Source organism: Sphaeramia orbicularis, chromosome 10 (assembly GCF_902148855.1).
Source record: "Sphaeramia orbicularis chromosome 10, fSphaOr1.1, whole genome shotgun sequence".
Lineage (NCBI taxonomy): Eukaryota > Metazoa > Chordata > Actinopteri > Kurtiformes > Apogonidae > Sphaeramia > Sphaeramia orbicularis.
Genome location: NC_043966.1, coordinates 49,384,917 through 49,499,672, shown reverse-complemented (window position 1 = coordinate 49,499,672; position 114,756 = coordinate 49,384,917). Strand labels below are relative to the sequence as shown.

General features: G+C 40.1%; 1 protein-coding gene across 1 annotated transcript; it reads right to left on the bottom strand.

The window, feature by feature from the left end:
• Positions 1 to 3,810: 3,810 nt before the first annotated feature.
• Positions 3,811 to 114,554, bottom strand: LOC115427016 (N-alpha-acetyltransferase 15, NatA auxiliary subunit-like). The gene is given in 21 exon segments (XM_030145360.1): positions 3,811 to 4,020; positions 14,509 to 14,606; positions 16,068 to 16,211; positions 16,297 to 16,395; positions 39,227 to 39,335; positions 39,424 to 39,617; positions 41,042 to 41,255; positions 41,341 to 41,469; positions 68,431 to 68,583; positions 68,668 to 68,837; positions 69,691 to 69,763; positions 69,849 to 69,955; positions 92,866 to 92,961; positions 99,209 to 99,328; positions 100,584 to 100,737; positions 101,857 to 101,991; positions 103,010 to 103,167; positions 103,301 to 103,405; positions 113,538 to 113,564; positions 113,567 to 113,621; positions 114,501 to 114,554. Coding segments are annotated over 21 exon segments (2,604 nt in total).
• Positions 114,555 to 114,756: the final 202 nt, after the last annotated feature.

Genomic DNA, 114,756 nt, shown 5'->3' with positions numbered 1-114,756 from the left:
CCCTACCTCCATCTGGCGGCTGCTACATATGCAAAGTGATTTTTGCAGCAGCTGTCCGGATGGCTGGTCTCAGACGATCTTGGAGGTGAAGATGCTGGATATGGAGCTCCTGGGCTGTTGTGGTTACATGTGGCCTGCGGTTGTGAGGCTAGTTGAATGTACTGCCACATTCTCTAAAACGCCTTTGGAGACAGCTTATGGTGGGAAAATTGACATTCACTTCATGGGCAACAGCTTCCCTATTTCCCAATGGGATGAATAAAGTATCTATCGATCAATCGATCTATCTAGCCAGCTCACCTGTGCAAAAATCATGCTGCCTACCATGTCAGCATCTTGATATGCCACACATGTGAGGCAGATGGATTACCTTGGCAATGGAGAAGTGCTCACCAGCTCAGATTTAGACATATCTGTGAACAATATTTGAGAGAAATAGGCCTTTTGTGTACGTAGAAAAAAAGTCTTTGATCTTTGAGTTCAGCTTATGAAAAATGGGAGCAAAAACAAAAATGTTGCATATATATTTTTGTTAAGTGTATTTAAATACTGTTTCAACTAACAACACTCAACACAGATGAAGAAAGTAAGGGAAAAAAATTTAAAATAATGAAAAAAGGTAGGAGCGACTACAACAGGCCACATGCAGGTTGACGCAGGCGCACATTAACATCTTTTATCATACCAAGCAACTCTTAAATGCTCAGATGCATGTTTCAACCTCTCACCATCCGATGGCTTATTGAGCATCCTACTGATACTAAATATCTCTTTGACTAAATTTGTTTTTGCATTTGCCCTTCATGTTTCTTACTTTCTATGACATTTCAGTTTCTTCCTCCTTCCTCTATGATAAACCCACTACTATTCACCTGTTTCATGTTCCTAACAAATATGGATTGTAAAGAAATAGATCTCTTCCTTTGTTTTCAATGTTTCTTTACATTTCAATCAGCTTTGTAGAAATAACACTACCTCTGATATTTATCTGTAAATTAACTCCCATGTTCCATGTGTGCACGTCCTCTAACAGCATGTAAAATCCCATTTTCAGTACTACACATTCACATATGTAGTGAGGGTGAAAAGCAACTAGGCATTAAAAATTGGTACTAAAATCCATATTCCTCTTACAAATGTATTGAAACAAATGATACATGTTCTTTTATTACATGGGAAAATTAATGTAAAGCTTCATATTTCAACTTATGGTGGTGGTGGTGTCAACCAGTTTCCTCAAATGGCCAGGGATGGAATGAACAATCTCCCAAAGGACGTCATCAGGGATATCACTGAGAACCTCCTGAATCCGTAAGAAATAAGAAAATACAAAATCCCCATTTGTGTCGTCTTTAAAAAAAAAATGTTCTTGTCATAACTTCAGCGATACTAAAAATTCTCCAAGCAATTTCTAATGCCTGGTTACTTTTCACCCACCCTGTATAGATCTGCCCCCACTTGATCTGAAATCCTACAGAAAGCACATGTTATTGTAATCATGGTATTCTCTAATCACTTATTAACCCCGGCTTGATCTGAAATCCTACAGAAAGCACATGTTATTGTAATCATGTTATTCTCTAATCACTTATTAACCCCCGCTTGATCTGAAATCCTACAGAAAGCACATGTTATTGTAATCATGTTATTCTCTAATCACATCATCCATCTAACCATATCTACCATTCTCTGGATTCCTGGAATCATTTGTAAATATCAGGAAATGAAGAACATGTTCATCTGCATGAATTGAAGCCATTATTCCAATGTCATTCTTTCACTGCTGGACTGAGAAAATAACTCAGAGGACATACTGGACAGAGGTTAAATTATCTAAAGTCTGCTCAGAAGTTGAACCTACATTGCAGCCACCTGATTGGTCTCTGACTGTGACTGGTCATTACAGCTGTCAACCAAGTGCTTTCATAACACCAAATAATTTTGTGGAAACAGATAATAAAGAGATAAGGGTAGGATGCATGAGTTATACTGTACACAGCCACAAGGGGGAGTTACACTTCAAATATCAAACACCTCCAGTGTTTCCATCTCCATATAGTCTTTTTAGAGATACTTGAATGTGACACTTTCCCTTTGCCCTGCTGTCCTTTCATGACCATTACAAGAGCATCTTTGTTATTGTTCTAGAGTGTTCAGGTACTCTGCTTACACATGGGGGTAGAAGTGTTCCTAGAGATGGCGTTCATAGCACTCATTTGAGTCAAGATGAGCCCTTTGAGGTCCCTGTTTGGAGAACAAGCAGCAGACAGACTGCAGTCAAAATCCAGCCTCTACAGTCCACCATCAGCTGTCTGTGTGTAAAATGAACCAAACCTAACACATGAATTATGAAAACTATTACACCATTTTAGCGCCAAATAAAGCCAGAAACAAGACTGAAAACAATGAACATTAACTTCACTCCAGTGTTCAAATTAGTCTGTTGGCGTCAGCAGCAGAAGTCAATGCCTTCGGCTAATGTTTGCATTGTCTTACTGCATTTTATATAGAACTCACACTTCACTCATTTTGGTTATTGGGTTAATTTTGCAAAAAGCATATGAATAAACACTAAATTTTGCATTTGTCATGTCTCCTTTGTTCATGCTGTCTTAAATCATTTACCTCTTATTAGATCTTTACATTGTTTCATCTTATCATTTGTGTTTTACGTACTTTCATTTAGTGTTGTCTGGAATACTGGATGGGGTTGTGTTCTCTATGGTTTTGTTTAATACATTTAGCTTCAAATTGGTCTTGATGTCATGAAAATGCACAAGGACACAATATAAAACTGGATGACTCAGCTCAACTGCATAAACACGTAAATGCCAAGTCTGCTTTGGTAAGTATGAAACAGAAAACTAAAATATTTGTATTAAAATGTATGGAGTTAAAGGAAAAGTTCAACCAATACTGAAAGATGCTTGAAAATCTACGGAGACCCAGTATTTGCATTTTACTTCCCTTTACTTTGTCTACTGATCACATGCTCAATAAATGTTCGAGTATTATTTAAAGGAATCCTTTAAAAACCAAAGGCTTTTAGTCAACCCAGTTTCATTCACAACTTTTTGCTGGTTGATAAATAGAATCATCCAAAGGTTCTTTTTAGAAGAAAGCCCAGGTAGCAGATGCTGCCGTCAACCTCCAGAGTGAAGCATTGGTTTTGTGGGTTCCACCTGGACCTCGTCCCCTCTCTCCCCTTACTCCTCCCATCTCAGTCTGTGGTGGGTCAGGCAGGCAGCACCCTCATGTGTCACCACAGGGAACTGCAGGACTGTTGTGACAGCGTCTCTTGTCAAATCCATGTTCTGAACACATCACCACCACTATTACAATGGTACCATTTGGTTTTGCAAACATTGTTTTATTAATCCATTTGTCAGTTTGTAATATATAAATTACTTTTAAAAACGTGAGAAGCAGATGCACCTACAAGAAGGACATGGCAGGAAAACACAGGAGTTATAAAAAAAAAAACCTAGACTGTGTTTACAGAAGCCATCTTAGTCAGCCAATGTCCACTTTTCCCAGAATCCTCCTTTTCCTCCCCCTATTGTATTGATCATTTTTTCCCAGTTACAGAACAGCTGTGGACTGAGCCTGTTTATTGGTTCCAAAAGTGAAGTGGGCATCTTCCGGCTCCATGTGCCAGCTCCCTCGTCTCTGTCAGTGCAATGCAGGGGCGACTCGCTGCAGCCATAGCCCACGGGGGTCTGAGGGGCTGGGCTAAAGGAAGTGGGTGTGTTGGCAGACTAAGGCATCTGGCGGTGCCTTTTGCTGCTCCTCCTCCTCTCGTCTCAGTGCTCACATTTCGTTGGCCATGTCGTCGTGCTCCCCTGCAGACAGGTCTCCGTTGGCACTGATGTTGGTGCTGTGGTCTTGGTAACCAGGGGGCATGAAGGCCAGGCTGTAGGGGTAGATCTTGTGGCAGGTGGCTCGGTATGCTTCAGCAGCTTTCTGCTGACCGGCACCCAGCTGCCCGTTACGCAGAGCCTCCAGCACCTCTGTACAGATCTGTAGGACGTGCACAGAGAAGTGTCAGACCGAAGATGGACACACAAGCCCTTTTCAGGGCCACAGAGAACCGTGCCAGTGCTGGTTCCCGCACCTAATCTTGAATCAGGCAATGTGTTCACACCAAGGTTATAATAGTGTTAGATTTTTCATTATAGTTTAGTTTGATTTAGTTTTGACTTTTTTTCCCCAATTCAGTTAATTTTAATTAGTTTTTAGAGCAAGCTTGCTAGTTTTAATTAGTTTTCGTTATTTTTCTAAATGCTTATTTTTAGTTTAGTTTTAGTATTAGTTTTATCATATCTTTTGTCTCCCTTGCCGTCGTATTCAAAGAAATTAGTGATGCGTAGATCAGCGGGTTACCCACGGGACACTTTATTTGGGGGGCGATCACTGATTGAGCAGTGACACAGAAATATGTACAGTATGATGAATGAATTCCCTATAGCTGGTTAAAATATTTAGCGATATATAGCCTGTTACATTTTATATTATTTGATGGTTATGACACGGTCCAGACTGATTACTGCATCAGGTTTTTCTGTTTGTTTCCTTTTCTGTCTTTCTGTTAATAAATCTCTTCCTCCCTTCAGCAGCATGCATTTGAGTCCCATCATTCACGCTGCATGATAAATTAGTACTAGTAATGCACAGATCAGCGGGATGACCCACAGGTAACCTGCAGGTTGGTCAAAAAATGTCACTTTATTTGCTGGGTGGGTCAAATAATTCCGCAAAAGCGGGACCCGCAGGTTGAAGGAAAAAAAAAAAAAACAGACATGCACATCTCTAAAATAAATCCTATATAGGACTCTGCTGCTTTCTCCCTGCTTTAGTCTGGATGTTGCAGGTAGAGTGGTGACGAGAAGTAAACCACAAGTGACGAGACGCGACGGACTGTAAAGTGCTGTATGGCGCCGCCAGCTAAAATTGCTCGAGTGAAATAAATCAATTTGATAACAATATGACATTGACAAAGACTAAGTTAGTTTTGTAAGCACACAATACCATCATTTTTTTCTTTTAATTATAGTTCTTAATTATTTCAGTTAGGACGTTTTTCAATTCTAGTTTTTGTCATTTGTTCATTTTCGTTAATGATAACCTTCGTTCACACCAAAAATCAGAGCATTTGGGAACTGAAAACTTGGTTACCAGTGGGCACCAAGTAAAACTTGGTTTTTCTAAGTGAACCATGACCGCATGAGTGGACGTCACCAGGTTGATGAAGCAGAAAAATAAACCACGAAAATGTGAGTGAGGAAAATGGCTGAGAAACTGGGTTGTAGTGTTTTGTGTTGCATTCCATAAAAAACATCTTTTGGGGGGCGCTAGTGAGCGACACATGGAGTAAGACGTCTTTTCATGTGCTCCTGCAGAATCGCTAATATATCCATCTAAAAATACCTATTCTGCATGAAGAACTCATCTAAAGTACAATTAAGACTATCCAAAACACACCAAGAGCCGAACAAACTGCGGAAAGCAAAGCTGAATGGATAAAAAAACTGGAGAAGTTCAAATACACAGCTAGCGGCCAACGAGCTAAAAGGACCCTGAGGCAGAACCAACCTACGCTAGCTAACCTGGACCAACTGTCACCGACAGAAAGTACTGATAGTGCAATTATGTCCGCCAAAAATATCAAAGCCGACATCCTCAACACTGTGAGGGGAGAAATACCGAAAATCCTCAGAGAGGAACTCAAAAGTGCCCTGGCGGTGGACTTCGACACCCTCAAATCCGAGCTATGAGCTGTGCGGTCGGAAATTGCTAACACCTCAGCAGCTATCAGGTCAGAAATAAACCAAATGAAAACAGACATTCAAGATGTGACTGAAGGACTATCGACGTGGTTGGATGAGGTGGCCTCACTGCAAACCATGGTAACCAGCCTTCAAAGCCAGATTGTGACTTTGAAAGACAAGTGTGAGGACATGGAGGGCAGAATGAGACGGGGAGACATTACGATTGCTGGTGTGGACGAGCTCCCGAGTTCCAGTGCGCCAGAGTCGGTGTCTAAAATGCTTAAAGAAGTGCTGCAGCTGGATCGGGAGATAAAGATTGACCGCTCGCACCGTACGCTTGGCCCCAGAGGAACTCCAGGAGACCAGGTAAAGCCACGAGTGATGATCGTTAAACTTCACTATGACGGAGACGCGGCGGAAATTCTGAGGAGAGCACGAGACCGAGTCCCGCTGATGTACAACGGGAAATGGATTGCAATATTCCCCGACTACACTTCCAACGTCGCCAGAGCTAGGACTGCATTCACAGATGTATGTAAGGAGCTTCGAAATCGGAAAGGAATCCGGTACGGCCTGCTCTACCCGGCCAGACTCCGGATCACCTTTAATGACCAGGACAAGGAGTTTGTGGATCCAAAAAAAGCCATGGAATATGTCCAGAAACTATGCACAGAGCCTGAAGAAGGCTGAACGATGAACGATTGTTTTCCGGAGTAACATTTTCATATGTCATGTTGGGGTAGCCTTTTCATAATGTAAGGCTGTTTAACTTGATGCTTGTTCTGCAGGAGCACAAGTGAGTATTTTTTCGCACACTTGTAGACAGTCTATATCATCTGAGACTGTTTTCTTGCCATTTGTTTAGTGGCTAGGGACTAAGTCCACCACTACTTTGCTGCTTAACTAATGTCAGCTAATGTTAGTGTTATTTGTTTTCTTGTTTTGTTAGTTCTGGTCCCTCTTCCCCAGGGACCCTGCCTTAATCATTAGTACAAGAAGGTTATCTTTCTTTTCCCCTACTTGGTCTGATATTGACTATGCTGAGATAGAAATGCTATTCTGCAGCTGTATTAGTAACTTACATTTACTTCACTACCTTTGGTTTTATTATCTAAATCCACTCTTTAGAACTTAAACCTCCATACATATACTATATGCACAAATTATTCACCTCTGCTTCCCATCTCCATCCCATGGTTTTCAATACTGGGAAATCTATTCACAAATCCTATTGTTTAATTAATGGGAACACTCAAAATTATAAGCTATAATGTTAAAGGTCTCCATAGTCCTGTTAAGAGAAAGAAAATTATGCACCAACTGAAACAAGTCAACTGTCAGATAGCTTTCCTACAGGAAACCCACTTATCTGATGTGGAACACGAAAAGCTGAAAAAGTCATGGGCAGATAAAGTATATTATTCCTCACGTCACTCTGTGAGGAAAAAGGGGGTATCTATACTCATACATAGACATGTCAATTTTGTAAAAACTTCTGCACACAAGGACACTGAGGGCAGGTATATCTTGGTTAATGGACTGACTGATGGCACGAAAGTATCCTTCATTAATGTATACGCACAGAATGAAGATGATCCTGGCTTCATTAGAATGCTATTTAATAAAATATTACAATGTAGCACTGGACTAATTTTGATAGGAGGAGATTTTAATTGTGTAATGTCTAATACGTTAGACCGGAAACCCCCCTCTAAAGCTACCCTTTCCCAAATGAGTAAAATGCTCAAACATCAATGCGCAGAGGCTGGCCTTGTTGATGTATGGAGGAGCAAATTCCCTGGAAGTAGAGATTTCACATTCTACTCAAACAGACATGCATCATATTCAAGAATTGATTATTTCTTTACGTCTAAGAAAGACCAATATAGAATATCTGATTTTAAAATACTACCTATTACATTATCTGATCATGCACCTATAGAATTAAAGTGGGACATAGGCCACAGACCATCCTCTAAACAATGGAGACTAAATGCATCCCTCCTAAATGACAGAGTTTAACTCCTTCATCAAAACAGAGCTTAAGAATTACATGGACACTAATATCTCATCGGTAACATCCCCCCTTATCATATGGGACTGTGCCAAAGCATTCCTTAGAGGTCGCATTATTTCATTTACATGTGCTAGGAAAAGACAGAAGGAAGCCAAACAGCGAGAATTAAAAGATAAAATACAAGAATTAGAATATAATCATAAACAGTCTGCATCAAATAGTCTACTAAAACAATTAAATACAACACGTAGAGAACCTGATAGTTTACTATCAGATAAGATTGAAGGAAATTTAAGATTTACCAAACAAAAAATATTATGAGCATGGCAATAGGGCAAGCAGATTATTAGCTTTCCAATTAAGAAAACAAAAATCATCTAATATAGTGCAAAAAATAAAATTACAAAGTACTTTTGTTACAAAACCAGATGAAATAGCAGAATCCTTTGCACTTTTCTATAAATTCCTATATAAAAATACTGATACTTGCACCAATGATAAAAAAATTGCAGATTTCTTAAAAAACATAAAATTGCCAGAATTGACTGAAACGACAGCTAGGGACCTAGATAAACCAATTGAAGAATGGGAGATCAAGCAGGTGATCTCAACACAAAAAAATAATAAAACCCCAGGGCCAGATGGCTACATTAATGAATTTTATAAAACTTTTAGTGATATACTGTCCCCCCTATTGTTAAAAGCATATCACAATGCATTTTATTCTAAAACCATGGCACCTTCCTGGACAGATACAACCATCATAGTAATACATAAAGAGGGCAAAGATGCGACCGAATGCCAGTCCTATAGACCAATATCACTGCTAAATAGAGATGTGTGAATATTGACAGCAATACTGGCTAAACAAGTCAACCAAATGATAACTCAGATTATTCATCCTGACCAAACTGGATTCATTGCTGGAAGATATTATGGGGATAATTTACGACACCTGCTGAATACAATATCATATCAAAAAGATAAGAAATCAGAGTCAATGATTTTATCTTTGGATGCTCAGAAAAAGCATTTGACCGTGTGTCATGGCAATTTTTATTTCAAACTTTACAACACTTTGGATTTGGACCTAACTTTATAAACTGGATTCAAACACTCTACTCAGACCCCCAGGCTTCCGTTAAAGTCAGTGTCTATATATCACAGAGATTTAAACTGGAACGCGGCTGTAGGCAGGGCTGTTCTTTATCACCATTGCTTTTTGCCATCAGCATTGAACCATTTGCCCAACTCATCAGAGATAACATTAACATCAAAGGAATTATGATAAATACTGAGGAACATAAATTGTCACTATATGCAGACGATATATTGCTATATCTAACAGAATTGGCGTCTACAATACCACATCTTAAGACTTTAATTAATGAATTTGGATACTACTCAGGATATAAGGTAAATATTGATAAAACAGAGGCTATGGACATCAATGGCAAGATACCCCAAAACGTAAAACTTCAGACTGGTTTTAAATGGCCCAGTGATGGTATTAAATATCTTGGTATATTTATTCCCTTATCCCTACAGAACCTTTATGATGCTAATTATACCAAAATAATCCAGTGCATAAAAGGAGACCTGGATCGCTGGTCTGTGCTCCCTCTTTCTCTACTGGGACGTATTGAAAGCATCCGCATGAATGTTCTGCCACGACTTTATTTATTTCAAATGTTACCCATAGATATTCCTAAGCTTGTTCTCAACAATTTCGATAAAATGTTGTCAAAATTCATATGGCAAAATAAGCGTCCTAGAATTAGACTTAAAACTCTACAATTATCAAAGTCCAGTGGAGGCCTCAACCTACCAAATTTAAAATTTTACTTTTGGGCAGCACAAATGAAACCCTTGATAGGATGGATTCAAGATAACACAAACACACGATGGGTTAATATTGAAAAACAACAATGTCAAGATCCCTTACAAAGCATGCCCTTTCCAGATGCACCCACTGGAGAGATGTCGGACTGGACCAGGGTCACTTTTACAATATGGAGTGAAATAAAGTGTGCGTTTTAAGCTCCCAAAGTTAATTTCACCTTTGATAAATATTGGCTACATGAAGTCTTTTACACCCAATAATCTAGACAACAGCTTTAAAAAATATTCAGAAAAGGGATTGATTTACCTGCATCAGCTGTTTGATGGTGGGATATTTAAGACATTTGAGCAGTTGAAAGATGACTTTGATCTCCCCAGTACAAATTTTTTTTAGGTATTTGCAACTTTGAACTCTTCTGATGACTCACAAGGAATGGGATAAATTCACAAAACCTACACCCCTAGAAAAGTATCTGATAGAGTTACAAACTGGTGATGGAGAAAAGAAAATAATTTCTAAACTGTATAATATTTTCTTATTTATGAATCAAAATAACTCCTCGCAGATAAGAGGGAGATGGGAGGCAGAGGCGAACGTGGACATATCTGAGGATGACTGGCACGATGCATGTACGGAGGCACATCTGGTTACGAATTCTAATACATGGAGGGAATTCAAATAGAAAATAATCACTAGATATTTCAGAACATCAGAAATAGTGTCTAAGATGGATCCCCAACATCCCAGTTCATGCTGGAGGAACTGCGGAGCCCATAGAGCTAATCACACTCACATATTTTGGGTTTGTCCTAAGTTAAGTGTGTTTTGGAGGGAGGTGTTCAATGCCGTGAAGGAGGTTTTTAAAATGAACATCCCACAAAGCTTCACAGTGGCAGTTTTGGGAGTAATACCTGAAGGTCTGGATAGAAAAGCAGATAAATACCTTTTGAATATATTATTCACTGCTGCCTTAAAGTCTATAACCATCAGTTGGATGAAACCAGAACCTCCCTCATATAATACATGGATTCAAAAGGTTTGGGATATTTACCAGATGGAGCAGATCACAAACTTGCTCAGGCTTCAGAAAACCATATTTACTAAAAGATGGGAACCTATGTTACCTTTACTACTGCAACAATATTTACTGGTGATGCAAGAATACTCCATGTTATCAAGGTGCTGTCATTCTACCTCTGACAAAGATTTATATCTACAGCCTTTTTTAGTTTTATTTTTTTAGTTTTTGAAGTGAACATTGTTTGCTATAATTGTTATTGCTTTCTCAAATTTCATCATATATGCCCGTGGAGGTGTATGAGAACATATTTGCAGCTGTGTAGGGGGAAAAGAAATTAATTGAACTGTACTTGAATGTATAATTGTACTGTACTAAGAAAAAGAGAAAATTTAATAAAAATTAAGTTAAAAAAAAAAACCAAACATCTTTTGAGAGTTCTGTCATCTTTATTGCCACTCGTACATTCACTTGCAGACATGCAGTTTTTCTTCTACAACCTATCCCATATGCATCAGTCCAACTACATCTACTGCAAGTGTCAAGGGACAAAACAGTAACAATATATCTCCCTTTTTTTTGGTGGCGAAGCAACGCCTTTTGTTGATGATGTGTAATGGGCTTGCATAATGGTATAAATATGAGCCATTCACAGGCAAGCACTTTGATTCCCAGTGTAACTGGTGTGGGATCTGGCTCTGACACCATGCTGGTCGGTCTGAAAACAGAGACCGTTAGACTGAAGGTGGACCCAACATGGGGTGGACCTGACCAGAGGGAGGCTCTAGGATGGGACTGATTAAATGGTACTGGTACTACTCATACCCATACTGCTTATCCATCTGGTAATTTCAGTGTTCTTAGTAGATTATCTAGGTCAGGGTTACAGTTCAAACTGAGGAGAGAATTATTTGCTTCATTATCTCACTAGCTCCACCCCTATACCTTTCTCAACCACTCATCTATCCAGCATAGCCCCATACACATTCAATGCATTACAAACAGTCAGTAACTGCTGAACTTTCAAACCATAACATCAACAGAACAATTACTGCAGGGTTACTAAAATACATTTCATGGCTCCTGTACTCTTTTTAATGCTGCATAAATTTCATCATAAAATTTTAAGACAAAATGACATTACTCTTTAAACTGTCACGAGTCTTCACATAAACAGATGTAGTAATAGGCTCGCTACTAGCATGGGAGCTAATTATCCTACAAGGTTTATATAAATCTTCCAAAATGCATTTCCTCTGTAAATGGTCATGTGTAGCTGAAGTGGCCTCATGGTACACCAGGCTCAGTTTACAGATCTGACGTGCCAATTTTCTTGGTAGTGTCACACACAAAATGTTCCCAAACTTTGGACTGTTTATTTCTCGTAGTCTCGCTTCAGCCGGCTTTACCCCTGCCCCCTTCTGTTACCGGTCATTAGCGTGCATGTGCTGTCAGTGTACCAAAGATTTGGAAAAAGTGAGATGTCTCACCCTGAGCTACTTCAACTGGCTACTGTGAAACAGCCCTACAGTATTTTTAATCACTTCATTTAATTTTTTTTTTTTTTTTAATTTTTTTTTTCAATAATGTAATTTTAATTTCAGTAGTTTTCCTGCAGCCTCCAGATCTCTGAATCTCTGGCTCCAAATCTATGAGCAACAAATCAGATGATGTTCTGACCATTTCACATTAAATTCATGAATGGACCTGAAAGCTTTCTGATCTCGAGTGAATCGCAAATATGCATCACAGACAAATGTCTTAGTCAGCAACGGAGTTGGTGAGAAAAATTTGCCAGATAAATTTTATGTTGCTGTAAAACTTATAAGTCCTATTTTTCTTAGTCCAGTACCACTGGGAAAACAATATCAGAGATTATCAGTACTTTTTAACACTTTCAGTGCCATGGGCCGATTAAATCGGCTTTACGAAAACAACCTGTTAAGTGCCACGGGCCGATCAGATCGGCTTTGGAGAACACGCCATATTTGTGTACAAACAAACCATCCACCCCCATTTCTTTCTCACATTTCGATGACGTTCTTTCTGCGTCCCCCTTTTGAGACCAAGCAGACGGGAATTTGAGGTCACGTGACCGAATAATATTTTTATATCTTTTTAACGTTTCTTATTCTCCGGTGTTTCATCAAGGGGAGCCCTCCATGCCGGGGGGCGGCTGTGGACTCCGGGGGCTGTGGCGCCTTCTCTCACTGGGGTCCGCTCCTTTCTGGTGGGTGGGGGTCCCAGTTGGCCCTCTCCCACTAGTTGGGATGCTGGTGCCTGGTCACCGGGGTCGGCGGCTGCCTCCTGGTGCGGATGGCTCCCTGAGACAGCGCCTCCTAAATTGATGTTTTACTTTTACTTGTACATTTTTGTTCTGGTCTACCCGTGCTCAGTCAGTATTCTTAAGTATGTGTGAGCTTGTGGGTTTGCATGTATATGTGTGTGTGTGTGCGGGTGAGTGGGTGGGTGTGGGTGGGGGGCGGTACTGATGTTTTAAACTGATATGTAAAGCACTTTGTGCTACAGTTTTTAATGTATGAAAAGTGCTATATAAATAAAGATTATTATTATTATTATTATTATTATAAATTATGCAAATTACGATCAATAATGAATTGGCTGCGTCCGGTGCGTTTTGGATCAAATCAGCAATCGGTCGGATGTTACCGAGCGGTTTCCTGCAGGATTCTTCAAACATTATAAAAACGACGCGAAATACTGAAAAACGGCCAAATTCTGTGGCACTTTTAAGGCTTATTAGCCCCTTAACTGTCTGGCACTTAAAGAGTTAAACAGTTCTAGTTCAGATTTCTGTGCATCCATATGTCACCCCCTTCTTCCCTCCTCCCCCAATCTCTCTCTTTCTTTACCCTCTCTCTTTAACCCCAACTGGTCAAGGCAAATGACCATCCTCCAAGAGTCGGGATTTGCTCCAGGTTTCTGCCTATCAAAAGGAAGTTTTTCCTCGCCTCTGTCACCAAGTGTTTGCTCCTGGAAGATTCTATTGGGTTTCTGTAAATTGGCTTTAGAGTCTGGTTTTGACCAGCTCTATATGTAATGTGTCATGAGAAAACCTTTGTTATGATTTGGCGCAATATAAATAAAATTTGATTGACTGATTGAGAATATCGATCCTCTGGGATTTATTTGGCCCTGGGGCCCTTGTAGCACCAGGGTTTGGTACCCATCCCTTGCTCTAGGGATGGGTTTTGTTAATATTTCAATTCATGGACACCTTGGTTTTAACCCTCAAATATGCTTTTTTCCCTCCCTACCTCAACTATATTGATGAAACATCAATGTGGATAGCTTCAAAACTAACGAACTTTTCACAGGTCTAATAATTGAAGATGGATTTTAGTTCACACTCTTCAGCCCATTTTGTTTTTAGCCTTCTTCGATACTGGGGTTCTGTACTTTTAAAAAGCTTTTAAACAATTCTGTATCCACATACAGTGATAATAATAGTTTAAAAATATGTAAAATAGTTAGGGATGCATTAATACTGAGATTTTAAACATCAGGTTGGCCATTGTCCATGTTATTTTTAATTTTTGTGCGTTTAATTTTTCCCCTCTTTTATACCAGAAAAACAAACCTTTACAAGTCTTTATTACATTATTTTAGAATGAAAACAAATTTATTTAAGCACAGCAGATAAGTATCACAAACACCTGACAATTCCCATCAGTCACATAACATCCACACAGACATTAATGTAAGGAAGCAATATCGGTGCATTTTTAGAAATTATATTTACAAATATAAGCCATGGCTTCTGAGAAACACTGATAATAGAAAAGTGTTTGTGTGCATGATGATATAGTGATATGTGGTACTGTGGCAGCGCTCTACATACCTGGATGCTTCTTTCAGACAGTGACTCATCCAGAGCCGTAGCAATCTCACAGGCCATCTTATCTGAAGAAGGTTCCAGATAGACCATCATCTTAGCAGCTGCAAACATACGACACACAACCTGAAGCGACACAGCTGCATGTTCACAGTCTCAAACATAAGGCCAACATCCAACCAGGACAAGATACTCTAAACATTTTCCCGAAATGCATTCAAAAAGAAGCCGCTCAATGCATAGGAGTGTAGGAGTGTCAGTGGTGTGTTTACAAGTCAGCGAGTGTATGATGGAACAGTGTTTCATCTACCTGTGTCCTGCATCCTTTACACATAAATTTAGAAAAGGATGCAAAAAAATATGAACAAATGAGTCCCAGGAGATGCAAAATTAAAAAAAAAAAAAAAAAAAATTCACGACAGTTTGATAAGATTCTTTTCTGCTGAGGCAGTACAAGTGTCAGTGAACTTGTCTGTTTCAACGATCACAGATCTTGCGCTTGTGATAACCCCTCCCTGTCCCCCGCTGCTTCAGATCCTCACCCAGCAGAGAAACTGTCTGAATATTAAGGTGACCAAACGTCCTCTTTTGCCTGGACATGCCCCGTTTTCACGTCCTGTCCAGAGCGTCTGGTCACGACTGAAGTTATTGAGTCAAAGGTGTCGAAGTTGTTTTAGTTCAGGTTCCACATACACACCAATTGTTATCTCAAGTAAAATAATACCATAACCTATAAATAATGACTCCAAATTTTCTTCTTAGTTTAATGTGAAACAAATATCTATATATTATGCCTATGAATTATATTAATAATAAAATGTGAATAACCTGAACAAATATGAACTGACAAAAAGGACAAAAGTACATACACACAGCAGCTTTAATGACACTTCTACAGCCAGAATAATAAAATAATTCTACGCAGCCCGTTTCACTGAAATATTTTCTCTGGGTTTATGGGCACTTGGACAGAATACTACGGAATTCACATAACATGTGATCAAGTATCTTGAGGCGAAGCCAGGCGTCCTCTTTTTTGGAAATCAAAATATGGGCGTTCTACTCAATATAGATACTCAGGACAAATTCATGCGAGTTAATATGGGGCCCAAACAAGTGAGCTTCAACTTTACAAAGGCACTTGATATCTGGAAAGAACAAAAGGAGAGGAGGCTTTATGAACTGAAGAAAATTAAGAAGAAATCCAGTGACTGACCTACAGAGTAACTTGACCATATGCCACTGTTGTGATTTGTCTATGACTCACCAGGAGTGCCACCACTGCCCAGTCTGTATCATATCTGTGTGTACAACGATGTAAATGTGTGACATTGTGAATGATTTGATATTGAAAATGAAGATGATGAAACAACGTACTTTTTAAATTTTTTTTTACTTTTTAAAAGTTTTGTTTTGGCATTCAGTAGCATAGCAGTGGGACTCAACAAAAAATCAGAAGGACTCAGTCATACCAATTTGTAGATGAAACACTGGAGTAGGAATGTCAGTGGTGGGCTTCCCAGTCAGTCAGTATATGATGGAGTAGAAGTGTCTGTGGTGTTTACCAGCCAGTCGGTGTGGGATGGAGTAGGAGTGTTGGCTCAGGTAGTTCTTGTTGAAGCTCTGTGGGTCACTCTCCCCAAAAAGCCTGGAGATCTCATGTCTCAAGACTGTCCGGACCGCAACTGCCAAGTCAGCGCTCTCACCGACTGCAAACACATACACAGAGTAGAGTAGTTCATCTTCAGCCTTTACATGCAGCAGCCGTCAGTATCAGTGTTGTGTTGTTCTCACCTCCTTTGAAAAAGCGAACTAAACACTGGTGCAGCCAGGGGTTGGAAGGCTCTATGGCCACAGCCCTCTTTATCGACTGCAGCATTAACAGGTACTTCTCTGCACAAAGACACAGTCACACCGAGTTGTCACACCTCACTGCTGATTATTCTCATTTCCACACCTCATGCTTTTGTGGCTCCTTTAGGATCAAAACCACCACCACCAGGCTGGACCAGTTGTGCAAGAGTTCAAGACCTAAGTAGCCCAATGACTGAGAGAGTTATCGCTGAATGAGTCAATTCATATTTTTTACTAGAACATAAATTGTGTTATTACAAAATACCATTTTGACATAGATTATGAAAACTATCTATATTAATATGAACATTAAAACTGTGATAACATTTTTCATCACATTGTAGTGTGAACTCTACTCAGAGTAATTAAGATGAACCTTACATGTCAGTGGTGCAACCACACATCAACAAAGCTTTATTGGTAAACTACTACCTGTATAGAAATGTTGTTAAAAGTGGACTTTTCATTTCAACTTAAAGGTACTGTGAGGACCATCCCTTTTAAGTGGGATGCAGCGACACCTTTTAGTGGGAATCACTGGTGTCTTCTCAGGACAAAGACTCCGCTTCCCATGAGCACTAGCAACTACTGTCGTAAGGGCCAAGGCGAGCATTTGTTTTGAAGCTAATGAATGAAGAGCGGATCTTCTTTACAACTCTGCATTTCTTTGTTCAAGACAACAACTTGCGGGATGCAAAGTGACTAGGTAATGCATTTATTTGTGTTACGCAACGGTATTGTTTGAAACGAGACAACAAGCAAATTTCATAAAGTCACTTTGTAGCATAATTTAGTGTCCAGAAGGTGAACAGACTGTTTAGTGTAACTCAGACCGGTGCTCTAAGACGTGTCTGAATAATATAAATTTGCTCTCGCGTCCAATCAAGAAAAAGTGAACATCAAAATGACAAAGTACATTTGCACACATCATTTATCAAGTGGGCTCATTTTTTAGCTAAAGATCTCTATTTTATGGAACTGTTATCCTTTATAAAATACCACTTGTAGAAAAAGGCTTTTATCGATGGTACTTTTTACACCCTAGCCATGCCTCAGACTAGTGCTGCACGATATATCAAAATGATCGTAATATCGAGAATGTTGCGCCTTTCGATAGAGGATCAGACATTATCGTATATAACGATAATCACTTTTGCCACTGCTTCCCCTCTGTTCCTCCTCCTGAAGAATAGCCCGCCCCCTTTCCCACTCACTGCACTGCAGCAGCACCGACACATTAACAACAAGGGAGTCTGAGTCAAGAGAAGTTGTGGAAGATGAGCTGGTTTGTAAAAAAAAAGAAACGATCAGTTGTATGGAGATGGTTTGGATTTAAGGTTTCAGATGTAGAGCAGAAAAATGTATTCTGCAGGTTATGCCAAAAACCTGTTCCGACCAAATGTTCGAGCACTTGCAACAGCAACATAAAGTTGAATATGAAGAGTGCCTTAAACTGCGTACAACAAGTCAGTCGGAAAAGTCAGATCAGACCTCTAACCCGAAAACAACACAAGTCACGATGCAGAACGCACTTTCTCGTACCGCCACTTTAGAAGAAATTAGTAAGAGGTGGTGTGACATCATGAAAGCTGTAGCTTACCACATCGCCAAAGACATGGTTCTGATTACAGCAGTGGAACAGATAGGGTTTAGTCAGATGCTAAAAACTTTGGAACCCAGATACCAGTTGCCTGGACAAAATCATTTTGCAAGCGAAGTGCTACCAAAAATGTATAAGGAAGTTCGAGCCAGCATGGACGCCCGCCTTGCTAAAGTGGCGTATTTTGCTCTGACATCCGACATGTGGTCCAGCAGGACCTGTGAACCATACATGTCTGTGACGCTACATTTCATGGAAGAGTGGAATATAAAATCTTCCTGTCTCCAGACGAGCTACTTTCCCCAGGACCACACCGGGGAACAAATAGCAGAGGCTCTGCAGGATACCCTCTCAAGCTGGAAGGTCACACCCAGAAAGACTGGTTGCCATCACTACTGACAACGGGACAAATGTTGTCAAAGTGTTGCAACTCAATAAGTGGCTACGGATGCAGTGTTTTGGTCACAGACTTCATCTGGCTATTGGTAAGTGCTATACTGAATCAGTCATTTATAATAATAATGTTACAAAAAATTTGCAGGATTAATACTCAGTAGCCTACTTTGTTTTACAAAAGAATAAGGGATAAATGAACAGAACGCGGGCCATTTAGGAACAAAACGCAAGTCATTAATGACCCGTGTTGTAGGCTATCCATTATCTTGCTTTATTATTTGACTTCTTGTCAAAATAAATGTACACATTATCACCTGGTAGTTTTAGTAAGGAAAGTATAGTTAATGTATCTTGTCTTATGTTTACCGCGGAGAAATAAATAGTTCTCAATCTCAATTGTTTATACGTTGCTTAATGACAAAACCCAGTTGGAAAAGTGACCACCACAATTCTCACGGTATCAAATTTTTCTGCTATTTGACTTTTAGCATTAGTTATTATGCTACTTAAGTTGGAACATAAAGTCGGTCTAGTCTTACTGAAGGAGGCTGAAGGATTCTGACTGCCTCATAATCACTATGTTTACAATAGTTCGAGTTAAAGCGCAAATTACATGTGACATGATGATCCAATGCATTTAAGTTACACTCGGATCTTTACTACGAGTTATGTACCGTAAGCCAAGTGTACTCGTGCACTACATTTGACTTTCGAGTTACAGCTTTATAGCAATGTTTGTAGCCAATTGTCTGTTTACAAACTTCTAAACTTTTACAGGTAACATCCTAAGAATGATTTTTTTTCATGTTCACACAAAATCAAGAATAGGTTAGCCTGGATTTATAGACATCGTTTTCGTAGATAATTAAAGGATACATGACTGTCGACACGACTGCTTATCTATGCAAGGCTTCTACGGTTACAAGAAGTATAAACAAAATCCATGAAGTAGGCGACATCAAAATAAAGGTCAGAATACTTATTTTTCTCTATGTTTAGCTGTTAATAAATGCAGCCTACTGTAGGCCTATATGTTTTTAAAATCATGTTTCAATGTAATCTAAATTCATTCAAATCCCTTGTAAGTATAGTGGAAACTTTGATCAAAAAGGGGCAAAATCCAGGCTAAAACAGTGTAGATGTGTGTCTTAAGCCTGATCCAAATATTGTTCAAAATCTTGTCTAAATTTGACAACAAACAGGCCAACATTTGGCATGAATTTGTCTGAATACAGTCTACAACTAGTATAAATCTAGTTTAAAATTGATTTCAATTTAGTCTAAAAACTCTGTGTTTTAGTCCAGTCTTAAACTAGACTAAATTCAGCTTAATCTATGCTATTTGATTATGAGGGGGTCCTTGGAAAATAGTATCATCTGCAAGGAGTCCCAGGCCCCATAAAGTTTGAGAACCCCTTGCTTAGATAGCACAGATTCAATACTAAACAACTTGCTTTACTCATTTACTAGCAGTTATAATTAAGTAATTTGACACTAAATGGCTTTCGATCTTCATTTGAGTGGTCTGCTTCTTAAATTAATATATGAAGGTGATGTTAAAATGTGTTTTTCAATTTGTGTTGTATTGGACATGCCATGGATGATACCCGCATCACCCAAGCCATTGGTCTGTGTGAAAGGACTGGCAGCAGCTTTTCATATAGCTGGAAAAAAAGAAAAGAATTAGCTGAAGTACAGATGCAACTTGGTCTGCCAGGTCACCAGCTGATCACGGAGTCTGCCACTCACTGGGGATCGAGGCTACTAATGATTGAGAGAGTCCTTGAACAGGAAAGAGCACTAGCTAAAGTCCTCTCTGCTGACAAGAAAACTAGACCTCTTATCCTAACCTGGCAGGACATAGAGGTCTTGGAGGCCATTCAGAAAGCTCTGAGACCCCTTCAGGACTTTACAGATGCTCTTTCAGGAGAGGACTACGTGACCCTGTCTTACGTCAGACCTGTGCTTCAGCTGTTCAGCATGCGTCTCCTAGCACCTGAACAAGGGGATAGTGAGCTGTGTAAATCCATTAAGACCAAAATTGTGGATTACCTCAATAACAAATATGCAGACCCTGCTACCAGTGACTTGTTAGACATTGCCTCTCTTTTGGATCCAAGGTTCAGGGCCACATACATTGTGTGTGACAAAATGGATGCCCTGAAATGTCAAATCATCTTGGAGGCAGAGTCTTTGCTGAGTGATCAGGGCAAATGTGTACGTGAGCTGCCTGACTCTGCAGAACCAGGACAAGCAGCAGCAGCGGCAGCAGTGCCACCTGAAGCTAAAAAAAAGAAATCTCTGGCAAGCTTCTTCATGCAGAAACCTGCCACCAGCACCAAACTAACACAGAGAGAGAAAATAGAACACAAACTGTCAAGCTATCTGCAGTCAGTCTGTTTAGAGAGTGATGCTGACCCCCTCAAATGGTGGAAAGAGCATGAAGTTGCTTTTCCAACACTGAGCTGCCTGGCCAAGAAGTATCTTTGTGTGCCAGCCACCAGCGCCCCTTCAGAAAGGGTTTTTAGCTGCAGTGGAAACATAGTAATTCTTCACAGGGCATCCCTGAAGCCTGACAGTGTTAACAGGCTCATTTTTCTAGCACAAAATCTGTAGGATGTACAGTACATCTTACAGGTATCTAATTGTTTGAAAGTTAAATGATTAGCAAATCATTGCATCAAGAGCTTGTTTTACATTATTTGATTGTTTACATTAGGGATGTCCGATAATATCGGCCCACTGATATTATCGGCCCGATATTGGCATAAAAATGTAATATCGGTGAATATCGGTATCAGTTTTTTTGCCTATCATTAAAACCAATAAAATAATGCCTTGATTTCACCGGCATTTACCTATGCGTAAATGACGCATTGTTTGTAGCTGAAAGAAATGTGCAGTTTTCAAAACTGTAGAGTTGCCACACTGTAACAGACTCATGGAGGGAGGGAGAGAAAATAAATAAATATGGCATTTTTTCCACAACTTAACTCTTTCTCCGCCAATGACAAGATTTTCCGTCACTCCGTGTTTTCACTGTTATACTGTAGTTGAAGCCGTTGCGGATTGTGTGAATTATTTTCCTTAGTCCAAAAACAAACAATTAAGCAGCTTTTTCGGAAAAATGACGGACCAGGTTTAATGTTTTTGCACTGGAGTCTCCGTATCCCATGGCAACGCATCCAGCGGCAGTCACTGAATGAGGAAATGCAGACTCTGCAGGAACCACGTGCAGTTTCAAAAGCCTTAAAGATGATTATGGAGACAGAGTCTGACAATTCAATATATGATGGAGCTACAGAAGAACCATTTAGAGACAGGAACGGAGAAATAGAAGGTGAGGGAGACGGACACGGAACACGGGAAACACGGAGCGGCTCAGGTCCGACACAGAGACTGGGGGGCGGGGGGGCACAAAGCGACACGGAGACAATGACAGACAGGAGGAAGAGAAAAGAGACATTTATAGAGGACATTCAAGAAGAAGACAGACACACAGACAAGACAAAGGACAGCTAGTCTGCATCTGTTAGAGTGAGTTCAGATTTAGACTGAGGACATGGAACAGATTCAGCTGTATAATGTCAGCAGGGACACAGGTAAGACACTGTTTGATTTGGCTTTGTATGAAATAAATAAATAAATAAATTCATACATAGATAAATAACTAGATGTCCATATAATTATTTACAGATCAAACACAGCAGGTGGTCCAACAGGAGGACTTGGTACAGCCAAGGAAAGGCCAGAAATCTACAGTATTTAGTGCATTTGTTTCTTTTTTTCTTGAAAATGAGGAATATTGAAGTGTTCATATCAAAAAACTAAACTACTATGTGGAAGACTTATAACTGATGTATGTAAATGTGATAAGTTTAGAAGGAACCTGGTGCTTTAGAAGATGTTTGGTCGAAAATTTGGTGTCGATTCCTCTAATATTTTGTGGAATGATGGGATATCTTAGAGCTGTTTGTTATTATTGTTGTTGTTGTTATTATTATTTTATTTTGTGATTTGGAATTACAGTGTTACTGTTGGTAAATGAGAGAGTCAAAAGTGTAAATAGGAAATCAATTTTATCTTGAAAATTAATATCTTTAGAAAAAAATGCAGTTTTCTCAGTTTTTTGCTCAAAATTCAGTTTTTTCCTGAAAATGACCAATATTCAAATGTTCATATCTCACGAATGAATGAAGATGGAATAAAATCGTTTCTTGTGTTTAAAAGTTGAAGTTCTGTTCTTTCTTTTGATGTACTCAGTGTTCACATACTCCTAACACAACATTTTCAGTCAGCCTCCAAAGATTAGTGAAAATGACCAAAAAGGCTGGCGCTAGCTACCAACTCACTGGAAAATGCTCTGGCAGGGAAAGAGTTAAGTTGAAGTATGTATTCTTTGCACAGACAGTGTTTACATTTTAAAAGCCTTGTTGCCTTTGAGAATGCATCCAATGGGACATCACAAAAAAAATTAGGCATGATGTGTTAATTGCATGACAGGAGATATGTGATGTTACCTAAAATTAGTTTAATATCCCACATATATCGGCAGCAATATCGGTAGATATCGGAATCGGAAATTAAGCGTTGGACAATATCGGCATTTCGGTTTTTGGCAAAAAAGCCAATATCGGACATCCCTAGTTTACATGTTTGGATATTTGCACAAGTTACTAAATGCTTGAATTGGATTTACAGAGGAGGAAGCATAGTGTTTGGCAAAAAAAAAAAAAAAAATTTAAGTGGATTGAAGCTTTTGTAAATGACAAGCTGACTTTTTTTTGGCCAGTATCTTATCAGTTTACATTTTGCATAAATTGCATCTGTTTTGTTTCATAGTAAAGGAAAAAACACATTTATTTTTTTATTTTGCTACAAGAGAATCTTGTGAATTCATGCACAATTTGCACATGTTCATTTTGTGCTGCTGAACATTAATAAAAGTGCCTTTGTCACATTTGTCACGTGGTTTTGACCAAGAACTGGCTTACTGGTATTAATTTGCAGGAAGGAAAAAAAATTTAAAAAAAAATAAAAAAATCGAGATATATCGTATATTGCCATTCAGTTCAAAAATATTGAGATATGAGATTTTGTCCGTATTGTGTAGCCCTACCTCAGACATAAAAAATTGCTCGAATTTGACGCTAAAATTATATCTAAACTAGAAGCACTCGGAGAGCGCAGACCTCCGCCAAGGCTGATCAGTGCCCCCCCCCCCCCCCCCCCCCCCCCCCCGTGGGCCCCCCCACCCCCGATCACCACCAAAATTTAATCATTTCTTCCTTATCCCATTTCCAACAAACCCTGAAAATTTCATCAAAATCTGTCCGTAACTTTTTGAGTTATGTTGCACACTAACGGACAGACAAACAAACAAACAGACAAACAAACAAACCCTGGCAAAAACATAACCTCCTTGGTGGAGGTAAAAATGTGATAATTTATTCAACCTGTCACTTTTAAAAAGACTATCTGTGAACTGTTACCGAGAAATTACTCTTTATTTGTAATTTAACAATATCAGTATGGACCACCACAAGTTGTAAATAACACAGTGTTAGTATTAAATACATTAAATACAGCATTGTGATTATATCTGGCTTGTTGTTTAAAAAATAAGTCAACATTTTGGGTGATACATAAAACGGTAAAGAGTCGTCCACGTGTAACTATGGCACCCCGTCCACGTTACCACATTCTCTTGACAATAAAACAGACTTTTCAATATTTTACTCCAAAATTTATTTTCAGCGTAGTTTAACATAATACTTAAAAAGTTTTGACCTACTTGATATAAATTTCTGTCAAGAACCTGCTCCGTATCCTGACCCCACCTTTGTGCAGAAGGTGCCATTTGCGTAGGGCAATGGTTTTCAAATCCAGTCAAGGACCCCTATCCTGCATGTTTTAGATATGTCCCTCTTCCAGCACACCTGCAAGTCATTACATTGTAATGAGGCTTCTGCAGAGCTTGGTGATGAGCTGATCATTAACTGAACCAGGTGTGCTGGAAGAGGGAATATCTAAAACATGCAGGATAGGGGTCCTCAAGGACCGGATTTGAGAACCACTGGCGTAGGGGACGACGCAGCAGCCGGCTGGTAAAGCTAAAGGCCATCTTGGCATGTTCCCCACAGGCTGTAGGTCATGCTGCCCAGCTTGCTCCGTGGCGAGTGCTGGATCCAATCACCCCCTGCCTGGTTCCTCTCATCAGCTTGGAAGACGGATCCTTGTGTCGTTGCCTTCCATCCCCGTGCATTCTCCAGCGTGGAGTGGATCATAATCTCTGGCTACCTGTCCGGGTGCAGGTGGCTAGTGCCCCTGCTAACTCTTCAGCCTCAGATGTTATCAGGGTAGCAGTGGTGAATGCCCAATCGCTGGGGAATAAAACCTTTATTTTCAAGGACCTCTTTATGTCCCGTGGATTGGATTTCCTATGCGTGATCGAAACCTGGATAAATGTCGGTGAGTCCACTGTGCTTTCAGAACTTTTGCCGCCTACCTGCTCATTCTTCAATTCCCCGAGGTTATCAGGCCGTGGAGCAGGAATTGCGATTGTTTATAAGCAAATGTTTATTTGCAAGCAGTTAGCGTTGTCTTCCACCTATACCAGCTTTGAACTGTGCCTTTTTGAACTGTCTCGTCCTGTTCCCATCCTGTGTGCAGTCGTCTACAGACCTCCTAAATACAACAAGGATTTTATTTGTGACTTTTCTGACTTTCTTGCTGACGTGATGCTGAAATATGATAAGCTCTTAATTGTTGGAGATTTCAACATTCACGTGTGCTGCCCTGACAAGCCATTGGTGAAAGACTTCTTAATTCTTTTGGACTCTTTTGGTTTGGTGCAGTGTGTGTCCGGCCCCACGCAGGAGCGTGGGCACACGCTTGACCTTGTTTTAACTTTCGATTTGTCTGTCGAGAATCTTGTAGTACTTGCTGCAGTGTTTTCTGACCATATGCCTGTGATTTTTGACATTTCACTGCCGTGCGTAATGGCCAAACCACACCACTGTCGGGTACTTAACCCTTCCACTGCTGCTCAGTTTGCTGCCGCTTTTACTGTTAATTTTGACCAGTCTATATGCGCTGATACGGAGGAGCTATCCTCTAGTTTTCATTCGGTCTGCCAGACTGTGCTAGAGTCTGTGGCTCCGGTTAAAATAAGGTCGTCTAAACCTAAACCGGAACCTTGGTTAAATGAGAATACTCGTGCTGCCAGGTGAGAATGCAGACGAGCTGAGCGCAAATGGAAAAAAGGTAAACTGGAAGTGTCTTTTCAAATTCTAAGAGAAAGCTGGCGTCACTATCAAGCAACTCTAAAAATATCAAGAAGGAGGTATTTCTCTGAGATTGTTACAAATAATTGCCATAACCCTCATGTGCTTTTTAAGACTAATGACTTGTCTTTAAATGTCCCTCAGCCTGTGTGCTTAGAGCATTCTTCAGAAACATGAGAAGTTTCTTTCATTCTTTGTGAACAAAGTTGAAACTATAAGGACACTAATAACACCCCCTTCTTATGACCCCTCCATGCATGTCCCCTGTTGTGCTGTTTCTGATGACTTTGAGCCTGTAACTCTCCCAGAATTAAAAAACATTGTTGCTCAGATGAAGGCCGCAGGTTCTCCTGATGACCCACTACCTCCGCATCTCTTTAAGGAGGTTTTTGAAACTATACCGCCTGCTGTCCAATCGATTTTAAACAGTAGTTTGTCATCCAGTGTTGTCCCTGCTAATTTTAAACATGCAGTGGTGCATCCCTTGCTTAAAAAACCTGGCCTTGATTCTGCAGCACTATCAAATTTCAGGCCTATCTCTAAGCTCCCATTCATCTCAAAGATCCTGGAGAAAATTGTTTTTAATCAGTTGAAATCATTTTTAGATGAGCACAGTATTTTGGAAACTTTTCAGTCTGGTTTTAAAAATCTTCACAGCACAGAGTCTGCTCTCTTACGTGTTTTTCATGACATTTTATTTCAACTGATGCTGGCCATTTTGTTGTTCTGGTGCTGCTTGACCTGACAGTCGCTTTCGACACTGTTGACCATGGGATCCTCCTCTCCCAACTGGAACACTGGGTGGGGATCCAGGGTTCAGCTCTGGACTGGTTCAGATCTTATTTGACTGAGAGATCCTTCAGCGTTCACTTTGGTGAATTTATTTCCTCTTCTGCCCCCCTGTCATGTGGGGTACAACAAGGATCCATCCTTGGACCTTTGCTATTTTCTCTTTATATACTCCCTTTAGGGTCTGTCCTGAGGAAACACGGCATTGCATTCCATTTTTATGCAGATGACAGTCACATCTATTTACCTTTAAAGAAGGATGACCCACAAGCTATAAAACCCCTCTTGGACTGCATTGATGGCATTACATCTTGGATGTCGTTGAATTTTCTGAATCTAAACCAGGACAAATCAGAAGTTATGGTTTTTGGCCCCAGTGTTTCAAATCACACTGCTCCTGTTGACCTGGGTTCCTTATCACATTTGGTTTTGCCGGTCATGTCAAATTTGGGTGTTAAAATGGACCCCAATCTTAAACTCGACCGACAAATTAGTGGTGTGGTCAAGTCTAGTTTCTTTCACTTAAGACAGCTTGCAAAAGTAAAATCAATTCTGCCCAGGGATCTGTTTGAAACTGTGATCCATGCTTTTGTAACTGCTAGACTATTGTAATGCACTTTATGCTGGGTTGAGAGAAAATGCACTTTGCCGATTGCAGCTTGTCCAAAATGCTGCAGCTCGGTTTTTAACAGGGACACGGAAACATGAACATATCTCGCCAGTTTTAGCTTCACTCCACTGGTTGCCAGTGCGTTTTAGAGTTGATTTTAAAATTCTTCTATTTGCTTTTAAATGTTTGAATGGCCTTGTCCCCTCCTACCTCTCTGACCTGGTCCACCCCTACGCCCCCCCTCGTGCTCTCAGGTCAGCAGATCAGCTGCAGCTTGTGGTTCCAAAAACAAAAAAGAAGCTTCGTGGGGATCATGTCTTTTCTGTTGTTGCCCCAAAGCAGTGGAACCAGTTGCCCTTAGATGTTAGACAGGCTCAGTCTCTGGCTGTGTTTAAATCACGTCTAAAAACGCACTTTTCTCATTGGCTTTTAATCAGTGAGTGACATGTTCCTTTTTTATATATGTGTGTGTATGTATACAGGGTGGGGAAGCAAAATTTACAATATTTTGAGGCAGGGATTGAAAGACAGTGTATGACCAATTAGTTTATTGAAAGTCATGAGAAATCATTTGCCACGAGAAAATTTACATAATATAAAATGTTTTTATTCTATGTGTCCTCCTTCTTTCTCAATAACTGCCTTCACACGCTTCCTGAAACTTGCGCAAGTGTTCCTCAAATATTCGGGTGACAACTTCTCCCATTCTTCTTTAATAGTATCTTTAAGAAAGTCGACATTGCTGTGTGATGTTCTGTTGGTAGCATGTTCTAAAACGCCCCAAATAGCATAATCCAGAGGGTTTAGATCTGGGCTAGAAGGCAGCCATAAACATGATTCCCAAAAATTGCTAAAGTTGGATTTGTTGCTGTTGTCAACAAGTGTTTTGGTGTTCTTGTGCAAAATTTTAACTTAAAAGCATATTTTACTGTATTTCTAATGGTCTTGTTGTCTCCCTCATGTTCAACTGCCATTTTTCTCATGGATTTGGTTGGATCCTTTAGGATTTTGGATTTGAGAGGTTTAATAAAAGCTTTGGTACGTTTTTTTGTTGCTCCCTCCACTTCCAGACTTTCTCGTAGTAGCTTTGCTCATAGTCATTCACTTCTTTATATTATAAACAGTCTTTATGGACACTCCAACTATTTTTGAAATCTCCTTTGGTGTGACAAGTGCATTCAGCAAATCACACACTCTTTGACGTTTGCTTTCCTGATTACTCATATGGGCAAAAGTTTCTGAAAAGGTATGGATAATAGTGTTAGGTATGATTATGACATCAATATATGTTTGGTTTCAAATCAATTGACGTAGTGCCTGCTGAGAAAAAACAACTAAATGTGCATTGTAAATTTTGCTCCCCCACCCTGTATATATATATATATATATATATATATATACACATTTATTTATATATACCTCGGTGGTGCCTCGGGGCCAACGCTAGGTGCCGTGGTACCGCGGTGGTGCCTCAGCTCGAGGTGCCGGTGGTGCCGTGGCACTGGTGGCACCGCAGAGCCACAGCACCTGGCACTGAGCTGTAGTACTGCGGTGCCACGGCATCTAGCGTTGGCCCCGAGGTGCCGCAGCACCTTGGTCGTGCCACGGCACCTGGCACCGAGCCGTGGTACTGCGGTGCCACAGCTCGATGCCAGGTGCCATGGCACCGTGGGACCATGGCTCGGTACCACGGCTCGGTACCGTGGCATCTCCTCCCTACTACACGTCGTGCGTAATGTTAAATGAAAATGATATTACAACAGACGTAATTACTTGTTTTTAATCTTTATATTTTAAAAATAAATTAAAAGTCCTACTCTAATGAAAAACAAAAATTTGTTCACTTTCAAGTGTCTTTCAAGTCATTTTAAGTCCGTGAATCCACAGCCGGCACAAAAGCAAGTCAATCCCGTATCGGCACGAATCCAAAGGAAACTCCGATAAGTCCACCAACAAAAAAAAAGAAAAAGAAAATGTGCTTTTATTACTATCCTTTTATTGCCTCGTTTTTTGTCTTTTGTTTTTTAATCATCATATTAACAACGACTCAACCTATAGATATAACAGCAAGCTCACACATATCATACCCATTTACATACAGGGAATAATTTCATTTGAACTCAAAGAAAACCTTTATCCAATTACCGTCCAGTTTTGAGGCAATGAAAAAAAGGTTCCACTCGGTCCCATAGACTCCCATAGAAGCCAGGCTTCAACGGGGAAATGCACTGACCATAGATCTTATGAGGAAACAGCGCAACGGGAATGTATGAGAAGTGAACAACATCGAGTCTGATGATTTGTGATAAAGCTGATTCTGAACGAACTCGTCTGTGAGATGAACGTGTTTTAACATGTGTAGTCAATGAAATGTCAACACAACCGAACATATTTAACCATTTAATTTTCGTAATGATAGGGGAAGCTGGGCTTCTCTTGCAGTCTATGAGAAATCGCCACTGGTGACACCCGTGGCTTATAAACCGGCGCGGCTTATACGTGTACAAAATTAATTTTCTTTCTAAAATTAGGGTCTGCGGCTTATATTCAGGTGCGGTCTATAGTCCGGAATTTTCGGTATATACATATATATATATGTATATATATATATACATACATATATATATATATATACATACATATATATATATACATACATATATACATACATATATATATACATATATATGTATATACATATATATATATATATATATATATATATATATATATATATACACATATATACATTAGGGCCAAAAGTTTGGACACACCTTCTCATTCTTTGCATTTTCTTTATTTTCATGACTATTTACATTGTAGATTCTCACTGAAGGCATCAAAACTATGAATGAACACATGTGGACTTATGTACTTAACAAAAAAGTGTGAAATAACTGAAAACATATCTTATATTCTAGTTTCTTCAAAGTAGCCACCCTTAGCTCTGATGGCTGCCTTGCACACCCTTGGCATTCTCTTGATGAGGATCAAGAGGTAGTCACCTGAAATGGTTTTCACTTCATAGCTGTGCCTTGTCAGGGTTACTTAGTGGAATTTCTTGCCTTATTGATGGGGTTGGGACCATCAGTTGTGTTGTGCAGAAGTCAGGTTGATGCACAGCTGACAGCCCTATTGGACAACTGTTAGAATACATATTATGGCGAGAACCAATCAGCTAAGTAAAGACAAACGAGTGGCCATCATTACTTTAAGAAATGAAGGTCAGTCAGTCTAGAAAATTTCAAAAACTTTGAATGTGTCCCCAAGTGCAGTCGCAAAAACCATCAAGCGCTCCAACGAAACTGGCTCACATGAGGACCGCCCCAGGAAAGGAAGACCAAGAGTCACCTCTGATGCTGAAGATAAGTTCATCTGAGTCACCAGCCTCAGAAATCGCAAATTAACAGCAGCTCAGATTAGAGACCAGATGAATACCACACAGAGCTCTAGCAGCAGACACATCTCTACAACAACTGTTAAGAGGAGACTGCGTGAATCAGGCCTTCATGGTCAAATAGCTGCTAGGAAACCACTGCTCAGGAGAGGCAACAAACACAAGAGATTTATTTGGGCCAAGAAAACCAAGGAATGGACATTAGACCAGTGGAAATCTGTGCTTTGGTCTGATGAGTCCAAATTTGAGATCTTTGGATCCAACCGCCGTGTCTTTGTGCGACGCAGAAAAGGTGAACGGATGGATGCTACATGCCTGGTTCCCACCGTGAAGCATGGAGGGGGAGGTGTGATGGTGTGGGGGTGCTTTGCTGGTGATGCTGTTGGGGATTTATTCAAGATTGAAGGCAACCTGAATCAGCATGGCTACCACAGCATCCTGAAGTGACATGCCATTCCATCCGGTTTGCGTTTAGTTGGACCATCATTTATGTTTCAACAGGACAATGACCCCAAACACACCTGCAGGCTGTGTGAGGGATATTTGACCAAGAAGGAGAGTGATGGAGTGCTGCGCCAGATGACCTGGCCTCCACAGTCATCGAACCTGAACCCAATCGAGATGGTTTGGGGTGAGCTGGACCACAGAGTGAAGGCAAAAGGGCCAACAAGTGCTAAGCATCTCTGGGAACTTCTTCAAGACTGTTAGGAAACCATTTCAGGTGTCTACCTCTTGATGCTCATCAAGAGAATGGCAAGAGTGTGCAAAACAGTCATCAGAGCTAAGGGTGGCTACTTTGAAGAAACTAGAATATAAGATATGTTTTCAGTTATTTCACACTTTTTTGTTAAGTACATAATTCCACATGTGTTCATTCATAGTTTTGATGCCTTCAGTGAGAATCTACAATGTAAATAGTCATGAAAATAAAGAAAATGCAAAGAATGAGAAGGTGTGTCCAAACTTTTGGCCTGTACTGTACACATATATATATACACATTTACATATATATATATATATATATATATATATACATATACATATAAAACTAGACTTTCATACATTTTCTGAATGAAATGTAACCCCTGTCCTTGCCGCTTGCCGGACTTGTGGTTAGGTGCGATGTAAAAGCAAGAAATATCTCCCATTCACTTCATATGTGGAATCTGTGTGTCAGTGTTTGGTGACTGACGTCACCACAGACTTTCTGTAGATCTGTATTCAGATGAGAAGCCTCCCACAGTCTGTTAAAGCATTGTTTAAATAGGTTCCTTTAATTGAATAGCTCCACGTCTGTGTATCTGATCCCAGGTGAGCTCATTCATTTCATATAGAGAATTTATGTTAAGTGTTTGAGCTTTATTATATGTATATGTTTTTATATTTATTTTTACTGTATTCATTATTTATTATTTCAATTTATTTATTTCTAATTTTAGTAGGCCTGTAACGGTACACAAAATTTTCGGTTCGGTACGTTATCAGTTTTGAAAGCCAAGGTTGGTTTTTTTTGTCGGTTCGGTATGGGAAGAAAGAAAACCCCTCAAAATGTCTTTAATGCATTTATGAATTTCTGAACATTTTCCCCCAATTTTTGGAGACAATAGAATATAGAAAAACAGGACTAATATAATTCTGCTGCTATAAATGAAATATAAAATAAAATAAATTATTAATATTACTAAATGCATTTTAAACATTAGTGTTGCACTTTTCCCTGACAGGTAGTTTTGAACAAACAACAAAAATCAAATCACAGTTCTGTCAGTTCACATTCTGCATATAAATAACAAAAAAATTCCACAGGAAGTGCAATATTAACAAGAGGGTAAACTGGTATTCTGTTTAAACAAACTGAGGAGCAACACTGACAACAACATTAACCTAATTATTTATTTTAGGACAGATAAACTGTTTCAGCCACTTTGTGTACTTGTGTCTGTGTGTACAGGGTGCGATTTGTCAAAAACAGAGAGGGGGGGGTGTTTTTGTTTTTTTTTTCAGAGCCAGAGGGGGGGCGCAGTTATATACCAGTCCATAACTAACGTAACTAACACTGGCATGAAACGAAAGTGAAACTTCATATACTTTCAACATCCAACTCCCAGGTTCTATTCCTCTATTATACAGTGTGTGTGTGAGAGAGAGAGCGAGATGGACAGAGAGAGCAGGTGTAAGTGTTTTAGAACTGCCGTAGCTCATAGGCAGCAAACAACATTCGTCTTAACGTCTCTTTCACCCGGACCTGAAGTGATCTCAAACAGGACTGTAATGATGGCAGAGGGTCTTCAATCTCTTCTTTCCAGGTTCACATCATATTTGTTGTTGTTTGTTTTTACGTTATGGCAGCTGCTATTTCATATTTTGGGTCAATGTGCGCTCCTTCAATATGTCCGTGTGAAACTTGTGCGGATTTAAAGTTCCGCATTGAACAATGTCTTTCGTTCCTTTCTCTTTTTCTCAACATACTGCGCCGTTTTGGTACAGCTATGTACCGAACCAAACAGGTGCATACCGAAACAGTTCGGTACGTGTACTGTTACAGGCCTAAATTTTAGTGTAGCTGTATTTTTTTTCATCTTTTTTTTGTGGAGCCGTAATTATCTTTATTGTCTGCAGCTGTGCCACACAGACCACATTTGCTGTTACCATGACAACGAGAACTGCAGACACTTAAGACACAGACACAACCACGCTCATTTTTAGACTCTGAAACGCTGTGAACAGCTCCCGAACAGCTGCTAATTATGGGAAAACCGTAAATGATAAGAGGAAAACTAACATGATCATGAGCGGCAGACAGACCTGGGGAACACACAGATGTGGGTTTTTTTTGCCCGTACTGTGAGAAATGACAGACTTATGGCAGTGTAAAAACAGTCAACTCACCAGGAGCACAACAATCTGTTTAGTATTAATTTGTACTGATTTGAATAGGAGCCGAGGAGGGATTTGCCCCTAAACTACTGCCTGCCATTTCACTTTAAAAAGAGCTGGATCTTCAAACATGGGTTCATATGAATCCCAGCAACCGTGGCTACATTTTTGGAAAATATCATTCACCTCCTATGTATCGTTTGGCTGGGAGGGTGAGTTGTTCAGAAAATTTTCAGGTGAATTTTCGCTTCTCCTCCACTCTAGCTGATGACATCACGCACTCTAACAGATGAGATTTTGACTCAACCCAGGGGGGTTTTAAGACTCACTTATTGAAAACCGTAAACCCCATCCTCATACCAAAGACATTCTTGGAGAGATAACAAAAATGCCTGCATTTTAAAGTTTAAATGAAGTCTGAAGTTTAAAGTATGGCGAAGCAGTAGCGGTCAGAAAAAAGTCAACTTTTTTGTTGTTCCCATTGAAATTGATTTTTTTTTTTTTTTTTCGCATACCCCAAGTGATATTGTTACCATGTGACCACACAGATAATCTATAGGCCAAGCTGAACATTTTTCATTTGTACCGCATAATTTTAGGACAAATCATTTGGGAATGGTAGCATCTTGAAAATGGCCCAATTCATTTTGGATGGACAAATTTGACCGTTTTTTTCCTCAATTTTAACGAAGTCCGTGCCAAGGTTATTATCGTTAACGAAAACGAACGAAATGACGAAAACTAAAATTGAAAAAACATTTTCGTTAACTGAAATTAATAAAAACTCTAATTAAAAGAAAAAAACGATAACTAACTGAAACTGTATCGTGAGCTTACAAAACTAACTAAAACGTATAAAAATTATGGATACAATTCCCTTCGTTTTCGTCTTTGTCAATGTCGGATTGATATGAAATTGATTTATTTGGCTCCAGCAGTTTTAGCTGGTGACACCATACGACACTTCCCAGTCTGTCATGTCTGGTCACTGGTGGTTTCCAGTGGTCTTCTGGTCCCCACTCTACCTGGAACATACAGACTAAAGCTGGGACACAGCAGCACAGTCCTGTCTGGGGTTTACTGTAGTGATACATGGGTCGGGTTTTTTTTTTTTTTTTTTTTTTTTATTTTGGCGTACCGTGTGTGTGCGCGTGAGTGACAGAGACAGAGCAGAGCTAAATGACATTCAGTGTTGAACTAGCATCCAGGTTAAAACTGGAGAGTTTATCACCATGAAAAGGCCTTCCAAGCCCTGAACTGCACAGTTTAGAAGAGGAGAAAAGAGGAGGATGAAAACTAATCCAATTACAGAGGTATGGAACCTGTTAGAATGTTAAAAAACGTTTGATGTTACTAGCTACAGCTAGCTGAACTGAACTGAAGCAAAGTTGGCTAATAATGGAACTGGAGATGATTAAGAGATGAGAGATCTGCTAAGGTGTGGTTTACTGATGAGGAACTGGGTTATATATGTTTATAAGTGGTTTATATATGTTTCTGTCTGCTTTAACTGCTGGTTAGCTGGTTTATATATGTTTCTATCTGCTTTAACTGCTGGTTAGCTGGTTTATAATAGGTTCCTATCTGCTTTAACTGCTGGTTAGCTGGTTTATAATAGGTTCCTATCTGCTTTTACTGCTGGTTAGCTGGTTTATAATAGGTTCCTATCTGCTTTAACTGCTGGTTAGCTGGTTTATAATATGTTCCTATCTACTTTAACTGCTGATTAGCTGGTTTATATATGTTTCTGTCTGCTTTAACTGCTGGTTAGCTGGTTTATAATAGGTTCCTATCTGCTTTAACTGCTGGTTAGCTGGTTTATAATAGGTTCCTATCTGCTTTTACTGCTGGTTAGCTGGTTTATAATATGTTCCTATCTGCTTTTACTGCTGGGTAGCTGGTTTATAATATGTTCCTATCTACTTTAACTGCTGATTAGCTGGTTTATATATGTTTCTATCTGCTTTAACTGCTGGGTAGCTGGTTTATAATATGTTCCTATCTGCTTTAACTGCTGGTTAGCTGGTTTATATATGTTTCTGTCTGCTTTAACTGCTGGTTAGCTGGTTTATAATATGTTCCTATCTGCTTTTACTGCTGGTTAGCTGGTTTATAATAGGTTCCTATCTGCTTTAACTGCTGGTTAGCTGGTTTATAATATGTTCCTATCTACTTTAACTGCTGATTAGCTGGTTTATATATGTTTCTGTCTGCTTTAACTGCTGGTTAGCTGGTTTATAATAGGTTCCTATCTGCTTTAACTGCTGGTTAGCTGGTTTATATATGTTTCTGTCTGCTTTAACTGCTGGTTAGCTGGTTTATATATGTTTCTATCTGCTTTAACTGCTGGTTAGCTGGTTTATATATGTTTCTATCTGCTTTAACTGCTGGTTAGCTGGTTTATAATAGGTTCCTATCTGCTTTAACTGCTGGTTAGCTGGTTTATAATATGTTCCTATCTGCTTTAACTGCTGGTTAGCTGGTTTATATATGTTTCTATCTGCTTTAACTGCTGGTTAGCTGGTTATATATGTTTCTATCTGGTTTAACTGCTGGCTGCTTTGTGCATCTCCTCTCCTGCTTTGCACATCTTCGCATTGTTTCACGGAAGTGACGTGTATGGATTGCACCCCACCTCAACCTGCTATAGGGAATTTATACATTGTACGGTACATTGTGTCTCTGCTCAGTCCATGAGCCGCCCTAACCCGACCCCCAAATAAAGTGTCCAGGGTAACCCATATCCATGCCTCACTAATTTCTTTGAATAGGATGATGAGGAAGATAAAATATATGAAATAACTAAAACTAATACTAAAACTAAACTAAACTAAACTAAAACTAAGCATTCAGAAAAAAAACGATAACTAATAAAAACTAACAAACCTGCTCTAAAAACTAATTAAAACTAACTGAATAAGAGAAAAAAAAGTCAAAACTAATTAAAACTAAACTATAATTAAAAATCCAAAACTATTATAACCTTTGTCCGTGCATCGAAATGTCAATACAGATAATAGCACATCTTTCAAGACCAGGCTGCACATTTTTGCAATAATATGTTTTGGTCTATTTCCAACACTCCAGGCCGCATTATTTTTCAAAGTCAGAAGTCATAGTAATAAAAAAATACCTAGAGAATTTCCACACTTGGAAATCGTGAGAGGGGCTCAGGGGGACATGACATCAGTTCGATTCCAAGGTTGTTCATGACAACAGATCCCGCTTGCGATCACAAGGTCATGTCCATGTCCAGGCCGAAGCGAAGCATAGCCGAGGCAAATTCCCAGGACCACTAGATGGCGCTATGAATCAGATTCAATATCGCTATGTCGTTTCATTCAGGGCGGGAGCAACATCAATCAGGTCAAGTTTGGTGGTGATCGGACAAAAAATTACCGAGTTACCATGCGGGACCACTAGGTGGCAGTGCTCAGCCAGACTCAGTACCATTTCATTCAGGGCAGTACTAACAGCAATTATGTCAAGTTTGGTGCTGATCGGACAAAAATCTGATGATTATATTAGTGCTGGACAGCGATTAAAATTTTTAATTGCAATTAATTGCGTGGATTTCTGCGATTAATCGCATAGTTATTTGGGGGGGGGGGGGTGCCGGCATCAACAGTGTGTATTGCCTTTAAGTGATATTTCAGACTCGAAGTACTCCGGTGATAAAAAAAAAATAATTCCATATTGCAGTGCTTACAAACAACTTTTGCCTTATCAACCCCACCATCTGAAGACATTTAAAATGAAAATGTCTATGTAAAAGACCGGTATTTTTCTCCATGTTTATGTCCCCACCAGTTTACTGACAGTTTACTGAATGACTGACAGGAGTCTTAAGCCCACTAATATGTACTAATACTACTAAGCCCAATAATATGTGATGTTCAGTTGTTAAAATCAAGCAAAGGGGGCCCTCTAGTGGTCGGAATAAGTTGCAATAACGTATGTTTTGTACTTGCGGTGTTACCGTAGCCAGTTCGGACATAAGAAGGAACTAACAGACATGTTTCTTTCACTCTGTTTGGATGGCCCGAAAAACGTTTGCCTGTGAGTATTTTATGTTCAGTTGTTGTAAGAATGAATAGTATAAAATATCTCTGATGTGAACCTTTGTTGCTAGATAAAAAGACGTAAATCTTAAGTTAGGTGCTCTTCCTCTCCCTAGAGACTGTTTCCATTACAGGATACTACTGACTTCACAGTACCTGGACGTCACAGCGATGCGGCACCTTACTTCCGTGTCGTCTGCTCAGAGTTGCTGATAAACTTGCTCGTTGCATGTTGTCTCATCAAGGTCATGCGGAATTTCTTACGTCTGAACCTCCTCGACAAACCATGGTGTAATTTTGTGGGCCATCATCATGTGGATTAACCTACCGCTATATCTACTGTAAACTTCTGCATCTGTTATTGTAAAACAGTGGGTCACAGAGACAACTCTGACCAATCAGTGGTCTGCAGTGCCTACATGTCACGTTTTAGTATCTGGCGGAGGTGATACCCAAAAACTAGTACTGGGTACCAGATTCCAGGTCCTTTTTACCTCTGCCAGGAGGTATTGTGATCACTTTGCTTTGTGTGTTTGTTTGTTTGTTAGCAAGATAACTCAAAAAGTTATGGACGGATTTTCATGAAATTTTCAGGAAATATTGATACTGGCACAAGGAAGAAATTATTAAATTTTGGTGGTGATCAGGGGTGGGAGGGGACAGATCTGTCTTGGCAGAGGTCTGCTCTCTCTGAGTGCTTTTCTTGTTCGTAATGGAAACGCAAAAAGGCCGAGTCGAGTCAAGCCGAGCCAAGCCGCTGCATAAGACCCATCTATCGAAAACCGTAAACCTCATCCTCAAACAAGGTACATTCCTACAGAGATGAAAAAATGCCTGCGTTTTAAAGTTTAAACAAGAAAAGCACTTGGAGAGCGCAGACCTCCACCAAGGCAGATCAGTGCCCCCCCCACCCCCAATCACCACAAAAATTTAATCATTTGTACCTTGTGCCAGTATCAACATTTCCTTAAATTTTCATCCAAATCCATTCATAACTTTTTGAATTATCTTGCTAACAAACAAACACGCAAAGCAAAGTGATCACAATACCTCTTAGCAGAGGTAATGAAGTCTGTAGGTGAAAGTATGGCGAAGTGGTAGCGGTCAGAAAAACGTCAAATTTTTGTTGATCCCATTAAAAACGAATGTTTTTTTTTTTTCAGTTTTGTGCAAAAAACATAACTGATATCGTTACCAACTGACCGCACAGATAATCTTTGGGTCAAGCTGAACATTTTTTTGTTTTTACAGTATAATTTTAGGACGAATCGTTTGGGAATGGTAGCCACTTGAAAATGGCCCCATTCATTTCAGATAGAGAAAGTCAGTGGGTTTTTCCCGATTTTAACAAAATCTGTGTATCGGATCATTACCATGAGTAACAGCACACTATTCCCGACCAGGATGCACATTTTTGCTATTGGGTTTTTTCTGGTATTTCCAACGCCCTAGGCCACATTAATTGGTGAAAATTTGTCCAGAAGATGGACAATAATAATAAGTGAATAGAAATAAGCAGAAGAGCAATAGATGTTCAGGCCATGTATGGCCCCGAGCCCCTAATAAATATGACAAACAATAGTCCCCTGTGCCTTGCATTACATGCAAGCACACGGGGAATGAGACTTTTTCCAAGATCACTTAGAAAGTCTTCACAGTCCCTTTAAGAGATAACGTAAGTGCAGTTGGTGAAAATAAACCAGAGAACCTTATGCCCTTTCCTGCATGTGAATACTGATAGATACTAGAGTAAATTCTGCTTTTACAAAAGGTAGAATTAGCGATGCCTAGTGCTGTGAACTCTGCAGGTGCCTTTAAACATGCCCAAACTCAGACTGACAGTGTATATGTAACCTTTCCTGAAGTAGATCTCAAAGGCCAGGAGGTGGGTCTCGATCTTGTTGCGCACCAGGTTCTTCAGAGGGATCAGGAACTTAACAGCCTCCTCCAGAGGGTTCTCAGGCTGTGGACACACAACAGATCACATCAGATCCATGGACACCCCTCAGATACTGTACATTCAGTCACTCATGAGCTAAACAGGAGCCCACCTTGGCCAGTTTGTCTGGTATTAGCTCCTCCTTGGGTCCACCTATCTCTTCATCATCGTCCTCCTTCTTCTTCTTCTGGTTCTTCAGTTGCTTCTCCTTCTCTGCATTCTTCTTCTCCTCCTCTAGCTGTGCCTTTTTCTGTGCTCGTCTCTGTTTGTTACGCAGTTTCTTTAATTCCTTATCTGTCAGATTCTCTACAAAAAAAAAGAGGAAAACCACCTCCTCAGTCATGTTCCGTACTGTTTTTATCCAACACTGGAGCGCACTACAGTAATGCTGCTGAGACTGGCATTCAAGAATGAACGAACACCTGCTAAAATACTGTAGGAACCATAGAGGCCCAGGGCAGGTATTTTAACATACAACTTTCCCCTTTATTTCAGTCTACAACTGGTGAAAAGACTGAAACTGGGTTTATGTTATAAAACCAAGTCCAACCTTTCCAGGGAGGCCAAACAAATACACTTGTTTCCCCCCAAAAAAAGGTTTATCAAAAATTATGAAGCCCTTACTCATCATAGTTTGATGCATGCTCATTAAAGCTATACCGTATGATGTGGCATTTTTACACTTTTCTTTTGTCATCTTAAAATGCTCCTGATATGCATGTGTCAAACTAAAATGTAAAAGAAATCCACCAGGAATTGAAACTCAAAAATGTTTAATTCTCATATATTTCTGATAAAAGTCTGACCAATCATTTTAGTCGGTCCGAATAAAATAATTGGCCGAACCTGGCTGAGCCTCCTGTCAATCATCCATTACGGCCGTTCAGCATCCGATCCATTATCGCCGTCTCACATCCGATATGTGTCCCTCTGAATCTGACACGTCACTCGCGCTGCTTCTCCTGTCACTGACCACAGTCTACTGTCTAAGATGTGTTTGGATAGAACTGACATGCACATGTGGAAGGGAAAAAATGGATTTATGTACAGAAATGACAACTGAGGGGCACAAACGAGAGTCTGATGAATGAAGGATGGAGATAAAAGTCCGGAAGTCAGCTGTACTGGACTGAACAGGTCTGCATAAAGCTCAGCTTTTATGACGGTGGGACTCATACAGGTACATGTACATGGTGTCACACAATGTAAGATGATGTAGGATGATAATTGTATGGACTATGAAACTTCAAATGTCCACGGAAAATTCGCGGAGGCCGCGCATTCACAGTGCGCGCGCCCGTCCCCTGGGCACTGCAGTGGAAACACTGACCCAGTACTGCACAGACCAGGTCTACTGATGGAACAGGAGCCGCGGGCCCGTGGCAGGTGGATGATGCATCTGATTACTGAGGGAGGGGTCCGCGGACATGCCAAAACGGACCAGACCTCCACCTCTGCTTCCTCCTCTGTTTCCATCGCGCATCAGGAGAGAGGAGGAAGAGCCTCAGAGCTCAGGCAGAGGGAAGGGGGCGGGGCTTTGGAGGGAGGCGGGTTGTTCATGTTCAAACTTTTGCTAAGTGCTGTGAGAAATGCCACATCGGTAGGTATAGCTTTAACACATACATGACTTTTAAATTATTAGCATCTGTTAAGTGTATGCAGAGCTATGTTCTCATGAATACGCCCGTGCTACTAAACTAAACTATTAAAAAAACAGTCCACACACTGACCGGTATCTGCCTGACTCTCCTTGCTGTCATCTGTCAGAGGTTTGTCATGCAGGTCCAGGTATATCTGAATGGCGGTACGAGCAGCTTTGTAATAAAATGGGTGCTGTCGCAGGACATCCTCCAGCTTCAGCAGGTCCACATAGGAGCGCAACGTCATCTTCCTCATACAGTAGGTGTGGAAGTCAAACTGATCATCTGTGATCTCAACAAAATGCTGAGGAGGGTAAACATGGTGTGAGGAGGACAGGAAACTTTCATGGGGAGTACAGATATGATCTTATTCGGAAGCACAAACTCACCCTCTCGATCTCATGGCACTTCTTCAGAGCCTCTCCAAACTTGTTCATGGCTTTGTAGGCCAAGGCACACTCTGTCTGGAACCACATACACTGCATCTCATTGAGGTTCTCCACTGCTGACGTCCCCTCCTGTCATCACAAACAGAGACTGCAATCAGAGAAGGGCTTTACTTAAAATAACAATGTCCAAAGAACTACTTCAACATGTATCAACTTTGGTTTACAAAATATCGAAGGATTTTCCAGAAATTAAATGAAAAGCATATGATAGATGGTATCATGCATTACATCCCTGGAAACACAACAAAAAAACCTGTAAACATAAAAGTTGCATGCTGTGCTGATAAATGACATGCTCAAGTATCCGTCTAGACTTGACAATTAGCCTGTTTAAAAGTCTGTTATCTGGGAGTTGGGATGTAACGATTACCGGTATAACGATAAACCGCGGTAAAATTCCTGACGGTTAGTATTATCGTTTAAATTCTAATTATCATGATAACCATGTTTGATTACCGCACTTTGAAAGAGAAAGAGAGAAAGAGAGAGAGAGAAAGAGCGATAAAGAGAGACCCTAAAACAACTCAAACTTGATATGAAAAATGGTGAAACAATGGCCATAAGGTGCCATCTTCAGTGCACATTTGTATGTATGATGTTTACACGCTAATATTTGAATGTTTCTGCCAACAGAAAGTTCGTTGTGCCTATTATTTTATTTTTTAGGTTTTTTTTTTTTTTTTTTCAAAATACAATTTGGTTAAATTATTTGAATGTGTGTATAAGTACTTTTTGAACATTCTGAAAATTTTGGCACATTTCAACAATACCCCAATAATAATGATGACCGTGATAATTTTGGTCACAATAACTGTGACATGAAATTTTCATATCATTACATCCCTATCTGGGAGTAATCAGACAATTGCAATAATCAGATCTAACGCATTTACATGCACTTAAGAAATGCGATAATTAAAAAAAACCCTGGTTTAGATGCTCCAATCCAATACTGGATTGGTTTCAGAGTACATGCGTATGGTGGACTCAAACTTCCTGTTGTCTTCCACTCATGTGTGACTACGTAACTTTCATTCTCTATGATTTTAATTGTGTTTACACATACGCAGACGTGAAAGAATGAAATAAATCAGATTAACCTGTATACATCAGAATCATGTTTACTGTCATGTTAGTAAACAGAGTTCACATTACTAGGAATTTGTTTCAGTGGTTTGGTGCATACACAGAACATGGAGTAGGTAAGAAGCATGCAGCAAAAAATAAAATAAAATACAATAAAATAAAATAATTCAACAAGTAAGAAAGTTAAAGTGGAATATCAAATTCTGCAAATATACAATATACAATGTGGACAAAACCAATCGGTTTTGTGAGGTATAACAGTACTTGTTATGGTTCTGTTCAGATAGTGCAAGAAATTAACAATGCAATCTTATTCAGCAGGTGGATAACGTGACAATGCAGTGTATTTGGTATTGATGTTACTAAGAGTTCAGGAGTTAAACAGCAGAGGGGAAGAAGCTGTTTCTGTGGCATGAGGTTATGGTCTGAATGGATCGTAGGGAAGTGGTTTGAAAAGTGCAACCAATCACCTTCTCAGCACAGCACACAATGCACTGCAGTCTGCGTTTATCCCTGGCAGTGGCCCCAGCATACCACACTGTGATGGAGGATGTGAGATAGCACTTGTAACTTGAATTCCCTCAGCTGCTGCAGGAGGAACATCCTCTGCTGGCCTTCTTGATGAGGGAGCTGATGGTCGGCTCCCATTTTAGGTCCTGGGTGATGGTGGTGCCCAGGAAGCGGAAGGAGTCCACGATGGTGATGGGGGTGTCTGTCCTGGTGAAGGGGGAAGCAAGGCTGATAGTTTCCAAAAGTCTATGATCATCTCCACTGTTTTCTGGGTGTTCAGCTCCAGGTTGTTGATGCCGCACCAGGAAACCAGCTGGCCCACCTCCCTCCTACACACAGACTCATCCCTGTCCAGGATGAGTCCAATGAGGGTGGTGTCATCCGCAAACTTAATCAGCATGAAAGACTGGTGGCCAGAGGTACAGTAGTTGGTGTGCAGGGAGAAGAGTAGAGGGGAAGTACACAGCCTTGGAGAGGTTCCAGTCCTAATGGTCCTGGTGTCAGAGACAGTCTTCCCCAGCCTCACATGCTGCCTCCTGTCTGTCAGGACATCAGTGATCCATCAGCAAATGGAGACAGGCACGTTCAGCAGAGACAGTTTTCCTGGAGTAGAGCTGGGAGGACTGTGTTGAAGGCAGAGCACAAGTCCACAAACAGCATCATTGCGTAAGTTCCTGGGGAGTCCAGATGCTGCAACATGAAGTGAAGAGCCAAGCTGACAGGTCCACAGACCTGTTGGCTCTGTAGACAAACTGCAGGGTCCAAGACGGAGGCAATGATGGTCTTGAGGTGGGGCAGAACCAGGCACTCAAATGACTTCATGACTACAGATGTCAGCACCACAGGTCTGTAGTCATTAAGTCCAGCAATCCTTAGTTTCTTTGGAACTGGAATTATGGTGGAGGATTTGAAGCAGGCTGACACATGACTCCAGTGAGGTGTTGAAGATGTCCCTGAACACTGGAGTCAGCTCATCTGCACAGTGTCTCAGGGTGTAGGGGGAGACACCGTCTGGCCCAGGAGCCTTGCGGGGGTAAGTCTCCTGAACAGTCTGCTTATATCCTCTTCCATGATTGAGAGGACTTCAACTGTGGGGGAGGAGTGGAGGTGTGAAGTGGGCTTTTATAAAATGTCTTCTGGGGTCTAAGAGGAGGGGGAACGAGTGTCCATATTTGAGTGGATGGAGGTGTCAGGGCTGCTTGATGGTCCATCAAAGCGACAATACAACTCATTCAGACTGTTGGCTAGTTGCGGATTGTCAGTGGAGTGGGGGGGGGGTTTAGGCTTGTAATTGTTGATATTCCTAAACCCTTACCATACAGAGGCTGAGTCGTTAGCAGCGAACTGCTGTTGAAGAGTCTTAGGCCATGTCCACATGAAACCACATCTTTTCCTTTCTCATCTTTTTTTTTGTCGTTTTCAAAAAAGCACTCCGTAAACATGGAGTCATTTCAGGAAATAACTGCCTCCACACAAAACCACTGAAAATGACTGAAAACAATGTAGTACAAACACCAGGCCTGTATGTGGCGTTATAATGCTCTCGCAAAAGACGAAAAGCAAGAACAACTGTCACTACACAATTAGTTCCAGGAGTACCAGATCAGTTCCACACATGTGCAACGCTATTACACGTTTTCCTTTTTACGACAGTTATGAAATATTTCATACAGGTGGTTTGGGAAAGCGCTATCGCCACCAGATCAGTTTAGAAAACTAACAACTAATTAAATAATAATAATCATACTATTCATACTTTATTTAGACTACTCTATGAGAAGTATTTAGTATTACACTCTCAAAATCATCAGCAAGAATGGAGAGAAGTATTTGATCAGTTTTAAAATATTAGACACATGCAATCTGGTCTGGTTTTATTCTGCTGCAATTGCTGTGCAATATTATGTCAGTAATTTTAGATTGCTTTTATTTTTAAGATGTACAGTGCATCTGGAAAGTATTCAATCCCCTTCACTTTTTCCACCTTTTTACCTTACAGCCTTATTCCAAAATGGCTTATTAATTTTTCTCTCATCTATCTACACACAAGATCCCATAATGACAAAGTGAAAAAAGTTTTCTAGAAATTTTTGCAAATGTATAAAAAATAAAAAAACTGAAATATCACATGTACGCAAGTATTCACTCCCTTTGTTATGACACTCAAAACTGAGCTCAGGTGCATCCTCTTTCCACTGATCATCCTTGAGATGTTTCTACAACTTGACAGGAGTCCACCTGTGGTAAATTCAATTGACTGGACTTGATTTGGAATGGCACACCTGTCTACATAAAGTCCCACAGCTGACAGTGCATGTCAGAGCAGAAAACAAGCCGTGAATTCAAAGGAATTGTCTGTAGACCTCTGAGACAGGACTGTATTGAGGCACAGATCTGGGGAAGATACAGAAAAATTTCTGCAGCATTGAATGTTCAGAAGAGCATTGGACTCCATCATTCATAAATGGAAGAAGTCTGGAACCACGAGGACTCTCCCTAGAGCTGGTCGCCCGTCCAAACTGAGCAATCAGGGGAGAAGGACCTTGGTCAGGGAGGAATCCGATGGTAACTCTGACAGAGCTCCAGCGTTCCTCTAAGGAAATGGGAGAACCTTCCAGAAGGACAACCATCTCTGCAGCACTCCACCAATCAGGCCTTTATGGTAGAGTGGCCAGACAGAAGCCTCTCTTCAGTAAAAGGCACATGACAGCCCACTTGGAGTTTGACAAAAGACACCTAAAGGACTGTCAGACCATGAAAAACAAGATTCTCTGGTGTGATGAAACCAAGATTGAACTATTTGGCCTGAATGCAAAGCATCGCGTCTAGAGGAAACCAGGCACCTCTCATCACCTGGCAAATACCATTCCTACAGTGAAGCATGATGGTGGCAACATCATGCTGTGGGGATGCTTTTCAGCGCCAGGAACTGGGAGACTAGTCAGGATCGAGGAAAAGATGAATGCAACAATGTACAGAGACATCATGGATGAAAACCTGCTCCAGAGCGCTCAGGACCTCAGACTGGGGCGAAGGTTCACCTTCTAACAGGGCAATGAACACACAGCCAAGATAATAAAGGAGTGGCTTTGGGACAAGTCTGTGAATGTCCTTGAGTGGCCTAGCCAGAGCCCAGACTTGAACCTGATTGAACATCTCTGGAAAGATCTGAAAATAGCTGCGCAGCGACACTCCCCATCTAACCTGACAGAGCTTGAGAGGATCTGCAGAAAAGAATAGGAAAAATACCCACAATACAGGTGTGCCAAGCTTATAGCATCATACCCAAGAAGACTTGAGGCTGTAATTGCTGCCAAAGGTGCCTCAACAAAGTACTGAATAAAAGATTGAATACTTGTGTACATGTGATATTTCAGTTTTTATTTTTTAATACATTTGCAAAAATTTCTAAAACACTTTTTTCACTTTGTCATTATGGGATATTGTGTGTAGATTGATGAGAAAAAAATGAATATAATCCATTTCGAAATAAGGCTGTAACAAAATGTGGAAAAAGTGAAGGGGATTGAATACTTTCCGGATGCACTGTAATTTTTGTGTTTTTACTCTATTTTATTCCAACTGTATGATGGCGATTAAGATTGTCGCGGGGTTCTTTCCCACACTGCTCAAAAATAACACCACAGGCGTAGTTGAAGGTGCAAAAAGATGGTGGTGATTTATTTGCTGTCGGCCTCCCAAAGTGCAGTGCAATATATACATATACAAAGTGAAGTCAAAAATGGAAAAACAAAAAAAAAATACTATTTACAAATTTACAAAACACAAGAGGAAAAACACATCAGAGCAGAGTTCTCCAGTAACTCATGACAATAACAGAAGTTAGACAATCCACAGGCACAGTTGCCAGCTCTGCAACTCAGTCAACACTGAACACTAGGGCTTCAGCAGCCTTCTTTTAAACAATAAGCCCCTCCTACTGGGCCGGTCAGTTAAAGACTTTTTTACAAAACATGTTTTTAACTGTTTTTAAACATAACTATTCACAACAGGAATAACCATTCTACACTTAAAGGTGGGGTCTGAGATCTTGGAAAAACGGTTCGAGCAAGCTACATTTTGAAAATACTCAGTTCATAAGTCCAAACCCCTTTCTTCAGACGTGCGCAATGCTTGTTCCCGAGGGTTCACGAGCACTGCACAGCGACAATTCGCCGGCTCTCCTCTGCTCCGTACCCGGGTTGGGCTCCGACGCCATCTATGGTCCAGTCCAGTCCGTCCGAACAGTCTCCGACACCGGCTGCGGCTCCGTCCCCTGCTCCGGTCCCATACGCCTCGGGCTCCTACCCCGACTACGGCCCCGGCTCAGCCTCCGGCTCACATATCCCTCATTTAGTTTCCTCTAACACCCCCACTCTTCCAGAACAGCCCCAGTTCAGACCTATGTGACCAATGTTACATTTCCTAGTGGTTTATGTTAGTGACAAACAGTGTGCAGGTGAACTTTCCATCCTAATGTAACTAATATAGCCAAGGTCTGGCTACGCTTTCTGTACAAGGCTCCAGCCTCTGGGAACGCGAAGAGGGGTACGTGCAGAGGGGGGAAGGGGGGAGGGGTGAATGACAGTTGAGTTTGATAGACATATCACCATTCAATCATTTCAAGTGGGTGCTCAAAATGATTGGATGGTGTTTTTTCAGTCCTACCCGTTCCACAGGTGACTGATTTTTTTAATTTTTGTGTTAGAGCATTTAATTAATTAGTTGTAATCGGGGTGTGAAGGGGATTTTAAGGAATATAATAAAAAATGCTCCAGAAAAACATCTCAGACCCCACCTTTAATATTTCAATAGATTTTCTAATCAATTACCCTACCAGAATTACTTGAGATAAAAATACAGAAAAACCAAAAACAATACATTACAACATCACGTGATGCGAAAATCTTGCAAGATTTCCTCTATCACATTGACCCGGAAGTGACCTTTCGTTCTTTTAACTCGAATGGCGTGGCGGGGCATGACAGAACACTACATCAGTACCAACACAGGTAAGTGACTGAAAACTGTTGTAAATATATGTACAATTACCTGAAAAAGCTCCCGAGTGTGCACCCTCGGCTGCACTATTGTTCAGACAGGAAAGAGAGTGTGAATGGCAAAACTAATGAATGATTACAAACACGGACGGGGAGAGACTGTTCGACGTGAGTGTGTGTGTGTGTGTGCGCGCGTACCTGTATGTGTGTGCAGTGCCGGTTTGTGTGTGCTCCGCTCGTAGCAGGAGACAGCTGACACTCAGTGACGGGGTTGCTCCATCACAAAGATGCAATGAAATTTCGTGTGCAGTGTACAGTACATAAACAGATGTTCTGAATGACAATGATAAAGCTATATACACAGCTCTGGAAAAAATTAAGAGACCACTGCAACTTCCTCTGAAATCAGCATGTCTGCATGTATGACAGCCATTCCATTCCTGTGTCTGTTGAATTCCAACACCAGCAAACCTTATTCTACTTAATAAACACCTACTCCATGTCTTATTTAAAGAGAAGTATAAAAACCAATACTGTGGCCATCACTAGCTTCTTGCAATAGGCAAAACAATGCTCTTAGTACTGCAAAAGTAATTGGAATCAAAAAATAACTATTGAAAACTTATGCTCTGACAATGTTCCCAAACTCTGAAGACTGATTTTTCTATGAGCACAATGCTCCTTGCCTCAGCTAGGTCAATAAAGGTGTGGATGACGGACCACCGGATGAAGACCCTGTCATGGCCAGCCCAATCTTCCAACCTGAATAGCCCAGTGGCTTAGCTGAATGTTTGTGCACTTTTGGAAACAAATTGGATATTTGGCACAGTTATACATATGACCATTGCGAATCATTCTGGATATGGAAACACCTTGACAGCTCCCCCTGGTGGCAGGTGGTGCCACCTACATATACAAAATTGCCCCTAGTGGCCAGTAGGAATGTCGTACAGACATTAAACAAACACCAAAATGTTGGTCTCATCGAGCCCGACAAATCGTACATTCACACCCATGAGCTAACTCCAACAGGAAGTTGGCAATCTGCCTCTGATTGTATTCTAAAATCAAAGAATTAACAAGTTCAAACTTTTATGATACATTTTATATATTAACATGTTCAGGAGACACTCTGCTTTCCTCTAGTCCAAGAATTTTTGAGATAGGATGTACGGTTATGGATTAATTGCAGTTTGATTTACAGGATAGCTGTGTTTTACAGAGGGGATTTTTCTGTGTCTTTTTAGCCCAGTGGCTTAGCTGAATGTTTGTGCACTTTTGGAAACAAATTTGATATTTGGCACAGTTATTCGCAATATGACCATTGCAAATCTTTCTGGATATGGAAGCACCTTGACAGCGCCCCCTGGTGGCAGGTGGCACCACCTACATAGCGCGGCCACTGGAAATACTCCTTCTATTACAAAAATGGCTATAACTTTGCTTCTAATCAATATTTTTTCACTCTGTTTTCACATATTAGATATACAAAATATGTGTAAGTAATAATAGTACATTTTAATCATATAGCATTTATGTAAGTGTTAATAATTTTATGATTTATCATTAATATGATAAATCTTGTCAGGGAAATATAGTAGAAAAATTATGTTTAATTTCATTTAATGCATAAAATATAATGTTGTCCATGTCTAGCTGTTGGTCATAATGGTCTAAAACATGAATATATTCTATATGACATAATTAATCATATTTTTTTTTACTTTAATTAATCATTTAACAGTATTAAATGTCGGATAGGATCTTTTTTGCCGTGTTTCCACTGCGTGGTACAGGCTCGACTTGGCTCAGCCTTTTTGTATTTCCATTACGTAAAAGGACCTGAAATCAGGTACCCAGTTCTAGTTTTTTGGTATCAAGGTTCCAAGCGATACTAAACCGTGACTTAACACTGCAGACCACTTATTGATCAGACAGTTTTCCACTTTGGGAGTATGTCCCTCCAAGAACTGTGGGTAGCATATGGTGTAGGAAAGCACCTCTGCTATGCACAAGTCCATGAGATCGTATCATCACTTGGTGCTGAAGTTTCCACTGCCATGCCCATGTTCCATGCATTCACAGGCTGTGACACAAAATCAGTGTTTGCTGGAAGAAGTAAAACATCAGCCTGGAATACATGGAAAACATATCCACAAGTTACAGGAGCCTTCAGTGAACTTGCCAGGTGTCCAGTTGACATTCCGCTGGAATGCAAAATGATCCTGGAAAGATTTGTTGTGCTCCTGTATGACAACGAGTGAACACAATGAAGTAAATAGAGCCAGGAGAGAACTATTTGCTCATAAAGGAAGAGAGCTGGAAAACATCACCCCTACAGAAGGTGCTCTAAACCAACACATTAGAAGAGCTACATATCAGGGAGGTTTTATTTGGGGGCAGGTTTTGGAACCTAACCCTTATTTACAGAGTCCTGGAAACTGGGGTTGGCAAAGATCTGGAAAGAGTTGGACCTCTGTGGACTACATTGCCAGAGGCATCAAAGATCTGCAGAAAGTTAATTTGTTGTGGGTGCAAGAAGGGGTGCAAGTCCTCTTACTGTGGCTGCAAAAAGAAGTCACTTAAATGTGCAGAGTTGTGTTCATGTGCTGGTCAGTGTACATCAACATAAATAATGCATATGTGTATTATCTAAGTTCTGATACAACAAATGTTTAGATTCTTATGAACATTGCCAATAGCCACTTCCATTGAAGGACAAGTATTGTACTTAAATTGATCTGTTTTTGGAATGTATGTGTATCAACCTAAAATACACATTATAATATGTGTATATGTTATGGGTATAAAAACTGTAACTCGCCATTTTCATATTTAGATTTGTGTAAAATATATTTGTAATTTTGATTATTGTTAACTGAGTTTCTTCTTTAATGAAACCTGAATTTAATCATATTATAGGTTAACAGTTTATGCCAATGTAAAACTCCCTGTGAAAGACTGCTGAAGATTGTATGTCTGTATGTGTGAGAGGGCACATATTTTGCATTTTATATTGTTCTCATATGTTATGAATAAATCATATCAAATATGATACGTTTTCATCTTTTTAAGCCACCTGACGAGAACTTTAACAAATTCTTATGAAGGAAAATACAATGATTGAAAGATTTCTGGTATATTGATATTTTGTGGCAATTCCTCTAAGTTATAGAAATATAATATTACATTTTTTAGGCGAAATGCTAAATTATCTGTTATAATCTTACTTTAGCAATGCTTATATGGTGTAGATTCAAACTTTAGCATCTAGTCCATTTTATTGGAAGCTATATGTGAAAACAGAGTGAAAAAATATTGATTAGAAGCAAAGTTATAGCCATTTTTGTAATAGAAGGAGTATTTCCAGTGGCCACGCTATGTAGGTGGCGCCACCTGCCACCAGGGGGCGCTGTCGAGGTGTTTCCATATCCAGAATGATTCGCAATGGTCATATGTATAACTGTGCCAAATATCCAATTTGTTTCCAAAAGTGCACAAACATTCAGCTAAGCCACTGGGCTAAAAAGACACAGAAAAATCCCCTCTGTAAAAACACAGCTATGTTGTGAAACAAACTGCGATTAATCCATAACCGTACATCCTAGTTCAAAAATTCTTGGACTAGAGGAAAGCACAGAGTCTCCTGAACATATTAATATATAAAATGTGTCATAAAAGTTTGAACTGAATAAGCAGTGATGGTGGAAAGAGTCTTGTCTTGTTAATTCTTTGATTTTAGAATACAATCAGAGGCAGATTGCCAACTTCCTGTTGGAGTTAGCTCATGGGTGTGAATGTACGATTTGTCAGGCTCAGTGAGACCAACGTTTTGGTGTTTGTTTAATGTCTGTACAACATTCCTACTGGCCACTAGGGGCAATTTTGTATATGTAGGTGGCGCCACCTGCCACCAGGGGGAGCTGTCAAGGTGTTTCCATATCCAGAATGATTCGCAATGGTCATATGTATAACTGCGCCAAATATGAAATTTGTTTCCAAAAGTGCACAAACATGGCCAATTTTGGAGCTAAGCCACTGGGCTATGAACCCACTTTGAATACTTCTGGAATATAATCAAGAGGAAGATGGATGGTCATCGAACATGGCTGAGCTTCTTGAATTTCTATGCCAGGAGCTGCATAAAGTCATCCAACAGCAATGGTGGAGAGCCAAGACATATGAAAACAGTAACTGAAAATCAGAGTTACTCCACCAAATATTGATTTCTGAACTTTTCCCAAATTACAACATTAGTAATGTGTTGTTTAGAATGGGGGGAGCTTATTTCAGGAAAATTTTCAGATTCAACTTTAGCCCTGATTTTCTACTGCTCCCATGTCTTGGGAATACAAATATGCGAAAAAAAATTTCAAATCAAGCCCAAAACCCCCCACCACCCCAAAAATTACTTTTTCAACCCTGAAAACATGGGATTTTTGGCAACTTTCAAACCTTCTTCACTTTTGATAAAGTACAGTGTAGCAATATGCTCATGCTGGGCCCTTCAATGTTTTTTTGTGAGACATGTCATGTCTTAAGAGTGCTTTCCACTACAAAAGGTGTAGTGTCAAGGTCAAATTATAGGTCAAAGGTCACCCAAATGGTCAAAAATGCATAATTCATGGAATGAAGCTGTTAATGTGGGTTCTTCCAAATACTGGGCTTAGGTTCTCTCCTCATAACACATCTATTGACCACAAACAACTTCCATTCAATAAGACACATTAAACAGAACTATTTACTCAATGTATTATCCATAGGGATGGGAATCGAGAACCGGTTCTTTTTTGAGAACCGGTTCCCAGTAGCTCGATTCCTTGGAATCGTTTGCCTTCCTGCTTAATGATTCTGCTTATCGATTCCGTCTTCGTTGTGCATGCACGATGACGTCACACATACGCTGCATTGTTTTGGTCAGACCGTAGCCAACATGGCGTTGAGGCAGAGACGGTCTAAAAACATGACAACAGGTCCACTTGGAACACTTGCAAAGCTTCCGTGTCTTCCACAGGGTGGAATCCCTCCAATATCCTCAAACATCTGTCCACAGTATGTGAATCATTTACAGGAATGTCATGTATTTGATACTCAGCAGCGCTTGTGAATGTAGCAGCAGAGTGAATGCCGGGCCGGTTCCGGTGTGGGCAACAAATGTCGTAACTCCTCAAATACAAGTTTCCAAAGGTAAGAAGGGAAAGGAAATGAGGTGCACAACGGGAGACAATCCGAGCCGAGTCAGTTCCACGTAGTAGAAATGCGGTAATAGAGGAATTAGTAAAGTGTCTTTAGTTTCACTTCCCCCCCACCCCCGAACCGGCCCGGTGTCATCTGTTATTATTATTTGTACATACTGTATATGTTATATTTTCTGTGCAGAGATGGAAATATAAAAGACAGTTAATGCAAACACACCCGTTTGTACTCTTTTATTCCCTCACCCAAAGAGAATCGATAAAAGAATCAATAAGAGAATCGATAAGGAATCGGATCGATAAGCAATATCGATAATGGAATCTGAATCATTAAATTCTTAACGATTCCCATCCCTAATTATCCATATAGACATGTCAAGAATAGCAAACGGTAGTTTCACATGACATTGACATTAACATGAATATGCCCCATTTGGTGACACAGTGGTGCAGTGGATAGCACTAGTGCCTCACAGACAGAAGGTCCTGGGTTGAATTCCAACACCAGTCGATGGGGGTGGGACCTTTCTGTGTGGAGTTTACATGTTCTCCCCGTGTCTGCGTGGGTTCTCTCCAGGTACTCTGGCTCCTCCCACCATCCAAACACATACACTGATAGGTTAATTGGTTAATCTAAATTGCCAATAGGTGTGAATGTGAGAGGGATTGTTTGTCTCTATATGTCAACCCTGCAGTGAACTGGCGAAATGTCCAGGGTGTACCCCACCTTCGACCATACGTAGCTGGGATAGGCTCCAAGCGACCTAGCGAGGATAAAACGGGTTCAGAAAATGAATGAATGAAGTGTTAGTGATTCCCACCAAAATGTGTGCTAGTGTTTCCCGCCACACTAATGGCGGCAAATTCAAATGGAATGTACATGTTGCAATATTTTGTCTCTAATGTGGCTTTGAAACGCCCAAAGGCCTTGGGGGATCCCAGAAACCAGAGGAAAGAGAACTTAGGACATATTTGATAAAATGTCGGAATGTTATGAATTTTTCAAAAAACTAGGCCTTTTGGTTACCTTTAACCTACAACATGACCTTGACATTAGACTTTTCATAGTACAAACTACTCTTACGATACAATATGGCACTTATAAGATCATTAAATGGCCCATCATGAACATATTTATACATTGCACCGGACAAAAGAGTGGAGAAGCTGTGAAAGTTGCGATTTTCAGAGTTAAAGTAATTTTTGGGGTGGGGGTGGGGGGGTTGGACAAAATTTTTTAAAAAATTACACAGGAGTGCTTAGAACATCTTGTTGCATAAGAAAGGGCTAATGTGGTATTTGATATTAAGCCCCCCCACCCCCCCCAATTTAGAAATGAATATAAACTTGTTTTCTTTGCATTATTTCACATCTGCATCTTTTTGTTTTTTTGACCATGTGTCGTGTTCTACAAATACATGCTCTAAGTAACAATGTTTTTCTTTGGAATTTGGGAGAAATGTTGTCCGTAGTTTAGAGAATAAAACAAAAATGTTCATTTTACTCCAATACATACCTATAAATGGTAAAATCAGAGAAAGTGATCATTTTGCAGGGGTCTCTCACTTTTTTTCCCCAGAGCTATATATATATATATATATATATATATATATATATATAAAAAACGGTACATATATGTAACGGTACACATACCGAACTGAATTGTTTCTGTATGCACCTGTTCGGTTTGGTACACAGTTGTATCAAAACAGCACAGTATGTTGAGAGAAACAAAAAGTAACTACAGACATCTCTCTCTCTCTCTCTCTCTCTCTCTCTCTCTCTCTCTCTGTCTCTGTCTCTCTCTCTCTCTCTCTCTCTCTCTCTCTCTCTCTCTCTCTCTCTCTCTCTCTCTCTCTCTCACACACGCGCTATGTAATAGAGGAATAGAACCCAGGAGTTGGATGTAAAGTTTCACTTTCATTTAACGCCTGCGTTAGTTATGGACCGCATCCCCACTATATTAACCCTAACCCTTAAATTGAAACATTGGAACACAAGTTGTAACGTAGTTGCGCGCATGCAACAGCAACAACAGCTCTCCGCAGTAGATCCAAGAGCATGTAGGGAATATTGGTAGCTATGGTTGTTTGTTGCTAGTAAGGAAAGAGTATTCGAAGAATTTGATTCAATATTTCCAATAAGCTCAATAGCTGTTGTAGCATGAGCACTACTTGGTAGTCTGCCATTGTTGTTGTTGCTGCTGTGAAGTGACCTCTTGCTTCCGGGGTGAAAGGTTAGAGAGGTGGCGCTATGACATCATCGTTTTAGAAAAGTTGCAATTTGGTCATACAGACGAAGCTAGCGTTTTCAAATTTATGCACTCTGGGACCCAGTTTCAAAAGGATGCAGTTTCAGTGACTGAAAATGCCACTTTCGTGTGGACGAAACGCCTATCCGATACAAAACTTTTGCGGATATGACTGAAACCACCTTTATATGGACAGGGCCACAGAGTACAGCGATTTAGCACTTCTCACCTCCTTGGTAAACCTGTACTTGGCCTCTTTATGGTGTAGTAGTTTGTAGCCTTAGCTGTCTGAGTTTAGCTGTGAACCAGGGTTTGTCATTGTTGTAACTCACCCTGGTGCATGTTGGTATAATACTGTCCTCACAGAAATGAATATATTAGATCACAGTGACCAGATAGTCATCAAAACTGTCCGTGGCAGCTCTGGACACCTCCCAGTCCATCACAACCAAACATGCACAAAGCTCCTCCACAGCCTCGCAGGTCAACTTTTTAGATGTCCTCATAACAGAATCTATATTTTTGTTCTTATAAGTGTTAACATTTTTCACACCTTTAAAATGTTTGAAATGAAATAAAAGAACATATAAAAATATTAAATAAAAAAAAAAAATAAAGCTTGCTGCACTTTCTAATAACTATCATTTTTGTATCCTCTGCAACAAAAGATTTCCATCACAACTTACTCGCGGTTTGTTCCATCTTTGCTATTGAAAACTTTTGATATAGTGATATTAGGGGTTTGATGAGGATGATGAGAAAAAAAACGTATGTATATCTTGTGACTGAGGGCGAGCAAAGCAATCAAAGCTAACAACAGACTCATCTTCATCTGTGTCATTTCTGACTAGTGGTTCAGGGTTGTGCTGCTGAGCTGCTCCTCTGTCATCAGTAGACTCTGCTCTCCCTTTCACTCTTCCTCCAGTTTCCCTAGACTCACCCGCACTTGTATCACAATAAAAAATAATATCTACTGACATTTTGACTTACTTAACCAATTCAGATATTTACATTGGCAAAATATGCAGGCTTATTTACTTTATGCTATTGCCTTTCAATTGTGGGCTTTGTGTATTTACTGTCTCACTTTTAATAATAAAAAATAGAATAGGTCAGGACTATCGTTTGGGTATAGAAAGTGGTTTTACTGGAACTAATGCTTGTTCACACAGTCTGTTCCAACAGCTCACTTTTTCCTTCCATCCTGACAGGAGCAATCCCCTCATCACTTCTGGCTCCTGGCTCTGCTTCTGTCACTAAATCACATTTTAAAAATGGTCATAATTCTCAGCACAAATCTTCTATTTTGCAAAGCCTTGGTGTCAGTTTCATTCATGTAGTGCTGAATCATCTAGCATCTCATAGCACCTTTCATATTGAACAGGCCTACACCTTACTCTTCACTGTAGCCTATTTATTCTAATAATATTCACTCTATGAGCAGTCCTACCTGCCCACTCTGGACTTGTGGGCTCATGGCTGGTGCTGGATCTGCTTTCTGACTCTGAGGAGCTACAAGACAAAGTTTCCCAGTTATGTGGCATCGCATCATACCATTATTTAAATTGCACAACGTTATGTTCCACACCACAATGCCACACAATTCACTGACTCAATAATTAACTAGCTTGAAAGGTGGTTTACCCGTTTCATCGTCCTCATTAGTTGTTTCCGACCAGGAGGTCGTTTTTGTGAAAAAGTTGCAGATTTTGGCACATTTGGCTGAGTTTGCTTCCAGAGCTTTCCTCTTTTTAATTCTTGCCTTCTCCGCACCACCCTTGCTCTTTTTATTATCCATGTTTCAAACAGCAAACACAGCTGACCATCGACAGCCTACAGAGCACAGATCGTATATGCTCCACAGCTACAGTATAGAGCTACTAACCGTATGCAAGGACATAAGTGTGTCTGCTTGCTAGTAGAGGGGGTGGTGGCCCAGGAACAGCGATTGCAGTTTACGTGATCAATCCAGTGCTATGACCCCCCCACCCCCCAAAAAAAAACTAAAAATAAAAATTTGTAAATATTTCAAGTGAACTCTGGCCCTCGCGGCCTAAATATTATACCGGCCCACCGGGAATTGTCCCGGTCCTCCCGATTAGCCAGTCTGGGCCTGAGTCAGGGTGAGTTTGCTCCACACACAGTATCTGGTCTGCTAGTGCATGCTGAGCCTCTTTCACGTCTGCACTCGGCAGGATGTAGACAGCGACCAGAAAGAATGAGGCAAACTCACACGGAGAGTAGGATGGTTTACAGTTAATCACCAAGTATTCCAGGGCAGGACAGCAGTGTTGGGAAATCACAGTCACATCAGTACACCAGCCACTGTTCATGTAAAAACAGACACTGCATCCTTTAGTTTTGCCGGAAAGTTATTTGTGATGATCCACACAGTGTAGTTGGAATCCCTCCAGGTGTAGCATGCAGGAAGGCATTGGAATATTGGGGATACATCCATACTATTGTGTGTGTGTGTGGGTGTGTGTGTGTCTTTGAGAGAATAATTTTTAATGAATTAAAACTTTAGAAACACTTGAGCGTTTGGCATAAAAATGGAGAAGTTATTTAATAGTCATTATGTATTATTATAGATAAGGTTTTTATTTTGAAAAAAATGTACTCCTTGTACTCTGTAATGTGTGCAAAATGTGAAATATCCACAATACAATACCTGTTTTAAAATGAACGGGGGGGGGATATCTTGGATTGCCTGGGATTTGAACCCAGGGTCCTCCTGTTCAATAGGCAGCAGTTCCAACCACTGCACTAAACACAGACACTTGCACACATGCACCAGCAAGAATTTCAAAGGGATTTTATTCAATGAGATCAGTAAAAAACAACTACTCTTCAAAAAAAGATCACGATTATTCCATAACTGTAAGTCGTATCTCAAAAATTCTTTCAGTTTTGGATTCTACAGACTTGTGGGAATTTAATGAGATATAACTTTTTTGAAAAAATGTCAGAAATTAATAAGCAGTAATTGCAGAAACATAGCGTAACATTGAAAGGCAGATTGCCAACTTCCTGTTGGAGTTAGCTCATGAGTGTCAGTGTATGATTTGTCGGGCTCAATCAGACCAACATTTTGGCATTTGTTTCATGTTTCTATGATATTCCTACTGGCCACTAGGGCAGTTTTTGTCTATTTTTTTGTACATAGGTGGCGCTATAGAGTCCATTTTGGCACCCAAGGGGTTAATTTTGATATTGAATCAAAGTGTTCAGCAGCCATGACATACATGGCAAATTTGGTGAGTTTTGGAGCATGTTAAGGGCGTCAAATGGCAGTCTAAAGTGGAAAAAGTATGAAAAGAAACAAATTGTTATAAATCAATAACCGTAGAATAAATCAGTGAATCAATGAATCAATAACCGTAGTTCAGTAGTGGTTCAAGGACATGACCCAGTCAAAGCCCTGACCTAAATCATATAGAGAATCTGTGGAGGGAGCCAAAGACTAGCATGATGGGTAGGAGACCATCCAACCGGACCCAGCTAGAGGCTTTGGTCCTGGAAGAGTGGACCAAAACCCCACAGGAGACAGAAGAGAACCTGTGGACACTTACAGGAACCATTATCAAGAACAAAGGCTATTCTACTGACTATTAAGAAAAGACATTGGACTTAGTAAACCTAGGGTATGAATAATTTTGAACGTGGTATTTTTTGGAAATCCTCTAATAAAATACTCCTGAAATAAAATATTTCTCCAAGTATCATTTGTTCTTATTTCCTCACTTGTGTATCACATATAAGTCACAAACAAACTTGACAAAGCTCATTCATTTCATCACAAAAACAAAAAGTTACAAAAAATGGCAGGGGTATGAATAATTTTGAGGACAACTGTAGGTAGCGCTAGAGAGCCCATTTTGCCACCTAAGGGATTAATTTTTTCATTTTATTAAATTTTTCGCCAGGCCTGACATGTGTGCCAAATTTGGTGAGTTTTTGAGCATGTTTAGGGGGTCAAAATCCAGTTCAAAGACACGGAAGTATAATAATAATATAAAAACGAACTAATAACAATAGGGCCTTGCTTGCAGGCAAGGCCTCTCACTGTGTGAGAGGGCCTTACCTTTCGGCTCGGTCCCTAATAATACAAAAACAAACGAAAAACAATAGGGCCTTGCTTCCAGGCAAGGCCTCTCACTGTGTGAGAGGGCCTTACCTTTCGGCTCGGTCCCTAAAAATAGGACCAATGGCCCTGTAGCTTACCGGACAAATTAAAAGCTTTGGGAAATGTATCCAGATGCCATTTATTATCACCTAGGTATGTGTATTTATTATATTACAGAAGTAGTAATTCAAATTCCAACTTGATATCATTGATACTTACTGATTTATTGGATCAATCCACTTCCTATCTCTTATAATGGGAAAATTTTTCAAAATCACACCAAATCCAGAATCAAATCCAGATGGAAATAATTTCAATACCTTGTGTTGATATCATCATAAAGAAGCTGTATACCATGTTTGAGGTCAATCAGAACTGTAGTTTTGGAGAAAAAGACTATTGAAATTTTTTCCCCATAAGAGCCCATGTTAAATTTTCCATAAGTTCCCGGATCCAGAAGAAGATCCTGATCAGCATGTGGCCATTATGTTTTGGTCATCTCCCCATCAGGGCTGTACTGTAGAAATTTACACTGGATATCATTTATATTTACTGAGTTATTGCATGGATCCAGTTCCTATCTCTTATAATGGGGAAATTTTTCAAAGTCGCACCAAATCCAAATCAGATCCGGATCCAAATAATTTCACTAACTTTTGTTGACATCATCATAAAGACGCTGTATACCAAGTTTGAAGTCAATCGGAATTGTAGTTTCGGAGAAGAAGATGATTGAAATTTTTGTAACAGATGACAGACAATGACAGACAACGACAGACGACGACGACGGACACCGCATGACAATAAAAAAAATAAAAAAAACATTTAATGAACTTGAAACAATATTTAACAAACAGTAAAAAGAGGTAGAAAGGTGAGGTAGATCAAATAATGCTGCATACAGTAAAATTTAATGGCTTAATTTTTTTTTTTACTTTATCGAACATACACTCAAATAAAAACCAGAAAAAGAGTTCAGTGTTTTTAATTCTGCAAGTAATTTCTTTGAAAATGAATAGCACACAGTAGCAACAAGCAAGAAGCATAATATAGTGCACATTGTACTAAATTTTAAAAGTAACCATTTCCCACCTAGTCATTTAATGCTTAGTCCTAAGTTTTAGTGCACTTAACTCACATAATTTCTTGTGCAAATGGCTTTCCTAAGATAAAGAAAGTGTAAATGGCAATACAAAACAAAAAGCAACTTGAAAAAAGTTGTATATAACATACACATTGCCCCGCTTCCAATACTCTTTACCCCACACACCCTCACTGAAAGTTCTTAATACTCCCAGTTTAGGAGCTGCAGGTTATAATGGAGGAAACAGACACGCTCTGTATTATCTCCCGTCAGCCTATACCTCTTTTTCTCATATATCTGGCTGACCTAGCTGAATACCCTCTTACTGGGAACATTAGTAAAGTGTCTTAAGTTTCACTTTTCACTTTGTGCGGTTGTATGGTCTGCGCGTACTCATTGTGAGGTACAGGCATGCCTGCAGACTGAAATTGTGAGGTAGGCACGGACCGGGGGGTTGAGTGAATAAATCATGAGTGTGTGTGTGTGTGTGGGGGTCGGTGGGATGTAAAGTAAGACCAGGGGGAATTCTCCGTAGGTACCACAACGTACCTCTCTTGGTGAGGTAAGTACAACACAGAGCTGCCCGTTGACGCCTGTCTGTCAATCATAATGGGAAAAATACACTAACGAACGCACCCGCACATCAGCCAATGCTGACAGAAGTAAAAAATGCAAATATTAGCCCGATATATCAGCCGGCTGATGTATCTGTCGATCATTAATTTTAACAACTGCACTTTTTAGCTCAGTTCTATTGGACTGTGACACATTTTTTCCATTGGAGCGACTCATGTGGGAAGGTGTGAACATAGTTGTTTCACACAGCCACTAGGGATGGGTACCTTTCACATTTAAACCAATACGGTACTGATACTCGGTTCCTGGGAATACCGGTATACAACAGTACCTGTTTTTGGTACTTTGCATACTTTGTTTGTATGTGTAGTGATTAAAGTCATTTTGTCTTGACATAACAAAACAGAGAAGACATTGAGAAAACTTGAGAAAAGTGTGTGAGGGGAGGGCAAATAACTTAAAACTAAATATAACATATATAACAGTTTTCAAACTAAAGTATTACAAACTAAAAACAAACCACTCCCTCTAGGATGAAATGTACTCCACATGATCAGCAGTTCTTTTATAAGAACACCAACATGGGACTTCTGGGATGGTGGTGAATGGAGAGGTGGTGTAAAGTGAGAGCTCCCTGAAAGGTCGAACACTTTCCCCGATTAAGACAAAATTGACTGAGAAATGTTATGAAAATTTCTTATGGGGAAATGTAAGTTAAGGAATGCCAAGACAACAGTGAGTCATAAAACCAAGAAAAGTGAAGAAATGGCAACTGGAGAAGCGCATGGTGCAGTCAGCATGAGGGAAGCTAACGCGCACATGGACATGAACTCACTACATGCTAGCATCAACGCTATCCATGCTGAAATAAAAGCTGGGCACGCTGACATGAAGGATTTAAACTAGGGATGTCCGATATTGGCTTTTTTGCCAAAAACCGATATGCCGATATTGTCCAACGCTTAATTTCTGATTCCGATATCTACCGATACCGCTGCCGATATATGTGGGATATTAAACTAATTTTAGGTAACATCACATATCTGCTGTCATGCAATTAACACATCATGCCTAATTTTATGGTGATGTCCCATTGGATGCATTCTCAAAGGCAACAAGGCTTTTAAAATGTAAACACTGTCTGTGCAAAGAATACATACTTCAACTTAACTCTTTCCCCGCCAGAGCATTTTCCAGTCAGTTGGTAGCTAGCGCCAGCCTTTTTGGTCATTTTCACTAATCTTTGGAGGCTGACTGAAAATGTTGTGTTAGGAGTATGCGAACACTGAATACATCAAAAGAAAGAACAGAACTTCAACTTTTAAACACAAGAAACGATTTTATTCTATCTTCATTCATTCGTGAGATATGAACATTTGAATATTGGTCATTTTCAGGAAAAAACAATTTTGAGCAAAAAACTGAGAAAACTGCATTTTTTTCTAAAGATATTGATTTTCAAGATAAAACTGATTTCCTATTTACATTTTTGACTCTCTCATTTACCAACAGTACCACTGTATTCCAAATCACAAAATAAAATAATAATAACAATAATAACAACAAACAGCTCTAAGATATCCCATCATTCCACAAAATATTAGAGGAATCGACACCAAACTTTCGACCAAACATCTTCTAAAGCACCAGGTTCCTTCTAAACTTATCACATTTACATACATCAGTTGTAAGTCTTCCACATAGTATAGTTTTTTGATATGAACACTTCAATATTCCTCATTTTCAAAAAAAAAAGAAACAAATACACTAAATACTGTAGATTTCTGGCCTTTCCTTGGCTGTACCAAGTCCTCCTGTTGGACCACCTGCTGTGTTTGATCTGTAAATAATATGGACATCTAGTTATTTATCTATGTATGAATTTATGTATTTATTTATTTATTTATTTCATACAAAAGCCAAATCAAACAGTGTCCTACCTGTGTCCCTGCTGACGTTATACAGCTGAATCTGTTCCATCTCAGTCTGAATCTGAACTCACTCTAACAGATGCAGACTAGCTGTCCTTTGTCTTGTCTGTGTGTCTGTCTTCTTCTTGAATGTCCTCTATAAATGTCTCTTTTCTCTTCCTCCTGTCTGTCATTGTCTCCGTGTCGCTCCGTGCCCCCCCCCCCCCCCCCCCAATCTCTGTGTCGGCCCTGAGCCTCTCTGCGTTTCCCGTGTTCCATGTCCATCTCCCTCACCTTCTATTTCTCCGTTCCTGTCTCTAAATGGTTCTTCTGTAGCTCCATCATATATTGAATTGTCAGACTCTGTCTCTATAATCATCTTTAAGGCTTTTGAAACTGCGCGTGGTTCCTGCAGAGTCTGCATTTCCTCATTCAGTGACTGCCGCTGGATGCGTTGCCATGGGATACGGAGACTCCAGTGCAAAAACATTAAACCTGGTCCGTCATTTTTCTGAAAAAGCTGCTTAATTGTTTGTTTTTGGACTAAGGAAAGTAATTCACACAATCCGCAACAGCTTCAACTACAGTATGACAGTGAAAACACGGCGTGACGGAAAATCTCGTCATTGGCGGAGAAAGAGTTAAGTTGTGGAAAAAATTCCATATTTATTTATTTTCTCTCCCTCCCTCCATGAGTCTATTACAGTGTGGTAACTCTACTGTACAATTTTGAAAACTGCACATTTCTTTCAGCTACAAACAATGCTTCATTTACGCATAGGTAAATGCAGGTGAAATCAAGGCATTATTTTATCGGTTTTAATGATAGGCGAAAAAACTGATACTGATATTCACCGATATTACATTTTTATGCCAATATCGGGCCGATAATATCGGTGGGCCGATATTATCGGACATCCGTAAGTTAAACAGTATCTGTGAAACTATTAGACACGACATGAAAGAGGAAATGGGAAACTTTAAAGATGAGGCTAACCAGAAACTGAATGAAATTGGGACTGAACTGAAAAATACAAAGATGAGGATGGATGAAGCTGAGAATCGAGTGGTGGCTATGGGAGAGTGGAATGCTTATGCAAAAGACGTGCTTCTGCAAACAGTGCAGGATCTACAACGCATTCAATCCAAGCAAACTGATCTAGAGGCACGTTCCAGGAGAAACAACCTGAGAATTTTCGGAATCCCCGAGGGGATGGAGGGGAGCAATGCACGTGAGTTCCTGGAGAAGATTATCAGAACAGAGTTATTGCTGACGGACATTGATCTGGGAATACAGCGCTGCCACAGGTCACTGGGACCAAAACCATCAACGCATGCTCCTCCGAGATCCATGATTGTCTGCTTCCTCACGTACAGAACCAAGGAACTGGTGTTATCCACCACATGGTGAAAAAAAGAAATACACCTGAATGGTAACAGAATCTACTTCGACCACAATTACCCAGCAGAAATTATGAAAAGAAGGAATATACCCCACTGAGAAAGATTTTAAAAGGAAAGGGATTAAGGTTCCAGACACCAGCACCCGCAAAACTTCGAGTCTTTTAATGAAGACGGTCCCACAATTTATAATAATGCAAAAGAAGCAAGGGAGGACATGTTGAAGAAGGGACTCTTGACAGCTGATGAAGGACCTGATGACCCGATACTGGACGACACCGACCCTGCAGACACAACGGTGATATCCCGCAAGAAACTTGAGGAATACTCCTGGGAGGTTCACGGATCTACAAGACGTCAAAAACAGAGCACGGACACTGAGTGGGTCCGAGAGAAGCTAAGAAAATTCCAACATTCGCCTCTACATAAAGAAAACCTGACCTGAGGTGTAACTATGAGTAAATAAAGAGACACTCATTTAAGGAGAAAGGAATGTACACATAGATCTACTTAACCCTTCATTTAGACACTGAGGCTAAAACCACGACATGGAGGTTGAATACCAGTCTACTGAATGACCCTTCGTGTAAGAAATTTATTGAAAAAGAATTCAAAGACTGTGGATTTTAATGATAATGAGGAAACATCTCCAAGCAATGTTTTGGACGCGGCTAAAGCAGTAATCCGAGGAAAATTAATAATGTGGTCATCACACAACAAGAAGGAAAAACAACAGCAGATCAATAATTTATTACACAAACTTAAGAATCTTGAAATTAAACATATGAAATTTAATGATCCTCAAATACTTGATCAGATTGAGTGAACTAAACAAAGCTTAAATAAAATTTATGACAATCAAGAAGAGATTAAAGCCAAATTCACCAAACAGAGATGCTATGATAATGGACCAAGAGCTAAAAAGTTATTAGCATGGAGGATAAGAAAGCAACAGGATGAAAGGTCCATCCACAAAATTAAAGATACACAATCAGGTAAGATAGGTCATTCTTTGAAAGAAATACAACAATCATTTGAAAACTATTATAAACATTTATATACACAACCAGATGGTGCTGACCCCTCAAAAATTAAAGATTTTTTAGATGCTCTGGATCTACCATCCATTGGAACAGAACAAAACAGAACATTGATGCGTGACATGACAAAAGAAGAATTAGATAAGACAATATCAAGATTAAAAACAAACAAAACACCAGGGGCAGATGGATTTCCAGCAGAATGGTTTAAACTGTTAAGAGAAATTATATAACCATCACTACTTAAATGTTTTAATTTTGTACTCAGAGGGGGAGCAATACCAATGTCCTGGAACCAGGCAATAATCTCTGTCATTCCAAAACAAGGCAAGGATAAATCCATGTGTAGCTCATAAAGACCAATATCCATCTTAAATTTAGACTACAGACTCTACGCCTCAATAATCGCAAAAAGACTTGAGAATATAATCCCAGACATAATAGATGGTGATTAAACGGGATTCCTCAAAAATAGACAGGTTCAAGATAATGTAAGACTACATATAATAGATCATATGAATAAAAACAAAGAGAAATCAATCGTCTTTAGCCTAGATGCGGAAAAGGCGTTCGACTCTGTTCGCTGGGAGTATTTACACTGAACATTGGAATGATTTGGATTTAACAACTCTGTAATCTCACTTTTAAAAATTTATACCACTGCCCCACTGCTAGAATTAAAATAAACGGTAGTCTGAGTAACCCTGTGTTATTACAAAGAGGCTGTCGGCAAGGATCCCCCCTTAGCCCTGCTTTGTTTGCGTTATTTATTGAACCACTCCCTCAAGCGATCAGAGAAGATAAGGAAATAAGAGGAATCTGGATTGAGAAAACTGAATACAAAACCTGCCTTTACGCAAACGATATATTGATGACTCTTTCTAAACCGGATATGAGTCTTTCCAAATTATTACCCTGTCTGAAAACGTTTGGTAGTTACTCTGGCTATAAATTGAATATACATAAAACTCAAATTATTACATATAATTACACACCTACACCTCGAATACAAAATCTTTGTGAATTTAATTGGGACCATGAAAACATACACTATCTGGGGATCAAAATACCTAAGGAACTTTCGAATATTTATGATACAAATTATTTACCAATTACCCAAGAAATTAAGTCTGATTTAAACAGGTGGACCCTACTGCCTTTAGATTTGTACCGTCGGGTAGACATAATTAGAATGAACATTTTGCCAAGATTACTTTTCCTTTTTCAATCAATACCTATAGCGATACCTTCCAAACAATTTACCGAATGGAATAGAATGTTTTCGGGTTTCTTATGGAGGGGACAAAAACCTAGGATTAGACATTGCACATTACAACTACCCAAGGATAAAGGGGGAACACCCCTCCCAGATATAGAAGATTACTACAAATCAGCACAACTGAGATACCTGATTTACTGGTGTGATCCACTTTACACTGCTACATGGAAATATTTAGATTTTAGTCAAGATTTACTCCTTCAGACACTGCTTGGAGATAAAGCTCATATAAACAGCATAGAGAGAAGCTAAATTGCTGGACTAAACCCCCCCTAAATATTTGGTTTGATGAATGCCATAAATTAAAACTGGAAGACAGGCTTAAGCTGTTACGTTGGGTGGCATATGACGAGGATTTTAAACCGGCCCGGATGGATAGCCGATTTAAATTTTGGTCCTTTAGAGGCATTACAGCGTACTGTGTAATTTCAGATGATGGAGGACTAAACAGCTTTCAATATTTCAAGCTATTTCAATATATATATATATATATATATATATAAACAAAAAAAAAAACAAAAAACACCAACATATCTACTTTTTCTGGCAAGAGCCATGCCCACTCCGCACTGACTTTTTTTTTTGATGCCACTTCTTCTCCCCCAATGCTGTCTGTAGGTGAGGAGCCGCAGGCTCCTGCAGGTGCAGTGACGGTGCCTGGTGCGGGAGTCATAGCTTGCGCTCCTTTAGGGCTTTTGAATATTGTACATTCCTCAGCCTTCAGGTGTATATTATCTTTGACAAAGTGTTTCCTCAGGTTTGAGGTGTTGCTGTAGCTGGCTTTACATTTAGCATTACAGATATTGCAGCGAGCACAGTCTGCATCAAGTTTAGCAAAGTGAAGCCACACCCTCCAACGCTTTCTATCCAGCATGCTTGCTGTTATCATCAAGCCACCACTGACGTAATCACGCTCTTGTGCATCCAATGCCATCGTCGTTGAGGTAGACACTCCTCCACTCTCTCCCCGACACACGCAACACAAGGATGCATTCAAGTACTGAAATGTGGAACCGTTTGACGTTACCTGAATCCATACTTGGTAGTACCAACGGAATTCAGGTGGTACCAATAAAAGCACTGAATTCAGTACCCATCCCTAATGGCCACTGACCAAAACAACTGAAAACTCAATTATCTCAATTACCTGGTGAATGTGACGGACTGAGAGCAGAATGCAGCACAGAGACGGCAACGCTCTCTGTAAAATACTGTAATCACACTAGTGTTATTTTAAAAGATGTACAGTGGGAAAATTTGACAATAAATTAACTTAATTTATTTAGATTTCCCAGAAACAACGCAAATACAATAATGGCCTACAACTAGAAGATGGTACATTATGGTTCTCTAAGTGTAAAGAAACCAAACTTAGGGGTATATGAAATAAATGTAATAACTGTCATCTCACTGAGACCAGAGCCCACAAAGTTGATGTTACAAATATGGAATAATAGAATCCCTGCACTGAAACTGCAGTTCAACTGCTCCTCTCTACATAATGCTCATGCATTTAACACATTTGACGACACATAATGTTGCTCTTTCATATTTGGTGTGAGCAGCACTTACCCGTGTGAACTTGGAGCACATCTCCTCGGCTTCTTTAATGAGGCTGGCCTTCAGCATGTACTTGGCACATTTAGAGTTGATGAAGCGGTCGGCAGTGTCCAGGGCCTGGGCCTCATCCATCCACCGTGCTGCCTCCTTAATGTTGCCTGCATGCTGTAGAGACAAAAACAGACAGATTAGTGTAAGAGAAAACAGCCACCACTCAAATGGAATAAACCAAGCAAGACAGTCCAGAACCTTATAGATCTTGGCCTTGATGAGGAAAAGCTCGATAAGCGTGGGTGTGCTGTCAATGGCAGTGTTGATGTAGTCCAGAGCGACACTGGGATGGCCGATGAAGTCAAAGTGCTGTGCCAGGAAATACTGGACCCACAACAGAGTGGTGGGGGGCTCCTCCTTCCCATCATCTGTACACACATAACAGTCCAGTGCATTTTTATACAAACATTTAGAATATAATTCCATAACTTTTTAAAGACCGATATAATTTTCATGACTATTCACAACCTTTAAGTCCATGAAAAAAGCAGACCAAAGTTCACTACTGTATAAAAGTCAAACAGCTTTTTTCAGTCTCTAATTACAGTTATTTATTGGGATAGATATTGTTCAGATTTTACCAATACTACTACTCTTATTGATATTGCTTATTAGTACAGTATTTTAACTCTTTCCCTGTCAAGATATTCTGTCAACTGCTTCCCAACGCTTCCCTGCCATTAATGAGATTTTCTGTCAATCCACGGTTTCACTGTTATACTATAGTTGGTACTGTTGCAGATCATGTGAATTACTTTTCTTAGTCCAAATACAAACAAAGAAGCAGCTTTTCCAGAAAAAAGAAGGACCAGTTACAAAGTTTTTGAACACGAATCACCAGTATCCCACAGCAACATATACAGCGCTATTCACTTTGGATTGGAAAATGCAGGAAATGCGTGCAGTTTCAGAAGCCTTAAAAGGTGACAATGGAAACAGATTCCGACAATTCAAGGTATGAACCCTCAGAAGTACTTTTTAAAGACGGATACAGAGAAATAGAGGGTAAGGGAGATAGCCACGGGGAAACAGAGGGACATGGGACGGACGCAAAGATGAGGGAGATGGTGGGGGCTGTGTGAAAACTGAGGGACAAACACAGCAACTACGATTAGAGAAGGATTTGTCCATGTTTGAACCGGTTCATGAGGCCCACAAATTCCAGCCTTCATGTGTGACTCAGACAAGTCTAGTATAAATGAAACAAGTAGAAGCACTTACCATTCTCACTAAACATCCGGCAGCTTTTTAAAGACCTCTCAAAACCAACAACCAGTTCTTCAACAATTGAAACCTTTGGAGCAAAAAAAATGAATAATGCGTCAAGCTGTATTTAGTGAGAAGAAAAGGATGTTTGGCTGTATTGGTTATCTGCTTACCTTTTCTTTGTCAGTGTAGAGAGATTTGAGGGTAGTGAAGACAGGGGGGCAGCCTTTACTGAAGTTCATCCTCAGGTAGCTGTCTAGACAGTCACGAAACTTCTCCCCTAGAAAGAAAAGCACAAGTACAGTAAAGTCAAGTCTATACTGCCCATTAATAATGACATTAATATGAATGATGACAATACTGGCATTAATATGAAGGATTTGAGTCAGAGTATGGAGTTAATGTAGGGTTGGAAATCATTCAAACACAAGACTGTGTACAGTTCATTGTTGTGATTACCATAACATATTATTTACGATATATATCATTAATGTTGCTGGGCTGCCAAGTTCATTCAAGTCCTTTCATAGTGAATCTGTGAACTCTAAAAATGTTCACGCTGTCCCTTTAACCACTGAGACATTATTTCAATTAAACAGGCTGCTTGCAATTTACGGCTGAGGAAGTGTCGTAAAAGCTGCTGTGAATATGTGTTTGTGTTCCTTTTCTTCAGAAATCCTACTTTCAAGATCTGGCCATCGTTTTGCTTTACTATGTATTTTAGGTGTCAAAACAAAGTGGAATAACAGCAAAAAAACAAAGAGAGGAATTGAAGTTTTACAGGTTTTTTTTTTTTTTACTAAACAAGGCACTCAGAATGTACATCAATAAAAAATTTAGTATGTTTAATATGAACTGTAACACACTGAACAACAAGTATTTGAATTTTGGCCCCGCAGTTTTTGTTTTATGGCTCTTTTTCTAAATCGGTCAAATTGTTTTTACTCAGTAAAAACACAGTAAAACTAGAACTGCGAGCAGTTATGAACGGGGGCCAAGCCTCCCCACCCACTCGGACCCCAGGCCCCACAGAGCCCACGGAAGTCGGCCCTGAAGGACACCGGTCTGGGGCTGAGCTGGTGGAGGCTGGGCCCTGTTCATAAGGGTTTACAGTTGGCGTTAGTATTCCACCGTCTGAGCCGCTGTATTCACTGAAATGGGACAAATGCACCAGTAGAGTGGAAGGAGGAATGTGTGGGACTGGGATTAGTTGGAATAGATTACACTCACGTTGACCAATCATTACCAAACTTTACAGCTGGTCTCAGGAGTGACCCCACATCATACCAAATTTTATTGAAATCTGTAAAGGTGTTTCAAAGATAAAAATTTTACATATTTGCAGCACCCAATAGAGGCTAACATTCATCAAATTCGGCTCATACCCTCACAGTGACATGTTAACCAAGTACCTACTATTTGGTGTCGGTAGCATTTAATTTGTCTGAGATATGTAATAGTTAACATTTTTTAAGCTAGCTACAGAAATTTATTCATCAATAATTTTCACATTTTTTGACCAAACAAAGCCCTTTTGAAAACTTAGTATCATTTCTATGAGAAGAGCGTACATGCCAAGATTCACGCAGATCGGAAAAAATCCCAAGTAGGAGTTTGAAAAAGTAGGTTTTCCAGTTTGCGCAGTTTTGCCGGAAAAAAAGTCATCCCCCAAATCTGCCTAACCATGCCTACATGATTCAACCCTTTTCAAGGAATCTGAGGATATGAGGTTTTATAATGTGCGATACACGGTGTGGGAGTTATAGACCAAAATGCATATACCTTGGTTCTATCGCCCCCTGTTGGTGGACATATATAATTGTTTGCGTCTCAGTTCCGTGCAGGGGTCTGGACCAACCCTCCAAATGTCAGCGCTCTACCATGTACGCTTTAGGCTGCAGGAACAATTGGAGCCGGATTCCCTGCATTCACTGGAATGGGACCAATGCATTAGGAATGCAAAAGGAGGAATGTGTGGGGACTGGGATTTGTTGTAATAAATTACACCCACGTTGACCAATCATTACCAAACTTTACAGCTGATCTCAGGATTGACCCCCCATCATGCTCACCAAATTTTTTGTGAATCGGACCAACTTTTTTGTGACTTGGTGTTTCTCTTTTTATAGCGCCCCCTATTGTCCGATTTACACCAAATTTGGTACAGAGCCTCTGGTTGATCTCTAAAACAAGTAACTAAAGTTTGATGTTGATAGCATATACTTTGGCAAAGATATGCAAGAATATGTGTTTTTTCGCTAGCAAAAAATTTTTTTCGTTTATAATTAGCACATTTTTTACAGCAACAAACTGATTGTGATAACTTTAGATCAGAAGCCTCTGGAGATTGTCTGTACAAAGTTTGAAGCCAACGGGTCTTAAACCCTAGTAGGAGTTCGAAAAAGTATGTTTTCGATATCTAGCGACTTAGAAAGAAAAATATGCTGTGGAAGTGGGTGTGGCCTGTGTCAAAAGACTCATCTCTATCCAAGGAATACAAAGATGTAAAGTTTATGAATGTGTCATTTAAAATGTGGAAGTTAGAGGCAAAAATGCGTATTTGTCTGTTATAGCGCCACCTAGTGGACTACATCCACAGTTTTTGCTCTGGTAGATCTGTGTCCTATTCTATAGGGTCCATAGAAATTTCACAGCCCTCAGCAGAACAGTTCGGCTGTAGGAAATGTTTGTTGTTTAACTTGTAATAAGCCACACCCACATTTTTCAGCCACGCCTACCTTCAAGATATGGCCTCAGGAAAGGCCCTTCATCATACCCACCAATTTTCGTAGAAATCGGTGCAGCCGTTTAGGAGATATAAATTTTCCATATTTGCAGCGCCCCCTAATGGCCAACATTCACCAAATTCAGCTCATACCGTCACAGTCACATGCCAACCAGGGATCTAAGATTTGGTGTTGATAGCATTTACTTTGACTGAGATATATAACACTTAGGTTTTTTTAGCTAGCTACAGAAATTTGTTCTTTAATTATTTGCGCATTTTTCCACCAAACAAATATCTTGTAATAACTTTGGATCAGGCCCATGGAAAAGTGTATGTGCCAAAATTCACGCAGATCGGACAAACTCCCAAGTCGGAGTTCGAAAAAGTAGGTTTTTCAGTTTTCGCGATTTTGCGCAGAAAAAAGTCGTGGCGGAAATGGGCGGGGCCTACCTCATGTGATCGAATACTATTCAGGGAATCCGAGGATATAAGGTTTTTGAATGTGCGATACACGGTGTGGGAGTTATAGACCAAAACGCATTGTCGTTGATTATAGCGCCCCCTGCTTGTGAATATACACGCATTTTTGCGTCTGAGGTCCCTGCAGGGGTCTGGACCACCCCTCCAAATTGCACCACTGTACCATGTACGGTTTAGGCTGCAGTAACAGTTTTATCAACGGAAAAATAAAAATAATGGGCCAAGCCTCCCCGCCCACTCGGACCCCAGGCCCCACAGAGCCCACGGAAGTCGGCCCCGAAGGACGTGGGTCTGGGGCTGAGCTGGTGGAGGCTGGGCCCCGTTCATAAGGGTTTACAGTTGGAGTTAGTATTCCACCGTCTGAGCCGCTGTATTCACTGAAATGGGACCAATGCACCTGTAGAGTGGAAGGAGGAATGTGTGGGACTGGGATTAGTTGGAATAGATTACACTCACGTTGACCAATCATTACCAAACTTTACAGCTGGTCTCAGGAGTGACCCCACATCATACTCACCAAATTACATAGAAATCTGTAAAGGAGTTTCAGAGAAAAAAAATTCACATATTTGCAGCGCCCATTAGAGGCTAACATTCATCAAATTCAGCTCATACCCTCACAGTGACATATCAACCAAGTATCTACTGGTCTCAGGAGTCACCCCACATCATACTTACATAATTCATTAGAAAACCGGTTTAGCCGTTTAAGAAATATAAATTTCTCATGTTTGCAGCACTCACTAGAGGCCAACATTCACAAAATTCTGCTCATACCCTCAAAGACAGATGAGAACCAAAGATCTAAGATCTGGTTTTGATAGCATTTATTTTAACCGAGATATGTAACAGTTAACATTTTTTTAGCTAGTTAAAGAAATGTATTCATTTATAATTGTCGCATGTTTCGACTGAACGAAATTCTTTTGATAACTTAGTAACATGTCTATGAGAAGAGCGTAAATGCCAAGATTCACACAGATCAGATAAAATCCCAAGTAGGAGTTTCAAAAGTAGGTTTTCCAGTTTTCGCAGTTTTGCCGGAAAAAAAAGTCATCCCCCTAATCTGCTTGACCACGCCCATGTGATTCAGCTGTACTCAGAGAATCTGAGGATATGAGAATTTTTAATATGTGACATACAGTGTGGGAGTTATGGACCAAAATGCATTGTCTTTGGTTCTGTCGCCCCCTGCTGGTGGACATATATAATTGTTTGCGTCTCAGCTCCGTGCAGGGGTCTGGACCAACCCTCCAAATGTCAGCGCTCTACCATGTACGCTTTAGGCTGCAGGAACAGTTGGAGCCGGATTCCCTGCATTCACTGGAATGGGACCAATGCATTAGGAATGCAAAAGGAGGAATGTGTGGGACTGGGATTTGTTGTAATCAATTACACCCACATTGACCAATCATTACCAAACTTTACAGCTGGTCTCAGAAGTGACCCCACATCATACTCACCAAATTTTGTGTGAATCGGACCAACTTTTTTGTGACTTGATATTTCTCTATTTATAGCGCCCCCTATTGTCCGATTTGTACCAAATTTGGCACAGAGCCTCTGGTTGATCTCTAAAACAAGTAACTAAAGTTTGATGTTGATAGCATTTATTTTGAGAAAGATATGCAACAATATGTGTTTTTTAGCTAGCAAAAAAATGTGTTCGTTTATAACTAGCACATTTTTTACAGCAGCAAGCTGATTGTGATAACTTTAGATCAGAAGCCTCTGGAGATTGTCTGTGCAAAGTTTGAAGCCAATGGGGCTTAAACCCTAGTAGGAGTTCGAAAAAGTATGTTTTTGATATGTAGCAACTTAGAAAGAAAAATTTGCAGTGGAAGTGGGCGTGGCCTATGTCAAAAGACTCATCTCTATCCAAGGAATACAAAGATGTAAAGTTTATGAATGTGTCATTTAAAATGTGGAAGTTAGAGGCAAAAACGCGTATTTGTCTGTTATAGCGCCACCTAGTGGAGCACATCCACAGTTTTTGCTCTGGTAGATCTGTGTCCTATTCTATAGGGTCCATAGAAATTTCACAGCCCTCAGCAGAACAGTTCAGCTGTAGGAAATGTTTGTTGTTTAAGTTGTAATAGGCCACGCCCACATTGTTCAGCCACACCCACCTTCAAGATCTGGCCTCAGGAAAGGCCCTTCATCATACCCACCAAATTTTGTAGAAATCGGTGCCGCCGTTTCAGAGATATAAATTTTCCATATTTGCAGCGCCCCCTAGTGGCCAACATTCACCAAATTCGGCTCATACCCTCACAGTCATATGGGAACCAAGGATCTAAGATTTGGTGTTGATAGCTTTTATTTTGACCGAGATATATAAGAGTAAGCATTTTTTTAGCTAGCTACACAAATTTCTTATTTAATTATTTGTGCATTTTTCGACCAAAGAAAATTCTTGTTATAACTTTGGATCAGGCGCATGAGACGAGTGTATGTGCCAAAATTCACGCAGATCGGACAAACTCCCAAGTCGGAGTTCAAAAAAGAAGGTTTTCCAGTTTTCACGATTTTACGGGGAAGAAAGTCATGGCGGAAATGGGCGTGGCCTAGCTCACGTGATTCAGTACTATTCAGGGAATCTGAGGATGTAAGGTTTTTGAATATGCGACATACGGTGTGAGAGTTATAGGCCAAAACGCGTTATCCTTGATTATAGCGCCCCCTACTGGTGAATATATGTGCATTTTTGCATCTGAGGTCCCTGCAGGGGTCTGGACCAACCCTCCAAATTGCACCACTGAACCATGTACGGTTTAGGCTGCAGTAACAGTTTCATCAACGGAAAAATAAAAAGAAGATGATGAATTAAAGCTGCAAGCAGCATTGGGCGGGACCTCGCACCGGGCGATCCGCCTCCCCCGCGATCCGCCACCCGTGACTGTCGACGCCTCAGCTCCACTCACACCTCTCCGTCCCCATACCAGTTCCCATCCTTTAGTGTCTGTCCTCCTTACATCTGTACAAAACACCAGTGACCCTCTGCTGAAACCATCATCACCTTTAAAATGAGACTTTTATTTTGGAAACCCTACTGTGTGTATGTGCATTTGTTTTTAATGTGAGAGAAAGAATCAGTTAGAAAAATGAATTGAAATTGTATGAATAAGTGAGCATAAAAGTGATGATTTACCACATTTAAGGCTTTTATTTTGGAAAAACCCTATTGTGTGAGGATGTGTGTCTGTGAGAAAGAGTACTTTTGAATGAAGAAACACTGTGCAAACAGTTGAGCGTTTGGTCATAAAAATGAAAAGAAGTTATGTAATAGACATTTTGTATTATTCTAAATTTTGGTTTTATTTTGAAAAAATGTACTCCGTGTACTTTTGAATGTGTGCAAAATTTCCAATATCCACAATAAAATGCAGTAAAACCTGTTTTAAAATAAAATAAAAATAATAAAAAAATGTTTGGATAGCCTGGGACTTGAACCAGGGTCCTTCTACTCCATAGACAGCTACATGAACCACTGCACTACAGAGAGACATGTGAAAACATGCACCAACAAGACTTTAATAGGGATTTTGCCATTTGGAAAAGTGAAACTAAACATAGTCTTCAAAAAATAACCATAATTCCATAACCGTAGGTCATATCTGAAAGATTCTTTCACTTTTGGATTCTGCAGACTTGTGGGAATTTATTGAGGGTTTTTTTTTTTTTTTGAAGTGTGAAATGAATAAGCAGTAATTGTTGACACGTAGAGTAACTTTCAAAGGCAGATTGCCAACTTCCTGTTGGAGTTAGCTCATGAGTGTCAGTGTATGATTTGTCGGGCTCAATCAGACCAACATTTTGGCGTTTGTTTCATGTTCCTGTGACATTCCGACTGGCCGCTAGGGCAGATTTTGTGGGTTTTTAAGTACAAAGATGGCGCTACAGAGTCCATTTGGGCACCCAAGGGGTTAATTTTGATATTGAATGAGAGTGTTCACCAGCCATGACATATGTGGCAAATTTGGTGAGTTTTGGAGCATGTTAAGGGGGTCAAATGGCAGTCTAAAGTGGAAAAAGTATGAAAAGAAACAAATTGCTATAAATCAATAACCGTTCATCGTATCTCAAAAATTTTTGGATGTGAGAGTTGTGCTGTGTCCCGTGAACGCGTAGATATGTCACATGTGGGGAAAAACTCCAAAGTGAAAAATGAGTTCCAAACATCACAACTTTGCGGGTTTCTAAAAAAAAAACTAAGGCAGTTATGGAAAAGGTGTGAAATTGTTTTATTAAGGAGGTTTCACTGTATCTTTTGGCGCTATTTAGAAGTCAATACGGCAAACGGTGTCATCGGAGTTAGTTTTGAAAATTTTATTTTGAAAGGCATATTGCAAACTTCCTGTTGGAGATAGGTCATCAGTGTCAGTGGATGATTTGTAGAGCATTGTCCAACCAACATTTTGGCAGTGGTTCTATGTCTGTACGACATTCCTACTGGCCACTAGGCCCGTTGCCGTTTTTTTTCACATAGGTGGCGCTAGAGAGCTCATTTTGGTACCTATGGGGTTAATTTTTTCATTTTATCAAATTTTTCGCCAGGCCTGACATGTGTGCCAAATTTGGTGAGTTTTTGAGCATGTTTAGGGGGGCAAATTCCAGTTTAAAGCGTCACGGAAAAATAATAATAATTAAAGCTGCAAGCAGCATTGGGCGGAACCTCGCACCGGGCGATCCGCCTCCCCCACGATCCGCCACCCGTGACTGTCGACGCCTCAGCTCCACTCACACCTGTCCGTCCCCATACCAGTTCCCATCCTTTAGTGTCTGTCCTCCTTACATCTGTACAGAACACCAGTGACCCTCTGCTGAAACCACCATCACCTTTAAAATGAGACTTTTATTTTGGAAACCCTACTGTGTGTATGTGCATTTGTTTTGTATGTGAGAGAAAGAATCAGTTTGAAAAATTAATTGAAATTGTATGAATACGTGAGTATAAAAGTGATGATTTACCACATTTAAGGCTTTTATTTTGGAAAAACCCTATTGTGTGAGGATGTGTGTCTGTGAGAAAGAGTACTTTTGAATGAAGAAACATTGTACAAACAGTTGAGTGTTTGGTCATAAAAATGAAAAGAAGTTATGTAATAGACATTTTGTATTATTCTTAATTTTGGTTTTATTTTGAAAAAATGTACTCCGTGTACTTTTGAATGTGTGCAAAATTTCCAATATCCACAATACAATGCAGTAAAACCTGTTTTAAAATAAAATTAAAAAAAAAAAATTTTTTTGGATTACCTGGGACTTGAACCAGGGCCCTTCAGCTCCATAGGTAGCTACATGAACCACTGCACTACAGAGAGACATGTGAAAATGTGCACCAGCAAGACTTTTATAGGGATTTTGCCATTTGGAAAAGTGAAACTAAACATAGTCTTCAAAAAATCGCTATAATTCCATAACCGTAGGTCGTATCTGAAAAATTCTTTCACTTTTGGATTCTGTAGACTTGTGGGAATTTAATGAGGTATTGAGGTATTAATGAGGTAACTTTTTATTCAAAAATCTGAAATGAATAAGCAGTAATTGCAGAAACGTAGAGTAACTTTCAAAGGCAGACTGCCAACTTCCTGTTGGAGTTAGCTCATGAGTGTCAGTGTATGATTTGTCGGGCTCAATCAGACCAACATTTTGGCATTTGTTTCATGTTTCTACAACATTCCTACTGGCCGCTAGGGCAGATTTTGAGAGTTTTTTAGTACATAGGTGGCGCTACAGAGTCCATTTTAGCATGCAAGGGGTTAATTTTGATATTGAATGAAAGGATTCACCAGCCATAACATACATGGCAAATTTGGTGAGTTTTGGAGCATGTTAAGGGGGTCAAATGGCAGTCTAAAGCCGAAAAAGTATGAAAATAAACAAATTGTTATAAATCAATAACCATACATCCTATCTCAAAATGTTTTGCATGTGAGCGTTGTGGTGAGTCCTGTGAACGTGTAGATATGTCACATGTGGGGAAAAACTGCAAAATGAAAAATGAGTTTCAAACATCGCAACTTTGCAGGCTTGTAAAAAAGAAACTAAGACAGTTATGGAAAAGGTGTGAAATCATTGTATTAAGGAGGGTTCACTCTATCTTTTGGCGCTATTTAGAAGTCAATACCACAAATGGTGTCATCGGAGTTAGTTTTAGAAATTTTATTTTGAAAGGCATATTGCGAAGTTCCTGTTGCAGATAGGTCATGAGTGTCAGTGGATGATTTGTAGAGCATGATCCAACAAAAATTTTGGCACTGGTTTCATGTCTGTACGACATTCCTACTGGCCACTAGGGCAGTTGCCGTTTTTTTTCACATAGGTGGCGCTAGAGAGCCCATTTTGGCACCTATGGGGTTAATTTTTCATTTTATCAAATTTTTCGCCAGGCCTGACATGTGTGCCAAATTTGGTGAGTTTTCGTGCATGTTCAGGGGGTCAAAATCCAGGTCAAAGTGGTGTGTGAATAATAATAATAATAATATAAAAACGAACGAAAAACAATAGGGCCTTGCTTGCAGGCAAGGCCTCTCACTGCGTGAGAGGGCCTTACCTTTCGGCTCGGTCCCTAATAATATAAAAACGAACGAAAAACAATAGGGCCTTGCTTGCAGGCAAGGCCTCTCACTGCGTGAGAGGGCCTTACCTTTCGGCTCGGTCCCTAATTAAAGCTGCAAGCAGCATTGGGCGGGACCTCGCACCGGGCGCTCCGCCTACCGGGCGCTCCGCCTACCCCGCGATCCGCCTCCTGTGACCGTCCACACCTCAGCTCCACTCACACCTCTCCGTCCCCATACCAGTTCCCACCCTTTAGTGTCCGTCCTCCTTACATCTGTACAGAACACCAGCGACCCTCTGCTGAAACCACCATCACCTTTAAAATGAGACTTTTATTTTGGAAACCCAACTGTGTGTATGTGCATTTGTTTTGTATGTGAGAGAAAGAATCAGTTAGAAACATGAATTGAAATTGTGTGAATAACTGAGCATTAAAGTGATGATTTGTCACATTTAAGGCTTTTATTTTGGAAAAACCCTATTGTGTGAGCATGTGTGTCTGTGAGAAAGAGTTCTTTTGAATGAAGAAACATTGTACAAACAGTTGAGCGCTTGGTCATAAAAATGAAAAGAAGTTATGTAATAGACATTTTGTATTATTTTTAATAGGGGTTTTATTTTGAAAACAAATTTACTCTGTGTACTTTGTAATGTGTGCAAAATGTCATATATCCACAATACAATGCAGAAAAAACAGTTTTAAAATGAAAAAAAAAAAAAAATTCTTGGTTTGCCTGGGACTTGAACCAGGGTCCTCTTCTTCCATAGGTAGCTACATGAACCACTGCACTACAGACAGACACATGTAAGAGTGCACCAGGAAGACTTTTATAGGGAGTTTGTCATTGTGAAAAGTGAAAGTAAACATAGTCTTCAAAAAATCGCCATAATTCCATAACCGTAGGTCGCATCTGAAAAATTCTTTCACTTTTGGATTCTGCAGACTTGTGGGAATTTAATGAGCTATAATTTTTCACTCAAAAGTCTGAAATGAATAAGCAGTAATTGCAGAAACGTAGAGTAACTTTCAAAGGCAGATTGCCAACTTCCTGTTGGAGTTAGCTCATGAGTGTCAGTGTATGATTTGTCGGGCTCAATCAGACCAACATTTTGGCATTTGTTTCATGTTTCTGTGACATTCCTACTGGCCGCTAGGGCAGATTTTGTGTGTTTTTTAGTACATAGGTGGCGCTACAGAGTCCATTTTGGCACCCAAGGGGTTAATTTTGATATTGAATCAAACTGTTCACCAGCCATGACATACATGGCAAATTTGGTGAGTTTTGGAGCATTTTAAGGGGGTCAAATGGCAGTCTAAAGTGGAAAAAGTATGAAAATAAACAAATTTTTTAAATCAATAACCGTAAATTCTATCACAAAAATTTTTGCATGTGAACGTTGTGGTGAGTCCCGTGAACGCGTAGATATGTCACATGTGGGGAAACACTGCAAAGTGAAAAATGACTTCCAAACATCGCAACTTTGAAGGCTTGTAAAAAAAAAAACTAAGACAGTTAAGACTAAGCTATGAGATCACTTTTGTGAAGAGGGTTCACTCTATCTTTTGGTGCTATTTAGAAGTCAATAGGACAAACGGTGTCATCGGAGTTAGTTTTGAAAATTTTATTTTGAAAGGCATATTGTGAACTTCCTGTTTGAGTTAGGTCATCACTGTCAGTGTATCATTTTTAGTGCGTCATCCAACAAACATTTTGGCACTGGTTCCATGTCTCTACGACATTTCTACTGGCCATTAGGGCAGTTACCGTTTTTTTTCACATAGGTGGCGCTAGAGAGCCCATTTTGGCACCTATGGGGTTTCTTTTTTCATTTAACCAAATTTTTCGCCAGGCCTGACATGTGTGCCAAATTTGGTGAGTTTTGGAGCATGTTTAGGGGGTCAAAATCCAGTTTAAAGTGACGATAGTATAATAATAATAATAATTAAAGCTGCAAGCAGCATTGGGCGGGACCTCGCACCGGGCGTTCCGCCTCCCCCGTGATCCGCCTCCCGTGACCGTCCACACCTCAGCTCCACTCACACCTCTCCGTCCCCATACCAGTTCCCACCCTTTAGTGTCCGTCCTCCTTACATCTGTACAGAACACCAGCGACCCTCTGCTGAAACCACCATCACCTTTAAATCAGACTTTTATTTTGGAAACCCTACTGTGTGTATGTGCATTTGTTTTGTATGTGAGAGAAAGAATCAGTTTGAAAAATGATTTGAAATTGTATGAATAAGTGAGTATAAAAGTGATGATTTATCAGATTTAAGGCTTTTATTTTGGAAAAACCCTATTGTGTGAGCATGTGTGTCTGTGAGAAAGAGTACTTTTGAATGAAGAAACATTGTACAAACAGTTGAGCGTTTGGTCATAAAAATGAAAAGAAGTTATGTAATAGACAGTATGTATTATTTTAATAAGGTTTTTTTTTTTAAATGTACTGTGTGTACTTTATACACTCAAAAAAACAGAACATTGGATTTAAATAATAAGATAACGTCAACCGGTCCCACAAAACTTTTTTATTGAAATTTTAAAAATACTAGATGACTAAATTTCAGCAAACCGTCTTAATTAAGTGCTACATCATACAGTTAAGTTGAATTTATTAAACATGTTGAATTTACTCAATATTGTTACGTTTAATTTAGTATACATCATTACATTGAATCAATTAAACACATTGAATTTACTATATATCATTTCATTGAATTTAATAAACATGTTGAATTTACTAAATGTCGTTATGTTAAATTTACTAAACATTATGTTAAATTTATTAAACACACTGAATTTACTAAATATTGTTATGTTTAATTCACTAAATACCATTATGTTGAATTTATTAAACACGCTGAATTTACTACATGCTGTTACTTTTAATTGTCTTAACATCATTCTTGTAGCGTAGGTGGAAGTTCAACAGGAAGTTAGCTCAGTGTCAGGTGTGAGCTCAAGTTATGCTCTTAATTTAACAGGGAGACCCAAACTAAGATGATCACAACAGGATAGCCATTGCTCTGCCAATGGCTCTCACTCAGGGTGCAACTTTACAAATTACAAAAATACAGAAAAAATAAACAAAAAGTCCAATAAGCATTGCCATACACATATTAAGTCAAAACTAGTACTAACACAACAACCCCGCTGAATTCTTGAGCATAAAAATAACACATTTACAACATAGTACCCACTACCCATAATGCACTGCGGCAAACATGCCAAACTTCATTTTTTAAGTGACTGCGTTGACTAAATTGTATTAAACAGTATTGAATATTCCCAAGACTTGTATTATTATTTAAATGTAATGTAACTCTCTTGTTTTTTTCGCTAAAAATGAATTTATTAAATATTTTCAACATAAATACATTGCATAAGGATTACTACATGGGTTTTCCATTTCTTTGAGTGTAATGTGTGCAAAATGTCCAATATCCACAATATTATGCAGTAAAAACATGTTTTAAAATGTGATGAAGGGAAGAAAAACAAAACCAAACCAAAAAAAACCCCCAAACAAACCAAAAAAAAAACAGCTATTTCCCTGTGTGGGGTTTGAACCCAGGACTCCTGTATAACATAACACTGCTCTAACCCCTGGTGAATTGTCAGACAGCCACAAGATGGCAGTAGTGTGCTTTAAATAGGGACTTTGTCATTGTGAAAAGTGAAAGTACACATACTCTTCAAAAAATTGTGATTATTCTATAACCGTAGGTCGTATCTAAAAAATTCTTTCAGTTTTGGATTCTGCAGACTTGTGGGAATTTAATGAGGTATAACTTTTCTGTCAAAAGTCTGAAATGAATAAGCAGTAATTGTAGAAAGGTGGAGTAACTTTCAAAGGCAGATTGCCAACTTCCTGTTGGAGTTAGCTCATGAGTGTCAGTGTATGATTTGTCGGGCTCAATCAGACCAACATTTTGGCATTTGTTTCATGTTTCTGTGACATTCCTACTGGCCGCTAGGGCAGATTTTGTGTGTTTTTTAGTACATAGGTGGCGCTACAGAGTCCATTTTGGTACCCAAGGGGTTAATTTTGATATTGAATGAAAGTGTTCACCAGCTATGACATACATGGCAAATTTGGTGAGTTTTGGAGCATGTTAAGGGGGTGAAATGGCAGTCTAAAGAGGAAAAAGTATGAAAATAAACAAATTCTTATAAATCAATAACCGTAAATCCTATCTCAAAAATTTTTGCATGTGAACATTGTGGTGAGTCCCGTGAACGCGTAGATATGTCACATGTGGGGAAAAACTGCAAAGTGAAAAATGACTTCCAAACATCGCAACTTTGAAGGCTTGTAAAAAAAAAAACTAAGACAGTTAAGACTAAGCTACGAGATCACTTTTGTGCAGAGGGTTCACCCTATCTTTTGGTGCTATTTAGAAGTCAATAGGACAAACGGTGTCATCAGAGTTAGTTTTGAAAATTTTATTTTGAAAGGCATATTGCGAACTTCCTGTTGGAGTTAGGTCATCACTGTCAGTGTATCATTTTTAGTGCTTCATCCAACAAATATTTTGGCACTGGTTCCATGTCTCTACAACATTCCTACAGGCCACTAGGGAAGTTACCGTTTTTTTTCCACATAGGTGGCGCTAGAGAGCCCATTTTGGAACCTATGGGGTTTCTTTTTTGATTTTATCAAATTTTTCACCAGGCCTGACATGTGTGCCAAATTTGGTGAGTTTTGGAGCATGTTTAGGGGGTCAAAATCCAGTTTAAAGTGACGATAGTATAATAATAATAATTAAAGCTGCAAGCAGCATTGGTCGGGACCTCGCGCTCTGGCCATGTTCGCCCTCCCATGCCACCACCCGTTACCCGTCACGCCTCCCTCCAACCATTCTTATGTTTTTTTGGCAGATTTTTTTTTTTTTCCCCATTTACAATAAGGCTTTTATTTTGAAAAACCCTACTGTGTGTGTGTGTGTGTGTGTGTTTCTGTGTGTTTAAGAGAGAGAGAGAGAGAGAATCAGTTATAATCAGTTTTTTATATAATCCACGTTGGATCAGTAATAGCAGTAGTCTCTCTCTCTCACTCACTCACTCACTCAGTTGCTATGGACTCTCCATGGTTGCTATGGGAGCATAAACATGGCAGGTGCACCTGATCAACACTAATGACTTAGAGGAGACACTGGAGTTTCAGAGAAATGAACTAAAAACCACCTGTCAGACAAACTGACGTCAATCCAGAACAGTAGCTCCTATCTGAAAAATTCTTGCATGTCAGACTTCTGGAAGGTTGGACCAACATTTGAATCTCTAATGTGATGAAACAAAGTCAGAAGTGAATCAGCAGTGAGTGTACGAAGGTGGAGTTAGTCAAACATGTGAGTGAGACAAATGGAACACAGGAGGAAGAAGGGAAAAAGCAGCAGTTGTTGTGTTTGGAGGCCCACAGATCAAAAACTAAACACTTTAACATTCAAATGTCAATAGTCTGGGAAAGAAAAGAGATTTTCCTACATTTTGATGTAGAATTTGTTCCTGTAACCCCAGAAATATGAGAGTTATGATGAGTTGTTTCTAGACTTTCAAACCAAAACAGGCTCTCCAGTCTGTTTGAGCAGCAAGATTTCAGCCAATCAGCTGTCAGCATGTGTGTGCATGCGCACATTCACCTCACATGGCTCCTATAGATCAGACATGTGACTCAATGCAGTTAAGTGTAGTACACCCAGTCACCATTTCTCACATAAATTGCTGTAATTCGAAGACCATACATCGTATCTCAAAAATTTTTTCACAGGATTGTTCTGCTATGATTTGTGATCGCTACAATATATAATATGTGGGGGAAATATCCAAATTGAATTTTCAGTTTCAGACTTCGCAACTTTCAGGGCTTCTAAAAATAAAACTAAGACACTTATCACAAAAGCGCGAGATCACTTTTTTGAGAAGGGTTCACTCTATCTTCTGGCGCTATTTAGAAGGCAATACGACAAACGGTGTGATCGGAGTTAGTTTTAGAAATTTTATTTTGAAATGCAAATTGCGAACTTCCTGTTGGAGCTAGCTTATAGGTGTCACCACGTGATTTGTTGGGCTAGATTAAACGAAAGTTTTGGCGTTGGTTTCGTGAGTCTACAACATTCCTACTAGAAGTTGGCATTTTCGCATTTTTTTTTTAAACGCATATTGCGAACTTCCTCTTGGAGTTAGGTCATGAGTGTCAGTGCAAGATTTGTTGGGCTCGATGAGACGAAAATTTTGGCGTTTGTTTCATATTTCTACGACATTCCTACTGGTCTCTAGGGCTTTTTTTGTGATTCTAGGGGGCGCTAGAGAGCTCATTTTGGTTAATTTTTACATTTTATCAAATTTTTCGCCAGACCTGACGTGTGTGCCAAATTTGGTGAGTTTTCGAGCATGTTTAGGGGGTCAAATTCCAGGTTAAAGTGGCGAGAGAATAATAATAAATTAAAGCTGCAAGCAGCATTGGGCGGGACCTCGCACCGGGCGTTCCGCCTCCCCCGCGATCCGCCTCCCGTGACCGTCCACACCTCAGCTCCACTCACACCTCTCCATCCCCATACCAGTTCCCACCCTTTAGTGTATGTCCTCCTTACATCTGTACAGAACACCAGCGACCCTCTGCTGAAACCACCATCACCTTTAAAATGAGACTTTTATTTTGGAAACCCTACTGTGTGTATGTGCATTTGTTTTGTATGTGAGAGAAAGAATCAGTTTGAAAAATGAATTGAAATTGTATGAATAAGTGAGTATAAAAGTGATGATTTCTCACATTTAAGGCTTTTATTTTGGAAAAAACCCTATTGTGTGAGCATGTGTGTCTGTGAGAAAGAGTACTTTTGAATGAAGAAACATTGTACAAACAGTTGAGCGTTTGATCATACAAATGAAAAGAAGTTATGTAATAGAAATTTTGTATTATTGGTAATTGGAGTTTTATTTTGAAAAAATGTACTCCATGTACTTTTGAATGTGTGCAAAATTTCCAATATCCAAAATACAATGCAGTAAAACCTGTTTTAAAATGGAGAAAGAAAAAAAAAAAAAAAAAAATTTGGATTGTCTGGGACTCAAACCCAGGTCCTCTTGTTCCATAGGCAGCTACATGAACCACTGCAATAAGGACAGATATATACAGCTGTGCACCAGGAAGAGTTTTATAGGGACTTTGTCATTGTTAAAAGTGAAAGTAAACATAGTCTTCAAAAAATCGCCATAATTCCATAACCGTAGGTCGTATCTGAAAAATTCTTTCACTTTTGGATTCTGCAGACTTGTGGGAGTTTCATGAGGTATAACTTTTTATTCAAAAGTCTGAAATGACTAAGCAGTAATTGCAGAAACGTTGAGTAACTTTCAAAGGCAGATTGCCAACTTCCTGTTGGAGTTAGCTCATGAGTGTCAGTTTATGATTTGTCGGGCTCAATCAGACCAACATTTTGCCATTTGTTTCATGTTTCTGTGACATTCCTACTGGCCGCTAGGGCAGATTTTGTGTGTTTTTTAGTACATAGGTGGCGCTACAGAGTCCATTTGGCATGCAAGGGGTTAATTTTGATATTGTATGAAAGTGTTCACCAGCCATGACATACATGGCAAATTTGGTGAGTTTTGGAGCATGTTAAGGGGGTCAAATGGCAGTCTAAAGAGGAAAAAGTATGAAAAGAAACAAATTGTTATAAATCAATAACCGTACATCCTATCTCAAAAATTTTTGCATGTGAACGTTGTGGTGAGTCCCGTGAACACGTAGATATGTCACATGTGGGGAAAAACGCCAAAGTAAAAAATGAGTTCCAAACATGGCAACTTTGCAGGCTCGTAAAAAAAAAAACTAAGACAGTTATGGAAAAAGTATGAGATCACTTTTTTGAAGAGGCTTCTCTATCTTTTGGTGCTTTTTAGAAGTCAATACGACAAACGGTGTCATCAGAGTTAGTTTTAAAAATTTTATTTTGAAAGGCATATTGCGAACTTCCTGTTGGAGCTAGCTCATAGGTGTTAGTGCGTGATTTGTTGCGCTCAATTAAACGAAAGTTTTAGCATTGGTTTCGTGTGTCTACGACATTCCTACTGGAAGTTAGCAATTTGAGCATTTTATGTTGAAAGGCAAATTCTGAACTTCCTGTTGGAGTTACTTCATGAGTGTCAGTGCGTGATTTGTCGGGCTCGATGAGATGAAAATTTTGGCGTTTGTTTCATGTTTCTACGACATTCCTACTGGCTGCTAGGGCCGTTTTTGTGTATGTAGGGGGCGCTAGAGAGCTCATTTTGGCACCTATGGGGTTAATTTTTACATTTTATCAAATTTTTCACCAGACCTGACATGTGTGCCAAATTTTGGTGAGTTTTTGAGCATGTTTAGGGGGTCAAAATCCAGTTCAAAAACACGGAAGTATAATAGTAATATAAAAACGAAAAAACGAACGAATAACAATAGGGCCTTGCTTGCAGGCAAGGCCTCTCACTGTGTGAGAGGGCCTTACCTTTCGGCTCGGTCCCTAATAATATAAAAACGAACGAAAAACAATAGGGCCTTGCTTGCAGGCAAGGCCTCTCACTGTGTGAGAGGGCCTTACCTTTCAGCTCGGTCCCTAATTAAAGCTGCACGCAGCATTGGGCGGGACCTCGCACCGGGCGTTCCGCCTCCCTCGCGATCCGCCTCCCGTGACCGTCCACACCTCACCACAGTGAGAGGCCTTGCCTGCAAGCAAGGCCCTATTGTTATTCGTTCGTTTTTATATTATTCTTATTATTCAGACACCACTTTGACCTGGATTTTGACCCCCTAAACATGCTCCATAACTCACCAAATTTGGCACACATGTCAGGCCTGGCGAAAAATTTGATAAAATGAAAAAATTAACCCCATAGGTGCCAAAATGGCCTCTCTAGCGCCACCTATGTGAAAAAATACGGCAATTGCCCTAGTGGCCAGTAGGAATGGCGTACAAACATGGAACCAATGCCAAAATGTTGGTTGGACAATGGTCTACAAATCATCCACTGACACTGATGACTTATCTCCAACAGGAAGTTCGCAATATGCCTTTCAAAATAAAATTTTCAAAATTAACTCCAATGACACCGTTTGTGGTATTGACGTCTAAATAGCGCCAAAAGATACAGTGAAACCTCCTTAATAAAACAATTTCACACCTTTTCCATAACTGTCTTAGTTTTTGTTTTAGAAGCCCGCAAAGTTGCGATGTTTGGAAAAATTATACCTCATTCAATTCCCCAAGTCTGCAGAATCCAAAAGTGAAACAATTTTTCAGATACGACCCACGGTTATGGAATTATGGCGATTTTTTGAAGACTATGATTAGTTTCACTTTTCACAATGGCAAAATCCCTATAAAACTCTTGCTGGTGCACATTTTCACATGTCTCTCTGTAATGCAGTGGTTCATGTAGCTGCCTATGGAGCCGAAGGACCCTGGTTCAAGTCCCAGGCAATCCAAATTTTTTTTTTTTTTTTTTTTAAACAGGTTTTACTGCATTGTATTGTGGATATTGGAAATCTTGCACACATTCAAAAGTACACGGAGTACATTTTTTCAAAATAAAACCCCAGTTAAGAATAATACAAAATGTCTATTGCATAACTTCTTTTTATTTTTATGACCAAACGTTCAACTGTTTGTACAATGTTTCTTCATTCAAAAGTACTCTTTCTCACAGACACACATGCTCACACAATAGGGTTTTTCCAAAATAAAAGCCTTAAATGTGACAAATCATCACTTTCATGCTCAATTATTCACACAATTTCAATTCATTTTTCAAACTGATTCTTTCTCTCACATACAAACAAATGCACATACACACAGTAGGGTTTCCAAAATAAAAGTCTCATTTTAAAGGTGATGGCGGTTTCAGCAGAGGGTCGCTGGTGTTCTGTACAGATGAAAGGAGGACAGACACTAAAGGGTGGGAACTGGTATGGGGACGGAGAGGTGTGAGTGGAGCTGAGGTGTGGATGGTCACGGGAGGCAGATCGCGGGGAGGCGGAACGCCCGGTGCGAGGTCCCGCCCAATGCTGCTTGCAGCTTTAATTATTACTAATGATACTATCAAATATTTAAAGAAATGAATGAAATGCAATAGGGCCTTGCCTTTCAGGCTCAGTCCCTAAAAATAAATGAAAATCACATCATTACTGCAAACAGTAAAAACAAAACGACTGCGCACTTGAAAACCCTCGGCCCTCAGTCCACACCGAAGTTTTTATACATACAGATGGACGGAAGGACAGACAGACAATGTGCCGGACGCCCCCCCGGACCTCAATCTGTCCTCAATCCAGACCTCAGTACATAATTCTACAAACAAATTTCCTGAATCGTTTCCATTTCGATTCATAAGGTTCTTTATTAATTAATCACGATTTGATTTGATCCAGTATCAATTCAATTCAGTATTAATTGATTCAGATTCATTCAGTGATACCAAAGTATAATTTTGAGCTCTAACCTGATTATTTGACTACCACAGCCATGCAACACATCAATACTGGTATCAATATTGACAGTAGAAAGGAATAAACATGAAATTTCAGCAGTAAATAGCTGAATCTGCTGTTAATAATGAATGGGATAGAAATATTGTCATGCTTCCACAGTGGCTCCGAACAGACTTCTTCATCATTTTTATTCTGTTTTATGGCTGGTTTTGGCCCCCCTGAAATGATCATGTTGGGCCCTTGTTACAAGAAAGTCACTGGAAACAATCTGTCAGAGCTGAGGGGGCTTGAATGTCGGTCGGAGCGGGGGAGGGGTGGGAGGTAGCGATCTGTGATTGTCGCTTTACTGTTCCTTTAAGTCCACAGTAACTGATAGTATCACTTATGGCTGAGTGTGGCTCCAACTTAATATTCCCACAACGACCAGCTTCCACGAGGTGCCTCAGAGAGCCTCCGACGACCAGACAGTCCGGGTGACCAGTTCTTCCGCACTGCGGGTTCGAGTTTGAGGCCAGGAGGTGTTTTCCCCACCTTTCCACCATGCCCCTCTGGCACCAGAACAGTCACGAGCGAGACCGAGACTCCCCTTCTCCCCCAGGGGTTCGCAAGATGGAACCGGCCGCACCTCCGCGTCGGCGGTCAGGTACTCACGGTACTGCTCTGAAAAATCAATCTCATCCACTATTACTCAATTACACAAAATAAAATAAATCTTAGATCAGTTTTTTTTTACCCAGCCATAGACCTGTACATGGAGGATGTTTCGATAAAGCTGTGAGAGTGAAAGTGAGCTCCCCTCACCTTATCATTGTTGTTGTTGACTATCTGCTGCCCTCCGTGGTTGAGAACCACTGGTGCATGCCAAAGTTTTTGCACATACTGGACAGACAGACAGACGGACGGATGACCAACTGATGACAATACCCTGCAGCCAGTGTGGCCAAGGGAAAAAACGACTAACAAAAATGGTCTTAAAAGCATAATGTGTGTGCACTTGAAAACCCTTGGCCTGACTTATCAGGTGCACTACTGCCATCCAGTGGCCTGGCTTGTCAGTGCATGCCAAAGTTTTTGGACAAACAGACGGACAACTAACTGATGACAATACCCTGCAGCCAGTGTGGCCGAGGGTAAAAAGACCAAAACCTTATTTATATCAGAAGTATTTTGCCCTCCATTACACAGACAGTGGGAGGTGCACTGTACATGTTCAAATGTCCATGCAAAGCTCAAGGTCTACTCTCTCAGCAGGTTTGGAAAGGTTTCTCACTGAGCAAACTGTTGAATTTTTTGGAATATTTAAAATAAATCATGCATACAGAACGAGCACCACAGACAAGTTGGGGGTCAAAGCAGCATGAGTTTGTGGAACATGTTGTTTTAATGTCTCCGGGGTTATAAAGATAAATGAAGGTGGGTGTTACTTGGGTTTAGATTGCCTCACTATAGACATTTAGTTATGTTATAATGAGACTGAGTGTGAAAATAGTTTGGGTTCATTCAGTGGCTATTGCTGTTGCAATTAGACTCTAATTAAATGACGCAGCAGTGTAACATTATGTTAGATCAGTGGTTCTCACACTTTTTACACTTAAGTATCCCCTGAAACAAATATTTTTTAGCCAAGTACCCCCAACTCCTGCTTCAGCGTATTTGATTGAAAAAAATTTGGAAAAATTTGTTCCTGTGCCAAAGGTGTCTGTTATTATTTTCAAAACTTTGTAAACAATATATATTTAACTTTAATAAGGTAAAAAATAACAAGTGGTGCTAGGCACGACAAACCCCATCCCTCACATGTAATGTAGCTTATTTTGGCATCAATCCAGCTGATGTCATCATGTCTATGCATGTGCTGATGTCAGCATATTAATTGCTTCTTTATATATGCCAAGCTTAAAGTAAATTGAAACAAAATTGATGTTTTATAGACATTTAAAATTTCACCCATCAAGTTATGGACGGATTTTCATGAAATTTTCAGGAAATGTTGATACTGGCACAAAGAAGAAATGATTAAATTTTGGTGGTGATCGGGGGGGCAGGGGACAGATCTGTCTTGGCGGAGGTCTGCGCTCTCTGAGTGCTTTTCTTGTTACCTCCGCCAGGAGGTATTGTGAACGCTTTGCTTTGTGTGTGTGCGTGTTTGTTTGTTGATGATGATGATTGGACCTCAAATCCGTCCATAACTTTTTGAGTTATCTTGCTAACAAACACGCACGCTCACAAAGCAAAGCAATCACAACACCTCCTGGCAGAGGTAACAAGAAAAGCATTCGGAGAGCGCAGACCTCCACCAAGACAGATCTGCCCCCCCCCCCCCCCCCCCCCCCCCCCACACACAACACACACACACACACACACACACAAATTACCACCAAAATTTTAGCATTTCTTCCTTGCGCCAGTATCAACATTTCATGAAAATTTCCTGAAAATCCATCCATAACTTCTTGAGTTATCTTGCTAACAAACAAAAAAACACGCACGGGAGGCAGATCTGTCTTGGCGGAGGTCTGCACTCTCCGAGTGCTTTTCTTGTTTAGTTTGTATTCAGTACATGATGATTTTATGTATTTTATTACTGTATTTTTCCCCAAAAAATGCAAGTACCCCCATTTGAGAAAGACTGTGTTAGATAATAACCTACATCATTACATCTTGGAGTCCAAGAAGAGTTACTCCTTTGGAAATGTACTCCTACATCATTTACAAATGAAGAGTAAAGGCTCTTTTGCGCTAGTTGATAGTATGTCAGCAATTTGGCCATAAAACTATAAATCTTCAGAACCTTGCCCTACCTTTGTAAGATACTTGTAATTACTTTATATTAGATATGGACAATGAAAACAAATGCTGGAAGTCAACACTGAAATGTGTGGTACAAGCAGGGTTTGATGTAGTTTGTCCTTAAAAAACTCCTTGCTGTGGTGGTGATGCTGCATCGCACTTACCTGTGAGAAAGTTCAGAGGCAGCCTTCGAGGAACCAGTCCTTTAGGAAACTTCACCCAGGCCTCTTCATAAATGTTCTGACACTCTTCTACACTGCCTGCATAATGAAAAACCAGACAACAGTAAACAGATCAGGCATAACGAATGCAGCAGTCAATCCTCTGGCCAAGCAAAATTACACACTATAAAGAGTTATAGCCAAATGCACAGTGACGGTACAAGATTCAGAACTAGAAGAGTTTCTGAAAATCTTTCTGAAAAGATGTTAAAGTTTGCACAATAAATGTTCACACTAATGAATCAGACAATTTAAAAACTATTTTACATATGCACACACACAAACAAACCCTCCCCAGCGGTCATATGGCCTCATAATATAACAGGAAAAAAAAATTAAAAAATCAAGTATTTCATGCATCTGCCTACAATGGGAAAACGGTTGAAACTGGTGAAATACCATAAAAGTAGGACCAATGGCCCTGTAGCTTACTGGCCAAATTAAAAGCTTTGGGAAATGTATCTAGATGCCATTTATTATCACCCAGCTATGTGTATTTATTATATTACAGAAATAGGCGATGTTTTGGTCATATTCCAATCAGATCTGTAAAAAATTCAAATTCCAACTTGATATCATTGATACTTACTGATTTATTGGATCAATCCACTTCCTATCTCTTATAATGGGAACATTTGTCAAAGTCACACCAAATCCAGAATCAGATCTGGATTGAAATAATTGCAATACCTTGTGTTGACATCATCATAAAGAAGCTGTATACCAAGTTTGAAGTCAATCAGAACCCTAGTTTGGGAGAAAAAGACGAGTGAAATGTTTTCCCCAGAAGAGCCCATGTTAAATTTTCCATAAGTTCCCGGATCCAGAAGAAGATCCTGATCAGCATGTGGCCATTATGTTTTGGTCATCTCCTCATCAGGGCTGTACTGTAGAAATTTACACTGGATATCATTTATATTTACTGAGTTATTGCATCCATCCATCCACTTCCTATCTCTTATTATGGGAAATGTTTCAAAGTGGCACAAAATCCAGAATCAGATCCGGATCCTAATAATTTCACTAACTTTTGTTGACATCATCATAAAGAAGCTGTATACCAAGTTTGAAGTCAATCGGAATTGTAGTTTCGGAGAAGACGACGATTGAAATTTTTGTAACGGGCGACGACCAGACGGCGACGACAGACGGCGACGGACGCCGCATGACAACAATAGCTTATGGCCTGTCGGCTGGTAAGCTAAAAATGTCAAATGTCACCAGTTTTCTTCTAAATAAAAATGTTGATATTAGAAAAAGTACGTTTATAAAGTGTAACTGCAGTGAGATTCAAAAACATGGTTATAATGAAAGTCAATGGGGCATTTTTGTCCACAAGAGTGGCCAGAGGGTGCATCTGACATTACAGAAAAAATACTAATGCAATCAATCAATTTTGTTGATAATCTTTGACTTATCGAAGGCTCTAATAACCATGAATGCTTCATCCACCTACTATTTATTTTATGGAAAATATTTAATTTTTTGTAATTTTTTGGTAATAATTCACTAAAATTCAAATTATTAAACTTGCATTTAAAAGGCTAAAATCCTGAAAAAATGTTGAATGTTGGTAGTTTTGAGCAGGGGAGAAGTTGTTTAAGAGATTTATAACAAATTTTTCTTTTTTAAAAAAAGCAAGAAAAAATGTTGAGTATGATGGTTTTATAGTATTTTTATGAGTGTACATTTTGTCCACGAGGGTGACCAGAGATATTATTTTTTTGAGAGGGGCATAAGGGTTAAACAACCCTATTGGAAGTCACGTCCTGTGGTCGTGGAAAAGATGCTCATCTGTTTTCAGAAGGGTCAAACTATTGGCATCAAGCAAAGAAAACATCTAAGGAGATTGATGAAACGACTACAACTGGGTTAAGAACTGTCCAAATGCAGTGTAAGATTCCAGCTGGCAGATAATGCAATTACATCATTGAAAGGACATGTCACCATTTCACCTTGAAAAACTACGTTATTGTGACCTGTTTTCAACAGGCATCTGCTCCATGCCAAAATGCATCCACAGTATAACTTTGGTGCAGATCTCAATGCATTTTCCAGATAATGTGATTACGTAGTTAAAAAGACATGTCGCCATTTGACCTTGAAAAAGTAGGCTGAGGTGACTTGCTTTCAATAGGTTTCTGCTACATGCCAAGATGCATCCACAGTATAAATTTGGTGCAGATATGTCAATGTATTCTTCAGATAAATAACGTTGTTAAATGGACAGAAAGACAGATGGACAAACAGACAACAAAACAATTACAAAACCTCTTTGACCAGAAGCTGGCCGAGGGGTAAAAACTGGAAGGATTCATCATCTTCGAGGAAGAAATGTCGGTGGAAAAAAAAAAAATCTGGAAATGATCCTGATTGGCGATCACTTTGACGTTTAGTGAAATCAAATCATAAAAAAACAACAGAACTCACAGCTATGTTAATACTGAAAGTAGGAGCATTTCCACACCCACAGTGTGAATGGAACTCAAGTGACTGGGACTAAACAGCTGTGTAGCCTTAAGAAAACCACTTATTAGTCAGGATGACCAGAAAAAAAAGGCTTCAATTTACTAGGAAGCATAAAGATTGGACTGTGTTTAATGGATGAAAGTCAAGTGGTCTGTTGAGTTCACACTGACCCTGGTTCAGAGTGATTACCCATCATGCCTAGTGACTACGGTATGGGTCTGTGGGGGCAGTGATTACCCATCAGGGCTAGTGCCTACAGTCCAAGCATGTGGGGTCAGTGATCACTCATCATGCATAGTGCCTACTGTTCAAGCCTGTGGGAGCAGTGTTACCATCTGGGGTTGGTTTCAGGTCTGGGTTCAGCAGCATTCCGTATGTGTCCAAATAATGATTTCAGCTGAATCTGAATAAACTCAATGACCAAGAACGAACATCAGTGTGTGTGTATGTGTGTGTGGGGGGTATCCCCACTGGGGATGCAAATTATCGATTAATTCATTAATCGTTAGTTGGTTGCCCTTATCGATGGATTAACAATAATTGATAAGCAGCGATTTTCCTGAGAACCTAAATTTCTTTTTCAATACGGTCTATGAAAATAAAAGCTAAATACTGTTATATACTCCATGAAAAAAGCATGTCATATTCCTGAACGATTGATTTATTGAACCATTGGATACAGTCAGTGTTTCCTGTGGAATCATCTGTTGATGTGGCGGTGTGTAATGTGTGTGTGTGTGTGTGTGTGTGTGTGGGGGGGGGGGGTACACGCGAGTGCAATTTCACCGGTGTGGTGGGGGTGCACACGCGTACATTTCCTCGGGGGGTACTCACACACGTGCAGTACGGTCGGGGGATGCATGCGTGTTGGTTGGTAACCACGAGCGTGCGTGCATCACTTTCCATCCTACTTCTAATACTATGGGGTTACGATTCAGTCCGTGCCCCCGCAGAAGTGAAAGTGGAACTTTTCACTGACTGTAGGACTACACCAACCTCCAGGGAAAACGTTCCAAAACTGACCCCCCGCATTTGTGCGCGTATTTATTCAGGGGTACACCGCTGCTACAAACAGACAGGCTGGTCTGTGTTTGGCTCTACCATGTCCATACAGATATTCTAACTCATCAACACCATGATCTGGTTCAATGATCGGCTATCCCAGCCGCGGCGTTGCAGTGCAGACAAACCAGCAGCCTTTGGACAGGTGTGGACGGGCGGAAAAGGGCAAATAACCAACAATTAATAATTTAATCGAACAAATTCTTATCGACAATTAATCGTTTAGTCAATTAATTGTTTACATCCCTAGTCCCCACTGATGACATGAGCATATTCCAAGATGACAACACTAGGATTCATCAGGCTCACAGAGTCCAGACCTGAACCCCATTTAGAATCTTTGGGATGTGCTGAAGCCTTTGCACATTTGTCTGACTCTGCCATCATCAATACAATATCTTGAGAAAATATTAAGACAATGACTACTGCCACAATACTATAGCACAAAATATCAGTTTGTATTGCCACAGAGCCAGTCAAATGTTAGCATTGGTACTAGAGCCAATCATGGATACTGTTACATGAACTCATTAGCCTCTTGTTGCCACAGTACTGTGGTGATTGTATGTATACTTCAGTGCATTCTTTTGTGCATTTTGCTACCAAAGTAGTGTGGGAATTGATGGAACAAACAACAAATTAGTGATAGTGTAAAGTATATAATAGGAATTATTGTTCAAATGCTCTATATGTTGTTTCATGGTTGTTCTTTGCTCTGTGCAGTCAGTGAGGCTGGAGAAGGTGGGCGGAGCTACCCGTTGGATGTGGCAGTGTGCTGTGTGACTTCTCAGTTCTGTGTCAGGTTCAGTGTATTGAGTGCTGTGGGTCCAAATTCTGCACTCTGAGCATTTTCCCAGTGGCTGATTCATATCAATGTCGGATTTACCGACCGGCTAACTTTCAGCGTTTTCTTTGCTGCTTTTATATAGCCAATTGACCACACCTGAAGTTACCAGTCAAGTGTGACTCTGCACAAGAGATTCGACTCAGTGTCCCACATTAGGGATTCGTCCAAACACCATCGTTGCGCACGTCAAGAACGAAAAACATACAGCTGTTAACTGTGTTACTCATCTTGTGAGCAACATATACAAAACAGGCACCTAAGCAAATTATTTTCTGGAAATTACACCACCTGTTTGGACCATGTGTTTTTACATACACATAAATATACACATATAAAATAATACTAATCTTTTTCTCGACCACTGGGCGGTGTCTCCTTCAGGCTCGGGTCCTCTACCAGAGGCCTGGGAGCCTGAGGGTTCTGCGCAGGATCTTAGCTGTTCCTAGATTGCCCTCTTTTGGACAGAGATCTCTGATGTTGTTCCTGGTATCTGCTGGAGCCATCCTCTCAGGCAAATATATATGATATTTGCCCAATCGGAGTGGTGTAGTGTGTGCAGAAGGGATTTCTGGGTGTGTAAGATAAATATGGTGCCATTTCACTGAGTAGAAGCAAAGTTATTGAATTTTAAATATGTAGAAACTTTCCGATTACCACTTTGCAGACGGTCCCTAAACTCACGCTCACTAACTGGCACTACATTCAAGGCAATGCCGTCTACTGATTGTTAAGGACCGTTTGGATGAAAATGGGATCGCAGTAGCCTCTCTGTGTTACCAAAGCCACATAGAGCAATCATTTGTGTCTCAATGATTATTGACCTGATGATCTATTGAGCCACAAAGTGCGAATCTGAAAATCTCTTGCCAACTTTACCATGGAAAGTGTTTGCGTTCTTCACATAAGCTACATGTATCTCCGTATTGTACTGAAAGCCCTGAACCGAAACAGTTCGCATCCTACTTTTCAGAAACCCAGTCGCCCGAGTTCTCGGTAAAATTTTCTACCGAGGGAACACTCATTATTTCCCGCTTCAGCCCAAACAGTTGAGTGTGTGCTGCAGCTGCTCTTACACCTGTGCTGTGTGCGTCAACCTAACTTGACGTAGCTCTAGCGTGATTGGTTCTGTGCAGCGCTACTTGATTATGATTGCCTGTTCTAATGTGTGTCACAACATGGATGAATGAATTCTATTGAAATTTTACCAAGCAAGTCTAATATTTCTATCAAGGAAAAGTTACATTGCAAATATATCATTTTATCGGTCTGCCCTAGTAGTGACATATAATTGTTCGGTAAATCATTCTTTAAAATGTAAGTGACAATTAAGGGGGGGGGTGTCAGTCTGTGATTTTGTGTGTGTGTGTGTGTGGGGTGGGGGGGGCAGTGCGTGATAGGTGTGTATTGTGTGTGTGTGTGTGGTGTGTGTGTGTGTGTGTGTGTGTGTGTGTGTGTGTGTGTGGTGGTGGTGGGGTGGGGGGTAGCAGTCCGTGGTTGACAAAGTGAAACTGAACACACTTTACTATTCTTTTAACTCTCCGGGCAGCACAGACATACAGCAGAGTGACAGAATCCTCCACGCAGCAAAAAAGTTAATACATGGTTACATATTGGCCGATGTTGATTAATTGGTGATACGTTATAATAGGCCCAACTAATCGGTCGAGCTCCAGAGAGGGGGATGTTATTTGATATTTCAAGTTCATTCAACACAGTCAAAGTGACCTGTCCTTTGTTGGATCACACTGATAAGAAGCCACCATGTGTCTGGATGGGATCTACCGTTTCTATCTGTGTTTCAATTATGAATGGCCTTGGAGCTTTTTAAGCACAACTCTGAGTCCTGACACACCACAAACACACTGATGACACTTCTATTGTGGTATCTATGGGGTATGCACAGCTCACCAGGTTTTAAAGCCTTTTCCAGACCCTGGTAGTAGGCCCAGTTCTCAGGGTTCCTCTCCTGGAGTCTCCTGTAGACCTCTAAGGCCTCCTCAGGTCTTTGCAGCTTCAGCAGCAGTTCTCCTACACACACAGAAAACAAAGCCACATTAATGCGTCACTCATAGGAAATGTCCCTACACAGGAAAGGACAAATACTTTATGACTCAGGGTACCAACTGTACATGTTTCTGCCTCTAGCTCAGACCAGGTCAATAACATGCTACAGCAGGGGTTAGGGTCTACTTATGAGTGGGTGGTGGAGAACAGGTTAAAACTGAATGTGTTAAAAAACCAAGTGTATGATGTTGGGTTCTAAACATATTGTGAGAGAAGCCCCAAACATCTCTTTGCACAAGCGATCATTACAACAAGTGACCGAGATTTAACTGCTGGGGGTCACTTAAGATCAAAATATGTCATGGCCGACACATATAAATAATATTGTGACTAAAATGAGTAGAATAATCTCATTAATTAGATGTAATGCCCATTTTATGCTATCTGGCAGAAGAAAACTTGTACTACAGTCTTTAGTTCTATGTCACTTGGACGACTGTTCCGTTGTGTGGCCAGGCGCTGCTAAAAAGACCTTGATTAACTCCAGATAGCTTAGAATCGGGCTGCAAGAATAGCTCTGGGCTGTCCGTTTCAAACCATTAGCAATGCAATACATCATAGATGAAAATCAAGGACAGATTGGCATGTAGTTCTGTGTCGTCTTTGCATAAAATCTTGACCTTACACAAACCCTTTAGCCTGTTCTCTAAACTACAATACACCTGTAACAGACATGGGTTGAACACGAGACAAGCCTCTAACTTTGCCTTTGTCAAGAACTATTGCACTTAAAAAGACGTTTATATACCGAGCCATTTCATATTGGAAGATGTTACCTCCAGAAATTATGTTAATAAGTAATCATTTTGTTTTTAAAAACACATCTTAAGAAATCTATATTCAACAATGTAACAATGCTAATAAGTAATGTAACTACGTTTTATTTTATTGTTTGTTTTTTTCTATGTGTTTGTAACTGCATAAATTGTAGTATTTTTATATTGATAAGTAACCACGTTTCTAAAACAAATCTTAAGAAATCTGTAATCTATAATGAAACAATGCTAAATTAATGTAACTGTCTTTTCTGTAAATGTAAACATTGTAATACTTAAATATTGGGAATGTTCCCCAGGAAGAATAGTCTCTACTTTGGTAGAGACTAATGAGGATCCTTAAATAATAAATCCTTAAATACAGAAACAATCGATACTGTCCTTAAAAACATTCATGTGTGCGTGAGGTGTGAACATAGCTGTGGTTGCTACAGTAGACCCACCTCTAGTTTCCTCCACAGCCAGTTTGTCACAGATCTGTTTCTCATAGTTTTTGAGGTGATCAAGGGCTTCTTTATGCAGACCCGCCTCCCTCAGGACCTGGTTCTGATACAGCAACAGTTCACTATACTCGTAGTCCACCTTGTCTGGAGATGTCTGAACAAAGATAGATAACCATAGAGCTGTTAAATAGAGAATAGATATTGCCACGCTCCATTTGTGTCCTTTTGTAGAGTATTTGGATCTTTGTTCCAACAGACTGACGTGTTAGTTGTCCTGCACCACATCCTTTACCTTCTCAATTTTTATTACACAAAAATATCCTGCGTGGCTCTCTACACTACGTACAGATGACAGATAACATGGCCCAAATCCAAATTTTTGCTCATATGTAACTTGTATCTGATCTGTTAAAGAAAGTTTGAACAGCACAAAAACAGTTTTTCAAATCCAACCCGGCCATTTTCATATGTGGTCCTAAATCCGATACGTATCTGTTATTTTGCATTGCGACTTCAGTCTGAACGACCAAGTCACATATATCCGACCTTTACATCACTGAAGGTGACAAACATCATAATTAAGGGACCTCTTTTGGAGCATGCGGGTCACTTCAGGGTGGCATTCAGTTCATACTCAAAACTGATAGAAGTTGCATTTAATTAATCAAACAAGCACACAAAAAAAATTTGATTTCACCTGCTGTCTGAACCAATCTTAGATTCATCGCAAAACATCTGAAGCACAGCAGAAGACTCTAAGGCCACCACCAAGACACACACAAATACATGTAATGGAGGAATGACAACATAAAATTTTAATTAACCAGCTACAGCTGATTATTACTGGTACTTACTGGATCTCTGGCTCTCTTTGACCATTCAATGTGTATTCAGCATCACTGTCCTTTAGCGAATTATTGCTTTTCTTGAATAAGTAAAGATGCTTTACTACATCACCTTTACATACCTTGCATTTTTTATATTCTGGCTGTGGTCAAACAGTCTGTGTGATCCCTTGAGTACTGGTTCGATATACGATGGGCCTGTATAACATTTTGAACTTCATGTGCTATTACGCCAAACGCTGCTATACTATATTTTACCACTAGATGTCACACTGACTCAGATTGAAACCTAAATGAGACTGCTGGAGGGTCTGACTGGAGCGATTAGTTTAAATTCAATAACACAGAACCACTTGTTCCTGTGTTTAACAGAGAGCTTTTGCTTGACTGTATGAGACGCTCTTGTAGCATCAGTGGTGGGTCTGAACCTGTTGTGTTTTGCGGAACTCTTCAACAATCTTAGCAGCCATTTCAAAGTCCTCCAGCAGGTGGTAGGCCACAGCATATCCGATCCAGGAGGAGCGCTGGGCTGGACGCAGCTGCAGCAGCTGGTAGCGAGTCTCCTGGACAGAAAGAGGATGCCACTATTAGAAATACAGCCATTCAGCACAGAATCCACCGAGCACAGACTCCACCCACCGCCACCACTACTGACTCTCATATCACAAAAATGTACAAAAAAATGCTGTAGCACCCCCGGTGTAAAACATGCAGCCCAGGGGCCAAATCCAGCCCGCCAAAGGGTCCAGTCTGGCCCTTGGGATGAATTTGTGAAATGCAAAAATTATACTAAGATATTAACAAAAGACATATTTCAGGTTCCACATTCAGACCAGATCTCAAGTGGGCAGGATTCAGTAAATACTATCATAATAACATAGAAATAATGAAAACTCCAAATTTTCTCTTTGTAAATGTAAATATTTTCATGTATTTACACTAAAACAAAGATAATTTGCAAAAAATGTTATAACCTGAATAAATATGAACAACCGGAAATTGTCTTAAGAGAAGTAAGTAGCAATTTTAACAAGATTCTGCCTGTTACTAAACATTTTGTGTATTTGTAGATCCACTGTGCTCTATAAGTTATAACGTACATGTGGAAATGATAAACTGAGGCTTAATATTGTTAAAATTACACTTATTTTTCAGTTTGTTCATGTTATTCACATCTTTTGAAAGGCTAGTTTGTAGAGTCAACCTTTTCAGAATGTAAATTTACTTTTTTCAATCTAAAACATAGAGAAAAGTTTGGAATTGACATATTTATACATTATTATGTTATTATTTTACTGGTCCGGCCCACTTCAGATCAAATTTAGTTGAATGTGGCCCCTGAACTAAAATTGGTTGACACCCTGCTGTAGCAGATGAATTAACACATCCAAAACTGTTTTAACCCAAATAGGCAGCTCATGATGAACTGTGTCAGCCATTTTTCATTTCACTACGACAACAAAAGGACTTGAGCACAACGCACTCATAATTTTGAATTCACAAGCGGAAAGAATCATCTTGTGAATCTTCGCAATAGTAGGTGAAGGAAGCATTAAACCAGCTCATCTCTGGTAAGCTCACCCTGTACCCCTCCAAGTCTCTCATCTGGATCTGCAATAGAGACAGGTCTCTGAGGATCTGCAGGTTGTCCTTGTCCCACTTAAGAGCATTTCGGTAACACTTGATGGCCTCGTCGTACTTTTTATCCGAGCGCTGCAGTAGGCCATAAACATGCCAGCCTGCGATGATGGGTATGTTCAGGAAGTAAACACTGAACAATATTGAGACTGCTTCAAAGAGTGAAAAGACAGACACCAAGGGCAAATGTAGAATCAAAGCAGGTGCAGTCTCACAGAGGTGAGGAAAGGATACAGACGTGGCTCTTGAGATCATTGCGCAGTCCTCGTCTCACCAGCTCATACGCCTCTTCCTTCTTTCCTAAACAGTTGAGGGTTAAACCTTTCATGGCCAGTGTTTCTGAAGAACATAGGGACAGATTCACAGAGGTCAAGACACTCCGGAAGGATGACACTTTGTATGTGGACGCTGAATGATACAGACAAAGATGTTATAACAATTGTTGTTACAAAAAATGTCAAATCATTATTTCTTATAAAGTCTGATTTTTGATCCAGCAGTAAACGTTTAAAAACATCTGAAAGGCTATATATGGTCTTAACTTATTCAGTAAAGAACAAGAGGGAAATGACAGGAAAAACATAAGAATAAAAACTCCTGTGTAATGTCGGATTTTGTGATTCACTGAGTAATGCATAAATTGGCTTCCCCAACATTAAATCAAAAATTCATCATTGTGTGTTTACTGCATCATTTCACAAGTTAACCCTCCCGAAGCTTGTATGACAGTCTAAACTGCTGGAGAAGAATGAAGGGTTCTCACTAGGATTTTTTCACAGCATATAGCACCATGTACGCAGGTGCATGCCACGTACATGGCACGAGTTTTGTAGTTTTGAAATTTATAACTCTCCGAAACACTGTTTCCTGCATTTTGAGGGGCAAATTTTGAGGAATGAAGCCAAAAAACGATGTGATATTATCCTTGTGTTTGGCGTTGCTCCCACGCTTCGACGCAGACATAATCGTAGAAAAATATTCACTTGCATGAAATTAGGGATAATCGGAGTGGCACTCACACTACATGCACACACAGGCTAAATTTTAGATATAATTTTCCATGGGTGATCAGTCTTTTAAATAAGATAAATTGACTGAAGTCTCATTGTCAGCCAACGAGCGTAAGCCAAGTGATGTTGCCGGGCAGGCATCAGACAATACCAAGGCACACAAAGGGGTGTTGATTATTTATTCTCATTTCCTGTCTGCAGCACTTTGCACCAAGACAAAGGAATAAATTTTTTTTTTTAAATTCAAATGTCGTTATCATTACGCTGGACAATCAAACACACACTGTGATGTTCTGTTGTTAAAAGCAAGCAAAGGGGGCCCTCTGGTGGTCGGAATAAGTTGCACTGGGTGTGTTTTGTACTTTCGGTGTTACCGTAGCCAGTTCAGACATGGGAAAGAAGTAGCAGACACGTTTTTCTCATTCTCTTTGTATGGCCAGAAAGAACGTTTCCCTGTGAGCATTTTATGTTTAGTTGTTGTTGTAATGGATAGTAAAACCTGTCTCTTATGTAAACTTTTGTTGTTAGATTAAAAGACGTTGTAAATCTTAAATCGATCTGAAGATGTTAATCGTTAGAATGTCTATGGATTTTCCCATTTATGTTAGCATCGAGCTAGCAATCTTTTCTCATTCTAGGCTTGCGCTAGCCTATCGCCACATCACCATTGGCAATGCATTTTCCTGGTTGGCGAAGTTGTTTTCAACCCGTGTAGCCACAGTGGTGAAGGTATTTTTTTTTAGTAAAATCAATCAACCAACTTACATCTCTGATCGAAAATGTGCAAGCGATAACCAAGGAAAATAACAAATGCGGTCTCCACTACTGAAGAGTGCTGGCGAGAGCGATCGAACTCACCCGAACGTTTCCGATTTTTTACAAATTCACGCAGCACACAGAGGGGTACGGAGCGGTGCAAACTGCCACCAGCGGAAATGAAAATGAAACTTACAGCTCATTTATCTTTTCTCTACCTGCTGAAGCTTCGCTTTTAAACCTTACCAGTGAAAACGCTGCAATATTAGTATCACATTACTGTTACCTCTGTTGTCTCCATGTTTGTTATTACTGACTTTCTTCTTCTTCTCAAAAAACTTTATTCTTCTTCGTGGTATTTGTCCAGTATGGTTAATTAATAGCGGCGCCCCCTGGTGGATTAATTGAGAAACGCTCATTCCAACACATTAAATGTCAGCAGCAGCACTTTTTCCAGTCAGACTAATAACAACGACAATAAAGCACATTTACAAAAGGAACTAAGAACTAGAATGGGACTATTAAGTACTAGTATCGGCACTCAGTATCGACAAGTACTCAAAAGTAAGTACTTGTACTCGGTCTGGAAAAAAGTGGTATCGGTACATCCCGAATGTATGGTATCATACTCAGAGGTTTCACTTAAAAAATTTTTATGATCCAGATCCTCGTTTGTTGGAATGTTATGATCGGATCCTTCACTAGCCCAGTTATGATCCTTCACATCATCATTGCACCTTTTAATAATGAAAGAAATGAATTTTTGGAGAAATTTTACAAAATATATAGGTTTTCTGGCTTGGAAAAAAATTTTTTTTTTTACTGAATACAACTATTAACAGAACAATATGGATCATGATCATTTAGAAAATCACATAAAACAATTACTTGAATTAGCACTCATTAGAAGTTGGTAAGATGCTGTATGTATATTTTTAGCCAATAAAGTCTCATGTATTATTTAAAAGTCTATCATTTATTGTTTTGTTATACATTAGATTAGAAATAAAAATAGTTTAGATGAAAATGTTGACTTAAGTTAATTTTTTATGATTTTTTTTGTATGAAACTGAAGCCAGATTGAACATATTTTTAAGCTCAAAATGCACCAGAATGCAGGAAAAAGACTTTATTTTTCCCAAAATTTCCTGGGGGAGCTATGCTAGTCACCACGATCCGCTACGCACCCCGCTGCAGGGACCCAGACTGGCTGTGGCTTTTTGTGGCTACACTCATTTCTACTAATGTAGCCACAGTGGCTGTATCTTTCATTTTCCTAGCACAAGCACGGTCACTCATTTGAATGTATAAGGCGATGTTAATGTGCTGTAACAAAACATAACTGAGACATGTTTTGAATGTATGTTGCAGTTTTACAGTGAAGTCTGGAGTAAAAGCTTTGGAGAGAAGTTTTCGGCGGGCTTTTCTTGAGAAACCTGTTATCTAGCTGCCGAGCTAGCCGCTATACACACAAGCAGGGGCAGAATACAAAAAAAACACCGCTACGCTGGTTGAAAGACAGTGTCACGGGTCAAATCCCAGCGTTGGGGCCCCCCAGGGACAGCGTCGGGGTCCCCGACGTTCAATGACGCTAGTGAGAACCCTGGAATGGCTTTACGCTACCAAAGCCAGTTTCCAGATTGTTGTGAATGGGTTGTGCAATGGCAGCCTGAAGCTGCATAGATGACTGTAGCGAATGCAGACTCTGGAAACGAAAGTGAGCTCGCATCAAAAATATATTTACGGTCAAGACAATTCAGAAAAATGTCCACCACCACCCCCCACAGTGAACCTTCGCTGGGTGAAATTTGCTGTGCACTTTGTCATATCATTTGGCGGTTAGAGCGGGTCATCTAATATCTGAAGGGTTGGTGGATCGAATCCTGCTCTGTCCCAGTCATGTACCGTTATGTCCTTGGGCAAGACACTTCACTTCATCAAGTGTCACTCACATTGGTGTATGAATGCGTGTGAATGTTTGATGGTGGTTGGAGGGGCTGTTTGGTGCGAACTGGCAGCCATGCTTACGTCAGCCTGCCCCAGGGCAGCTGTGGCTATAAATGTAGTTCACCACCACCAGAATGTGAGTGAATGAATAATGGATCAATAATGTAAAGTGCTTTGGGTGCTCTAGAAAGCCCGACAGAAATCTAATCCATTATTATATTATTATTATTATTATTATTATTTCTGAACATGCAAGTGGATAGAGACTGACTGTTAGCTTGTTCCTTCTCTGCCATTTTCATTTGTGGATTGTTGAATGCAGCGCTTGCGTAATGTTGCTTTCGCTCTGGGCGGGAAGTACATATTAATGTGTCTTTGGTTCTTCTCTTAAAGCTATACCTACCGATGTGGCATTTCTCACAGCACTTAGTAAAAGTTTGAACATGAACAACACGCCTCCCTCCAAAAGCCCCACCCCCTTCCCTCTGTCTGAGCACTGAGGCTCTCCTCCTTTCTCTCCTCTCACCTGATGCGCGATGGAAACAGAGGAGGAAGCAGAGGTGGAGGTCCGGTCCATTTTGGCGTGTCCGCGGACCCCTCCCTCAGTAATCAGATGCATCATCCACCTGCCGCGGGCCCGCGGCTCCTGTTTCATCAGTAGACCTGGTCTGTGCAGTGCTGGATCAGCGTCTTCACTGCAGTGCCCAGGGGATGGGCGCGCGCACTGTGAACGCGCAGCCTCCGCGAATTTTCCGTGGACATTTGAAGTTTCATAGTCCATACATTTATCATCCTACATCATCTTACATTGTGTGACACCATGTAATTGCACCTGTATGAGTCCCACCGTCATAAAAGCTGAGCTTTGAGCAGACCTGTTTAGTCCAGTACAGCTGACTTCCGGACTTTTATCTCCATCTTTCACTAATCAGACTCCCGTCTGTGCCCCTCAGTTGTCGTTTCTGTTCATAAATCCATTTAATCCCTTCCACATGTGCATGTCAGTTCTATCCATACATATCCTAGACAGTAGACTGTGGTCAGTGAAGCGTCAGATTCAGAGGTACACATATCGGATGTGAGACGGAGATAATGGATCGGATGCTGGACAGCCGTAATGGATGATTCACAGGAGGCTCAGTCAGGTTCGGCCAATTATTTCATTCGGACCGACTAAAATGATTGGTCAGACTTTTATTAGAAATATGAGAATTAAACATTTTTGAGTTTCAATACCTGGTGGATTTCTTTTACATTTTAGTTTGACACACACTTACCAGGAGCATTTTAAGATGACAAAAGAAAAGCGTAAAAATGCCACATCATACGGTATAGCTTTAATCTACTGTACTTTATGAGACAGTTTTTGCCAGCTTTGACAATAAATTAACCATGAAGTTTAAAATCGTGATTAATCGTAACACCGTGATATTGTTACTAGAGCCCGGCCGATTATAGCGTATCACCAATTAATCAACATCGGCCAATATGCAGACGATATGTTAACATTTTTTTGCTGCGCGGAGATTCTGTCGCTCGCTGCTCCTGTGGTGTGTGTGCTGCCCAGAGGATAAGAAGAACTTTAAAGTGAGTTAGTTTCACTTTCACTCCTGCTTGGACAATGACGCTATCACCCCCCACACACACACACATCACGGAGCTACACACCCCCCCCCACCCCCCCCCCCCCCCCCCCCCCCCCCGCGCTCTGAAAAGGATGGACTCTATGGACTAATAATAATAATATTATTATATTATTATTATTATTATTATTATTATTATTATCATCATTATTATTATTATTATATATTATTTGCATCTTATCACCAGCAGATTTGGTCCTTCCTCTCTTTGGCCTGGTTCAAAACTTTATGATTCAATCACAGTGGACCCTGAGGTTAGGTGTGAATTATGTGATTATGTGAGATCTGATCACTCAGGCAACATTCAGAGTTCATCTGGACTGCATTGAGCCACATATATCAGCCACGGGAATTTGGTCAGGCAATAATGTCAAAATCTGTTATCAAAAATCCCTGCCTGTATCGGTGTAGCACAACCCAAAATGTCATTATAATGATGAAAGCAATGTTGTAAAGAACAGCATATGCAACATGACACCATAAACATACATTCTAATGTGAAAGGACACAGGTGTTTCCACCGTCATGACATATACATCATTATCTTGCACAAAGACAAAGATATGCTGAAGGAGCATTTTCTCAGCTGCCCTTTTCTAAAAGTGAAACTGCATACTCATTTTGGTCATATCGGCCAACCCTCACCGCTTAAATGTCTCCTTGAAGAAACACTGGGTATGGGATCAACTTGCACCGATTAATCACCATGCTCGCAAATTTTCCGATTTTCACGTGATCAGCCATGACCTGCGACCAGCTGGTCAGTCTGAAATTGACTGATTTTAACCGCAGGTCTAATTCCTGCTGCGCTGCATAGCCAGATCCAGGGCAGGTTCCAGATAGTCATGTATGAGGTGGCAATCAGGAATGTGAAGGGGGCACATGTCGCCGATGGAGGTGGCAAAGGGGTGGGGGATTTCGTGCCGTACGTACCTCACACTTACTATGTGCACACCATACAACCATACAAGGTCAAACTGAAATTTAAGACTAATTCCTCTAAATCTTCCCCTGTTGTGCACTAATTTTCCTTTTCCCTACCTTAGGAAACTCTCATTTAAGGGGGCAAGACATTGCTTAAGTGGGCATTGCCCACTCTTGCCCCCCGAGAACTGGCCCGGCCAGAACTACAATTATCTTACTTGTACAATAATTCTACCCTCTGCACGATGTATGATCAATAATTCCAAAAATCCCATCATGTATGATAATTTGACCCTTTCATTACACTACTAAATTAATTACCAAAGACAAATTGGATACAGATCCTTCACACTGTTCACACTTGTTTTCATTCATCCTCTCATGTGCCTCTCTACTCATAAGGGAGGACCTCGATTCAGCCCAAAGCATGTAGCAGTTGGGAATTTATAAATGGCATTCTGGTCCATTCAGTGCCGGGGTTCATCCTGTGCTCCACATATGTAGAGACGCTTGTTTTTTTCCAAGGTTCTATTAGATTATTTAAAAGTAAAACTGGGTTGCAGGGTGTAATATGTGCAGTCTATGATAAGTCTATCCTGCGCTTGTGCTAGGAAAATGAAAGATACAGCCACTGTGGCTACATTAGTACAAATGAGTGTAGCCACAGAAAGCCACAGCCAGTCTGGGTCCCTATGCGCCCCATGGTGACGAGCATAGCTCCCCCGGGAAATTTTGGGAAAAATGAAGTCTTTTTCCTGCATTGTGGTGCATTTTGAGCTTAAAAATATGTTCAATCTGGCTTCAGTTTCATACAAAAAAATCATAAAAAATTAACTTAAGTCAACATTTTCATCTAAACTATTTTTATTTCTAATCTAATGCATAACAAAACAATAAATGATAGACTTATAAATACAATTATTCTGACCACTGATGCTCATGAGATTCAGTATGAGATTCAATATAAAATAAATTTACCAGTGAGACATGATTTATCATAAAGTCATTTGGTAATTAAATATGGACAGATATGGACTCTTGAAATTATTTAATTTAGACTAGAAAGTGCTCCTGCCCAGACTAGAATGTACATGGACTGATTACTAATTTAAACTTAGATATCTCAGATAACTGACTTCTTTCACCTATTGACTTTTGAGTACTTGCTGATACGAGTACCGATACTAGTACTTAATAATCCCATTCTAGTTCTTAGTTCCTTTTGTAAATGTGCTTTATTGTCGTTGTCATTAGTCTGACTGGAAAAAAGTGCTGCCACTGACATTTAATGTGTTGGAATGAGTGTTTCTCAATTAATCCACCAGGGGGCACCACTCTTACTTAACCATACTGGACAAATACCACGAAGAAGAGTAAAGTTTTTTGAGAAGAAGAAGAAGAAAGTCAGTAATAACAAACATGGAGATGACGGAGGCAACACTAATGTGATACTAATATTAGGCCTGTAACAGTACACGTACCGAACCGTTTCGGTACGCACTTGTTCGGTTTGGTACACAGCTGTACTGAATCGGCACAGTATAATGAGAAAAAGAAAAAGGAATGAAAGACATCATTCGATGTGGAACTTTAAATCCGCACAAGTTTCACACGGACATATTGAAGGAGCACACATTGACCTGAAATATGAAATAGCAGCTGATATAAGATTAAAAAAAAAAAAAAAAAAAACAACAAAATGATGTGAACCTGGACGGAAGAGACTGAAGACCTTCCACCATCATTACAGTCCAGTTTGGATCAGTTAAGGTTCAGGTGAAAGACAACAACGAGGAAAGAGACGCTAATAAGACAGACGTTTGGCCCCAAGGAACTACGGTAGTTCTAAAACACTTACACTAGCTCTGTCTGTCTGTCACGCACACTGTATAATAGAGGAATAAACAGAACGTTGAAAGGATGTACAAGAAACATCTAAAAAACGTGACGCGCCGGTACGGCGCAGCCGGGGCCCCACCTGGAGCCAGGCCTGGGGTTGGGGCTCGTATGCGAGCGCTGGTGGTCGGGCCTATGCCCACGGGGTCCGGCCGGGCCCAGCCCGAAAGAGCGACGTGGGCCCCCCTCCGACGGACTCACCACCCATCGAGGGAATCATAGGGGCCGGGTGCAGTGTGGATTGGGTGACAGTCGAAGGAAGTCTGGGCATCCCTGCTTAGACTGTTACACCCGCGACCCGGCCCCGGATAAGCGGAAGAGAATGGATGGATGGATGGATGGATGAAAGGATGTAAAGTTTCACTTTTGTTTCATGACAGCGTTCGTTACATTAGTTATGGACCGCACCCCCAGGTATATAACTGCGCGCCCCCCCTACCCCCGGCTCCGACAAAAAATAAATAAATAAAATCCCCCGTGCACACAGGCACACACAAATACACACAGTGTCCTAAACAGTTTGTTCTCTGTCCTAAAATAAACAATTTGGTTCATTGTGTTGTCAATGTTTCTCTTCAGTTTGTTTAAACAAAATACCAATTTACCCTCTTGTTAATGTTGCACTTCATGTGGAATTTTTTTATTTTTATGCAGAATGTGAACTGACAGAACTGTGATTAGATTTTTCTTGTTTGTTCGAAACTACCTTTCAGGGAAAAGTGCAATACTAATGTTTAAAATACATTTAGTATATTAATAATTATTTTATTTTCTATTTGATTTGTAGCAGCAGAATTATATTATTCCTGTTTTTCTACATTCTATTGTCTCCAAAACTTGGGGGGAAAATGTTAAAAAATTCATAAATGCATTAATAGACATTTTGAGGGGTTTTCTTTCTTCCCGTACCGAACCGTGGCTTTGAAAACCAAAAATGTACCGAACCGAAAATTTTGTGTACAATTACAGGCCTAACTAATATTGCAGCGTTTTCGCTGGTAAGGTTTAAAAGCGAAGCTTCAGCAGGTAGAGAAAAGATAAATGAGCCATAAGTTTCGTTTTCACTTGAACGAGCAGTAACTTCCCACAAGTAACGTGTGCAGTGTGAATTCATAAAAAATCGGAAACATTCGGGTGAGTTCGATCGCTCTCAGCAGCGCTTCAGTAGTGGAGACCGCATTTGTTATTTTCCTTGGTTATCGCGCGGACATTTTCGACCAGAGATGTTGGTTGGTTTTACTAAAAAATACCTTCGCCACTGTGGCTACACAGGTTGAAAACAACTTCGTCAACCAGGAAATGCATCGCCAATGGCGATGTGGCGATAGGCTAGCGCAAGCCTACGATAATCTGTTACTAAGGCACATGGTCTGAGCTATGTCAGAATAAAAATTGGGTATATATGATAATTTTCCTTCAAATATGATGATTTCAGCTACTGGTATGATACGGGACTCACTAAAAACCAGGTGTTTTAATCAATGCACCTGTTTTTGTTCAGAAAACCTGGCACCTTTTTGCACACTTTTTTCTATTTGAAAAAAAATGTTCTAAAGGGAAAACTGCATTGCAATGTCTTGGTGTTGTGTTTGGAAAAAATGAGATTGAAATTAGCCAAAATTGGTATCGGTCATCCAAGCACCTTGCAAATTGAAATCTGCCCAAAAAATTGTGAACAGTGCAAGTCTAGTTTGGGACTTTTGAGTAGTTGTTTACTGTGAGCATTGAAGTCACATGGTCTGTCGTATCACTACTATCATCATCAGGAACTCTGACAGAACACTATTCAATGTGCACATATGAACACGCTTCTATGGCGACTACATCCTTGTGTAATTAGTACAGGAAGTTTATTTTACAGCAGTTTACACTGACACATGTGAAACTGTACCAAGCAGTGAGTGGCCAGGTTGGCAGAGCTACAGGCGCTCTGTAAATTCACCTCTCCTCAGTCCTACACATCTACTTCCTCAACTGATCTGCTGAAAAATACAAAAGGAACCGCCTTGAAACTCTTGGTAATGTCTCTCACACGAGTGACAGTAGGACAGTGAGTGAAAGGTGTGTGGCTAATTGTCATTCCTGAGCAATGCCGTTGTTACAGCTGTCAAATTCTGAAAGGTAATCAGGTATCTTAACAACTACCTAACTTATCTAACTTATCTTACCAACAGAGACTCAACAGAGACTCAAAACCAAAACAACCTACACTTGACACATCTTATATAAGGACTTGAAAACTCAGCCGTCAAACAAAGCAGGAACAAAGTGATAGCAAAACAGTGCTCTTCTTACCTCCATGTTCTGCAAACTTTGGGTTTCCAGGATCTGTTTGCAGAACTTCAGTCCATTTCTGTACTGCTTGTGTTCGTAACACCTCTGCAACAAAATGTGGAGACATCACATCAGATCTGAGAAAACAGCTGGCAATTCTCATGTGTGTCTCTCAGCAGGGTTACACCTGATGGTCATTATCAGGCTTCTGCAGAGCTTGGTGATAGGCTTATCATTTGAATCCGGTGTGTTGGAAGAGGGATACGTCTAAACCATGCTGGATTGTGGCTCTCCAGGACCAGGGTTGGCTACCCCTGCACATTAGGATTTTCTAACTGACACTTGTCCTGACAGGTTCTGAATCCAGAAATGCGCAGAACTGCAGCTCCCGGTATCAAACCATCAAATAAATTACAATGCTGCACTTAAGTCAGTTTCAACTCTATAATAGAACAGAAATTCAAATTCTACAAAATTTTTAACTCGACTTTGCCAGTCCATGTTTTGAAACGGTATTTTCAAGTATGTTTTAAATTTGGTTTGACTTGAGCCCGCTTTAAACTAGCAGTACTTCAAGCCGGTATGTTTATCCAATACATATTCTATGGGTTATTGTCAGTGCAGCCGAATAGGAGAGCAAGCCCGCCGCTGCTAGCTCCACAGCTAACTAAACTATGGCACAAGTTGTGTTTAGCTGTCATGTGTCAAGCAGTTTAGTCACTGATGCACTCTGAATGTGCTGAAAGGCCAAAGCATTGCTAGGACTCCACATGACTGTTGGTATATGCTCTTTCCTTAACTGTACTGATATAGTTAATCACTTAATGGTAATACGGGCGTAGTAATTATAATGCGTTTTGTATGGTAATGTTTAGTTAATGGACTAGAAAGTCATTAGCTACTTGCTCTGAATGCTACAACTTCGGCTACTTGGCAAACTAGCATTAGCTAACAAGCTAACGTTATCTCTGACATATAGCCTACCAATATTCTCTTGAACAGAGCATTCTCCTTCGGCGGTAGAGTAATTGTGGGCATTGTGTTGGCTTCCTATGCCTCTGTCGGATCGCGCATGAATAATATGAACGTGGAGGCAGATATTCTGGGCTGTTTCTGTTTCTTCAGGCTCCTGTCTCTCACGTGTTGAAGCCGAGGCCCCCTTCCGAGCAAAATGGCCGCTGTGCTTCTCCTCCGGGTCAACCATCGGTCTGAGTCTGCGCTACGGCTGACAAAACCGGTC